The 104,354-nt window shown below is 39.4% G+C and overlaps 1 protein-coding gene across 1 annotated transcript; it reads left to right on the forward strand.

Annotated features, from left to right (window-relative positions):
- The first annotated feature begins 308 nt into the window (after window positions 1–308).
- LOC311494943 (vitamin D3 receptor A) lies at window positions 309–79,364 on the forward strand. The gene is made up of 10 exons (XM_084554224.1): window positions 309–350; window positions 1,313–1,483; window positions 47,779–47,926; window positions 48,866–48,996; window positions 59,642–59,826; window positions 64,709–64,808; window positions 65,501–65,678; window positions 68,978–69,129; window positions 69,544–69,660; window positions 70,806–79,364. Exons 3-10 carry the CDS (start codon window positions 47,781–47,783, stop codon window positions 71,057–71,059), a joined length of 1,263 nt encoding a protein of 420 aa, XP_084410350.1. The 5' UTR covers window positions 309–350; window positions 1,313–1,483; window positions 47,779–47,780; the 3' UTR covers window positions 71,060–79,364.
- The last annotated feature ends 24,990 nt before the right edge of the window (window positions 79,365–104,354 follow it).

Genomic DNA, 104,354 nt, shown 5'->3' on the forward strand with positions numbered 1-104,354 from the left:
GATAATTGTGTGTTTTAATTCATTTTACCTAGTCTTATTCTCTGACGAAATTGTTTACTACCTATCAGGCTGCGTGCTACGTCACGACACACCCCTATATGGTAGGGAGACAGCTGAAAACTCAACGCGAGACTGACAGGCTTCTCGACCATTGAACGCAGAGCCTGTCCCAGAGTGGAGCGCTGTGATTGGACATCGCGTGGATTTTATATATATGTATAGATATGCCTGCTAAACCATGGGGGCGGGGCTATGGAGAAGTGCTGTCCATCTGTGTTGATACGGTAGATACAGAGCTAAAAACTGGACTAACGGAGTGTCTGCGTACGTTTCTCTTCCCATGGACTAATGTAAGTTCTCTTTTTATGCACTTTCTTGTCCATTTTAAGGTGTCTCGTGAAGTCGGGGGTGTAGCAGCGCTGTTGTAGCTTTTGTACTTGTGCTCTTCACGGTTGCGTTTTGCTGAGAAGTGCTTTCGGGCCGAGTGGCACACGCGCTTTTTCAGGCCACGAAAGTGAGGCTGCCGCTGCCGTTAACGTTAGCTGGTGTTGTGGCTCCCTTCGCGGGCTGCAATATTTTGACACGCCGCTGGTAACAGACAATGCACCCAGTCAGCCTAGGCTTAATGTCATTGTGGTGAGGCCATTTCGCAGCCGCCCCGCTACTCTAACACAATAATATTCACAGTTAACGTGCACACTGTGTGGAAATTAAAGGACGTTTTCCTCATTGTGACCGCTGCCGTTGCTGCAGTTTTTTGTTTTGCTTGTTTTTTGCTAAGGACCGAGCGCCGTTAACGTTCGTTCCTCTCCTATGTGGAGAAAGGGGCGAAACTCCTTTAAAAAAAGAGGCGATTGAATATGGGACATGTACAAACCTTGGAACATGACTTGAGTCGTGTCTTAAATGGTCAATTCGGTCTCAGTTAACGTTGCGGATTTATCCGTACGAACAAAATACGCAGTGGGTGTGAGGGTAGCAAGCACTCGGGGCAAATATAAAACTTTAAAGTTTTCGTTGAATGAAGTGTTATATTAATGTGTAACTTAAGTATGTGTGTGCCGAATCTTTCACGTGACCCCAAGTGATATGTTAAAGGTCGTAATCCTTATTTTGGGGGTGTTTGCTTATGCTTGAAGAAGGTAACTTGTAAATTGCCAGATTTATTGAGTTACGTTCGGCCTAACGGTGTGTCCATGCAACAAATAACGGGACGTCACCCGACTCCAATGTTACCCAATTCCCAGCCCCCCGACTGCCCGTTAGATAGCCCTTCCTAATTCACCCCGCTTTTCTTCTGCTCTGTTGACAGATTGTTTTATACACAGAGGAAAAAACTTTTTCAGCGGCTGGGGGTTTCTTTCTTTTTTGTTTTAAAATCTGCCTTCAACTCCACTGGATCGGGAACATTTTGGCGACCTGGCTCCCACATTTGGGCCCCGCTCTGCTACTGCACAAAGTGAAGGTTGATATGCCACATCAGGTAGGAGAGCATTCACTGGTTTGGTTTTTGTGACTTAAACGCACCAAAGACGTTAGCTTGCAGAGCTAGCTTCTGCACATGAACAAAAAAAATAAAAGATCTTGCAGCTCTTCTCTTTGTTTCCTCGCTGTACCGTGTTTACGTGCTTTCAGACCACATGGCATTTCACACTGCAGATTCATTTCGCATTTCAGCACAACTTCTGCAGTCGCCTTGTCCCGGTTATGTTTTGTGTGTGGTGTTATTGTTATAGGCTGGTGCTTCCCTCCACATTCCACATGTGTATGTCCGGCTGCCTGCAGCAAGGCCAGTGCGCAAATCCACGTAAATCTCCCCCCAAAAACGTCGACTAGGGCATTAAAAACAAAAATCGAATGGATCACATGACACTGCTTTTACCGAACGCATGTTTATGGCTCCTTGTGTAAACTGACAAGCCGATGGGTGTAGTAATGTGGTTTTAGAAATGCTCAGAGGTGTTGCATGTCTTCCTTCCTGGAGGTTGTCAGTCTCTGATGTGGAGGAGACTGCGGGAAGACAAAGGGACAGATTAAAACATAGAGCTGAGTGGGGAAGAATGGACACGGATAGACTTGAGTCAGTTACTGCAGTAAGTCTGTAGACAGCATGTTGAAAAGTTAATCTAGTTTCTATCCTGTAGTGTGTCCTCCACGTGAATTGGGACATATAGCAACTGTAAAGTTGAGAGAATTCAACATCCAGTGATTTACAATGGGCTTTGGACTTAACTTGATTTTGCTTCTGGACTTGCTTCTACAACCTTAATTATTAAATGCTTTTTGGGCAGCTTATGTGATAATTGTTTTGTTGTAATTCATAAATCACCTTAAAGTAAAGACATGATGGATTTCTAGGAATGTTTCCACACGTTGAGTGTTTTTTGTGGCTGAATTGAAATTAAGATGAAAGTTGAGAGTTCTCTATTTGGACTATTTTTGTTAAGTTGAATCTAAAAACACAACAGCTGTGCTGCTCAGTTGTAGTGCTGAACTGGAATTGCTTGCTTACAGTCTCTTCGGAGCACTAGATTTGGCAGTCTTGATGACATCAGAAAGTTGATGTTTTGTTGATTGAAAAACTTGTAATGTTATTTTGCCAGATTGTGGTTTTGTTGCAACATGTATGTTTGCTTGCTTCCATCTTGTTCTGGCACATCTTACCCAGTTGCTCCTCTCCTGTGTTGTGAGTAAACACACCACACTATCTACTGCTATAACATCATTCACTGACCACGTAACCTCCCACTGGATAAAAACGGTCTCCAGCAGTATACTTGCTCATGTTGCTAGCTAAAACCATATACGGTACATCATGCACTGAATGAATGTCAGGTTCGTCACAGTGCTGGGATTTTGGAAGTTGAAAGGCTCTGGCATAAAAGAAACAATCACTCTGTCATTTTGCTGTGTCGATTTTATTATCTAAAGGTTCCTCCCTCCCACCTATTACCACAATGGATTACAGAGGGGCTTTTTTTTTATATAATGAGGTGCTTAGGGGAGCAGATTTTGCTTGAGAGGTATGTACTCTGCTGAGTTACAGGCAGGTTGTAAAATCATAACAGATGCATGGGGTGTTCGAGGTGCAGCAAATTATTTGGAAATGTAAGCAAATTCCCAGAAATGTGCAGTTCTTGTGTGCATATATGCATGTAAGTACATGTTTAAATACCCACAGATTTCTTTGTTAGATTTTTCCAGTGGCTCTGTGCAGTCCAGTGAAGTTTCAATTGTTCAACAGCTGTTGATTATTTGATGGTCTGTTGGTATCAGTCAGGGATTTATTTGCAGTGTTAATGATTTGGTATGCTGTGATTCAAAGTTAAGAAAGGTTTTGGGGAATTCTAATGTACAGTAGATTTGAGTCATTTTAATAGTAGGTATCTGACAACACTGAGACATACTGTAAATGTTGTTTCGACACACATTGTAATATCTGTAGCTACAAGATCAAACATGGCTTATTTTTATTAGTAAGTAAGTAAAATGGATAAAATATTTGTTAGTTTTCACTGTTGGGCCTTCCTGTCAAAATAAAGAGGAGCACAGCACTTGGGACAAAACACATTAGCTTGGAATTTGAACACCTTTATTTTAGCCGATACCAATTAATTAAAATGCCTGATCAGAAGGGCTTTGATTCTTGGGATCAGGACATCTTTACAAATGTAGATTACAGGGAATAGTGAACACACTTGGAGCAGTGGGCATCCACACAAGGTTACGTTGTTTAGTCTTCATCTTTTGTTGTGTTACTTCAGTATTTTTACCTGGCCGGACACTTTTCTGTTTTCCTGTCCATTTTTCTTGAAATTTCCCTTTGTGTGATATACTGTGGTGGTCCCGCTACACTGTTCTGTTTATATTTCAAATAAAACACATCACCCCCTGTGCTGTAGAGTCCCCCAGGAAAGACGTAACAGACACCAGGTGTTTGCAATAGCAAATGTAAAAACTTTCAAGAGTTGTCGTGGAATCACTGCTGTGAAGGATCAATCGAAAAAAGGCTTGAGACAAATGGACATTTGTCTGCTTTGTGGCATTCATGTGTAACAGCTCACTCCAGTTTTTTATTATTCCTTTATTTCCACAGCCACATACTCCTCTCCTCCTCCACCCTTAATGTGAACATGCTAAACAGGGGCTAATGGATTCCTTATGAGAGGTAATTGTGTAGCTACAACATAAATGTAGCGGAGGCTCTGGTGTTGTGGTTGGTATGATTAGGTCTTATTTGGTGTCCCTAAGGGGCTTGGCGAGATAAACGTCAATACTGGCTCACCTCACAGTTTAAGGTCACAGACTACTATACAAGCTTGGGCTTGGAGAATTGCAAGTTCTCAGGGTTCTACGTCTGAATAACTTGTGGTGATAAACAATGGTATAGATCACAAGGTTTGTGCATCATATTGTGGTCTGGAGTAGCTTAGCATAATGCTGCAGGGGTTAGAGGTTCGATTCCCACAAGTGGAAAAACCTATTCTGCACTTTCATTCATTGCTTATTCTAGGATTTCATTCATGGCGAAATGGTAAAAAGTACTTGAATTTACTGATTCATGATTGCAGCCAGGTCAGTAAAATCTGAAGAGGCTGTATGTCTGTTGAATGTTTGGTATATTTGTCATGGTGACCAAGCTGTTCCTTCATGCACAGACCCAATACAAGTCAGTCATTTAATGTTCATCATCATACATTTACCTGTCAGAATGACTTAAGATAAAACACAGGCCCACTCTTCTTTTAGCAGGGTTTAACGTGACCAGAGAACAGCTTAAATGCTTAACAGGGGACTAGAATGACCATCAGTCAGTCTTTACAGAGGGAACTCAGACAGCAGATCTGTGTGAGTGTTCACGTGATGCAAATGTAGGCCAAGACCTAAAATAACAAAAGAAAGCCATAGAGCAAATACCTGATAGAAGAAACAGACAGTTCTTTACTCCTGTAAATACTTGGAAAATGTGGTGAAAGTACGCAAAGAGTAGAGAAGACATGTGATAACATGTTTTTCCTTGAAGAAGCAGTTCCATGGACTGTTAAAGATTCAAGCCCCACATTTCTTGTCCACTGGCCACCCCTTATGCCACACAAATGATACTTTTCATCTGGTTCCTGATGAATTATTTCTATGACCCAGCTGTGCTCTGGGAGAAGTACAATGTAGATATTTTTCAATGGTTTGTAAAATCCACATATGTTTTTGTCATCTTCTTCTCCCAGCGAGAGAAGTGAAAAGTGGACACAGGCTGGCACAAACAATGTAGTGAAATTTTATTCATGCAGCTGTCTGACATGATGAAATAGTCATGAGAAAACTGCCTTGAAATTTTACTATTGAAAACAGGCAGAAACCTCAACATTTCACACGAACACAGGGCCTTAACAAGAATGAATCAATGAATAAGTCCTGAAATGCACGGTGCATTTTGCTTTGGTTTAATCAGAACCAGACTATCAAACTCCATGCTAAAGATATTTCCTTAAGAAGCCAAAAGCCTTTTGTAACCATCACTGCCTTCTGTGTGGATGATTAGACTCACTTTCCATTGATTTAAACATAGACTTTTTAATTAGACTGATGCGAGAGTTCACTTGGACGTGTTTTACTGCCATACTAAAAGCATGGCTGGCTCATTACTGTAGCCACTCATTAAACCTGGGAGTGTGTGTGTTTGTGTGTGAGGACATGTTTATCTGGAGTCTGTGGGCGATCTAAGGGAATGGATGGGGAGAATGACATTCTACTTTTAAAACAAAGCCCTGATGATTTTAAGCTGCATAAAATCGCAATTTTCCCTCATAGTTATGACTACAAACTGAAGCAATTGATGTTTTTTATTAATTACATATGCTAAACAGTATAGGGGGTACTTAAAGCGATGAGTCCAGAAAAATTGCGTCCGTGTCATTCCCCTTTGCTCAGTAGCCACTTTTGGAGTGCAAAGACTTATTCAAAGATAACTGAGAGAACAGTTGTAGTTTTCAGAACTGTTTTCAGGGTCCTTTCAACTGCTACTCCAGGGTCTGTATATCCCTAGCACTAGAGGAATCTTGAGTGATGCAAGTGTCCATTGATTAGGTGTAAATGCATCTTGAAAATGGAACAAAACTTTGTGATATATACCAAAAGTGGAGTTCAGGCTTTGCCAGGCACAGAACTAAGTGATGTTTCTATACCTATTTGCAAGATGGCTATTACATCACTTCAGCGTTCCCACTGGCATTGCAAATGCAAAAGAGGAAAAAAAAAGGCCTGTCATCCTTGGCTGAGATCCCCATTGTGTAATTACGCTCTGTGATTCCCCAGAACAGTTTGGTCCAAGTTTGCTTTTATATCTTATTTTTATATCACTATTTAGGCCTGCAAGTTTCAAGTTTTTGATTTGTTTCAAAACTCTCATCAACTTCAGCAAAAGAGCTCAAATATCCCACCTCTGTTCTACTGCATATGAAGATAGCTGAATACTGGAATTACACCATCAAGTGGCCAGAAACGCAACAGTTTGATTTGTATTTTATAACAGTGTATATTCCTTTACATGTAAAAAGCACTATGACTGTAGAGTAAATGAAAAGTATTTTGGTGGCATTTATTTGCACATATTCTTTCACCAGGAGAGCAACTTGTCAAGGAATTGTAATAACAACTTCTGTACAGACAAGACCACCAAGTTACATCTATTGACTTGCGAGCTTTACAGTTGCATATTTCCAAATTTTCATACACTTAAAATGGCTTAGAAATACTGTTATGATGTGACTTTCATCGTATGACGCTATTCTCCATTTGAAGTTGGTAACATTTCTGGCTTTTGCAGAGAATTGCCTTATTTCTGAGGAGGAAACTCAAATGAGATTCAGCTCCTGTCTGCCTTCTCTCTCATTCTTTCTGTGTCTGTGTTTGGAGGCCCACTGCAAGGGGCTTTAAGTGAGCTGCTAACCCTACTTCTCAACCTTTTTTTCCACCCTCCATTCCTTATTTTCGCTTTCCTGATGCTACTGTAGCACAGCAGAGGGAGAGACAAGCCCACTGAGGTGGATTGGTTGTAGCTCAACAGGCCCCCCACAGAAGGCTCCACCCACCTTATCCTGTTTGTGACACAATTAATCAAAAGTGTAGCGAATGACCGAGTACTGAACTGCATGCATGCACACAGTCGCTCTAAATACAGTTAAAGTCAATATCCTTTATAAGTATTGGCTCATATATTTCATGCCTCACTGTCTTTCTCTCGCGTCTCCTTCCTGCCTGCATCTGTTTGACACGTGTACACACTGCGAATCAAGTGCAAATTCAGAACAGCAGGCTGATGCCAGCAGGACAGGGTGAAGCATGTTTTGGTTCAGAGCACATTTTCACTCTCTCCTTCCTACACATACATACACTCTCTTGCTTTCATCATTTATGTGACTACAGCTTACATAGTGACAAGACATTTTAGATAACGTTTTTATTTTGTCATGTAGTCTATGTTTTTGTGTCCTTGGTATTTTTAAACACTACCAACATTTTTTTCAAGTGGTTCTGTAGATCTGTTCTATAGATGTTTTAATAACTGCTTGTTTTGTTTCTTCCTCTATTCATATTTAGTTTAATCAAGTACTGCAGATAAGCTTGATTTGACAATTTTTATCTGATTTTGAATTTATAGTTGGTTCTAGCGGGATAACAAATATCTTCTAATTCTAATCTGAAAATTGTCTTTCTCAAACCTTTTTTGTATTCTAATAGATTCTGTAAATCTATTTAATTAGAAGACGGCTTGATTTAGACTTTTATGTCTAATGTTTATGTATTTTATTTCTTCTACTTTGTTAGACATCACTGCAAATACAAAACTAATAAACAGATTTATAAGGAATAAGGTATTCGTAAATATTTTGGAAAGATTAATTGGAAATTTTAAAAATATAAATTAGTGATTTTGATAAAGTTAAGGCCAGCAAAGAAGGCTTTGCTGGCCCTGATGGCATGTCACTGAGCTTTACTGTCCTTTTAAAAATATTATGTTGTCTTGTACATATTGAAATTTATTTACAGTTTAATTTTGAAATATATGCTATAATTAAATAAGAGAATTAAGAATGAAAGATAAATGACTTATTTTCCTATGTTGAAGTAGTTATGTTTAAATTTTATTGTGTACTTGCAAATTCATGCTGAATATTTGCTTTCTCAGTGTTTTTTTTTTTTTTTTTTGTATTTTTATATGTTTTTGCTTTGGTTATACAGTTGTCTTAAATCAGGTTCCAAGACTGTCAAGTCTTAATTTGTCTTTAAACATGCACAGTCTGCTTCATACAGCTCATCTCTAGCTTATACACTACTGTTGTCGTTTGCCCTCTTCACCACCACCAGCATTTTGCACTTGTTATCTTATTATCTGCCCCCATGCGCTCCCTCTCTCTGTCCCATGTTTTGCATACTGTTTTTTTTCTTTACCTTGTTATGTATTTTCTGTGTTGTTCTGTCTCATTGCTATTTTTCCTCGTGCTGTGTGCTGCATTATGTCCGGCTTAAGACTCTTATTTGCTTTTGGCAGGAGCTGCAGTCTGCTTGGGTCAGATTTGTTTTAGTGCTACACTGATCAAGGCTTGTAGTATATGCCCCAGAGTTTACACACACACACACACACACACCCACACACACACTGTACGCAGCGTTCCCCTTCTGAATAATTTGGGAAATTACGCAACTTGAAGACCATAAGAGATTAATTTGTATGGGTGTGGGTGTGGGTGGGTGGGGGTGTGTGTGTGTGTGTGTGTGTGTGTGTGTGGGGGGGGGGGGGGGCATATACATGCTTCTCTTTCTTTAGACTTGCTTTTTGTATTTTGTGCACACCACAGCATGTTACGTCATTGCACAACAGTTCTGTTTGTCTTTCAACAAACAGAACTGAAAATTTCAGTAAGTTCTTTGTGTAATTGAATAGTGTGGTTGGGTGATTGGTCTGCTGTATAGCTCCAAGGGAGAGTTGCTCTGGTTCTGTCTTGTGGAATTAAGTAATCAAGTGTAACAGTCTAATGGATTTTTTTATGGAAGCCCTTTTGAGCCAAAAGCATTATTGAAATGGTTAAAATAGAGTAATTTAAAAGCATGTAATACTTGTGTCACACATTTATTAAAATAAATAGTTTTACTTAAACCGTTTACTTAAATTAGAGACCTAAGGTTATCTAAATTGACGTTTTCTCAGTATTTTAAGAAAATAATTTGTAAACCTGGCCTTTTCGTTGATACTTGGATATACTCATTCTTAAAGCAATAGATTAAGAAAAATATACAGTGTATACATTTATTTCATTTATTTATGTCTTTGGTAGTATGAACACATTAAAGACCTCCTACACAGCAAGGGTGCTCTTGTGTCAGCAGAGATTTACCTAATTCATTCAAGAAAAAACACACAACCACAATTAATGATGGGAGAAAGTACAATGTGTGATGTCTGTTCGTTAATAATGAGAGCCTTTTGAAGAATTCTGTCTAAACAACAATTAACAGGGTTAGGCTAACTAATTAGTAACAAATGAAAGTATTTAATATGAGTGCACTCTGTATGATTCGGTCATGAAATAATGTATCGGCATGTGGTTAATTATTGATGTGATCATGTTGCTGTATCAGGAACCCCATGAAGAGTCTATTTCCTCAATCATTGATGTCTGTCTTTACCTTTAATAGCAAATATTATGATGCGTATGGAAGCTTCCAGGGTTTGAGTTCCAACCTGAGTTTTGTGCAGGTCTCTAAAATAACTAACATCGGGCAGAGATTAGTAAATAAAAACAGGTGTGCTTCTGAAATGGCGGTAGTATTCCATTAGAAAATGCCGCTGTGTAAATATTCTTGCGGCCCCCCCCAAGTGATGCTTGAGTTTATTTGCATACTGAATGTGGAACTAAGATTGGATCTGCAGAGCTGGACGCATTTGATAATGAAAGGTCTGAACACGGGCTCTAAAAGCTGGCCTCTTACAATTGAATTGCCCAGGTCGGATGTTAATGCAAGGTCTGAACAGGGTCATAGTCACCAGAAATGGCTCAGGCCATCAATGCTCATCTCCTGATTAAAAGTCATACTGCCTGTAATTATGAAACTCAATGAAATGCTTTCTTCACAAACAAGCTTATAGGTGTGTGTAGTTGGCAGTCTTGTGACTCCAGCCACAGTGAAAGGAAAGAAACTGTCATCATTCCTAATTACTTATTACTTGCAGCTGCAACTGGGCGTCGTTATAAGCTCTGATCCTCTCCTGGCCTGCATAAACAAAGATGAAAACAAACAAGAATGGAAAGAAACCTACCAAAAAGTATTTAATCATCTAAACCTACAGGTAAAATCACAGGCCCTGTTATCAGAGAGTCAACCCACACATCTCTGAAGTGGATGTACTGTTACATTCTTTGACAAGAAATACATCTTTCAGGCAACAAGGCTATCAAATCTAGGAAATTTGATTAGGTGTGCAGACTATTGCTGTATTGACATTTGCAGCATGATGACAGTAATATTTTGGGACTGTTATTGTAACGAAGCTGAAAAATATATCTCATCTGTTTTTGTCCTCAAATCAATTTAACAGTTGTGCTTCATTTCTCGTAGCATTTGTGTCAGGTCAGTTACGAGTTTCATTCTTTCCAGGACTTTCCACAATTAGACCTGAGCAGTGCAGATGGCCCGTTTATCGAAGTAGCTCAATCCCTTTCGCTCATCCACCTGTTTATATGGCCCATTCTGAGTATTTAGTCAGATTTGGGTGAATGGATGAATATATTGTGCAGCCTCTACATGTTGTTGTGTGATGTTTCCTCTGCTTGTGATCTTGACATGCTTTTGGAACTGTCAAAACAAAGTTACAGTTGTAAGGTGGAAGCGTATGTAGGTGACACTTATGTCAGTGTTGGCTGTGGGTGTGTGCAAGATGCCACATACTTGGATATGGCATCTGAGCAACAGAGTGTGTGTGTGTGTGTCAGTCACTTTACGGATCATTGGTAATACATACGTGCTTGATTTTGTCTGTGTGTGAGGTGTCCAGCTGTTTAACAGTAATCACAGTTTCTCCACACTATCTACAGTTTCACTCCCTGGGTTTCTTCCAGTCACCACTTCCCTCTATCGCTGTTTTTCTCAATCTCATAATTTCCTCTCATTCTCTTTGGCAGATTCTTTTGCTGAGTGTGTTTGTGTTTTGGTGTGTTTTCATTCAATTTATCACTCCTGATGCTCATGTCTGCAGAACTAGATGATTGTTTTTGTTTTCAGTTCAGAGGACACCGTCTGGTTAGCTGGTTCAGGGGGTTACCTCGCTATTAACAAAGTTGATTAATTGTTTCCAGCATTGTTGCTTAAAGCATGTGTCCCCAGGAAGTAATGCATTCAAATTAGTTTGGTTTTGTACCTCCAGGATAAAATGAAGGCTGCAACAATGTGTTGATGTAATCAATTACGCTGATTTAAACAGAGACCTAATGTGGACACTTGGAACAAATTAAATGGACCACCAATGCAGCACAACAGCTACACACTAGCATCTCAACAGAGAAGATCCACTGTTTTTTCAACCTAAAAAGGGAGACAGCAGCGTCAGTATTCAGACCATTACAATAAGTGTAGTCTAATTCCTGGTTGGTGGTCATTACCCAGGAGCCATTGTCGTGTCCTTACTTGTTTTCTTTCAGACAATAACTCAAAGTGCAGATGCTAATGGCTAGTGCCACAAAGCTGCTTTCAAGCAAATTTGCATGTTATTATCAGATTGTTTATGCACATAAAGACTTATAAAACTAAACATGGATTTCATTAATGTCACGCTCTGAAGTGAGTGTAAGCAGCCTTTTGTAGATAAATGATTCAGGTTAATTTCTAATAAAAAAGTCATTAGGTCTACACTGAAGAAATCTTCTATTTACTTGTGTGAATAGCATTATAGGTAAAATTGAAACGTTAACTTGTTATTATGAGAAAATATTTGACTGAAAGTTTTAGGGTAGAAGTTTGTTATTTATTGGTAAATTGATTGAACAATTAAAAGTAATCGATTAATCGAAAGATAATTGATAGATTTAATAGAAAAAGAAAAAGATTTCTGTTTTGCTTTCGGAAAGATGACTACATGGACAAACTTAAACCTTGGAAGACACATCAGACCAGGTGAATCAAACCAGAAAAAAACTAACTACATTTAATTTTTCTTTCTTTTCAATGAATAGTTTGGTTTTGAGAGGGATGAAAAATGAGTCAAAAAGGCTGTGTTGGTTGTTTCCAGCTTTTTGTCTTTTTTATCGCCCGGGAAAAGCCATTGCATTTTTTGCTAAACCCTCCATGTTTAATTTGTTTAAGTTGAAAGCAATAGTCTATTGTGCATAAACAAAAATGTAACAAAACATTTCACATATTTCTAATGTTGTTTGTCTACAATGTGTAGTTTGAAACAGCACTGAAACCAACACAGCAGTGGGTTGAAATGGCAAGCATGACAAAGACTGCACATTGTGAAGAGACTGTGGGCATCAGAATGATGTGGAAAGAAGAGTGGTATCAAAACTGAGTGCTCATCAGCTCCAGTATGCCAGAAGATTACATTTATCTACATATATCTATACAGTTGTTTAATGGGGCCATGTTTTGTTGTTTTGGCTTTTTGCTGTAGAACATATCCGGTGAAATGAAACAATGACTTTGAGGTTTTGCACACCCATGTGTAACGAACACTGTAAGGACTTGGGGCCCTTTAATTATAAATAGTTCTGAATTTATGAGATCGCATCAAGACATTTAACGTGCAGCAAAAACAACCAACATGTCTTTTTTTTCTACTGTGGCCAAGCAGTGGAATGCTGACTGGTCATGTTAGGTCACCTGACCTCAGTCCAACTGTTTTTGACTCGCGGGAAACCAGAATGAAGACAAATAGTCCTAAAACATGCAGGGAGTAGAGATGTTAATCCTTTCAGAGCGTCTTCTGAAAGGATTAACACATAAACATGAGAGGGTGTATTATACAGACCACTGTACCATCATGAACAGTGTCCACCACCCTCTACACGACAGCATAGTCAGGCAGAGAAACTCGTTCAGGACAGGCTGCTGTCTCTGTCCTGCTTCACAGACAGGTTGAGGACGTCGTTTGTCCCTCAGGCCATAAGACTATACCATGCCTCCCTCTGAGGACATAACTGACCTTTGGTTATTGCTGCCAATGCTGTATATAGTTTACATAGCATTATATATTCATATTATTATATAACTTAAAATCTTTCTTTGTTTCTATGTGATGAAGCTACTGGACACCAAATTTCCCACAGGATAAATAAATCTAATCTACCTACTAATGGTTCTTTACATTAATAAAGAACAAATAATGCACACACAGCAGGCATAAAAACATATTATGTAGGGGTGTAACGGTACACACAAGTCACGGTTCGGTACCTACCCAGGTGTAGGAGTCATGGTTCGGTACGGTTCAGTACAACAGGAAAAAAGCAACAAAACCTCACACATGTATAGACTAGCTTGTTTCATTTATTTTTAACAGACACCAATTGACTGAAAAAAAAAAAAAAAACACCTCCTGTTATAAAAGTAAAATATAGAATAAAACACAAAACAAATAAATTATAGGGATGCACGATAACTTTTTTAAATAAACCGATAACCGGTAACTTTCCGCTTCCAAAGGCCGATACGATAACCAATAACATGTACCAATGGGTACAAGTCCAGGTGTCGTCTTTCCGGCTAGCTTGCTACCTTCTTTAGCCTCGCTGGCGTCCTCATACGCCTTCAAAACCCCATCGAATCGATGGCTATGTTTCAAATTACTTTTCATGTTCGAGGTATTAAAGCTGGTGCTGATTTTTCCACCTCGTGGCACTTTCTTTAAACATTTATTACAAACAGCCAGAGAAATGTCATCCTCGGAAACTTTGAAAAAGTCCCACACCACCACCACCGCCGCCGCCATGTTGTTTGTTTACAAACGTATGTACGTTGTGCTGCATTCAAGTGGTGATGGAAGTTCCCTGTTCCCGGTTTGAGAGTCATTTTTCCGACCTTGTATGTTTCTCTGGTTTCTGTGTAACATCCTGGGTAATGGCAGCTACTACTAAAATCGTGACCGAGTTGACGAGTTGTTTTCCGACATGAGGGAGTATTTTAATGATTTTGTTCAGCCAGAATGTTGTTTTTCCGATTATACCGCACAATTTCTTGTGGGGATAAACTGTGGTAGTCAGGTAGCAACTGGCAACTTCGGGTAACTTCATTATAAGAAACTAACTAAACTAACTTGTTGCACACAAGTTTTTTTTCCTCGCACCAGTGACAGACATATCGGGGTGATGCCGTCTTATGTGCGTGCAATCGCCGTTATGTTGCACTGGGAAACCAAAGTGTTCCCACACTGGTAATTTAAATGAAGCCGGCAGCTCTTCCAACTCCACACTTTTCAACTTAGTACATCCATGCTCCACACCGTTACTTTTCTTCTTCGTCTGTTTCTCTTCTTCTGTAGGCCAATGACGTCAGCTGGCAGCTTTTAGGCTCATTACCGCCACCTGGATTGAAGTGAGGACTCGACTTTTTCTTTTTTTTAATTAGCTACTCACTCAGACGTATTCGCAGTATGACTGCGTGCACCGAACCGTGACACCCGTACCGGGACACCGGTGCATGCCCACATTACTTTTCCTTATGCACCAGAAACTACGCAATGATTATTAGAAGCAAATCCAGTGATGCTCAGGTAGGGTTAGGTTGCAGGAAGATCATGGCTCCTTATGAAACGTGGTTTAAGAGTTACAGTCCGTATGGTTTCTGTACCACAGAGAAAACAAGACAAATAAGTGAAATGTATGTTTGCTTTCATTCATTATATAGATATAAAAATATACAGTTCAGTCCAACCTATTTGGCCTTTTTTTTTATTAATGCATTTTTTTTGGGGGGGTTATAGAAGAGATAGACGAGAAAAATTATGTTGGTGGAATCATAAAGGAATCATGGTGTTCATGTGTATCTTTTAATGACAGCAGTAAATATACCAACTTAACAATTATTTGAACTGTTGTTAACTCGACATATTTTCCGACGCAGGTCTCTGTCCGTTGGTGTGTGGGTGCATGTGCGCGTGTTACAAAAGGCAGAAGTCAATTGTAAACGCGTGACAGAAATGAGATTGCGTTGTGTGTATATAAGATAAATAACATAAGGCTATTTGCTTTGTTTAATAGGAGAATAAGGTATAGACCTGTTCTATAGGAAAGGTAACCTTAAATAACTTATGTTATACCATGGTCTGGGTGAATACTCGATTCTGATTGGCTGGAGGGTGTGGGTTAAAAAGTGATAATGTACACCTAGGAAAGACGTTCCGTCAAATTGCCTGATGACAGTTCTAAATTATTGCGCTGGCTCAAATGCTAGATGGTAACCATGGCAACGGAGACGTTATTTCACAGTTTATTCATCGCAACAGCAAGACAGACAAAACATGAGTGATTTTATCATTTCTTTTAACTTATTTGGTGAGTTTGACAACTTTGAAGACTGGAATGCAGCAGAAGGAAAAGACAGAAGAGAATATGAAAAGAAAAAGGGGAAGCGACACAAGGAGGTGACACCGGAGGAATTGAACGAATTAGAGGATGACAAGGACGAGATAAACACAAAGAAAACGATTTAGGAAACTATCTGTGAACTTTGATTCTTTGAAACAAAATTTCGCATCATTCTCTGGACACACACAAGTAGCACTGGCCTTCTGAAATGATACTTCGTATCACATAACGTAAGGTTAAGCCATCATCTCACTTCCCATCACTGATCAACTGCTGCGGTCGGGTCGCTATGGCCAACGCCTGCATACGGGAGATATTAAATAGTGCGCTCGACTTGTAAAAATAAAAAAACGCTCACGATTTTAACTCTAAAACACGTTAAAGTATTATTAATTGATTAAATATTTATTTCTTTCGTAAGTGACCATGGTATAAGCGGGATAATGCCCTTCGAGGTGTCCATTAACAGAAATTAATGGACTTCGCGGAAGCAACCGTCCTCCGCTTCGCGTCGGACAGTTCACGCCTCCGCGTCGTCCATTAATTTCTGTTAATGGACACCTCGTCGGGCATTATCCCTTACTTGTAATCTCGCAGTATATAGAAAATAAAATTAACATTAATTGTTAATTAAAATTAACTTGACCGCCCAGCACCCTGATTGTACCTGATTCCATTCTTTTAGTTCACTACCAATATCTTTGAATGAAATTTGAATTGATCTTGATCTCATATTAGCATTTCTGGAAATATCTATGGTCTGGAAGCATGGGCAACAAAGCAGTGCTCATTGAACAAGTGCAGCACGTTTTCCAAATCAAGAAGTGAACACGTAGCAATACAATAAAATTGTAACATAATCATGCCTAATCCTACCTGGGGAAATCCACCACCAGCTTCTTGGTTCTACCCACATTCAGCTGGAGGCAGTTTGTGTACGTTGCTATGGTAATAACATGCTGAATACCCTCAGCAGGTAATATGGCAACGGCTAACAGTTGAAATGCCTTACAACAGAGCTGCTCAATGATTTGTGGGTTATACCATTTACTGTTAATAAACACGGCCAGCCCTTCACCTTTCCTCTTACTGCTCTCCTCAGTTCTGTTTGCTCTCACCACCAAACAACTTCAGGAAGTTAGATTACATGCAGGTTGCGAGTGGAAGTAGTCAAAATTACAACAGAGATAAAAAAAAAATAAAAATAATTAAAAAAAAAAAAAACATTAAGACAGATACTCCCACTATCTGACTTTAAAAACAAAAAGAATTCATAATGGTAGCAGGGACGTCCATGCTCAGCTGGCACACACTCAAAAATCCACAAACAAGACGTAACCACAATAAAAACAAAATGTAGCACGGCTCCTCTGAAATGTAACCTACTCCGAGCAAATCCCAAAGCAGATGAAGTGTTCAGAGAAAGTGCTACATCGAAACTACCACTATTTGGTGTGATTGCATTACATTGCACTGCGATCCTTTAGCGTCCTTAGAGTCTTTTGTGATGTACTGTTTGTGCATGATCATCCAAAACTGATGACTATTGTTGGCCAGCACTATGAAATGCTCATAAGTGCTCTACTTATTTGAAGATCTAGCTACTTGGTCCACTGGACTGAAACCATAGTATGCATGGAGCTGCTAAATTATGTGTACTGGGGGCCAGGTATTAATATAATAATATAGTGTGGATGTACCCTGCCTGGCCAAAAAAAAGTCACTACCAAAAAAAAAGGTCACACACTTCGTTGGACTGCCTTTAGCTTTGATTACGGCATGCATTCGCTGTTGCATTATCACCAAATTTTTTTTCTGTCCAGTGTTGCATTAATTTTTCACCAAGATCTTGTATTGACGATGGGAGAGTCTGACCAGTGTGCAAAGCCTTCTCCAGCACATCCCAAAGATTCTCAATGGGGTTAAGGTCTGGACTCTGTGGTGGCCATCCATGTGTGAAAATGATGTCTCATGCTCCCTGAACCATTCTTCACCAATTTTGACCCCGATGAATCCTGGGACTGTCATCTTGGAATGTGCCCGTGCCATCAGGGAAGAAAAAAATCCATTGATGGAATAACCTGGTCATTCAGTATATTCAGGTAGTCAGCTGACCTCATTCTTTGGACACATAATGTTGCTGAACCTAGACCTGAGCAACTGCAGCAACCCCAGATCATAGCACTGCCCCCACAGACTTGTACAGTAGGCACTAGGCATGATGGGTGCATCACTTCATCTGCCTCTCTTCTTACCCTGATGCTCCCATCACTCTGGAACAGGGTAAATCTGGGCTCATCAGACCACATGACCTTCTTCCATTGCTCCAGAGTCCAATCTTTATGCTCCCTAGCAAATTGAAGCACAGCTGTTCAGTCCCAATGCCTTGAGTTCTCTTCTCATTGTACTTGTGGAAATGCTTTTACTTTCACCATTAAACATAGCCCTGAGTTCTGCTGTTGTTTTTCTTTGATTTGATTTCACCAAACGTTTAAATAATCGCCGGTCACGATCAATCAGGACTTTTTTCTGACCACATTTCTTCCTCGTAGATCATGGTTCCCCACTACCCTTTCAGTTTTTAATAATACACTGGACAGTTCTCAGTTTTAGTAGTTTCTACAATCTCCTTAGATGTTTTCTCTGCTTGATCCATGCCAATGATTTGACCCTTCTCAAACAGCCTAACTTATTTTCCACGACCACTGGATGTGTCTTTAGACATGGTTGTTTAAGAAATGAGAAGCTACTCATTGCATCAGATGGGGTTAAATAACTTGTTGCCAGCTGAAAGATAATCACCCATGCAGTAATTATCCAATAGGAGGCCTGTACCTATTTGCTTAGTTAAATCCAGGTGGCGACTTTTTTTATTTTTTTTTTGGCCAGGCAGTGCATGTACTGTATGTTGTTGTACTGTATGTTGTATTATTGATTTTGTGAATTGGCTTTCAGTACTGTATATAAGTTCATTGTGGCCCCCACCTGAAAGTATTAAAATTACCTTCCTGCCCCCTGAGATTATGTTGAAAGCATATTTTTGCTGTGTGATCAATCAGTGTGTCTGGCCCTGACAGGGATAAATTTCTATTTTGTTGTGACCATGCATTATATATTCAATGCAAGTAAAGGGCCTCGTATGACTCCACTAGCACCACTGTGCTAGCTGGTCAGCAGTGATCTAGCATGGGAAGGGAAAATATTTATCGTTATTAATATGCATGTTTTCCATGGTGATACCAGTTACTGTTTCCATCTAAATCTTGTCTCTACTCGTCTGTCAGGATTCCATTTCAGTGAAGGACATCCATTGATATAGTCCAATTCAACTGTTAGATACGTTTGGCTTTTAATAGGGCTTTTCATTGTAAAGTTTCCAGCATGTGTCTTTAACTTCTTAAGCATCAACTGGCAGATTCACAGTTTTGATGTTGACTTTTCTAACATTCTGAAAGATCCTCCTTGATACCGTACCATCATATAAAACCAGTATATATGAGAAACGCAATAAAAATGGGCAATATTCAACAGAAAAAAAGTAAGTACACAGTTGATCCCCTTCAGAAGAAATTATTTCTTGTAGGTTCTGTGATATTGTCCAACTGTCTCTGAGGCTTAGTGAAATGTTTGAACAGTTCCATCAGTTGGAAAATGTATGCTTCACACACCAAACTTGCTTTTATTTATCTGTTCAGAACTCTAATCTAGAAGATGTATCCTCATTGACAAGCTATAGTTTGTGTAGCAAGAGCCTCTTCCTTGCACACCTCTTTAATATGATTGTTGACACCAACAGTTGCACAGTTAGCCCCAGAGCCTGTGATGAAATTGTGATGTTTTTGGACACTTGTTGGAGTGATCAGTTTTGGATAAATTACCAGTCGATTGAAGCCACTTATAGATGATTATCCTCACAAATAATTTTGAGATATTTTTAAATCCATTGCCAGATTAAGGATTCTCCTTTAGAAAATTTAAGATGGCTCTGACAGGTGACACCACACCCTTTAGACAGGCCTCGATGCCAGAATTTTAAATTAGGTCACACACCTAATCTGAAACCCCGGATTTTATAATTTTATGGATTTGAGGGGGTGGTAATGTGGGTGTGTGCTTGGTTTTCAATGTGAGTGATCTGTTTTTTGTTTTTTGTTTTTTGTTTTTTTTATTACTCGTAGGCACTGTTTCAAAGATCAAGTGTTTGCTTGTTCAAATATGCAGGAAAAGTCGATGAATCTCATGGATGGACTGTCACATGACAGTAAATCTGATTGAACTGAGTGAATTTAGCTGTATGCACAATCTCAGAGGTATCAGTTTGTGTGTGTGTGTTAAAGAAAACGCACAGCTTAATTTCAGTAAACATAATTGTGTATGTGTTTGTGCACGTTCGTGAAAATTGTATGTATGTATGTATGCACAGCCACTGAAACCAGTAGAAAGTAGTTTTGTTTTCCGAGACTGTATGATTGTTTACCCAGAGAGGAAAAACTGAGCAACAAACAGCCACAACAAATCTAAACAGAGGTTAGGGTTTGTGTTCCTTTAGTCCCTCCATCTTCTACTGTGGCTAAGATCCTCGGAACATGTCACATGCCAAAGTGTCCTTGTGCAAGACATTGAACCCCCAGTTGCTGAGTGTGAGTGAATGGGTAGATGTGTCAGTATGACTGTATAGCACTTTAAGTACCAATAGTAGAAAAGCGCTATATAAAAAAACAAGACCATCTTTTCTTCGCACTCTGTCTCTCTGGTCTCCACATGTTGTCGGTTGGTTGTGGTTTTTGTATCCTGCAGTTCTGTGTGCATGTAACGATTTGTTTAAAAACGGCCTGGCTGGGAAATAAATAACATTCTGCTTCTTTGGTACATTTGTGTGTGACATACACTCATAAATCCGTTAATACAGGCACCTTTTTAGAAGAAAACAAATGAAAGCATGGCTAAACGTCTGCGCGCACACACCCTTTGCTCGGCTCAATCCCTCCCTTATCCCACTTGTTTATGGCTGTGCTGGTCACGGCGAAGTCAAAGCTGTCAGTCAGAATAAGATTCTGCTTTCACATGCGGTGATTTAGACCGCCTGTTTCAAAAACAGTCATCATGTTTGACAGACGTGCACTTTATAGTTTCTCCAGAGACTTGATTCACAGTTCCTATTTTGACAACCGCTTGTACTTCTGGTTATGTGTTTGTGTTCTTTTAGTTTTATTTGTTGAAGCTCCTGTGTGATTTTCAGGGTGTGTTTCTGTCTGAGATGCGATGATACGTTTTGTTCTTTCCTCTTAGCACCTACATGGATTCCCATCAAATATCCTGCCTTTGAATTATTGTGCGCAGGCACACGAGTTCTACATCTAATCAGATCAAATGATAAAATGGATGCAGAAATATGCTAGTAGTTTCACTATTAGAAGCAGCCTTGTGGGTAACGCATGCTCATGATGATCATTAAGACTTTAGCAGCAAAATAAGTTTTTAAATCTATCAGACCAGAAAAGAGGGTTCTTCTGAACTATTATAAGATGTGTTTTCTGCCTCTGCCTGCTGCCTGTCATGAACCAGGTGCCAAATGTCACATGAGCATGAGGCTCTTTCTGTAAATGTCCTATCCTCTCCGAATAGAGATGGAAGGAACAAAAATGTTAAAGTTACCTTTTGAAAGACTTTTGAAAGACGAAAGGCTTATATAAACCATATATAAAGCCAGTGTCATTAATCATTCAACTTCCCAAAAGAGCTTTCTGTCAACCAAATTTTTGTCTTATTTGTTCTGCCTTTCTTGTCTCATGTTCACTTTAAATTCCGAGCTATTCCACAGCTTTAAAAATACCTTAATACTGTAAAGAAACATTTTTTGTCTTTGTCAAACTGAAATTCAGCATGATAGTTGGGCAACAGGCAAAGGTGCTGAGACAGGAAAAGTTGTCATGTTATTGTGTTTTCGAGCAGCTTTCTCTGCAGGGGCCTTACACATACAGTACATGTACTTGTAAACTGGATGAAGTGTTTTGTTTACTATCTCTAATGTCTCTGATATAAGTGGTGTATCAATATTAACAATCATTGTTCAAATGTCCTTATACGTGTGATCTTAATAATAATCCCAGCAATTGTTTTCTATATGTTGGTTTTAGTTGGATGGTGATGTTTTTTAAACGTTTTGTGACAGTCAAAATCTGCATTGTCTTAATTCAATTAGATTTCCACTCTTGGTGTCACAACTCCATGCAGGGTCTTGATATGAAACTTGTTTTTGTTTCAGTGAAAAGAAAGCCTGGTACTATATTTTAGCCCTTGTTCCAAGAGTCTCCAAGGTGCACAGATACAGACCCTTTGATGAACAAAAATTCAAATTCAGCCTATTTGTTGTAAATTTTCATTGTTACCACTACCACTTATTACCTTCCTTGCAGTTTTGCAAGATGGTTTTATGAAGATGAAACTGTTTTTGAATCTGTGCTATACTATGCCTAACTACCCATACTATGTTTCCATAAAAAATAGAAAAAAAATCAAAACAATTTTTGGTCATATCACCCAGCTTTTTCTTGCTCCAGTTGATTATGTATAACTGTTGTCCTTTGAGCTAGAATTAAAACGTAACTGACTGCTGAGCTAATTAAAGTTATTTATATGAGCATTCATTTGGAATCATTTAAGCAGGGGTGCTGCAAGGTATTAATGTTTATGTCTCCTGCAGTGGAAAACATTGGAAAGCAGTGGTTATTCAAAACTCTGTATGCACTCAGGAATTCTGAAACAAAATAGGCCGCATAAACCAAGTTATTATTCTTTCCCCCACAGTTGGTTGAAATTTCGTAACATTAAAGTGCTGCCATGTGTGTTTGACAGATAGTCTCTTGTGTTAGAGAAATATTCAATATTCTGATTGATCATGTCTCAGGGTTAGGGAAGTCTTCAGTGTAACACAGATTAGACTGAGCTTATCCTTCTTTTCCTCAAAGTGTAAGTGACATGTGTTTATTTTCTATGCACTATGAAAAAAAAAAAGAAAGATTTTAGACACTTAAATTCAAAATGTAGTTTAACCTTAGTAATGAGAAAGGGGAAAATGTATGTAATCTCAGTCAAACTGGGAACACATTGTTCATGACAAAGATCTGACACTTGAAGCAGTTTATTCCATGAAATAAGGTTCAGTATTTGTACCAGTTTATTTTCTAATTTTAACTTCTAATAACTATCTATGCTGTTTATCATCATTTGGACGTCTGGCCCATCAATTCTGGGAACAGTGGGTGAGCATGCTGTACTGAGTGTTGGTGGCCGTGTTCAACTTCAGCTATGTTTTTTATGTACAGGATGTGCTGGAGAAAAGAGGAAAGCAGAGATGGAGTGAGGGATGAGTCATTTTCTCTGTCAGACACTGTTGTTTTCCACTAAGGCCTGTTATTTTCGCTCATAAATGGATGCCAGGTAGTGGGTGGAAAAAGAGTTATTTTTTTTTTCACATTTAGTGTAATTTTATAATGGGGCAGACTGTGGTTTAACTTGAAACATTTGCATGGACTTGTCCCAATGTAACCTTCCTCTCATTCTTTAAATAGTATAGACCAAAACATGTATTGTGAAAGTACTTGGCATACGATTAAAAGACATGGTTTTGAAATGCAAGATGTTTGAATGTTTGTCCTCACACAATCAAATGGAAACAATCCCGTTGCTCTTCTTAAACCTGCAATAACTGATCTGTCTGACAACAGTGAAATGCTATCATGTTATAATCTATTAGAGTTGGCAATCTTATTAGCAGACTCTATAAGCGGACCATAAATCCAAAATGAAAAACTGAACGATGTTAAGACGTTCTGTAAAGCTAAAGGAGAATCATTCTCCACATAATGCTCTGCCTGGGATTTACCAGTGATAACACACCTGATTATAGCAAAGTTAAGTGTCATCATCTTAGCTCTTGGCTCAGACTATTAATTACCAACCTGACCTTGAAGCTAAGATTGATATTTGTTGGCTTGCACATTAGTTGAAGGTAGTATTAAGATTTATTCTAGCATCATATCAATTGTATAATTTGTCACCCTGGATAAAGACATCTGGTAAATAATTTTATAAGGCGTAATCTATAATGTAACACTGGATTACAAATAATCATCCATCACATTATCTCTCTTCTTAAATTGCTTCAACAATGTAAGGTTTACTCTCAGAAGAAGACTGCACTGATAGGTTTATCTGATGTACATGAGTGTACAGACTCAAATCCATGAGTCCCAATTTATTCAAAATTTCCAATGAACGGTGTTGTCAGTTATTCTAGTTACTTCAACCTCTGCTTGTAATCGACTGATAATGAAATGCCAGCAGGTCATATTGGGAATACTGTCCTTTAAGTGCTGAATGAGGTGGTGTTATACATTTGGTTGCAGTCACAGAAAGCCATGTGAAATATGAGTTATGAAGCCACCCTATGGTAATCAAAATACATATTCTAATAACAAGCAAGTTGACCTGCAGTGAGGGAGATGACAATTAGGCTATACACACCTGCACAGGTGAAACTGTGTGCAGTCAGTGTGAGGGAAACATTCTTTCATTTGGTTGTTTGTAAATGTACAGTATTGATTTGCTGTCAGTCCTGAAAGAGTGAATTAAACCCATTCATAATTCTTGACATTCAGAAAAGTAATGTCAATCACTCAGAAGATGAGTGACTGCTGCTTAACTGATCAGATGCTTTGTGAAAGATCTAACCAATGCTATAAAACTACAATGAATAAGTCCAAAAACGACACTGAATATGTGATTTGAAAGAGCCCTATCAGTGTTGAACACCAGAGCACCTAGAACATCTTGAGTGAAGTAGAAAATATTTTAGTATTAGATCAGCAGCTGAATGGATTGAGCTGAATATAAAGACAGATGAAATGGAATTGAATGGCATAATGGAAGTTTGAATAGAAGCTTATGTCTCTGTGTGGGTCTAAAGGAGTTCTTTCAAGGGGCCATTTGCACCCTGTTAAGCTGCCAGTGAGAGTTTCTCCTTTTATCACAGTGGCTAATCTCTGGCCTGGCTGCTGCACTGCAACCACTTCTTTCCCGGCATGGTTATGTGCCTTTCACAGCGGAAACCACTGTAGATAACATCATTAAAAAGCAATGTTAATACTACGGCAGCCCGCCAGGGTCTAGTTTGCTCCACCGTGGTCTCATAACCAATCGGAAATATTTTTGAACGTTTCAAACAATGTTGAGCTTGGGTTATTTTTTACTATTGCTCCTGAAAGCATCTCTCCCTCCCTCCCCTCCCAAAAGTTGTCTACCTCCAGACTCCACACACACACACACACACACACACACACACACACACACACACCGGTCGCTCACCTGCTCTGTACTGAATTTGACCTGACGGAGAAAACGGTACGGCCAATTCACTTGAGAAGCTATTTGTGTTGTTCACCAATAAAAATTTACCTTACCGCCACTTTTTAAAACACGATGTTTGTGCTCTTGATTTGTTTTGGACCGTGCAGATTTACAATTATTTAAAGAGGGTAAAGACTCCAGACGTAACATGAATGTGAACCAAAAAAAAAAGGCAGGGTCTCACGAAATTTTGTGGGAAACACTGCAGTTGATGTCTCATCTTGGACTCATTACATTACATTAACATTAATCCTTGAGCTTGGTTTATAGTCTTGCAATGACGTGAGTACGTGAGAAGGTGAACATTCCGTTGTGTGTGTATAGAAAGAAGAAACTGAATATGCCGTTGTAAACATCCATACCTGTGTGCTGGTGTGTTGACATCGTTCTGTAATTACGTGACTCAAACAGTAGTCTGAGGCTAGTCAGCTGTGTTGAGTTTCTCTGTGTACTTCACACTTGTTTGAGTTGTAGCTAATAAATGGACATCTCTAACTTGCATTGAGACAATTATTATACAATAGAAAATATATAAAAGGCAAAGATTTCAAAAAAGCCAGTAAATATTAGTAATTACAGAATTAAATTTCATGTATATAGAAACTACAAATAGAAATAGCTAATGCAAACCAAATCAGTTTGACAGGAGATGTAAAATATTCATCATTATTATGGTGTCGTTGAGAATACAGCGTACACCCTTGTCCATCTGTCTGTTTTTCCATCTGCCTATATTCTCCCAAAGGCTGACAAATCCTCAGTCCCTGTAGAGTGTGTGTTTGTGTTTGAACGAGAGAGAGAGAGAGAGAGAGAGAGAGAGGGAGAGAGAGGGAGAGATCAGGTATCCATGTGCTTAGCTGTGATACCTGCTTGGATTAGAGGCATTAAAAATTGAGGCCGTTGTGTTTACACCTTAGTATTGTCGTGGGAAATCTGAAAGTGAAACGTGTCTTTTAATTCTGCAGCATAGTAAGAGTCTTCCTTGTACAACTTGCCAAAAACGTGTCATCAGAGTATCAACACTAGATAAATAGTCTTTGTCCATGTCCACTATCTTACAATTTGTTCTAAGCTTTATCATGCCTTTATCGTGGCTTCTGTATGTCTTACGGAACAGCAGATATTTATATTACCATTTAATCTTTTATGAGCAACATCAACGCCTCAGGCAGTGCAGTTTCTTCCCTTTTGATCTTTTGAAACTTTTCTTTTAGGCAGGCCAATTATTTATCTACTTCTCATCAGCCAGTACATGATGACAAAAAGCTATATGAAGAATGGCACAGCAGCACAAACAATATGACATGTTGAGGAAAAGTAGCTAGATTTTGAACACTCCCTTGTATTAACTTGGAAAAAGTCGGGCTCTCCTCCTTCTGTGAGAGTCTCTTCTGCTTAAGTGAGTGCCAGGCCCTTCTCTTTCTGTGATCCTCTTCTTTAACAGCTTGCCAAGCCACATTGGGGAATGTTAAAGAGTCTGTTTTCAAGCACAGACTTAAAACCCTTCACTCAGTTTATACTATCCTAGCCCCTACACTGACCCTGATCCTTGTCCGCTATCACAATCACCTGGTTTTATGAGGCTGCGTTCTTACATCTGTCAATCCTGTGTTACTTATTTATATTGTTGTTGAAGTGAGTGTTTGCTCTCCTGTTATAAAGCTTGCTGAAAGCATGCTGTTAAACACACTTGAGATTCCATTGGAGTTTAAATGTAAACTTGGGGAGTGTGTGTGGTTGGTTATGGGGTGTATTGATTTACACCTGCATTCTTGGTAGTCTAGACAAGCTGGGATGTGTCCCCATACAATACTGCAAGATAAACTGATACTTGCCTTACTGTTGCCAGGATAACTATCATGACCTGCTCAACAAAAGGTGCTGGCAGCTCTACAAAGAATATCCCTGTGCTCAGTATGTCAACTCTCAGGATGAAAAGAAATTGGAATAAAAATAGGAAGACACTGGAGGCGTGGTTTTGCCTGATATGTTAATGTTTTTTGTGCTGTGCGTGTCTTTTAATATATCACAGAGACCGATTACAGAGTTTTTAACTTGGCACATTAGTGGTGCAAATTACTCCTGTGTTTCTCATACTAATGTGTGGCAGTGTGACCATTTCTTAATTGACCACCCGTTACTGTTATCACATGGGAATAAAATACAAAGGAATTCATCTTCCTACCTTTACAGAGAAGGAAAGGAGCTTCGACCTGGAGTCGCATACCGGGCAGGCTTATCCTGTACTTTATGCTTTTTGTGGTTCCTGCCCATACGGCGTCCCCACACACAAAGCATGCCCAGTGAAGTATAGGATCTAAGGCATGTCCAGTAATAACACAATTTCTCAGAGTACAACTCTCGCGTCAGTGTATCATGTTGGGGAAAATCTTAGGCCTCTAACACAATTCGTGCCATCATCAGATATAAACCTTTATTTATCCAATATTTTGTCTTGTCAGTGGGTCTTGCTCTAGATTGCCGTCAAACGTCTGTTAACAAAGAACAATATTTCATTTCATTATACTAGAGAATTCTGGCTCTAAAATGGAAACAAATGTCAAGAAATACCATGAGGAAGTGTCACTGTGCCTTCGTCTTTGCAGAGTTGGACTACAATTGTGGGTATTTTAAGTATGCCACACAAACACCAGCTACTGGAGCACTTTTTTAATAACCATTTAATATTACTGGAAGGAAACTATTTTCTAATGAGCTGGTTTTGGATGCTAAATAGAATGTTGTTCATCCTGTAAAGTGAGAGAGAGAGTTCCCTCATAGTTTGTCTAGCCACATTAAGCACCCTACACTTCAGTGAGCTAATATGTTAGTCTTGGCCTGCTGCCTTTTCACTTTGACATGGAGATTTTGGCAGAGGGCAAAATAGTCTTTGCCTTTTATTTATTCTCTTATTTTTGTAGTTTTCAAGGGAGTGCATAGGGGCAATGAAATAACAAAAAGGGCTCAGCATAATGGAGTTTAGTTTATGGCTGAATATTTTCATCCACCTTCAAAGCTTAAGCTTGTCTTTACTAAACGTTTAACTCTTATGCACTGTCTCACTCTTTCTGTCAAAGCACAAAACGTTTCTACTGACCCTCCCACATTCAATCAGTTGTCATTGGAATACTTTGACTTACTTTAACTTAATAGTCCAGTAAAAATGTATGCCTCTGATTTAAAACAAAAACAAACAAACAAAAAACAGTAGACCGTATGCCAAAACCAGGCTGATTGTTACATTGTATGTCATCTGACATGACTTGATGGCATAATTCTGTGTGGCAGGTCTTAGGCAAGCTGTCTAAATATTGTTTGAGAAACACTGCTGATATACTGCTTAAGGCCCTGCCATATGGGATGTTTGGTCTGATACGTCAGGCGATTCATTTAGTGAAATTGTTGAATTTAATTCACCTAGAATAAATTATGGACTTAAGATCCCATTTCTTCTTCTCTGTAGCGTTTTAATACTCTTTTAGTAGAGTTGTTCGGTTTCAGTCATTTTCATCCAGAAATTTAGCTTTCAACTTGGGCATGTCTTATTTAAAATGGCTTATCTTGGTGTACATTCGTCAGGCTATTTAAGGCTTAGAAAATTCCCAACATCTAAAGTTTGCTGCCCTATAGCATTCCGTTGTCATGTGGCTTGCACCCTTAGCCAATAAGGACAATTGTACTGAAGTCAAGGAGTCACCAGACCCTTTACCCACCTTATTATTTACATCACATGGCTTTAAAGTGGCTTTGGAAAAGTTCTGGATGTCTTCCTACACTTCTTCCCCTAGATTTGTAGCTTTGTAACGATGCAAATGGACACCAACACAAACACTTAAAGAATCATGGAGTTCATGTATTTATTTATTTATTTATTTTTGTTAATGACAGCAGTCAATATAACAACTGAACAATTATTTGAACTGTTGAACTGGACATGAATTAATCAGTTCAATTCAATTTTATTTATATAGCGTCAAAACGGCAACTAAACATCTGAACATTTCTTCAGTTCATTCCACAATTATCCACAAAGTGTGCTGCTTTTATCACTGCAGTGTATCTTTCTGGGCTTCTGTAAGAACTTTTGTCTTTGTCGTATGGCGGGCCATACAGGACTTGTGCTCTTTTCTGAACGTGGATCTGGTGCAGGAGAGCTCCCCTGGTTGCTGCTCTCTTGCAAGTAGCAACGATTGTTGCCCTCTTTACCACCCTGGGAGTGTTTAAAAAAAAAAAAATGCAGAAATTTTTTAGGGGGTTGACACAACATATTCCCAATGCGCTCTCCTGTCCCCTGGTGGGGGTGTACTCACCTGTGTCGATGCACGATACAAAGGGCGGAGGAGAATTGTAAACGTGCCCCCCTAATATAATGATAGAGGAAACACTGATCTGTTCTTGCAGCTTTATTTTGATTAAATTAGAAACCCTTACAATTCTCTCACGTGAGAGTGCTTTTAAGTGAAGTTTTATTCAAAATACACTGTTTTTTAAAACATTATTTTGGATTTGTAACTTCATATAATGCGTCTGAATCAAGCTATGCATCTGATTGTTCGCAACATGGCATAGTGTTCATTTCCAATATTGTTTAAAACAAAAGAAGAGTCTGCTGTTTTATTACCCATCTCACTATAAACTGCCATTTAGTCCTGGCCTTTTATAAAAGGGATGTATAACTGCCAAAATACTGCAGTTTTTAGCTTATTTATCTCACAGATTCAAAATAGCTGTAATAAATACTACATAAAAGTTCTCCATCTGCCCTCAAGCATTTGAGTGGAGCTATTGTGTTGATGGCAAACACATTTTTCTAATCTTACGTTCACAAGAAATTTACTGAATTAGGGGTTGTAAAACAGAGCTGCCAACGGCCTCATTGAACTTTTATAACCTTTTATCACTCTTGCTTGATTTAATGACATTGTATAGTGTTGTGATTATTGTGAAAGTCAGAGTGTAGGAATGTTTGGCCAGAGGTTATTTCTTGTCAAGTTCACGCTGAATCCTTTTTTTTTTATTTTTGTTTTCTTTTACTTCTTACCCCTTTCTTGTTATTTTCATTTTGCATTCTTCCTGCTTTGCCTTTTTTAAACTTAATTTATTTTCTTCCTGTTCCTCTTTTCCTTTTCTTTTCTCTTTTATTGAATTTGGCGTTATATCCTCCTATTAATCTTAATTTTCAGCATTATTTTTTGCAATTCTACTTCTATGTTTTCTCTCATTCCTGATGGCTTGTGCTATATTTATGAAGTTTGCCCTCAACCTGCTGACCCTAAATATCAGGTTAACCATTAACCTTAAGGCTTCACCCTGCTGGCCCTTTGCCCTCACTTGTTGACATTGCTGACATATCTACAGACTACATTAGCTTGAGCTGCATCCAATATGCAATCTTCTAGTAAAAAAGAGTGGAAGAGAAATGAAGAGAAGTTACTGGTGTGATGGGAGGAAACATTCATTCGTTCATCCATTCATTCATTTTCTGTAACTGCTTGTCCTCTGGAGGGTTGCCTTGCTGTGAGGCATCAGTGCTAACCACCACACCACTGTGCCGCCCTGGGAGGAGACATTCAAGGTGTAAAAGAAGAAGAAGGTTGTATGAGCAAGGGAGTATCAATAAATACCCAAATCACTGAAGTAGCTACAGAGCAGCCAGAGGAAGGAAGGCAGGGGATGAGTGTGAAGTTTGATTTATACCTTTGATCTGGGGGGAAATTGTCTGCAGAAGTGTTGACTGTAAGCTACTGTGTTTGGCTGCTTGGATGAAAACGAAGGAAGCTCTCTTACAGTAGTAAAATGTCAGTGGTAGCTGCCAGTGCTGCTGAGTTTGGTAAGGTGGATATTGCTTGTTTCATTTCATAATTTAGTTTATCTTTGCTATTTGGTCCTGGCAAGTCTATTTGCTCACCAATATTTCCACCAAAAGGCAGGCAAATGGATTTTTTTATGTTATTCTGTGTAAGTCCAAGTAAAAATAAAGAGGAAAAGAGAATATATTTAGATCTATGCTACAGTACACGAGTAATATCCCACTCACTGAGAACATGTTTATGAGGCATGGTCTGTTATTACTTGTTCTGTTTTGGAGTTAAATCAGGATGCATTTAAAAGAAACTATTTGACTTAACCATAACCAGACAAGAGCTGAACCACACAATCTAAATAAAGAAAACGGAGAGGAGTAGACGAACAAATAGGACACACGTGATTTATTTGGTTGAATTCAAGCCTGTAGTGATACTGGCAAACAACTGCATACAGCAGACAGTTGTTTAGAGTATTTGTACCATGTGGTACCAGTCCATGTTAAATAAACGTACCAAACTATCAATAAATAGTAGTGAAGAAGTGTTAAGCTTGGTTTATAGTCTTGCAATGGAGCTACATAGCCTATGTCGTTGTGGACTAATGCATTGGTGTGTTGGATTTGTTTATAATTACAACAGCATTGGTGTGTTGGAATTGTTTATAGTTACAACAGAATCATTGCAACACAAAAAGTAGATAAGACATCTGAGCAGATGGTGTGTAAGAGGGAGACGAGGATCAGAAACTTAAAAAATACTTCTAAGATCAATGCAATGTTCTCAAATTCAGTACGCTCTGTAGACGGAGCCTGTGAACTCTATGGGCTTTTTAAATGACACTTTTTCATTCATCTGCAGGTCTCCCAAATCATTAGCACGACCTTCATTCTGGAAATAGTAAGGAAAATGTAAGCGATTATTTGCCAATAATTACTGACATCGATAACGGGAATAACTAAAGTAAAGCAGCTACCATTCAACTCAAGCAAACGCTTGACAATAATACAAACATCTATCAAAATAAATAATAATTCCAGATGAGCTGCAGCTACACTAACTTCCGTGTTTTTATGATAATGTGAATCTGGCATAACACTTTCTGTTTTTTCATCCCCCTCATACAGTGTACACCATTTTTTTTTTAAAGTTTGGTGTGGTTATCCTTGAAGGCTGTGATGCTGTAGAAAACAAGCTTCACCGTTGGCTGTGGGCTAAGTAACAGATGAAAGTATAAATCTACACATGCATTTGCTTTCAGTGAGTGGCTCATTGCAAGCTTCTCTGTCTCGCTCTCTCTCTCGCTCTCTCTCTCGCTCTGTCTCTCTCTCATATTCTCTCTCGCGGGCTCTCACTCTCGCTCTCGCTCACACACGCACAGAGAGACCACACAGAAACTCTGTCCTGACAGCCTCACTGGATGAATGCTCAGACAGCTTCTTTACCCGCCTGAATGAGGCTACCACAAGCCTTATTTTCCCTTTAGTCGTTAACCAGTTAGGCAACATTGGAATGATGGTTCGTACAGATCCTACTAGTAATGATGAATCTTAATATTTTGAGACCGTATTTATCTTATTATTTTTCTGACTTCTAGTCATTGTGTATTTTATGTCATGGAAATGTTTTTTCTGTGTGGGTAGTAAATGTTTTTGTGTTTTTAGGTAACATAAATCCATATTTCTATAAACTATATTCTTTATGCACTCTATTTAGAAACAAAATAAACTGAATGGAGAGTTTTTAATGCTTGTGCAATTTGTGTTACATTTTCATCGATGTTAACATTAGTGTACAAATCTAATTCCCACTTTGCTCTGTGTGTCCAGTGCTCCCTTCTTCCCCTATCTGCTGTCCACCTGATCACGGTTTACATTAGTGGGAATCTGGCCTGAATTACAGTCTATATTAATGTGTTATTTGTTTTTCTTGGCCCACTTTAAGTGGGGGTCAGAAGCATCTTCACAATCAGCCACTGTGCCAGTTGCAAAATCAAAGCTAGAAACAATGGCTCGTGGTGTTATACAAGACAGTAGAGAGGAAACAATTTGAACAGCGTAACATCCATGATGGTAACAAATCTGCTGACCCACTCAGCTACTGGACAATGGCTGCTCTGTGTGGTTTGTAAGTAAAACAGTGAACATGAGTTGTAGTATTTAACATTATAAGTGCTTTAATCAAGACTACAGTTATAGAAAATATCTTTGCTGGTCCTACAAAACACGTTAGATGAGAAGTTGTGGGTCAGATCTGAATTAACAACACTTTATTGAGGAAAGTGAGGTATCTGTGGAAAAACTGAAAAAACTGTGTCCACGTGTTTAATATAATTCAGAAATGTTCCATCATTAAATTCACACACCACCATCTATGGTAAAAGTGTGAAACCTCCATTTAGGGCAAATATCCACAGCAGAAATATGTTAACTTTGGGTTACATTCATGGTTTGCATGTGGCTCATTTTTTCACAGTCTTCTTGTGTGTCACATGATCTCACAAGTCAATCAGCTGGTGTCCCTTTGCCCTTATTCAGGTCAACAGAATGTATTGATCACCGATAAACAAGCCACAGTTCATTAGCATGTAATTGTAGAGAGAGATTTTTCACTCTGTCTTGTTATTTAAGACAAAAACATTCATTAATTTATTAATTCATTTATCCATTCATTCATCCATCTATCTTCTGTAACTGCTTGTCCTAGGAAGGCTCACAGGGAGGAGCCTTCTGTCATCACACGAGAGGCGGGGTCCACCCTGGACAGATCTCCAGTCTATCGCAGGGCTAACACAGAGAGACGGACAACCATTCACACTCACATGCACACAAAATCATGTCATCTTTTACATAATGCACAATTATTGCCATTAAACTTATTGTAACTGCCCGTATTCTCCAATCTGTGGTTGAATACATGTTCTGAATACTTGGATACCTTGATGAAAGACGAATGCACAAGGAGTACGACTTTCAGTGTGTAGATTACAGCCCCAGTTCTCACTAAGCCATTACAATTAAGCTGCCAGGAACAGTGCTGGACAGACACCCTCGGGCCCCAGAAAGCCTTTCTGCCATACACATCCATTGCAAAGAAACAGCTGTAAACTATGAAGACAATTTCCTGACAAACACATTTAAAAAAATATAAGTTATGTGGATTACATTTGCAAACTTTCAGCCCGAGGACATCACCACAAAGAGCTCACGCAGTGTGTAATGGAAAGATTTCATCTTTGTTTCCTTCCTTTTTATCCTCACGTCTGCCTAACTCTAACCCTTACTTTGTTATACATTTTATTTCTTCATTATGTCCTCACTGTCTTCTTTTCCACATTTCTCGCTTTCTCACCAGCCTTGTTTCCCTTCTGTGTTTTTCTTTGTCCATTACCCCTTCAATCCCTCTCTCTTTCCCTCTCTTTCACTTTCTCCTTTCATTACTTAGTTCCCGCCTCGTTTTTTTTCATTACTTCATTCCTTTCTTTACAAGCTTCTCTCTGTCTCTCCCTCTCTTCCCCTCGCTCCTCCCTCTCCGTCTCCTTGTCAGTCTGCCAACAGCCCGATGGCCTGTTCATTTTCATCCTCTGCCTAGAAAACAAGGTCTAAAGTTCAAAGCTGCTGTTGTGGATTGGCGGCAGGAGAGGGAACATGGAGTGAGGCCAGACCTGGGTCAAAACAGAATTGAATATCGTCTTAAACAAATGGAATTTTAATCTAATCAAATGTTAAACTTCCGCACACGTAATCACTTTTGAATGGGATGAATACAATAAGGGTTGTTTGTCCATATCTTTACCCAGCTTAGTAATTTAAAATTATAAAAAGTTCATATGGTTTTTGTTTGAAATGTGGCCACCCAAACAAGAATTGTGAGATGCAAGAATTAATCTGTATGCTCCTTTGACCACTGACCATTGTAAAGTTACACTGACTAGGCTACAGAAAGCAGTAGGAAGGTAGAAGAACCAAGGTGGTGTTAAAGGGGTAGGAAGCACAAATCAAGTTTGTTCTCTCTGACGTGTCTTTTGGCCTAAAGCCTCGAAGGGGGACGCTTGTGAGATGCCATAAATATAACTTTTTTTTCCACCTGTGTATTTTTCTTGGTGCTTTTAATCTGATGAGTGAGGGAAATATATTTTGAACATGTTCCCACGTTCTGCTGGTGTGTGCTGTACACTCGCAAGTGTGCATGCACGCGCATGATAATTTAATTAACGTATTACTATTCATTTGCACAGCTTGGCCCAAGCTGTTCACAATTCTGTGTGACTGAGACAAAGCTGTGAGTTTGTATGTCTGGACTGATCCAAGTGCCCACCTGTATTTATCCCTGCTCTGCTTCCTCCAACCCCTGTATATAACAGGGGAAGAATTAGATGTACTGAAAGTACAGAATATTATAACTGACTGAATTTCATTTAAAAAAAAAATAAGGAACATTTTATCTCAAAGTATACTTGCCAGTTCATTAGGTACTCTAGTGAAAAATGATGCAGTGTAATTTAAAAGTCCTGTACTAACTTTTAAAGGGGAACTACCGTTTTTTACATACTGGACCTTCTTTCTGGCATATCATACGATCGTTTACTCACCCATATAACTTAGGTGTCATTTTTAGTCCCTCCAGCGGAGCGCAGTGTATACAGTAGGAGTGATCGGGGCACCGAAACACAGCCTCTAAATAACGTATGTGCTATTCCCCGTTGAGTCCAGAGTTACCTGTTATCATCATCCGGGGTCTGTAGATTGACCTACTAACCTCTGACCTGGATGATGTCATCTCTACTAGTTTTTTTGCAACATGGCTGAATATTTTTCCGATTCTGAGGCTGTGGACGACGACTTTGTTTATGATGGACGTCCTTACCATTTTGAGCCAGAGTATACTGATGAGGAGCTCGTTGAAAGGAGGATGGACCATGAACCATGTTGAAGTTTTATGGTGCACACATAAAAATAGTATGCACTGTATCACACAAACACACAGCTTCTCTTTGGTTTTAAATATTTTGCGTAGATTGCAGACGTTGATCACACTCTATTCTAATTCTTCTTTAGTCTATTTTGAAAGGTTCAACCCTTTGACAGTATATGGCTCAACCATTGTGGATAACTCCCAGCGATCACTGAAGTGAGGGTCACTTAATTGTGAGTCTTTGTGTGTGTGTAAAGGGGTGTGCCACATACTAACCAATCACATTTGTCGCTCTGTGTTGTATACTTCTGCAGCCAAATTGGACACATTAGTATCTTTGAAACAGACTTGGCATGCATACAAAAGTGCATGTGTGGTGTGAAGCCCACTTTTTTGGATGGCCTCAGGTAATGTGCAGGCGTCTGGTTGGATAACATTATCATGTTTGATGACTTATGGCATTGTACTGAAGCCTAGTGGAGCCTATAGATACTGACATTTCTGCCTTGTTTTATTGCCTTTGCAGCTTAACACTCCTGCTTCAGCTTCAGCTTCAGAATCAGAAAAGAAAAAAGAAAAATATAAAATGTACAAAATATACAAATACCATATTAAAAGTAGCTCTGGAGCCAAATTAAACAGGGGACAGTTTTAAACAGAAAAGGAACTGTACAGATAATAAAGTGCGTGAATGTAACATACAGCCTGCATCTGTGTGTTACACAAAATGCAAATTAGAATATTATCATCTGTCTACCTGAGATTAAAGGAATATTTTAATCTCTCTTTGACACACTGCTGAGCACCAACTCAGAGAAGCAGCTTTCATCTCTGTGCTGCCCTGTTGAGGCTTTGACTAGGTTGCTTGGATTTATGTTCTGCTACTCGGGGCGGCTGTGGCTCAGTAGGTAGAGCGGGTTGTCCACGAACCAGAGGGTTAGCGGTTCGATCCCCGAAATGTGCCACATGCCGAAGTGTCCTTGAGCAAGACACTGAACCCCCAGTTGCTCCCAGTGCGTGGCTGGTGTGTGAATGTGTGTGTGCTTGTGTGAGAGAATGGGTAGATGTGTCTATGACTGTAAAGCGCTTTGAGTACCAATAGGTAGAAAAGCGCTATATAAAAGCAAGGCCATTTACCATTACTCTTGTGATTTCTTGACTTACCTTTGATGTCCAGGAGCCAAAATCGAATTGATGGTTGCTAATGTTTTTATAGAGAAAACCCACCTTGTCAAAAAGAATTTGATTCATGGTTTTTGACTGTGCAGTTCAGTAAACAAAACAAGTCAAACCCTAAGATGACAGAGACTGAAGTTTTTCTGCATCATCCTTGTAGGCAAATGCAAGTAGCCGATTGGCTGGTGGGATTTTGAGTGTGTTAAGCTCTGATCCGGATGCTACTTTGTTGTGTTGTACTGGTCTGGATTTTATGGCAGTTAGCTGTTAGTGAGGCCCGCTGTGAGGCAGCTGGTGGTAAAAGTAGGCCATACTCCCTGTTGAGCCACCTATAGATGGAACCCCTCTAAACGCAACATGGTCCTTCTCCTATACTACCCTCCTACACTGACGGACCTTATACAGAACTCACACATAGTGGGTTACTGCTGAGCTTTGAAGAGTGGAAGGAGAGAGGGAGGCCCATTTTCAAGTCTCACAGCTTTTTCATCAACCAAAGGAAATGTTGTTGGACAACAGTGTGTCCTATTATTTAGCCTGATATTGAGCAGCCTACCTAAAAAAGCACATCAACAGTAAGTTCCAATAAACACAAGCCCATTTCTGTTTTTAAAAAACAAAATTGCTGTGTACAGCTTTATCATTTAGAAAAACATGAATGAATAAACAGATATTGGATTAGAGTTGATTAATCCTCTGAGGTCTATAGTATAATTGGACATTTTTGACTGCTTTTGGTTTTACCTTTATATTTCATCTGAAAAACAGTTTACCTTGCCTTTTTTGGTATCATTCTTTTCAGCACAACCTCACATGTATGACTTTGCAGTTATAACATGTCTCAGGCTTGACGGTGCTGTATGGGTTGTAGTTTCATGTTTTCGATCTTCCTCACACGTGGGCTAATCTTGTTGTGCAATCTTGTGAGATTTGTTATGCGAAACCAGATTTCTAATTAGAGGATGCAGAAACGATTTTTTCATTAGCACAATTCATTAACACAATTCATTAGCATGCTGCTTCACAGCAGGTGATATCGGTGAGCTGTAATTCATCCTGCAGTAGTAATACTTGCACCACATTTCTTTACACCATCTATTTATGGGGGGCTGTTTGTTTGTTAGTTCTCTAGCAAATATGTTACACATCATTTTAGCATCTCCCAAAGCTTGTAATTTTATTTAGGGATGCATGATAACTTTTTTAAAAAACCGATACCGATAACTTTCTGCTTCCAAAGGCCGATACCGATAACCGATAACATATGTACCAATGGGTACAAGTCTAGGTGTCTTCTTTCCGGCTAGCCTGCTACCTTCTTTAACCTCGCTGGCGTCCTCATACGCCTTCAGAACCCCATCGAATCGACGGCTATGGCTATTTCAAATGACTTTTCATGTTCGAGGTATTAAAGCTGGTGCTGATTTTTCCACCTCGTGGCACTTTCTTTAAACATTTATTACAAACAGCCAGAGAAATGTCATCCTCAGAAACTTTGAAAAAGTCCCACACCACCACCACCGCCGCCGCCATGTTGTTTGTTTACAAACGTATGCACGTTGTGCTGCATTCAAGTGGTGACGGAAGTTCCCTGTTCCCGGTTTGAGAGTTGTTTTTCCGACCTTTTATGTTTCTGTGGTTTATGTGTAACATCCTGGGTAATGGCAGCTACTACCAAAATCATGACCGAGTTGATGAGTTGTTTTCCGACATGAGGGAGTATTTTAATGATTTTGTTCAGCCAGAATGTTGTTTTTCCGATTATACCGATGCCACTTGAACGCAGCATTCACTTCAGGCAGTTCAGGTCTCATGTGGGAGTTGGAGCGATTTATTAAAACAACCATTCACACCGCAGTACTGACAAAAATATATATTATATATTATCGGGCCATTCGTTATATCGGACTTATCGGAATGATGTCATAATTTCCAGATTCCAGAATTATCGTGCACCCCTAATTTTAATTGTCAGCGTGAAAATGATAAATGGCCTTGGTTTTATATAGCGCTTTTCTACCATTTGGTACTCAAAGAGCTTTACACCTACATCTACCCATTCGCTCACACAAGCACACACACCAGTGCCATGCATTGGGAGCAACTGGTTCAGTGTCTTGCTCAAGGACACTTCAGCATGTGGCACATTCCAGGAATTCAACCGCTAACCCTCTGGTTCGTGGACAACGCGCTCTACCTACTGAGCCACAGCCACCCCTATGTCAGCTTTTCTGTAAGCAGTCATGGATTTGGAAAGGAGTGATACTTGACTGATTCCTGTGCGGAAATAGTCTTTTTTTCTTTTCAACTGCACTCAGAGGTCAGAGGTCAGGGCCAGCAGTGGAGCAACTGGTAGGGTTTATGTGTGTTTGTTTAAGGACATATGCTTGCTGGCTCATTAGTGTTAACTCAGGTCCTCAATTTAGGAACAGTCTCTTTATGATTCCCTGTCACTAAGTTCAGTCCACTTCAGTAGCACATGGCCACCCTGTAAACATGTAACATAACTACTGTTCAAGAAACCAGCCAAGACTGCCTAACATTATCTTACTGCTTAACCATGTGACTCTTTAAATATGCAGTGTTCCCCTTGAGGACAGTGTTGTGCATGAACGTGTTCAATGAACGCCGTTCATATTTTTGTGAACTGTTAACTGAACGCATAATTTATCCAACTGTGAGCGTAGATGTGAGTTTCGCTAGTCTGGAAGGAAATGACAACGTTCACCCCAGTTCAGGGGAAAAAAAACAAAAAAAAAAAGGTTTTACGACAGCTGTCAGTTGGTGTGCAATTTATGGCATACAGCATGTCTGGTGCAGCTGAAGGAGATTCTGCCTCCGTCACCGCAGAAGCAACTGGTCAACACAAACATTTAAGTTATTTCCAAGTATATACAGTCAAGGATTATTTCAAAAGAGCAGTACGGATCCTGGTGGAAAAAATATAACGGGCTGGGGATGGATGGGCAGGTCAGTCAGAGATTCTACTGAACAAGAATAAATCGAAGCTGCTCAAAAAAAACAAAAACGTAAAGAATGAACACAAAGTGTTCGTTTTGGAGTCTATGAACTTCAAAATTAAAAAATGTGAACTATGAACTTGAACTACTTCACTTGTTCTTCACTGTTCGCACTGAACTTTGACCTCGTTTTTGTTTAGTGTCAACTTGCACAAGTACAACACTACTTGAGGAACTGAGGAACTGTGTTGCTAGGGATATGTCTGTAATACCATAATTTACGTATTGCCGCTGTGATCAGCAGTTCAGAACTAACAGTCTTAAAATAATTTCTGTACACAAGCCTGCCTTCCATTTGCTTCTATTCTGCAATATGTTTGTGTGAGAGTAGTTATTAAACTTTCGAATGCTTTCTTTCTCCACAAAACCCACAATTTTTAGTTTGTCAGTCTGTGTTTCCTGGTGTTGTGACTGCAGCACATGCATGCAAAGGCCACCAGATCTGCATTAATAATCAGACTCTGTTACAGTATTGTAGTGACAAAGGGCTCAGTCATAGCAATGATATTTGATGGCACAGATGTATTAATACATTGACAAGTTGACTCTATGTTCCATTTAATAGAAATCCTCACATAGGGTGATGTTGAGTCTACCTAAAGTTTATTTTAGTATATAGTAGATATTAATTCTCATACTCATACTCCTCCAGGTCATGTGGTACTGCTGTTTAAGTAGCTCATGGACTGTATAGGTTTTTCAAACTGGAACATCAGATTTATGATGGGAGGGAAGCATGAAGACAAATGCAGCACAGTAGTTTGACTTGCCTCCAAGGGGCACAGAAAGGGAATGGAAAAGCAGACAGAAAGTCACGAGAACTACATGCAGCTGTGAAGGAGGTGCAACGGTTTCTCCACTCCCCTGGGTGGGCTTTGTTCATGTTTGTGTTGTACTTTCCAGTGCAGGTGGTTTTATTGTTCATTAGTACAGTATTACTGGTATTAATACTCATAGATATTCTATTGTTATTTCCATAACTTTAATGTGAACTAAAGGTTATAATGCTAGGAATCTGTGTTTTTTCCCTCTTGTAACCTCTACCAAATGGAAATACAGTTTTTAAGTTGTTTGTTGACCAATATCATAGCAAAGATCAACCTACCATTGCATCCAGAAATAACTGCAGCGTGTTGTGGTTTATCATACAGTGAAAAATGTATATACTCATATACTTGCGACAGTTGTAAGGACACAGAAAAGCACCTATTTTCTCCAGTGATTCAGTATCGGTGAACATCTGTTCCATATACTTCATGATGATCTGGTGTAAATATCCTGCCTCATCAAAAATACTTTTTACATGCTAAGAGGGGGTTTATGAATTTAACATGATTAGATGACACTCATATGCAGAGTCCACTGCTACACAGAGGAAAATAACATCGGCATCAGCATAAACAGGCAGAGCTGCTCTGCTCTAATCCAGCCTCAAACATGAGGGAAAGAGAGAAAGAGGAATGAAACGTACACACTGTATTTAGAAACGGGTCATTAAAAGGATGCTAGACTGCAGTTGCCATGACACCCTAAATGTTACTTGTGCTGGTTTGTTTTAAATGAATAATGTGTGCAACACAGTGGTTAAGCAAAACACAAGGGAGAATGGGGTCCTGTTACATATAAAAATCTTCCTCTTCTGCTTTGCATATGTACCTCACTGTGCGCATGCACACCCTCATGATCTAACTCTGAACTGGGAATTCATTTTGTGGGTTTAGTTGGAAAATGGAAAGTTATATATAACACCAAATATTGGTGTTGACTATTTGGTGACATTATTGATGTAGCATTGGGGTTTGTTACTGTGTCAGTACCTGCAGGGCCTCTATGTATAGTGCATGATAACAGTCACAAGCCTGTAGAGAGGATATGAGGTGTCCAGTGGTCAGCTTTCTTAACAAAACAGTTTGGTTCTGTTCTGCTTGCACCTTGTAAATGACACTGCCTTGAACAGTCAGCTGGCTCATATACTGGCTAATTAGATCCAGGTGTTCTAGCCAACTATAGACCAATTTCCAACCTTCCTTTTATTTCCAAAATTCTAGAAAAAGTTGTTGCTAATCAGTTGTGTGACCATTTAAACAGGAATGGTCTGTTTGAAGAGTTTCAGTCAGGTTTTAGAGTTCATCATAGTACAGAAACGGCTCTGGTTAAAGTTACCAACGATCTCCTCATGGCTTCAGACAGTGGACTTGTCTCTATACTTGTTCTGCTAGATCTTAGTGCTGCATTTGACACTATTGATCATAATATTTTACTACAGAGACTTGAAAGTGAGATCAAGATTAAAGGAACTGCATTAGGCTGGTTTGAATCCTATCTGTCTGACAGATTCCAGTTTGTCCATGTCAACAATGATTCTTTTACTTATACAAAAGTAAGTTACGGAGTTCCTCAGGGTTCTGTGCTAGGACCAATACTCTTTACGTTATACATGTTGCCATTAGGCAAGATTATTAGAAAACATGGCATAAACTTCCATTGCTATGCAGATGACACCCAGCTATATTTATCCATGAAACCAGATGAAACTCATCAGCTGGTTAAACTCCAAGCATGCCTTAAAGACATAAAGGCTTGGATGACCTGTAATTTCCTACTCTTAAACTCAGACAAAACAGAAGTCATTGTATTTGGTCCTAAACATCTCAGAGAGTCATTACCTAATCACGTGGTTTCTTTGGATGGCATTACCTTGGCCTCCAGTACTACCGTGAAAAACCTTGGTGTTATATTTGACGAGGATATGTCGTTTAAATTGCACATAAAGCAAGTAACCAGGACTGCCTTCTTTCACCTGCGTAATATCGTCAAAATTAGGAACTTCCTGTCTCAGAGTGATGCTGAAAAACTAGTTCATGCATTTGTGTCGTCCAGGCTGGATTACTGTAATTCATTACTGTCTGGCTGTCCAAATAGCTCTTTAAAAAGCCTCCAATTGATTCAAAATGCCGCGGCAAGAGCATTGACAGGAATTAGCAAGAGAGATCATATTACTCCAGTTTTAGCTCCTCTTCATTGGCTTTCTTTAAAATCTAGAATAGAATTTAAAATCCTCCTCCTTACATACAAGGCCCTCAAAGGCCTAGCTCCATCATATCTTAAAGACCTCATTGTACCATAACATCCCAACAGATCACTTCGGTCTGAAAGTGCAGGCCTGCCTGTGGTTCCTAGAATTTCAAAAAATAGAATGGGAGGTAGAGCTTTCAGCTATCAGGCTCCTCTCCTGTGGAACCAGCTCCCAGTTTGGGTTCGGGAGGCAGACACCCTCTCTACTTTTAAGGTCAGGCTTAAGACCTTCCTTTTTGATAAAGCTTATAGTTAGGGCTGGACTGAACCATCCCATAGTTATGCTGCTATAGGCCTAGGCTGCTGGGGGACAATGCACCAAATACATGTCCTCTTTCTTTCTTTCTTCTCTCTCCTCTGTCGCATCCTCCACTTTCTTTTCTCTGGCACAGAGCTCTTGCCCTCTAATTTCCTATCTACTACTAGTCATGTAATTCTGTACTATTACTGTATAGCATGTTAACTGCTTTGTGTCCCTCCCCTTGAATTGAATTGAATTGAATTAATTACCCCTTATGAAAATCGATCAAGAAATTTTGTTCAATCTTTGCTCTGTATTGTGGTTTTCAAAGACTTTTTGGAACTAGATGAATTGCAAACGATCATAAAGGGGTCCATGCCATGGCGAAGACGTTCCCGAGCGGGACGCAGAGGCATATGTCACCAATAGTGCCCCCTATAGACCATATTGCACAAAACTTGGTAGGAGTCATCCACAGATTATTATTGTCAAATTTCAAGCAGTTGACTGTGGTGGTTTGTGAGATATAAACATGTAGTTGTCGTAGCGCCCCCTACAGCCCATATTTCACGAAACTTGGCATGATTGTACGCAATCATGTTATAATGACGGTTGCTAAGTTTCATAAGGATTGGGTGAATACTTAAAAAATTATAGGCCTTAAAGTCATATGAAATGTTTCCGTGTCACCTGTAGACATAATGTCACGCAACTTGATGGGCGTGTACACAATATGTTACAGATTGTGTATGCCAGATTTCATAAAGTTAGCTGTTGCAGTTTTTGAGATATTGAAATGTTGCTTTTGTAGCGTCCCCTTTGAGTTGGGGTGCTTGTACAGAATCATATTATTGTCAATGATATGAAGTTTGATTAAGTTTGGGTATATACTTCACAAAATATTTGCTTTGGAGTTATACTGTGCCACGCCGTAAAAATTATTAGCCATTAACTTTGTAATCAATAACCCTGCTAAAATTCTTTTGAAGAATTTTCATTATCTTTGTCCATAAATGATACATGTCAAGTTTGGTGAGAATTGGATGAACGGGCTCGGAGGAGTTGATTTTGCTTTGAAGTGCAATTTTTTCAAAATGGCTGAAAAAAATGGCAGTCGGAAATGGGCGTGGTCCATTAGAACCAGGGCTGTGTAAGGAATCAGAGGGAGAATTTTGGGAGGAATTTTGTTTCTAGGGCACATGGTTCTTGAGATATGAGGCAAAATGTAAATTGGCTTATTATAGCGCCACCTAGCTGTAGACATGTGTATTGACACCTTGGCAAAGTGAAATGCTAGGACTTCTACCAAGTTACCAACTTTGATGCCTTTCGCCCTTGCAGTTTGTCCTGGGCAGACACTTTAACTAAGCAGAAGGAACAGAAGGTGACGAAGAAGAATAAAAATCGCAACAAAATCAATAGGATCCTGCAACTTCGTTGCATGGACCCCAAATAATAATTACAAGATTTTTTTTTTTCAGATGTTTACAGAGCAACTTATTGACTATTCAGGAACCTAAGTACTATTAAACGTGGTTGATATTTAAGATTTAAAATCTGGATGATTATGTCAGTACTTTCACAATAATAAATGAGAAATGACTCTGCTAATGGTCTTGTGCTGTATCTTTGTGGGTAGCGTTAGCTGGCATACTACAGTTGACAGATATTTAAATTAACAACCATTTTGTCATCCACACTTGTGTAGTCCTCTCCTTTTTTCTTTCACTGCAAAGTATTATCAAGCTATGAAGATGGTTTGATAAGTGGTTAGTAAACCACATCATAGGTGCATTACCCAGTTCTACTATACTGGACTGGAGTGTGGATCAGTATACCATAACCCCTAATCCATTTTCCCATTAAAAACACTCCAAGTGGTTCATTCATTTTTTTCTGATATGATGCAATAATCTAAATAATATATAAATATTATGCGGCTGTGGCTCAGTAGGTAGAGCGGGTTGTCCACGAACCAGAGGGTTAGCGGTTCGATCCCCGGAATGTGCCACATGCCGAAGTGTCCTTGAGCAAGACACTGAACCCCTAGTTGCTCCCAGTGCGTGGCACTGGTGTGTGAATGTGTGTGTGCTTGTGTGAGCGAATGGGTAGATGTGTCTATGACTGTAAAGCGCTTTGAGTACCAATAGGTAGAAAAGCGCTATATAAAAGCAAGGCCATTTACCATTTACCATTTATTTCCCCATTACGGGACAAATAAAGGTTTTCTTATTCTTATTAGTGTGAGCAGAATTTCTGTAGTTTCCCCTCTTTAGGGTTAGCTAAATATGTATTAACTGTTTGGGTTATACATCATTTTTGTTTTTTTAAATGCCTGGCACAATTAAAAAAATAATAACAATAAGTAAAAGATGTTCAAATTTCTATAATTGTGAGAATAAGAAAACTACATATTTTCACATTTTCTATGTCCATATATGTATTGATTCATATTATGATTAGGACTGTATACTTAACAGTATATGTACTTAGAGTGTATATTTTTGCCCACTCACTCAAAGGTAATGGGACTGAATTGTTTAATGCGTATAATAAGTCACATACGTACTAGATTTCATTAAAATGAATCCATGGAGTATCCATTACACACAGCTTAATAATCACACATCCATGTCACTGTCATCATTACAAGATGCTATGAGGATGGTGCTGACACTAGTTGATATTATGTGTACTATGTGATATACACATATATTGTGAATTGCTAAAATGCCATCTCCTCTTTAGCAATTTAACATGCTGACTATAACTAAATAAAAATGCTAATTATTAAGCAGTATTACAAATGAGAAACAAGTGAGGGAAAAGTGACAGAGAAGAAGAATTATGCTACGGTTGTCAATTACAGACCTGGAGCCTGACTGCACTGTTGTTAATCAGCACTGCTAATGAAATTGCAGGCAGTTTTGTTTGTTGATGAACTCTTCCTATTTTGCCCTCTCCAGTAATTTCATTATTCACCTGCTGCTGCATCAGTAAACAAACCTGTTTTTGTGACGTGATGACTAATGCTGCATGTCTAGCTTTTGTATGCACATTGGTGCTCCTCTGAGATCTCTCACATACATATACACACACAAGCCTGGCATAGATGGTCAACATGTATTAAACTAATATTCTGCCAGTGTGTGTCCATGCTAGTGTGTGTCCCGCTTTCCCAGTGCTTATTCCAGTAGCTGATGCTTCACAGCCAGATGCCCCTAGCTCACATGTCTGAAATGTGTATTATCCTCGGAGCCTGTGTTTAAGCTTACATCTAGCCAGGATACAATCAACATTAAATGAGTGAGATTATGATTGTGTTTACTCTTACCTGCATCATTTTCTTTCACCATTCATTCGCTACTCTGCAAATTCTACCTATCATTTTATCCTTGTTTGACATAGGGTAGTCTTACTTCTTTGTGAATCTCCCCACAGGCTATATTCTGCAGCCACGTGACTCATTCTGTGCTTAAGTTCATACCATCCATCCCCCTCCTCTCTTTGTCCTGATTTAGAGATGTGTACCCGTCGCATGACCTGTATCTCTGCAGTGTTGTTTTGTCACAAATTGGACTTTTCCATCCTTTGTTACATTTTTCATAGTTTCTTTGCATTTTATACAGTTGTCTTGTCATTTTGCCTCTTTTGTTCTCAGTTGTTCATTCTCCTTGGCTTGACATGAAAGCCATTACCACTGCCTATATTATTATATAGTCTTCTCTGTTCCTCTTCGTGGTTTGGCCTTCGTTTTCAAAGTTAAAATATGAATGAAAACCTGAATTTAAGCCATTGGTGACGCAATTAAATTGCCCATCTTCATTGTAAAACGCAATGCTCTTTGCATCCGTTACTGGAGCTTCTATTTTTCTGTTTCCACATCATTGACTCCTCAGTTTCAGAACTTTCAATTTATTTATTGATATTATCATCCTTTTAAAAGTCATACAAAATATTGTTTTCTGTTGAGCTTAAGGCCGAGGCACATTGGGGGGGAAAAATTGATATGAATGACTGTGCTCACAGTTGCCTGTCAGTGTATGTTACTCTGCTGCTGTTTATCTCATAAGGGATGACCAGATGGTGTGTGTGTGTGTGTGTGTGTGTGTGTGTGTGTGTGTGTGTGTGTGTGTGGGTGGGGGGTGGATTTCATGTTGATCCTATTAAATGCATCAGTCATTTCACTTCTTTGCTTCTGGAAAATGTCTCTTTTCTATCATTAGCTCTCTAATGTCAAACTTTTAAACTTAAGATTTTGTGTATGTGTGTGCATTTGCATGTACCTGTGCCTGCTGACTCATTCAATAGCTGTTATAAGCAGTGTGGCTGTCAGTGTCTTTTGCTAAATATGCTAATCGCTGAGCACCTGTTTGTATAAGAAGAGAGAAATGCACACCTCCCCATCCAGCGCACACTCAAAGACTCCTGCACAGCATACGGATAGGGGAAATAAACTGATTTTTAGACAGAGGTTGGTCATAGTCATGGGCGTACGGAAAGTTTCTCAACTTTCATATCTTTTTAGATACAGGTTTTAATCTCTTTTTCCTTTTTCTCCTCAGTGATGGAGCCCATGACGGTGACAACGTCAGTGGTCGGACCGGACGAGTTCGACCGCAATGCCCCGCGGATCTGTGGGGTGTGCGGGGACAAGGCTACTGGCTTCCACTTCAATGCCATGACCTGTGAGGGCTGCAAGGGTTTCTTCAGGTGAGTGTTGTTCCTGCATTTCATATTTTGTGTTTTAGTGACTGTTTCTGTTGAATGTGATGTGGACATGTTTCCATATGGATGAGGCACTTTGAATTTGCATCCTGTTTACTTTATTCATCGTTTGCTTTATTTTTATTTTGCAAGCTTGTATCCAAATCTGCTCATTTCTACATCGACAGAACATCATTAGTTCTGTTTAGTTACAAATAACGTGTTTTTGTTCAGTTTTCCTGCCTCTGAATGTTTAGAAATTAACCTAATATTTACTTTCAGACAGCACTGGGAGATATTGATCTTTTCTGTCAGACACACTGTGGATCATTTTAGGAATTGTTACTAAGTTCATATTAATTTAAATCAATAATGAATCATTTTGAGAAACTCACAGATACTTCCTGAAATGTTTACTGTTTGTAACAATGAGATTAATGGTATATCACTGGTTTAGTACACTGGCTGTCCATTTTGTGCTAAACGTGTTGCTATTGTTGCTATTGCTATTATAACTACGTTAAACCTAATGTCAGACTGCCCTGTTGTTGATGTAGAGGTACAGTGTGTCTTTTTCTGTCTGGCTGCATGAACATGCATGCAATCCTTTCAGAACAATATTCATTATTCATTGGTGTCTGTAATCCTGTTATTTTTCCTTTTCTATCTCTCACTCACACACAGTACAAACTACTTTCTGCTATTTATAAAAGGTTCCAAGTTGTATTCAGTAATTAAATAGTATTTAATGTTTTTTTAATCCCACCTGCCTAAAGGCGAATAATTATAATAGGAATTAAAAAATAATTCATTTTGACTTGATCTCTCTCTAGTTTGAGGTTCGTATTTGTATTGTTGATTAGATTAAAACATTGATATGCATTGAGATGAGAGTGTCGAGTGTATCAACAATAAGAGTGTCATTATTTTGATTCACTCCTGTAGGCGCAGCATGAAACGTAAAGCCTCCTTCACCTGTCCATTCAATGGAAGCTGCACCATCACCAAGGACAACCGGCGTCACTGCCAGGCCTGTCGTCTCAAACGTTGCATTGACATTGGCATGATGAAAGAGTGTGAGTTGACATTTTCTGGCTCCTGTCATTCTGTCTGTGCTGTTGCCGTAGTTTGAGATGGAAATATAAATTCAGCTGCGAATACTTTTGTTTAAACACATTTTTATGATAGCTCTGAAGGCTGCTATTTTCATTTTGATTTAGAAACATTTAAGAGATTTAGAGTTCTGACATGTAAAATAAAAACTGGCACAATTCCTAGATCACCGAACAAATCTCAGCACATTTATCTTGCCGACTACGTGAACTTCTTTGTACTTCTTGGGTCAGATTTTTTTGAGTTGTATCATCCACATTCATATGTAACTTAGTGTCTTAGTGGAGTTGATATACTCAGTGGAGGCTTCTTCTATTAATCAACTCATAGTCATTATTCACCTTTTATACTGTAAATACAGTTTGTAGCAGAACATTACTATGTAGCATTGTTGTAAAGAAACATGACATTAGAATGATGTGAAAGAGTCAGGCGTCACATTGTTATTTTAAGAAAAGTGGCATCAGGCAGAACAAAATCTACCACACCATCAGCAGATCAAAGCATCAAGCTTGTCTTCTTCTGTTTACTGATGAATGCAAGTTAGAGGTTTGTGGCAGTAACAGTTGGATGTATATAAGGAGGTGAACGGGAGAGAGAACAATACAGCAGTGTATCAACCCCCAGTGAAACATGGTGGCGGGAATATTTTAGTCAGTGGGTGTTATGATACTCAGGATTTCAGCAGCTGCATTGAATTGTCTCCCTTTTAAAAGGGAGGAGTCACACTCTTCAAAGACCTTCATCCTATAACCTCAGGTTTGCATCTTTGTGGAGAAAGGTTTTATACTGCAGCAGTACAATGAACCCAAACTCATACAAATACTAAGAAATTCATTTTTCATTCAACTTTTCTCTCAACCACTTCAGCTGTTATTAAACTCTCTATCTTAGACTTTGGGAGCCTATTGAATGTGTTTTGGTGAATATTGACACAAGGTAAACAAGGCTCCACTATACACAGTAGATAAGACCGACACTGAGGGTAATAACAAGACAGAATGTGGTTTTCCTCTGACATTCTTGACATGTCGTATTCATTTATACATGTGGGTTACTGTAAAACAGCTGCTCTGATGCTGCTGCCATTTCCGTGAAATCCACAACCACTGTCGCATAAAATACAGTTGACTTTCTGTTGTTATTTTTTTGCACGCAGTATTTTTGGCAGTGCCACAATTTCTGCACATTTTGTATAACACATAAAAAACCCAGACAGAAAACTTCTGCTCCATATTGCAACTGCAAACAACAACAACAACAACAACAAAAAAAAGTTGTACACTACTATCTGGAGTTGAAATCAATGCATCATTCAATAGTGGACAGACAAGTGTGGATATGCATAAGGCTGGTGGTGCCACATGGAAAACCGTGTTAGAGAGGCAGCTTGATAGTGTACTACGCTTTTCTTTGTTGGTTATTTATACAATACCAGGCCTGGGTGTAATACAAGATGAAGGTGCTGTGAAAGGAGAATGAGACATCATGTCACTTCTTGTTAATGCACAGTGACATCTTGTCACAACGGATTCAAAATGACTACCATAGAGGGGTATTTCTATTCAGCCTTTTATAAATGAGTACATCATCTAGCTTTTGTGACATTATTAGTCCTGCATCCTGCTTTTATTTATTTATTTATTTTGAATAAGAGAGTGACAAAGTAGCACTTTTCTTGCCAAGTGGTATTGTGTGTATTAGAATTATGGCGAGCTAACCTAGGCCCACAGCAGCGCATCAGCATAACCATAACAAGTCCTAGATGACAAGAGGAGAATGAGCCAAGGGAAAGGAAGGAAGGAAGGAAGGAAGCAAGCCCAGGGGAGTTACAATCCCATTCAACAATGGATCTCTTTCTTCAAAGAAACACACAATGGTCCAGCACACATTTCATTCACAAACAGACTGTGTGTGTGTTTGTGTGAAACAGAGATGATGCAGGGCAGGGTTCGGACTGGTGATAACGGCCGTGTTGACCACAAATAGCCATATTACACTGGTGTGTTTCATTGAGGAAAGATGTGAGAAGAGCGAGCGAGCCAGAATAGAGAGGGAGCGAGAGAGAGCGTAAAATGGTTTCTTTGTTTGTCACAGCAAGTACACAGGTTCATGGGCCGAAGGAATCCCACTGTACTCACTACTGAGTATTGCAGCTCCTCTACATCTCTCAATGTGGAAAAATAAAATGCTGTATATGCGGCCTAGAGATCTGTACTGTCTGTTCAAAACCTCACCACCTCTGCAGTAACATACCTCTTCTCAAAAATGTTGCATTTAAGTCAACTGTAACTGTGTCGTTCCACAGTGCTGCTAAAATTCAATGTACACTGTTCCTTATAAAGTTGGAATAATTTTGTTTTCAGGCACATTACTCTTTTTATTCCTATTTATGCATATCAGCTATATGTTTGGAAGTGACTAATGACGTTTTAAGAAGATATACACTTATACACGCTATTTATCAAGAATAAATCACATTGTCACAATCATTTCATGAGAAGAGGTACAAAATATTTTATTCCAACTTCATGGGCAATAGTGTAGTAGGATGAAATGCTAGCAACTGCTTGACATTAAAAGTGTAATTTGGTTACATTATTACCTTCCATCCCGGTTGTCTCTAGATGGCTAGCACAGTATTTGTTCATCTGCAGTTTGTGTTTGAAGTAACATGCATCATCAAAATGTTACTATGCGCCAAAGATCTACAGGTTGCATTCATTAAATCTTGCACAACAACCACCATGCAGCTTCAAAATAACCACACATACTTCTGTGCTCTTTTGCACATGTAACTAATCATTTTTATCTGGCCATTGTACTCAACTTTAGTTTATGCAGTACAAATCGGTATGATTTTCTTAAAAAAACAAAAAACAAAACAAAAGTTTAAACAAATTCAACTTGATCATTGTGTTATTTGCACATCCATGCAATTTATATGGCTATGTTAAAAATAGATTCCCCACTCTCCAGAAACATGTGTACTTAGAAAAAAAAAATACATATGCAGTGTCGTCTGTGTTGTGCAGCTACATTTATAAAAAATAATTCAAGCACCTTACCACTCGATCTGTGTTTATGTGACCTTGTGCACCTGCTCATAGCCATGCCATGTTTATTTTCTCATTAGAAAAAATTCAATAATCTGTCATAACCAAAGCTAGAGAGCCCTAATAATTGTGTGTACATGTGTTGATTTGTTAAAAATGGAAATTCTTTTGTTGATTAGCAATTGTATTGTGCTTTAGCTTGTGTTTATTTCTAACAGGATTAGAATCACGGGAGAGTTTCCAAAACACTTTGGTTTTCAGATGACTGAACTCTTTCTTCTGTCTTTCTGCGGCCAAGCCCTCTTGAAAACTCCGTAATTCAAATGTCCTCATCTTCTCTCTGAGTGTTTTGTATTCTGTCCCATAGACAACCTTTGCACCTATATTACCATAATTGTCAGGTGTGCAAATCCCAACTAGAGGTGCATGGTGTACATCCAAAAAAGGCTTGATCTTAAGATTTCAATTACCTGTAAGTTCGTAACATGTGCAGTTAAAAGATGGCCGAAATCCAAATGTTGTCTACCAACTGTTTCCTGCCTGTAATAGAGCACAAAGCCAAGTGAACAAAGAGCTCCCTCCATTTTATATTAACACTGTTAACTAAACCAGCAAACGAGCAAGGGATCTTGTTATGTTCATTGATAAGGATCACAGGTGCATGTGTGGTTAGATTGAAGCCCACGTAAATAAAATAACATGTTGTATATTTGCTGAACAGACACACCTTCCTTCAGCTGTGATCTATAGATCATTTTACAGCCTATGTTCCGTCTACGTCACTGCGGTTAGCTGGAGGCAAAAACCACAGAGGCTACCGTTATCAAAATGTCATCTTGCTGCGTTGTTGGGGGCCAGAATTGGAGGAGTATGGTTATGGTTAACGCCAAACTAAAATTTTATTGCATACCAACTGCCACTCTGAATCAGAAAAAAAGAAACCTGTGATGCAACTCGATAAGACGAAAGGATTGGGCTGAGGCGATCATCAAAAATGCTTGTGTCTGCGTTCACAATATAGCATTTGGTACCTCCCACTAAAAAGTTAGCTAACGTTAGAAACAATACGCTATGCTGATACTTCAATAGCAAGCTTCATTTACTAAATTTTTTGCTAAGCCACAACTGCTGACAGCTGTGGGGAGTAGTGGTTAGAGATGCAGCTTGGGGCTGAAGGGACCCAGGTTCGCTTTCCCCATTGGCTGAGGTGCCTTGAGCAAGCATCTAACCTCCAAATTGCTTTCCCACTGCACCAACGTTACACACTGCTGTGTGAATGAATGGATGGGTCAAAAAGCAGGATTAATTTCCCATGTGGGATCAATGCATTGTTGTTGTTGCTTTACATTTGCCTCTTATAACTTTAAATAACTATTGCATATACAACATGTATGAAGCTTTATGGCTGCCAAATACCAGATGTAGGTACTTAGCCAGCCATGCTAGTGCAGTTTGCTGTCAAGTAGCCATAGCTGTTGGTTTGGTTTACAATGACCAAAGCCTGATGCATGTTTGTTTTCCAGCCTTGCCACTCGCTAAAAAATGTCATGTGTTTACTAACACCTGTCACCCACCTCCCTCAGTGAGGGAGGTGGGTGACAGGAGAGTTCTGGCTAAACTGTCCTCCATGCTGGACAATGAGTCCCACCCCCTGCACGGTGACCTGACAGGACTGAGGAGCAGCTTCAGTGACAGACTGCTTCACCCTCGATGTGTGAAGGAAAGATACAGAAGGTCTTTCCTTCCTCCTGCTGTTAGGCTCCACAACGAGCACTCCTAATATGTGCAATATATCTATTATTATATATCTATTATTATATCTTTTCTGCATGCTGTTGCAAACTGCAATTTCCCCACTGTGGGACGAATAAAGGTTTTTCTTATCTTCTTATCTTATAAGCCATTTGTGTCACACATGTGGAGATGCCTTGAGGCCTCACTGACCTGAGTTTACCTCCTGGACATCACAAGCACTGGACATTAGTGGAAAAACACTGGCTACATACCAAATCCAGCTGGACATACACTAATCAGGCATAAGATCATGACCACCTTCCTAATATTGTGTAGGTCTCCTTTGTGACTTGCCAGAGGTTGGACATGGGCCATTTGAGGGTGTCCTGTGGTGTTTTGAAACAGAATCTTGTTAGTGGGGGCCTTTGGGTCCTATGGGTTGAGTGGAGGGGCCTCTGTGGATCATCCCACAGATACTTGATCAGTTTGGGATCTAGTGAATTTGGAAGCCAGGTCAACACCTTGTGCTGTTTTTCATGTTTTCTGAGTTGGTCCTAAACTGGTCGTGTGTGTGTGTGCCTGTGTCAGGTTTTATCCTGCTGGGAATGGCTGCTGCCATCAAGGAGTGTCATTGCTATGGGATGGGGGTGCCTGTTTTGTTATAGGTGGGTGGTACATGTCTCACAAACATCTACACAAAAAGTCCAATTGTTTCCCAGCAGAACCATATTGTCATAATATGGTTAATGTCATTTACTTCTCCTGTCAGTGGTCATAATGATTGATGTATATCACACCAAATCTGAGTGTGAGCAGCCTTCTTTGTGTTTAGCAGGTCGGTCAGCTAGTTAGTGAGTAAGCCTGTATTGGACCTCTGGCCTCCACCACAAGGGCACAATGCCTTTTTTCCTCTTTGCCAGTGTGTCTGGCTTGACTGGTGTTGACCAAAACCTGATTTTTTTTAATGAATCCCTCTCCCAGTGTTGGCCATTCTTTCTTTCTCTCTTTGCCTCCCTCTGCCATGCAGGGCACCACATCCAATCAGTCTCTTTCCAAACAGCAAACCCTCTTTTGACAAACTGTTGCATGTCTGCCAAGCGCTGTGGGGCGGTCAAGATGTTCCTTTGATGGTCTGTTTTTGTTTTGTGGACCCCTGCCTTAATGATGCCATCCAGTGCTCAAACTTGACTGGAAACCAACTGGTCCAATCATGTCATGGCCTTAGAATAGCTGCTTTGACGACTTGTGCCTAACTTTCACCAAACTGTGCCTATTCACCATTGAGCTATGTCCTGTATACTTGGATGTCCTCACCACAAGCAGCAGTTGTAGGCAGCCCGTTCCTGGCATAGAATTGGATGGATACTGGAGTGCAGCCAAACCCTAATTAATGACAGTGGGTTAAAAGAGATGAAAGCCAACTAAATCCTGGTTAGCTAAGCAGGCAGTCATTCAGATGCCTTTTTAAGCCTGTAGTTGCTGCTGTTGTTTTTTGCATCACCAAATGCGATTATGTAATGCCACTTGTGTGGTTGCAATCCAGAGTGCAATCAGTGATCTGCTTCATACAGAATACTGGTTGTTTTTATGGAAGCTGTAAACAACTATATATGAAGTGGTGATCCGATCACCATTTATTTATGGTCATCTGTGTCATTTCATTGGTCTCTTGAATTAGCAGTTACTATAAAGTATGTATTTATGTGATATGCTTATAATTTTGATCCAAATATGTACTTATCATTGTCAAGATTACACTGTCATATGAAATTGTCATATCTTTTTTAATGTAATAATAGTTGATAACACATAAACCAAAATTTCTGTTAAAAGATTAAGGTCTTTTTTAGAGCTGAAAGTCTGAACAAGGTTCACATTTTGTTACATTGTATAGATTTATCTGGTTAGTTGTGGTGAAGGCTAAATAAAGAACTTAACATGTCATATTAATCTCTCTGTTGTCATCACCTACGTCAGCAATGCCTCCCTACTCTTGGCATTTATTGGTTTTTAGAAAGGTATCTGACAGGTTTGGCGTGTAGCCATTTCAGACGGGCAGCCTTACATTGCTGTTTGAATAGAGAAATAATAAAATAAGAAATTATAATTATCATGGTATTAGTTCTAATTGTATACTGTTTCCACAGTTTATTTACATTGGTTGGCATTGCTTCCTCTCGCAAAATAAAAAATGTAAGCATTACTTTTAATGTTTTTGAACATATTTCAATTAAAGACTTTTGCCCTCTACTACTTGATACTCCTTTTCCTGATAGCCTACTGTAAATAGCTATGATTGATCCAACTGTCCAAACCCTCACATTAGTAACAAACGGAACTCAAAATTTGGTTGTTTGGTCCAGACTATGATCCAGGGAAAGTTTGATAACAGTACTTTTGAAATCTAATCTAATGAAAGTTAGATTGACTGTCTTTAAAATATGATTAGTGAGACAATTTCTTTGTAGGCTTCCGGTCGCCGGACTGGTCATCGTATTTGTACATGTTGACCTCATCACTATGGGCTTGGGCCACAACAGCCTGTCTCTCCTTTGCAGTCATGGTCTGTTTGGTAATCATGTTGTCCGTCTGTCCGCCTGTCCGCCTGTCCGTGCATGCGTGCAGTTGAGCCCTTTATGGGTAATCATTTAGTGTGGCAAAGAGTCAACGGGGTTAAATGGGCCAAGGCATCTGGGGGTCAGTGCATTCCAGCAGTGACTACGGTGACCCACAGTCTCCAGATGTGGATAACAGAAACACCAAGTGTAAATTTTCACTTCAGTGTTTGTCCCTACAGTGTTATCATTAAATGCCACAATTCAACTACAAAAATGTACAGCCTCTGAAAATATTTTCAGAGGCTTTTGGTAGACTTTTGGTTTGGCAACTTTTATAATTTTTGTTTTGTCCAGGGGTAAACATTTTGTGTTCCAGTGAACTGACGCTTGTTTTAAGTGGGGAAAAAAAATCTTAGGCTCCCATTTGCCCTCTCTGTCAGATTCTTGCTATGATATTTATAATGTATAACTCTATCAAGTACATGACGATGATCTAAAGTAACTATTAGTCTCCTTTAGAGTTGTCTAACAAAAATGTAACGGGGAAGGATATTCTTCTGACCACCTCATTACAGATGTCACTACTATCTACACACTGCTGGTTTTCCCAGCTCAGCTTGTAATCCAAGGTTTCCAATTTCACACCATCAGATGCCACTTAGCAACACACATCCAGATGTGTGTTGTTTCTTGCACAGAGGGCAAAAGGGAAAATGTATTGCAGAAAGTCTGTGTTCCTTCTACAAAACCGAATCAAACACAAATGAACATAAGAATAGCCTCTTCGTATCAATAGCTTGAACTTCCAATAAGACAAAGGTGGGTGTATTAATATTGCTTAACATTAGACTCACTATATATCTGTCATTTACATAGTATATTCTCAGCCGGTTGACGATGGGAAGAAAGGCTAGACCAGCATACAAGGGTTGCAGTTATATAGACTGGTCACAAAAATGAGAAAAAAATATGATTTTTTTCAAGTCCTCTGCACATGACTGGGGAATTAAATTTCTCTAATCTCCTCCATTTTTCTGGAAAATGAAAATCCGACCAATCCATTAGCTACCTTCTTGTACTTTTTATACTCTTTCACCTCTTGTTTGTGGCCATTCCAGGAGGTTCTCATTTTGCGAGTAAGGTCAAGGAACAAGCAAACATTCCCAACTTTAGAACTGACTGACATTGCAGCAGAAAATCATGTACAAAATATTTTAGACTTTACTGATCCACGAAGGAAATTTCTTTGTCACAGTAGCTCAGTTGCACATAAAAAAACACTCTTAAGAACCACAAGTGAAAAGGAAAAAAAAGAGAAAAATAATAAAATAAATAAGTAAAAATCTAGTAAAATGAAATATGATAATATGAGCAAAAAAGTACAAAATTGGTATATGAACAAATGCACAGGAAGTAGAGACAGAAGTAAATATATATTATATACATAGGAAGGATTGAAAGGTGCAAAATGTGCATTAACATTAATAAAATGGAGTCAGTTACTGTTGTTATGCATGAACGCATTCATATTTTAACTGTGAACTGAACGCATCATTTTTCCAACTGTGAGCGTAGACGTGAGTTTCCCTCAATCTGGAGGGATTCCCCCGTTCGGGAAAAGAAGCGATTTACGGCATACACCATGTCAACAAGAATAGCTCGAAGCTGCTCATAAATAAACAAAATACAAAACAAACAAACAAAAAAAAAAAGGGGAAAATGAACGTGAACTGTTTATTTTGGAGTCTATGAACTTAGTTCAAAATTAAAAAATGTGAACTATGAACTTGAACTAGTTCATTTTTATCTGTTAGAACTGAACTTTGAACTAGTTCTTGTTTAGCGTGAACTTGCACAACACTGGCCATGGCATGTGGATGTTGATCATGTGAGCAAGAGGAAAAAGCACCTTCCTCTCTGCATATACACCATCACACACACAAAGAAATTACACTTTTCAAATAGAGACAGTTGGCTGCATGACAACCCTCTTGTGCTTATTTTCTAAAGTGAGCTACTGATGCTATGGAAGAGGTTGACACTGAATCCTCATCTTCATATATTGTAATGGGAAGGCCGTGGCTGTGACCATGAGGTTCATATTATTTAAATCTTTTAGGGTCATTTGAGTGAGGTGAAAAAAAACTATATACTATACTATACTATATTGAGTCAGACCTAAAAGAGTCGAGATAAACTGTATGTGTAATCCATTCTGCAACACTGTGCCTCTCTACCTGCACTCTCTACTCCTGCAGAATGAATAAGGCAAAGGCACTTAAATATCCAACACTCGCTGCATCAGCTGTTTTGTTTTGTATTGTATGTTTTGTACTGTGCTGCTGTGCTGCTGTTAAATTTCAAGGTTTCACATTTTTGGTGGAAAAATTTTACGTTTTCCCATTCCAAGGTTATTTGGCATGTTGTCTATTAAAATAAAATAGTAAAGAGTGATAAATAGCTGATAAAATCACTTTGCCTTTCTTGATAGCCTACATTTATCTGACTCGTAACGTTATTTTCTCTGTTTTCCCTTTATTTATTTTTTTTTTGAAACTCATCATGGAAACCATAAGCAGAGGAAAAAACCCTTACATGAACAAGATACACACCTGGGTTAATTATAACCAAAAAAACAAAAACAGAATGAATATATTACCGTTACTTTAAACGGAGGGCAACAAGCGGAAACTGTAACGTGAGATAAGCCCAAGAGACTGTATTACAAATGGGCCATGAGATTTGATCCAAAAACATTAATAATTTATTCTACATTTGGTGTATTCTTGTAGTTCCCTGTGTTATATTGTTACTCTGTAATTCAGATGGTGTAAAAAGAGTATGTTCTCATTAAATTGCGTGACACGTGTCGTGGACCTTTGTGTGTGTGTGTGTATACTTTCACTGAAGTAGACACGACTCCAGATCATTTACAGTCTAGTGATATGGGAGATAAATACAAGACTTGTTTTTTGGTTGATTTTTCTAAATTCAAACAAGTAAAAGTTACAGTAAAATCCTAATTTTTCTACAGATTTTTAATGCCTGAGTTTATATGAATGCAAACACTGACTTAATACACAATGTAATTCATGTTTAGGAATGATTCAACATGCATTAGCATGCATTCAGTGCTTAAATCAGTGCTCTTTACTGAGTTTTTTAAATTATCTTCATTTTTTTTTAATCCAACTTTGACATCTGTATGTGTGAACGTGTGTGCTGGTAAGGTAACATAACTCTGTATCTGTCTATTACAGTCATACTGACGGACGAGGAGGTTCAAAGGAAAAAAGAAATGATAATGAAGAGGAAAGAGGAGGAGGCCGCCCGGGAGGCAATGAGGCCCCGACTGAATGAGGAGCAGACTCGCATCATCTCCTGCCTGGTGGAAGCTCACCACAAGACCTATGATGCCTCCTATTCTGACTTCTCCCGCTTTAGGGTTAGTCCAGTACAAAGTTACTTCCTTTTCACAAACCGCACTCACATTATCAATGCTGAAGCCAAAATCATTTTGTTCTCCACCATGAATTTGGGTAAATCGATCATGATGTCATGTAAGTTTACACACGGCACAATGTAGGTAATTTCAAATTAGCTACCGGCCACCACAGAAACTACATTTCATGGAGGCTAAATGCTGAAGAAGTGATGTTTATGAAAACTAGAGAAATGTAATAGGATATGGATGGCATCTGCTCTGGTTATCCACAGCCACCACAGACCTTGGAATTCGCTTTGTACATATGACTGTAATTTCACTGAAATGGGCTTAGATACAGCAAGAATGGCATCATGTTAGATACTGAAAAATGAGGAAGATGACAGGATGCTGTACAGAGCAAAGAGATAAACATGGGCATGTATGTATAAGGTGAATCAAGCTCATGTACAGTTGTGCTCATATGTTTGCATACCCTGGCAAAATTTGTGAAATATAGTCAGTTGTTCAGAAAATATGTTGGATCATGCAAAACGTTTCTTTCATTCAGTGTTAGTGGTCAGGCCAAGTTATTTATTATCACACAATTGTTTTTGCTCTTTTTAAATCATAATGTTTATGTTAAACCACCCAAACGGTCCTGATCAATAGTATACATACCCTTAAAGGCTATCAAGAGTAACTGTCCACACCTGTCACCTGTTTGCTTGTAGTTAGTGCCTGTGTATAAAATGTCAGTGAGTGTCTGGTCCGGGAGTCTGGGACTCTCTTGGACTAGACTCCTGGACCAGAGACTCACTGGTCCAGGAGTCTGGGAGTCTCTTGACAGGCCCCTGCACATTTCATCTAGTGCTGCATTGACTTTGCTGGATTCTGAGACATGGGGACAGTGAAAGAACTGTCAAAGGATTTGCGAGAGAAGGTAGTTGAACTTTATAAAGCAGTAAATGGATATAAAAAGATATCCATACATTTGAGAATGCCAATCAGGAGTGTTCAAACTCTGATGAGGAAGCAGAAAATAAGGGGTTCTGTTTGTACCAGGCCACAGTCAGGTAGACCAACACAAACTTGAGCTACAACTGCCAGGAAAATTTCAATTCAGTTCAGTTCAATTTTATTTTATTTATATAGCATCAATAACAATACAGATCGTCTCAAGATGCTTTACAAAACCCGGCCTGAAGCCCCCAGAGCAAGCCTGAAGGCAACGGTGGCAAGGAAAAATTTTAACAGGAAGGAACCTTGAGCAGAACCCAGCTCATATGGAGGGACCCATCTGCCTAAGGCCAGCCGGGTACAGACAGAAGAAAGAGAGAAGAGAACAGCAAGATAAACATACATCTGTCATAGATACACATATCTGACTAAAGCGTACATGTGGAATCTTATGATATAAACTGATGATGTTACATGACAGTTTGAAAATGTAAGAGGAAACATAGGCAGGTTGGAGAATTGTTCATTCAGGTAGGAGTGGATAACTTCAGGAGGCCATGCAGACTGGGCAGGCTGATGAGACCACGACAACAGATGTAGTATGGAGCTCCACAGGAAACGCACAACTCCAGGCCAGTGATACTCACAGGGGAGGGGAGGGACACACAGCAGTTAACGTGCTATACAGTAATAGCACAGAATTACATGACTAGTAGTAGATAGGAAATTAGAGAGCAAGAGCTCTGTGCCAGAGAAAAGAAAGTGGAGGATGCAACAGAGGAGAGAGAAGAAAGAAGGAGGACATGTGTTTGGTGCATCGTCCCCCAGCAGCCTAGGCCTATAGCAGCATAACTAAGGGATGGTTTAGTCCAGCCCTAACTATAAGCTTGATCAAAAAGGAAAGTCTTAAGCCTGACCTTAAAAATAGAGAGAGTGTCTGCCTCCCGAACCCAAACTGGGAGCTGGTTCCACAGGAGAGGAGCCTGATAGCTGAAAGCTCTACCTCCCATTCTACTTTTTGAAATTCTAGGAACCACAAGTAGGCCTGCACTTTCAGACCGAAGTGATCTGTTGGGATGATATGGTACAATGAGGTCTTTAAGATATGATGGAGCTAGGCCTTTAAGGGCCTTGTATGTAAGGAGGAGGATTTTAAATTCTATTCTAGACTTTAAAGGGAGCCAGTGAAGAGAAGCTAAAACTGGAGTAATATGATCTTGCTTTATGTGCAATTTAAAGGACATATCCTCAAAGATTGTTCAGGATGCAAAGAAAAACCCACAAATAACTTCAGCTGACATACAGGCTTTAGTACAGAAATATGGTGTTGCTGTCACAAGATGCACAATAAGGAGAGACTTGAAGAAAAATGGGCTGCACGGTCGAGTTGCCAGAAGAAGGACATTACTACGCCAGTGCTACAAAACGGCCTATTTACAATATGTTAAACAGCACCTAGACAAGCCTCAAAGGTTCTGGGGGGAAAAAATAAAAAATATTTGGAGTGAAGACGCTAAGATCCATACTATGCATAGAGGTGGATCTCTGATGTTTTGGGGGTGAGCTACAGCAGCACAGTGAATTTGGTTAAACTTGATGGCCAGATAAATGTAACATTTTATCAGAAAATGCCAGAGGAAGGTTGCACTTATCAGCTCAGAAGCTGCACATGGGACACACTTGGACTTTCCAACATGACAATGATCCAAAACACAAGAACAAGTTGACCTGTCTTTGGCTACAGCAGAAAAAAATGAAAGTTCTGGAGTGGCCATTAGTCTCCTGATCTCAATATCATTGAACCACTAGGGGTATGTAAACTTATGAGCACAACTGTAGCTGCTTCAGAAAGATGCTGTCACACATTTGCGAGTGGATTTTGGCGAGTTTGATAACCTGCATTCCCAGCAGGTTGTCAGGCATGTGTAAGGCAGAGGAAATTTGACTAAAGCAGAGCATCATGGAAACTTCTCTGGTCTTCTCATCAGTTGAGATTGCACAGCTCACACATGGATGGCGAGTGAGAGCATAATATATTAATGAGTGGTGCACACGGAGAAGTGCAGAATAAACAGAAAGAGCTGTTAATAAATATTTGAAACCACAGTCACTTTTTTGTATTCACTCCAAACTATCAGCTGCCATCATACATGTGTATTTCCAATTTACCCAACACCGATAATATAATTCACGAGCTCCTTATCCACCCGATGGTGGTGTTGTATTTTTTTCCTCCATGTCATTAACTTGATACTTTCAGACAACATTTTTCATTGTGGACTACAACAACTGGGCTGTCCAGAATAAATGAGATGGAGAATACTGACTTGGCTGGAATGTCTGAAACTCTCCCAGCTTCTGTGATTTATTAGTGTTAAGTGTGATTCTAGTGCACGCTGTGCAGACAGCCACAAACACATTCAAGTTTGGTAGTTAATACTTGACTTTTCAAAATATTTAGTTGTGGGTGTTACATTGAACAGCACATAAAGCTTGCAAGAAGAGGTAGTCTGGTAATGCCCCCAAATAACAACACAAAAACTGTAGTTCTTCTTTAACCATTCTGTACTTTGGAAAGGATAATAAATGGTTGTCATGGTTTCAGACAAATAAAATGGGTGCAAACTTATATGAACTTATATGAGGCATGGCAGTGGCAATAAATTATTTTCACAAGAGCCTTGTGCAAGCTGTAGACTTTTGAAGAACACGATAATCTTTGTGTAAACAAAAGAATAAGCCAACACATTGGGTTTGCAGGAGTGATCCCACTTCTCATTGCAACACACTGTATATTTGGTACAAAATTTCTTTTTTTCCTCAGTCATTAGCTTAAGTACACGCTACTGCTTTGGCTGCCGTCAGCAGTTAGTATTGTAACTCCAAAGTTACTGATCAACTGAGTTTGATTTTCTTTCTTGTGGGAGCTTTGAGGTCAGAATTTAGAGTCCAAATACTAATGCTGTACATATTGTACATTTACATAGTAATCTGTTCCATGACAGTGGTGCAGTTATACACATTTTCAGATTAGCTACAAATTCACTGACTCGCAAATTCACTGGTTCCTCATTCCAGACTCTGAAACATGATTGCATAGATAAACTCCAACTCCAATAACCCTAAGCAAAAACTCCAATTGAATGTGGGCAAAATAAAAAATGAAACTAAATAAAGTTAAATAAAAATGAAACTGATCATGTAACTGAAATGCTTTAGCTTAAGTGTGCTGGAGGGGAGTTGTGGCGTAGTGGGTTGAGAGGCAGCTTTGGGACCTGGAGAGAAAGCATTTCAGTCAATACAGGAAAAAAATGTATTATTATTTATTTTTTATGTATTTTATTTAACTTTACAGGGTAAAGTGACAATCGTGAGCGTGTGTATGTGAGGTGAAGTGAATCAAGCATGAAACTATAATGTACAACAGCTCCAGAATGCTACAACGTCATCTACTTTTTGTTTTCTCAAGTACTTGTTAGCCATTTACATGTGAGCCAAAGCATGTAGATAAACATCACACATATGCAGATGACTAAATTCTGACATTGCAGACCAGTGGAAAGTGGAGAACTCTTAAGCAGAGCGTGATGGACTCTCAGTTCAGGCAGTTAAAATTAAGTCACACATGCATGGCAGGTGGTAGCGACAACATGATTTATTCAATGGTTTTCAATGTGCATATGGTACACATGTGGGGGAAATGCAGAGTGAAGTGACTGCTTTGTATATAAATGAAGGGAGTCCATTGCTGTGATCATGGGAAATCTTTAAATAATAAATATGCTGCTATTCTGTCTGGAAAGAACAATTCCAGTAAACCTGCTTCTGTGAAACTGACCACTGGTGTGTGGTGATTACTCGGACATCATTTTATTCGTGGAAGAAGAGCCCAGCACTGCACTGAGTTAAGAGGATATAAATGTTTGTGTTTCTCTGTTTGCAGCCTCCAGTGCGTGAAGGACCAGTTACACGCAGTGCCAGCAGAGCTGCCTCTCTTCACTCGTTGTCTGATGCCTCCTCTGACTCATTCAACCACTCACCTGGTGAGAAAAAGAAAGGCTCAGTCTTATCCTGGCCTTGGTCGCTTTTATCACTGAGGGTTAACTTTACCAAGGACACAGCTCTGAAGAGATCTATTGATTAAAAAAATAAAACTCAGCAGTTACTTTGCTTTCATACACTATTGTAGTGTTGTAATGAAAGGCCATTCAACTCAGCACGACTGTATTCTCTACAAGGTTCCTCATTTGAGCAACATTTGCACAAAAATGTAGGTACTTTGTGTATTTATCTGCAGTAGCTGTTTTGTTCTTGCTCCTGCTCTTAATTACTATTAAAAAGTTTGCACTATGGGTTGAATATCTAACTTGGCGTGCATGTTTGAATGCCAGGACAGGGAGCAATTGCTACAATTTCATTAATGCAAATCGTCAGGTTTTTAAAAGGCTTAAAATGTCTGTTGTTTATTTGTTTCTGTATGTTATGAATAATAAGTGTAATGATTATTTTTATATGCATTATCTTTCATTTTTCTTACATTGCTTCCTTCAACTTCATTAAAGATTTACATTATTCAGATTCTAAGTGGTTAACCTTTTGGTGGTACTTACTGTTTTTTTGTTTTTGTTTTTTTCTCTCTGGCATCTTTGCTATTTCTGTGTAAAAAATTGCTTCCTATTAATCACTTCCTTATTCTCCATGTCTTCTTTCCACCACCCCAAACCCCCCTGAACAGAGTCTGTGGACACCAAAATGAACTTCAGTAACCTGTTAATGATGTACCAGGACGGTGCTAGTAGTCCAGACTCCAGTGAGGAGGACACTAAGCTTTCCATGCTGCCCCACCTGGCTGACCTGGTCTCCTACAGCATCCAGAAGGTGATAGGGTTCGCCAAGATGATCCCAGGCTTCAGGTAAAAATGAAAAATTAAATGCACTGTGGTGATTGAGTCATTAGATGTAATTTTATACTGCTTTCTTAAAAGCTTGATTCAGAATTTTAATTTGACAGCTGCCATAAAAACTCTACTCTGCTCATATCTCTTGAGCCTTACTGGTGGTTTGTAATGCATTCATTCTGATCAAATTTAACTTGATCTAAGCACAAATTAGTCAGTGCATAGAAAAATACATTTGCAGGTCTCGTTAATGATAATCATATAAGTCATTAATCAAACATAAATGCTGGTCATTTGCTGCTTGTGTGTCTCTCTCCGTGTTCCTGCAGGTTAGCAGAATTGTAATGGGTTTGGAAAGGCTGCATTGATATGCAATGTGTTTGATGGTGCAGTTATCTATTGTCTTGCTGGTATTGATGTGTTGACTCCGACATGACTGACATGCTCCCCACCCACACACAGAGCACACTGATTTGCTGCCCTCGTGTATGTGGGACATTACTGGGTAGGAGATGCTATTATCAGTCCCTAACAAACAAGCGCTTCCCAGAATACGCTGGAACAGACTGTAGCGTTATAAATTAACGCTGAGGTGAGAGATAAGTTTATAAATGTATGCACATACACAGTGTTTCCCCTGGGTTTACAGCTTTGGGGGGGGGGGGGGGGGGGGGTCATGCGGCGGCGGCAGGCCAAACAGGTTGACAGTCATATTTAATAACAATACTTTAGTTTAGAACACTCTTACAATATTTTTCTCACTAATTTTACTAGTTTCTCTGTGGCTCATACTGTAACGCCTTTGTTTATTAAAATTATTAACTGGGTTAACTCTGGTGAAAAATACATTTGCAATTGGTGTAAAAGAAATATGAAAATGAAAAACAGTATCACATTGTATTTTATAGTTGTGATGATATAAAATAAGGATAAAGGCAAAAAAGAGAGAAGAAAAAAATAATTGATTTTTGGTTTTAGAATTTTTTCACACCTAGTCCACTGCTCAGAAACTGGGATACCAGCAGATCAGAGAGGGATGTCAGTGAGAGGGTTTGTAAAGAGAACACAGACCAAAAGAACAACCTTTGATTGTATATATATTTATTCACTGCCTGGCCAAAAACAAATGTCGCCACCTGGATTTAACTAAGCAAATGGGTACGAGCCTCCTATTGGATAATTACTGCATGGGTGATTATCGTTCAGCTGGCAACAAGTTATTTGACCCCAACTGATTCTTATTTCTTAGACAACCATGTTGAAAGACACAGGATGACACGGGATGTGTGGTCGTCACGGGATGTTAGTTTGTTTGAGAAGGGTCAAATCATTGGCATGTATCAAGCAGAGAAAACGTCTAAGGAGATTGTAGAAACTACTAAAACTCGGGGGGGGGGGGGGGGGGGGGGGGGGGGGGGGTTTGGCCAGGCAGTGTAGAACCAAGCAATTTACCTGCTGAGTTTTTGGAAAACAAGCTCAAGAAAATCAAAACATATCTGTGTTGTGTCTCCCCCTCCTGAGTTGTCTGGCTGCAGCATGCACCTTGTCATCATGTATATTGCTCAAAATAATTAAAGCCCACTGCTCCAACTTTACACACTACTGTGTGAATAAATGGATGGTTCAAACAACAGGAACACAATTTCCCGTCGGGGATAATTATTATTATTATTAGCCTTGTGTTATTTATCTTATTTACACAACGGCATGTCATGTCTGTGGACGGCACAGTGGTGTGGTGGTTAGCACTGATGCCTCACAGCAAGAAGGTCCTGGGTTGGAATCCTTTGGCCGAGTGGGGCCTTTCTGTGTTGAGTATGGATGTTGTCCATGTGTCTGCATGGGTTCCTTCCTTCCTCCCACTGTCCAAAGACATGCTTGTTAGGTTAATTGGTAATTCTAAATTGGCAGTAGGTGTGAGTGTAAATGGTTATCTGTCTATGTGTGGCTACCTATGACCCTGTCCTGCTCTCTTAGAGTAGCTGCCTGTTTCCTGGAATCTCCTTCACGCTCTTGAGACTGTGCTGGGACTGTGCAGCTATTTTATCAATTTACAATAGATCTGTCCAGTTTATTTTCCAGCTCGCCCCAAATTTGCTCAATGGGGTTAAGTCCGAACTTTGAGGGGGCCAGTCCATCATTTTCAATGTTCCAGCAGATTCCTTCTGTCTTAGGCAGTTCCGGCAATAGTTAGAAGAATGTTTAGGGTCATTGTCCTCTTGCAAAACAAATCCAGGCCCTATAAGACGACTAGATGGTACTCCGTGCCTCACCAGAATGTTGCTGTACTTTCTTATCCATGATGCCGTCAATTTTCATTAAGTCACCTGTTCCTGTGGCTGAAAAGGCAACCGATGCCATAATACTACCCTGTCCGTGTTCAACTGTTGGCAAGAGGCAGTCATTTTTATATCTCTCTTGGACATACACTTTTCTTTCTTTTGGAAATTTCAGACATTTCATCTGTTTTTCTCTTTCAATAATGGTTTCCTTTGCTGCTTTTCTGCCAAGTCCTTCTTCTCCCAGTTTCCGGCTCACAGAAGACACTGCTGCACCATTACTCATTGTGGTGTTAATGAGCAGGATAGGCCTTGTACAACTGAAACTCCTTAAATATGTCAAGTGTTCTAATAATTTTGGCCACCACTGTATAAAGGGACAATGTCCGCTGCAGCAATATTCACAATTTCCATGAAGGACATATTTTCCACAGTTTTAATTGTAACATCAGTTAGCTTGCATGTATTAGCCACACTGTGATACCAAAACAGCTATAAACCCAACAGACAACTGTTTACCATGTCTCATGATACACTCTTGTCTATGGTGCTATCCTTAGGGGAAAAAAAAAAAAATCTGTAGTATTTTTGCCAAGTTTGAAATGGGACTAGATAAGACTTCAAGCTTTGGTCCTATTGTATTTTCTAGTCCACATCACCAAGCTACAATCATTTTGAAGGCAAATATTATTGAAAAACATTATGCAGACAGAAAATTCTTCTTTTTGAGTGTATTAAAATGTCTATTACTCAGTGCCAGTAGCACGACAGACAGATTCTGACTGTTGGGGAGTATTATCTTTCAAAAGAGGCCACAACCTTTAAATACATTTAAAGGCCTGTACCTTCAAATGTACCTTGGGTATGCCTTTTTTAGACAAAAATTACAGGGATTTCAAGGGGTTAAAAAGCAAAAGCAAACAAAAGCTGTCAGAAAAGGCTATTGACTCCAGCAGGTTAAATCTAACAAGTGCATTCTGACAGTGCTCCTGCATGATTCTGCCGTAACGCACCCTGTAACTGTGTGTTTTCCAGAGACCTAACAGCAGAGGACCAGATTGCTTTGTTGAAGTCAAGTGCCATAGAGATCATCATGCTCCGTTCAAACCAGTCATTCAGTCTGGAGGACATGTCCTGGAGCTGCGGGGGACCCGACTTTAAATACTGCATTAATGACGTTACAAAGGGTTGGTTGATGACACATCCTCATAATACATGCACGCCTCTTCTTCCTTGTGTACACGGTGCTCTGGAAGTTTCCATGAAGGCAGAAACATCAATCACTGCATGAATGAAACATAACAGTCCACACAAGTACTCATTCCCAATTACATAAAAAATAGTTTATTGCTAGCGCTAACTACTTCAGGTATTTTCACGGACACAGTGAAGCAGCCACAAACACAGACTCATACATGCAGGCCAGGAGTTAATGTTCATAGTGTATAAATATGCATAGAGAGCGATGATTCTTCTTTGAAACCCACTGCGTCATAAGTGTGCTTTCATTCATAATTTGACAGAAAGGCACAGTATGTTTCCCTGACTTAGTACAAGCAGATGTAGGTGACTGTCTGGTATGTTTTTGTCTTTTGCCATAGCCGGTCACACTCTGGAGCTGTTGGAGCCTCTGGTGAAGTTCCAAGTTGGTCTGAAAAAACTGAACCTGCACGAGGAGGAGCATGTGCTGCTCATGGCCATCTGCCTGCTCTCCCCAGGTACTGCTGGTGTTTGTCTTCATTTGTGACTGTATGGCTGAGAAAAGAGACGAGTAGGTTGACACATTTAAACAATAGGTTTGTTTGTGACCTAGATTCCCCTGAATATTATCGTATGCTCAGTGCTGCCCGTAACACATGAAAAAGCACTTCCTGTAAGATGAACCGCTGGTAGTCACTACAAGTTAAAACAAAATGTGGGAATTATAAAGTTGTAATGTGTAAGCAACAAGTTGTAAAGAGAATGAGTCAGCATGAGTCAAATCAGGGAAAGAGGCCATATAATATATATTTTCTGCCTATTTTCTCTTTCACTATTTTAAGTAAAGAAAATAGCGTAGCTGCAGATAGAAAAAAAAATCTGAAAAAGTGTTCCCCTGCAACCTTTCTATTGTGAGAATGTTGACAACTTTGTTATCAAAAATAAAACAAAGCAGTTATTTCCATAGTTACATTACAAACTGTAGCAAATGTAGAATATGCCTGGTGGAGTTATCCATGACAGTTTGCTCTTATTGTGAAAATAACAACTTAAGCCATTAATATATGTCTGTCAGGGTGGTCAGATTAAATGATTCATTCCCTATGTCAAGACAAGCCCATGGAGACAGTAATGATCTGTGTTTTGCCGTCTCTGCTGACTGCTGGGAGGATGTAGAGTTGAGATAACGCCAAGGTTGCCAAAGGGAGTGTATACCTAAAACTTTCAGCACCTGCAAATAAAATTTTCGAAAAACTAAGGGAAACTGTACATGGGCAGAACAATAACAACCACACGAGAAGCAAGAAGTGGTTACGTTGTAACTGAACACATATAAAACACGAGTAAATAGAGTACAATTCAATATGAATGTGCACATTTCTGTGAACACCTTTTCTTATATTAAGTGTATCAGGGATCATGGTTACAATCTGAAAATGTAGTAGTTCTGACTGTGGTAACAGTTTGAAAGACAGAACAGCAAACTGTTCCGACTTACATTCTCTTTCTATCCATCCACATCAACCTCATACTGTTCTGCTTTCTCTTTGCCCCTGCCCATTTCTGCTCACCTATCCATATGCCTGCCTCATTTACTTTGTGACCTTCATATGCATACTCCCCACTTCTGTCCTCTTGCACCCTCCTGTTTCTCCAATGGCAGATCGTCCTGGTGTCCAAGACCACGCCCGCATAGAGCAACTCCAGGACCATCTGTCGGAAGTGCTGCAGGCCTACATCCGGGTCAACCATCCAGGTGGACGCCTCCTCTATGCCAAGATGATCCAGAAACTGGCTGACCTGCGCAGCCTGAACGAGGAGCACTCCAAGCAGTACCGCTCGCTCTCCTTCCAGCCAGAGCATAGCATGCAACTCACCCCGCTGGTGCTGGAAGTGTTTGGCAGTGAGGTGTCATAGCGGAGGAGGAGGCACTTGTGCATACATACACACACTCATCACATACGATGTTTTACCAACCCTTGCTGCCTTTTCCCCAAGAAAACCGCAGCCCAGATAAAACCCTGGTCATGTGGGAGAAAGATGGATAATCAGACAGTAACCTTCATCTCTTCATTATCCTTTCTATCCTCCTTCTCCTGACTTTGAGCAGCAAGAATCGTCTGACTGGGCCACTGGACAAATTGTCGTTTTCTGCCACACTTACAGTAGACAACCAGATCACAGTTTGGCCGCTGAATTTGCAGACACAGCGCCACATTAAATTTCATTATATCAGGCAGATATCCAGACTCATTGACATCCTGCTCCTCTCTGCATCCACAGACTCCCAAAGCCACATGTTATCATCTCCACCTTTCCTTGGAAACAACTAAATACTTAACATTTTTCTTAGTGAGGACAGCTTGATGGATGTTGCTGTCACATCCCTTTTACCATCATCCTATGCTCCACGTTCATAATATTACAACAATAGTGAGGAATAGCTGCACAGATTTACCCAAGCTAGGTAATAAATTGGTTTAAGATAGATATAAACTATTGTTGGTTTACAGTTTGTTAACAGCAAAGACATCCAAAAACATTAAACATCAGAAGCCATGGGCAAGATTGGAATAGAAATTCTAGGTTTATTAGTTTAAAGATACTTGGCTGCAACGAAATTGAACAGGCGTGTTTTCCTGATATGCCCTGTGTATCTGTGTATGTGCAAGAGGAGGTGTCAGATAGTCTAATGAAGAAAGATGTCTAAGTAGGATTGTTTCTTCATGGTGATGGTGGAGAAATGTGAGATTTGGAAGAATGAGGAAAGGAGGTTGGATAGATGGAGGAAGTGCTCTGTTTGGAATTCCCTGTTCACAAGACAAAAGGGAATTTCATAAAGCAAGAATGTATGTATAATGCTATATAAATATAAATGATATGTATAAGCTGATATATATTTAAGAGAGTGAAACATTGGTTGCTTCCATGGAAGCAAATAGTTCTGAGAGTTGTATAATGTAAAGGATTTGAAGGCCCTTCCTCAGTTTTGTGTGTGTGTGCATGTGTCTGTGCGTGTCTGCCTGTGTGCATGTGTGTGTGCGCGCGTGTAACACGGACTGAGAAGTGTGTGAGGGGGTCTATTTTTGTGATATGTGTACAGTGTATGAGGATATTGATGGATCACAAGGGGGCTGGTGTCCAGGCTCTGACTGAGGGTCCAGTGCAGGGAAGCACTTCTCTGTTGGATTTACTCATTTTTGGACCTGTGAAGTTTATAGAGAGACATACATAAACACAACATCGTGTTTTGTGGATAATGATTATCCAAAAATATTTGTTCGGCTGGTTAGATTGCTGCTAAGACAGTTAGAGCTAGATAGTTGGACAGAAACCAACTACCAGCTGTAGCCTCAGGGAAAAGTTTGTCTGACAATGTTGTGTGTTCATGGAGTGTGCGGCGTAAGCTTACAATCATGAGACAGAGATTGTTTTTGCAGCTCTAGGCATCACTGTGATTTCTAATCATACTAAACTACAGCATAAGGAAGCTAAAAGAGAATTTTTGTAAAATAATGATTACTACAAGATTTTCATTCCTAAGCTTATCTGATCAATTAAAAATTTATGAACTGATTTGCATGACTGTATGGTCCATTAGAAAACATGTTAAAGCCAACATGAAATGGCTACATTTTTAAATACAAATTCATGTCAAACATTGACATCAGCCTTAAGTTAAGGGATTTTTCAGGGCAAACTGAATAGTCTATGGATGGTAGCAATATACAGTAGTTAAAACAATGTACACCCTGTGTTTTTGGAAGGCTCTTAACAGTAGGGCAGAGATACTAAGCATGACAGTGAACTTTTTATATTAAACATAAAAAGCCTCAGACCTTTTTTGTCACATTTATATCATTTTAACACCAGCCACATAAGCGAGGTTTGGGATGTTCATTTTCAACATCACTACATATCTTATCATATTTCTGTTGACACGGTGCATGCTCACACCTCATGCAGGCCTGGACAACCCCCTTGTGGATAAACTTTGTAAATACCACTTGCTAAATCTGTACATAGAGATTTATGTAGGTAAAATACTAAGAGAATTCAATTGTTGATGGCAAGATGCTCTGGAGATACAATGCTATATGCAATTAGGAGATGAACTCTTTTGTTGTATTCAACTAGAATGGACAGAGGTGGCAGCTCTGGTCATGGTGCTGAGTTGTCTCAGGGAGCACTGAAGAAGACTGTCGGATTAGAGCGTAGCTGAATGAGAACTCATATGTTTGACTGAAATTTTGGTCAACCATCTTGAGGCAAGTTATACCAGCTTCATAACAAAACCACCGGTTAGGGGCAGGTTTCACACACCAGCACAGCCAAATGCATATTAGGAAAGAGCTTTGATTATACTCGGCCTGTAATAATGGGTCAACAGTGATGGGACTTGGAAATCTGATGTGTTATAATTGCAAAGACATCAAATGACTGAACATTCCCAGTGGTAGTTGTCTTGAGCATTCCAGCTGGCTAAGTCTTATGCACCATATCCACACAATACGCCCGCCACTGAACATCATCATCTCTCCGGCTGCCTTTTAAAGGATCCCAACAGCGCAGTACATTATCAAGTGCCCTCTCTGTCCATTCATTCTTATGGATGTATGTCTTTTCTCTCTTTCTAATGTCTATCGATAAGCTTTTGACAATTATACAGTATATCCATAGTATTTTCCTTTTGGTGACGTTTTTTTTTTTTTCTTTCGCTTATTTCAAGATTGTCTTTCAAGATTTTAATATGTGTCAGAGTTTGCTGTCTTGCTAGCGGCATGGCTTACTGTGCAGGAACCTTGTCATAATGAGGCAAAGATGAGCAAAGTGGACTCCTGGAGCCTTTTCTAAATGCACATGAACAAGCTCTCTGTAATTTGGTCCTTGTCTCCAAGTCAATCAACACGGAATAGCCCTTTTCAACTAATACTGTGGCATCACTTTGTTGTTTGGACTGGGAAAGGACTACTGTCTTTCCTAATGGAAGGAAAACAGACTTGTCAGTGCAGCTGTGTTACAGCCAGAGCTGTAAGCTCAAGGGAAAGAACACAGTTCAGCAAAGCTCTGTATGTGAACATCAGCTTTTCCAGAAATGGGACGTCAAACACACTCAAGTGATCATAGACTAATATTGCCTCAACTGACTGACACAGGATTTAGCCAGTGGCAAACTGTTGCAGCAACAGCACAGGTGTGCCTCCTCATTCATCATGCAACCATCTAACCATTGGCTCTTCTTCAGCAATAGCCAATTACAGCAGGATTACTCTTCATAGCTTTAACTCAGCAGCCAGGCACACTGAGTCGGGAAACTGTGGTGCACCTCGGGCTGAGGTTTAGAGGATCAGCTGCTGTGGAATTGGATGTGTCGCTCAAGTGGAAAAGTGACGCTGCAGACATGGCTCCTCTATTTGACCCAGGACACCTTTGGATTTGGACCTCAAGAAGACTGTGTAAAAGCCGTATCAAAGATGAAATATTTTGAAAAATGAGAATTGCCACATGCAGACATAGTGACACGCTGTACAGGCAGAGTGTGCCATCACTGACCGAGATGTCGCCTCTTAAACCCAAAGTGTGACATTATCTTTCTAACTACTCTGTGTCTCGCATCGCAGCTCTTGCAATTCAGATTTTTAATCAATTTTCGTTCGTTACAGAAACATTGTTGAAAGACTTTACATTCAACATTAACATCATCAGTTTTAAAATGGAATGCAGGACCGGGTGATGGGGTGAGAGTCGGCTCAGTTTTAAGGGTTCCCAGTGAAACTTCAGTGATTTATTTTTGCTGTGCTGCTGTTGGACGTTGGTTTTCCTCTGGGGATACTTCTTAATTGCCATTATTAATGTTTAAAGTAAGCGTTTAACATGGAGAATATTATGCCTCCAGGATGGATTTGGCTTACAATTTTTACACTAATGGTTAACACTGTAGCTGATGCTAGAGGCCATTATTGCTCAAATGAGCCCAGACAAGTCTGAAGTCTCTCCCCCCCTCACCCCTCCTTCTCTCAACCCAGGTCAGCAGCTCCACCTCAGTAGCCTTACTTACAGAAACCTCACTCAGCTGGAAACATTTAACAGATACCTCAATAATTTACAGAACAACTTTTCACAATAGCCTTCAAGGAAACCAAACATAACTTAATACAACACATACACTCAAACAGACACACTACAACTCTTTCCTCAGCAGTGTTTTTTATGTCAAATATAAACTAGTAATCTAGTTGCCGTATAAAGAAGGTTGTCCAGTAGATTCCTGTTACCTGTAGGCCAGTCAGTATATAAGCGGATCCCAATGTTTCTAAATATAAACTGTCACTTTCTCATTTTTTTCTGCTTTACTCACTTGATCTTCATCTCTGCCTCATTCTGTATTTTCTGTCTTTGTCGCTGTCTCTACAAACAAATGACGTGTCGCTAAGCTTTGGCACTGCGTTTAACCAAACATACTACCTCTCCCTTGCGCACACACACACGCACACACACACACACACACACACATACACATACTATATATATATATACAGTTGCAGCATGATTGTGTTTAATATACAACATTAATTTTATTTTAACACTAATTTAGAAGTATTTTTGTGTATATGTACAGTATATTCCTTTTTATCTCTTTTCAGATGCTGGATGATTTTTACCTCAGATCTCTATATAAGCCTAGAAATCTTACAGTCACTAAATCAAAGGCCTCATTCGCTCCACTTTCTAAATGAAGCATGTAAATGCATGTTAAAATCTTTGCATGCAAGTAAGGCTGCGTTCACATAGCAGCAGAAAAAGCCCAAATTCTTTCAATTTTGGTAACACAGAACTGATCGTGTCAATTTTTTTATTTTTTTTTATTTTTTTGAATCATTTTTTTAATTACTATCCAGACAACTTGGATCTGTGGAACAGACACTTGGATGAGTGAAATATAATTTAGCTGCCACAGTAGCTTTGCTGGGTTGGCTGTAGAAAGCAGAGCAGCTGACTTGATAGATGTTTACAGTGATTTTGCATAGCAGATAAAACTGGAAGAAGCACAAAAGAACATAGTTAGAAACACTGAGAGACGTGTAAGCTCTGATTATACAGTACTTTTATCTCTATAAAGTGGGTTTATAAACTGAGTTTTTGAGAGAAAATAACATAGACAATAAACGTGGCTATGGCAAAAGCTTAAAGGAATATTATACATCTTTAGAAATAAACTAATTTGCTTTCTTAGGTATAGACAAGAAAATTGATACCATCCATGTCAGCTACCTATAATGCAATCATTGCCCCAAAATTTGCCACACATTTGTCCCAGAAAGTTTTATCCCCATTCACAATGTGAATCTGGAAACATCCTCAAGCTTCGTTTTGGATATACCATGACTTGGATGACTAAGAACCTTCACAGATATGATACCACGCTTGTGTAGCTTAGCTTAGCATCAAGAGTGAAAGTAGAAAAGCAGCTAGCCTGACTTTGTCCAAAGGATAACCAAAAACTCTTTCTGTACTAATTAATTAAAATATTAAAATAAAAAATGTTAATGGGTGAGCTCTAAAGAAGCTGGTAGGATTTTACCTCAAGACACAACCAGTATGTTACTTCTGCCGTTTAGTATAAAGTGTGTTACTCTTCTCATATCTTATGGCAAGGAAGCAAACAACCATATGACCCAGTTGCATTAAAGATATTGATTATTAAGGAAAATGTATGGGGTCTAATTCAGTACATGCAAAGGTAAAGCAAGGATCCAAAATGGAACCGAACCTGAGAGCTTGCTATGTGAAATTAGCATAAAACAGGTGATCACTAGATGTGCTTCTGCTCTTCAGCAGGTGAACTCGATTGGCCCTCCTCCTTGAGTTTAGCAACACCTTTACAATACTTTGATGCCACAAAACTAACAGGTATTTGTTTTCACAGAACTACCGCTTGTTTTCTTGTTTTTTTTGTAGAGGTATAGTGCTGAATTAGCGACATAGTGCCGACATAGCCGGTAACCCTGTTTGGAGATAAGGGATGAAGGTCTGATAATATATTCCTACTGACTCAGATATGGGGAGTTTCACTTCGATAATGTTTCTGTCCTAACATCCAAAATGTAAAAATTACTAGCTATTGCCTGGAATTAACGACCAACGCAGTGACCCTCAGTCAGTCTTTGCAGGTTTTCCTTGTTTTCTCTAGCTGTAGCTTTTCCCAAATGCCTGATAAGGGTCTGCGACATTGGGATCCCATTTTAGAAATTCTAGATACAAATAGTGTGTGTTTGTCTGTTTATTTTTCTTTCTGCTCAGCAGCCAGCCAAGTCTCACACACTGCTCCAGCTCTGCACTCTTAGCACTCAGCCGCCGCCTTCTTCTCTGGTTCTGAATCCTTCAGACTTTTTGCTGCTCTCACTCAGCTTTCAGAAAACCAAGCCTTCAGAAATATATGCTGTGAATGACTCACCAAGCCTTTAGTGATCACTCTTATATCATCTAATGACTCAAGTTACAGCTCGCAGCATGTGGACGTTAAAGCTCTTTTAAGGTTCATTTACTACAGGATGCTATTGATTGAAAGCTTTGGACAGATATGAAAATTCACAGATTGTGTTTATTTTACTCTTTAAAGTATTTGATATTCAACGAATGTGGTTGTTTTATTGCAACAAAATATAATTGGTTTAATGGAGTTTTTTGTGAAATGGAGTAACTAATATAAGAATTATAATTATCAGTGGAAGTTTGTGGCACGAGTTGAAACATTATGAACCTGAAGAGAGCGATAGAAAGTCAGCTTTTCTGCTGTCGTAACAATTGGATGATTTTGTCATTCAAGACAGATTGTCACCTGTTGCTCTGATTGCATTTCTCTGCTACCTCTTTAAATATGTGCTTGCTCATACACACATGCACTTAAACAACTGCACTCACAGGTGAACATACACTCACTGACAATGAACATTGTCAAAGACAATGAACACTACACACACACTCAGACAAACGTGCATACTTGTTTGCACTTCTTTTCCCTCACCAGCAGTTCTTTGCCAATGATGCACTTGTGTTTTTTGTCTTTAAATGCTCTGCAAGACGTATGACATCAAAAAAAAATAATTTGTCATCTTTTTTTGTTTGTTTTAATTTTTTTTATTTAGACCTCTAATCTGTACAGTAATACCAGGGCTAGGCAGAGGGTTAGAAATAAATAAATTTTTAATTAATCCAGAACATTTACGAAGTTTCATGTCTTTAAAAAAACAAAACATAAATGCATATATTGCTCAGCTCAGTTGTACCTTGGTGTGCCTAGAACCCACAGCCTTATTTTGGGACAATATCAGGGGTTATAAACCAGAATACAGGACTTTCTGTATAAGACAGTTTCATTGAGTTTCAGTAGCTGTTTTTTCGTCTCTTTATATCCACAGATTTGTTCAGTTGTAGCTTTCTTATGGGAGGTTTATGTCCTCAAGGGATGCACTATGTCAGTGTTTCTGCTGGGTTTGTTTTACTTTATTTATTCCCCTTTTAAGTGACAGTCCTTGTTCAGAAACATTATATATATAAATGCTGTGCTTATGCAACAGAAACTCTGAATATTATTTAATTTGACTTAATTTAAGATTTTGTCTTTAACAATGCCCAGCAGACTGTGACCTCCCTTTCCCTTTCATCAGTAGAAAAAAAAAAAAAGACAAAAAAAAAGGTCTAAATTGTAGTTGATTTCAGCAAAGTCCCAAGATAAGTCCTTTCCCTTGACATATGCACACCACCATGCAGTAAATCTCACCAGTCCTCACTTCTTCTAGCAGAAAGTTGTCTTTTCAGAATACACAGTTGCCAGGACGTTGCTTTTATTAGCACCATCAATTGCCCTATATAATAAGATAATAGTACACACAGTACCTTAACCAGTGTCACTTCGTGGTCATACTTTTTTAATTTTTTTTTTCTTGCTCTTTTCTTCTCTTTGAAGTTGATCCATTGTACTTTGATTACATGCATTGTATGTAGTAAAATACTGATAATGTTTTGGGTAAATCACAAATAAAACGGCTGTACATAATGATGCAAAAGGCCTTCGTGTTACTGTTTTTGTTTTAAGGTCGGTTGTGTTTCTCTAAATGACACACCAGGATCGGTTCATGCTAAAGTTCACCCAGTTTGTGAAACAAATTATTTCTCAGTCTTACAGGTCAGCTTGTAAGTTTACACACCCTGCCAGTAAGGTTTGTACCATTACTGAAAGCAAACATCAAGCAAAACGCTTTTATTAATAGCTTTAAACTGTAAGACATAAATGCATAACATGAGTATTATTTATTTATTTTTCTTTATATTATTTTATTATTTATTGTTAACAGACCCTCAGACTCCCCATTTCTTCTCATTGTCTTCTGAAGGAGTCTAAGGACAATATGACGTACACATGTGTGGTCAGTAGAGGGCGCTGAGGTGCTGTTGTAGAACCTGACTTTCATAAGGTCTCACGCTGGTAGTAGTAGTATGTGTCCATTTAATGGTTTTATTTGTGGCTTCTTTAACCTTATTATGAAAGGATGTCATGTATTTCTGCTTTAACGGAGCAAGTGTTTTAGCAGGAGGTCATTTACAAAAAAAAGAAAAAAGGAAAAGAGAGGAGGCGTTTTATAATAGGTGTGCAGAAAAGTAAGATAATACATTTAAAATGTGCATGAATACTAGCACCAACTGGCATAAAGAACACAGAACAAGACTCGGTATAACCACTATTCTGGATTGCAAAGCTTGAGGCTCAGGAAGAATCCTGCTGCTGAGTCTTCTCTGTTTTTAATTCCGTAAATATCCCTCTGTCTCTCCCCTGTTGTTCTTTTAGTCATTACAGATAGTTTAAGTGTTTATTTTAGCAATGGATCCTTTGCTGGAGGTTGGAGTTCCCTGATATGTGTTAAATCTTTGCTAAAAATGCTCCATACTTTATCCACTTCAGTCTAAAATCCAGCAATTGAAACAATCTGATAAAGAAAATTACTTTTTTGTGTTATTACAAATTGGGAAATTTGGGAAAACGTCTTCCCAGTATATTTCAGTCCCTCGCATGACCCATATCAGGCCGTGCATGAGGAGGAGTCAGAGGACAACAGTTTGCCAGGCCTGTCTGTGATGAGAGTCATCCAAACATCATTAGGACAATCTCCTCCATGTGACCCTACAGGAGACGCCTCACATGCTGCTCTGCAGATCACATGCAGCTCTGTACTGGGACAAACGAGGAGCGAGAGTGAGAGAGAGCGTCTGCTGGGAAATGGACAGCGTCAGTTAATGAAGTTTTTGCTGAAGCTGATATTTTTGTTTCTTGGTGTCTTTAATGACTTGCATGAAGAAAGTTAGAAAAAGTTTTAAAGCCATTTGATTATGTTAATGACACAGCTGCTCACGGCTGGATGACAGTGTTCTCAAGCTTGAAATAAACTACAGCGAAGCCGATTCTACTGCATTCACTGCGGTTTTCATAATAACTGCTTCTTCCATACTACGTTCTCCTCCCACCAACCACCAACCAGATGCTAATGGCTCACTCTGTAGCATGTTGATTGACTATTATCCCACTGGCTTTCACGGCTCGTATAAAAGAGCGTTACAGTTATGGATGAGACAGAAAAGCCAGGCGTCTAAAGTGTTTCTACAGTCGCATTCCTGCATAATTACTGCATGCAGCGTGTTGGGAAACAGCTCTGACACACAAAGAAACGCAGTAGCATGAACACACACACGTAAGCACTTGCAAATGTTACTAGGATCCCTGCTGGGCTTCCTTAGTCATGTCCTGCTCACAGTGACGTGTTGAGATGCTTTTTACTGGAATGTTATGTTGCAACACTGCAATGAATAAACATCAGAACTCTGGTAAACTGTATCCAGTGTATACACATAAAATAATAAGACAGATGTAAGTGCTGTTGTCTTCAGTTAGGCTCAGCGATTCTTATTATAATTCTAATCTGTTTTTTTCCTTTTACAATTCTGTTTTGGTCAGGTTTAAAAAGCTTCATGCTTCATTTCCCTTTCTGTCAGCGATTCCCACGATGTGACCAAAACCAACAATCTGCTAGTCAAGTCTTACTTACCTCTGTGCCTTGCGAAACTATCCCAATTGTTTCTAATGAAGACATAGATCATTTAACAAGTCCTAAATACAAATACCTGAAAGCACTGGCTGCTGCAGCTTTCATTCAGTGCCACAAAACCTACCTGGAAGAAATGGTATTTTTTTGTGTGTGTGTTTCTGATCTGTGGAGCTGCATGTTTCTCATCTGTTGTCCTTGCCCCATCAACCTGCTCAGTGTCCATTGCTTACAGTGATCCCTTCCTGAGAGTTGCACACAATTTTCTGAGTTTCTCATGGTGCTTCCCCTCACGTGTATGCATTATCCAGATGTCTGTATGAATGTTTCTGCTAGCGTCTGCCATTCTTACTCCTCCTCTCATTCTTTCTCTTCTGAACGGTCTCCTTTTCAGTCTCTCTTCTCAACAATAGCCTAAAGCAGAGGGCCAGCTCCATATGAGCTGGGTTCTGCTCAAGGGTTCATTCTGTTAAAAGTAGGTTTTCCTTACTACTATCACCTCGGTACTTGGGGGTTCAGGCCCTGGGGTCTGTAAGCATCTAGAGACAGTTCTGATTGTTACTGAAGCTATAAAATTTAATTGAAATCACTCATAACATGTTATTGACATCAAACTTTTAATGATTTTCAGGCAACTGTGGGAGAAATATGTTAAATCAGGCTTTGTTTTTTAGAATAATAAATCATACCTGCTGCATAACTACAGGTACACGATAAAAACACATATTCTGGAAATTTGTCTTGTAGAAGGGAGTCACCTCCAGTATTTTTACATGTGTTGTTTTAACAAAAGCTTTTTGCAATGCTGTGCAGCTTATTCCCAGTGATGGACAAGTGTTTTACTGAATAAGGTTCTTGTTTCTCCAGGTAAGTGTCCGATATCACCAGCTGTTGCTGCAAACAAATGTACAAGAGATTGAGTCTTCAGTACAACGTTTATATATCCGTATATGTAGAATATGTATGCCTCAAGTTTCTTATGGCTAGTCAGTCTTGTATTTGCATAGCCAGCCATCCTCAGACAACAGTAGCATAATGCACCACACAATGACCATCCAGGTTCACTCACAGAGACATAAACTTGGTCTGTGCACTGTGAAAATCTTTTGCTTGCATGCAAGCATTTGCATACCTTTCAGGTCAACCATTTACTTTAGAGCTTAATTCTATTTGAATAAAATTGAAATTTGCTTTTTAGTAATTAACCAGAAGTTTCACCACATATTTTTTTGGCTGCTCTGTGACAGCGTAATAATGTGTAAACATGATTAAACATTATCGTATATATCTATATATATATCTATGACAAGTCTGATGCAGTGAAAGTGTTAGCAAGTAGTTTCCTGTTTACTCTTCCTTCAGTCCTGAGGCTATGTTAGTATATGTTTGATTTAGTCATGTTTGTGTGTCTTTTAGCTCCATTTTGGTCTCCATGACACACTTCAGACTTGCGTAAGTCAATTCCACGTTAAAATATCTAACTATACAACATACATAAATATGTTTACAGCTAAAAAGGGTTTTGGTCACTCTTGCTATTTTCCTTATTCCTTATTCCTCATTCACGAGAAGGTAAATTCTGATATAATCAACACAATGAAGCCCTAAGCATGCAGGCTCCTTTGACAAGTTATTAATTGTCTGCCTAGGTGTGACGCGCCCATCTCAGCTTTTTCATATTGGCATTAGCATACATTTTTTGGATTAGATGAAAGGCAGGCAGAGTTAGTCACAGACAAATCTGCATTTCAAAAAATGTATGGGTGAAACCACAGTGAGTTCACCCATCTTTTTATATACAGTCCATGTGAAACCATCTGGCACTGAAAGCTGGGAGGAGAGCTCCGCTGTACAAACAGATCTATCTATCTATCTATCTATCTATCTATCTATCTATCTAAACTGGTGATTGTGCAACATGTACTAGCATGTTCCCATTGGCGAGTTTAGGAAATCTGCTTTCAGGTCAACATTCACACTTGTGTTTTACAAATAGTGTAGCTTAAAGGAAATCCTCTCTTTTCCTGTTGCCTTTACAAGTTCTTACAGATATTACATGACATAGTTACACCTTCCCTTTCTACATTTTAGGAAGTCTCCTTCTTCTGTAACTACTTTAAGTCAGTTTGTAAGAGCTTCAGCTAATTAGTATAAACAGTAAAGTGAAAGCTTTGCGGGGGGGCTGTAGGTTATGTTTTGACTCTGCTGATATTTATGGAAGTGGAGAGGAGAATTGAGAAATGTGACAGGAAGGTGAAAAGTAAGAGGAAGGAGGGAGAGGAAGAGTTGAGAAAAATAAAAGGAATATTAGACGAGAAAGAAAGCTCGAGGAAGAGGAGGGAGGTGTCAGTTTAAAACAAGAGGGTGGGGTGTTTGAAACAAGAAGGATCATGGGGTTACAAGGGGGAGGGGGGGGGGGGTTGCGGTAACACTGCTGACGCACATGTGAAACATGGATGGGAGGAAGGGATGGAAAGGAATCTCTGGCTGGGATCACCAAACCTCGAGACGAGGTCAGAAAGCCACTGGCGACATGACGAACACACACACACGCAAGAGTCATGGAAGTACTAATAACGGTAATAATAGTAGTTTAATGGGTGGTAATCATCGATGGGGTTGTGATCGTTAAAACCATGAAGAGCAACGGAGCAGAGTAGTGAACCCGAAACCTCTCTAAATCACAAACACACACACACCTTTCCGTTCTGAAGACATCGTTCCAAAAGATTTTTTCTTTCTTTTTCCTCTGGGACACCAGTGTGTGTGTTTCTGTGTGCATGCATTCACCAGTGTGTTGCAGGTTTTATATTTTTCACTGAACATTCCTATTGTGCCGTGCCTCAACTATAAATGTCACACATACACTGTTTCATGCCGAGTGTATTTTCTGATACTGGTTTGCACACACTCGTGCAAATGCATGTCAGTGTGTGTCTTTGTGTGTGGGTGTGACTCTCTGTGTCCATGAATGCCTGCCTGACCCTACAAGTGTTTTCATTTTTGCACTGGTATGTGAATAAATGAATGTGTGTGTAGTATGCGTGCAAGTGAGCCAGATAGAAAGTCTTACTGGTGTGTATGCAGTACAGGGTATGTATATATATATATATATATATGTGCGTGTGCGTGTGTGTGAGCGAGACTGCATTCTTGCGTGTGTGTACATGTGTGTATGTTCTGGCCAGTGGGAGCGTGGGAATGTGGTGACGGATTTCTGTGGTATTTTTAATGTTTGTTATTAAATATTACCACAAGGGACCGCGACCAAACCCCAGACACTCCTCCTGCTCTGCTCTTCCTCATCACTTGTTCTTTCCTCCTCCTCAAATAACAATGAAACCAAAACGGCTCACCACTCGGTTTAAATTAATCTACCGAAATAAAATCACAGCCAAACAACTGATGGTATAAAAAGTCTAAATAACAAGCAGCAGGTGGAGGCTTTAGAAGTAACCAAGCTAGAAAGGAGAGATAGGAAGAGCCCTGTCATGATTGGTGTCTTCCAACCTGTTTACATGTGACGAGCATTAGCTGGGGACCTGTAATGATTTCAAACATAAAGATCTGTGATCTTCATCCCATGCGAATCAACCATGTCCGTAATAAAAAAAAATAATAATAATTACACATCCAATTACTTTCCACATTTCATCAAACACTCAATCCCATGCAAATCTGCACCTCTGCAATTTGGGGTTTCTGCCTATCTCCCTTGTGCTATGTTGTCATTTATAAATGAAAATTTTGAAAGGAGTGTGGGTGCAAATTCAGGAGGATGTCACCACACAGCATGGAGACCCATTCCCAGAAATAGCAAGCTCAAAACTGGGAGCGAAATCTCGAAGGATAATGACATGGATGACATGCAGTGCAGCAGATGTTGATTTAGAATATATGATTTAATTCATTGGTGCATTAATGTCTTCATCTCATCAGTAAAGGTGGAGCAGGTCCCCAGGTTCAATCAACCCAGGTAATGCTAATCCATTGCGAATAGGACTTAATATCCACCAACTGAGGCTGGTGGAACAGCAATTCTTTTAAGCAGCATCAAACTATTGTTAGTCAATGAATGACTTTTCAGTTTGTTATATTGGAAGTAGACTATGGGATACGGTATTTCCAAGTTCCACGTGTTTCTTTGCTCTATTCCATTAGCCACTCATCAACATAACTTATCTATCCAACAAAGTTATGTCTCCTCTTAGTTTTATTCTAATGCTCAGTGCCCCAGCCCACACCCTCCTACCACCATGGGGATTTAAGCACATGCTATGAACATTAGACAGAGACTCAGGATTACGCTCTTGAGAAAACTGTGATTTCATTGTGTGACCTTAAATAAAATGAGTTTCAGATTCTTTGAGTTGGCTCCAATTTGCTTCTGACTGGCCTATCTGATTGGCTTCTTCTCCACAGCAGTGCAAACAGGTGCTCATGTAGCATTTATAGACATCCGCCAAATCAAGATCACAGGCAAAACAGGACCTGTCTGGAAAGTTATATTTTAATAATTAAAACGTACAGTATGTGGTGTATTAACAGAAACTAATAAAACATGAGCACCAAGCCCAGTTGTCTCTGTGGACAATTGTGGAACTGTAACAATAAATTAAAGATTGTTCCGCTTGACAGGACATGCAGGACTGCAAACAAAGTACAAAAACTAAAAATTAAATCTTTCCAAGTACCTAAAAAGGACATTTTTATGTGCTTGCAAAACACAAATTTGCAGCCAAGTCATGTGGTCAATCGTGTCTCCTTGTTATTGTTATGTGTCACAGTTTCATTTTTTAGTGTGTCTTTCTGTGATATTATTCAGGTTAAAAAGCGGTGCATGAGTTCAGTATTTCAGTATTTATTGTTAGGTTTAAATAAGCAATTATTTTTTCTATTTCTAATGTATAAACATTTGTATCTATCATCCAACTTATGTGATTTTAACTTAATAGTATAAATAAATTGAAAGGATTTATTTACACTATTATTTAATTACAGTAACCCATCACGATGACTATATTTATGTTATATTTAGTTTTGAAGTGGCTTTTGAAGTCTTCCTTTCTTTCTTTTTTACTTCAGGGATGAATGTCTCATTTTTTCTAAATTTCATCACATGAAGTTGGACTCAGTTCAGTGAATCACAGTGGGAGTCAAAGTCAATTGAGAAACCAGACATCTGTGATGATGTGCTGGTCCAGTTATAGCCATAAAAACAGACAGGGGGAGTCCACAGACGACTGAGAGCAGTTTTTACAGTGACAGAACAGAGTAAGCAGTTTGAGTGTTTATCCGATCCTCCCTCCTCTAAACATTTGATCTCTCTGCATGATAACTAACCGTGTTGTAAAATTAGACTGAGCCACTCCAGCTGAGGAGATTGTTATCTTCTCTCATTGGTCCTATCCTGTCTATCTATCCGTAATAATTTCCCAGAAGTTAATGTGAAAAACCAATTTTTTTTCCCCTGTCACTACCTACATTGCAGATAGATGACCAAGTCTAAAAACTTCCTCATGAGGGAGAACACGTCATCAACTGTGGCTTGTATATAACTTCAACAGAGCTCTTGATGTTCAAAAGCTTGTGTAAAAGACGCATTTCGACACAACCCTTCATTCCTCTGCAGTTTGAAATGTCTGGCATTAAGCTTCATTACACTCTCTTGCTTGGAAAGAGAAGTTCAAGTTTTGGGTGGAGCTGACAGATGGAAGGATTCATACCATACAGTAAACATCTTTTTTTACTTACCAAATGCAGGACTCATTATTTACTCTTTTTTGTCAGCAGGGCTCTTCTGTTCTTAAACTCTCACACCATCCTAAATCACTTTCCAAAGATCTTTCTTTAATTTTATTTTTTATCTATTTCTCTGTTGACCGTATGAATCCGAACTCTGCTTCAATTTTCTAGTGTCCCAACTGGATGGTATTTGTGTCCTCTTATTAAAGCAAGAGGATTACTTCCTGTCAAGGCAGATATACAACAGATCAGAGGTCATATAAACAGGAATTCAGAAATACACTGCAGGGGGGCCTGTTTTTAGATTCATATGACAACTTCCATTTCTCTGCTGTTATCCAGAAATGGCTGATGGAAATCTTCCAGTGACATGAGGTAACCTTTCTCATTCTGACACAGCTCATTTTATTGAAAGATGTGTTTTTGGCCTTGTTAGTCATACTATAGTCCAGTAGTTGGTTTCCTTCCTATGCCATTTTTTATCTGATTTTAATATTTTATAGTTTAAGAATTTAAGACATGTTCCACGTGATGTTCAGGATGTGTCTCAGATTAAAGGCGTACATCTTGTACTTTTCCAGTTCAATCCACAGCGTACACTTGTGTTAAAAACTTTTGACAGGAGTCCCCACATCCCCTCATCAGTTTCCCTTTTTTAATGTCACCCTCTTCTATCTGTTCCCAACTTTCTCCATGTCTGTTTGTTCCCCTCATCTCCGAAATCTGCGTCTCAGCTATCTTTCGTCTTTTCCTTTTTTTCCTTTTTTAAGAAGCATGTGAGAGCTCAATCATGGAGACTCCAAGCTTTTCCGCACAAGCAGCCAAATTTATCCTTGTGGTTTTCCGCATGTTTATTTTGTTTTTTCTTGAGGGACCACATATCTGCGGGAAAACCAAACGGCCCGGAGCGGGTGCTTTCCCTCTGGGGATCATCGAAGCGAGGGTAAAAATAGGAAAGTCTTTTTTTAGGGAAATGGAATTAAGGATTAGTGAGCACCTCCCCACCGTGCCCCCCTTTTCTGAAAGATGGCAGCGATCACCACATATTTATTTCTTTGTTTATTTATTCTTCTCTTTCCGCAGAGCATGTGAAAACAACAATCTGGGTCTAGATTTAGACACATTAGATAAGCACCACTTCCATCTGTCATTCGCCATTTTTAATATCACTGTAATTTCCCTGAGCAATTAGCACCCAAACATCTCATAATTATACAAACACTGTTTGTGGGCAGATTAAAAGAAAACACTCTTCTGTCTCTTCCTCCTTCTGTTATTTCCTTGCTCCTAGCATGTCAGTCTACTCGGAAGAAGATTAATCTCTGTCATCTCTTTCAAAAATTCTTCTGCACTTTCTTTTTTCTTGCAGCTGGACTCGATGGCTGTCATTGTAGGATCTGTGTGTGGGTTGGGAGGAATCCTCGGATAGGAAAAAACCTCCTCCGCTCTGACTTCTTGGTTTGACCTGTGTTTAACATGCTGTCTGCTATGGCAATCTACTATTACTACTACTACCGTTGCTGCTGCATTCATGGAAATTCCTGCATCTGCAGGGTGGGCGACCGGCTCAGATTGCATCGAGGGGGAATGGTGGGCGAGGAAATTGTTTTGCTCACCCGGATTTTCGCTGCAGCTAACCCGCAGAAGGCTTTATAATATCTGCTGATACAGGCCTTCATCCTCAGTGACTGTCATTGATATGATGGACATTTCCTCTCAGCAAAACCCTTTGATATTTCATTCTAAACTTAAAGGCATTGATGTAAGCTTCCCTACCAATGTAGTACAGAAGCCTTCCTTGCCATGAAGCTGTCAACGCACCAAAAAAGATTTTTATTACTCTCAGAGGAGAGTTTAAGCATCCTGTTAAGCAGCCATATAGTGGTTTGTTGCAATCTTTCAGCATGACAGCTATCATATTACATTCCTAATTCCTCTGTTTTATCTCTTCCCTTTTAACGTCCTTACTTTATTACATTTATTAATTTAGAACAAGCATAACTCTTTCTACAGGAAGCTTAAGTGCTGTGTATACCACAGTATAGATAGATAGATAGATAGATAGATAGATAGATAGATCTCCAGTAGCCCCTCTATTGGATTGGGTTAGCCTTTGTTCCCCACAGTAAGTCAAGATCATGCATTGCATTGGTTTACTGCTTTGTTTTGCTCAGACCACTTTTGATGCTCTGACACAGTTGACCTTGTGATTATGACCAGTCGGTCATAATGTAATATATATACATGTACAGTACAGTACATGCAGTAGTTTAGTCTAAATGTCATTAAAGCATGATGGTTAAACAGCCCTTTTTAGTCACAATGTTACTGACGTGAGTATGTACTGTAAATGCTGTGAACAGAGAGTTAAAAGGGGATGTGTGTTGTTGGCAGCTGTTCTGCTGGCATCAGCAAGCATTACCACGATACAGAGTACATACAATATATGTACAGTATGTGGTAAAAGAAATGCGATGAAGTGAAAACCTGAGATTTCAAATCATCGGCATCGTAACATTAGTTTGAAGACGGGAGAAAGTCTGTCTCTTTCCAACAGTTAGCAAGAATCCTAAATGAAGCACACAATTATTAATATATTGCATCATGTGTAATATGACAACAGCTTTTTTGCATAGAGTATGTTGCCTGCAAGCAGCTTTATATCTATGTTGGCCCTGACAACAGCTTTATTGGCTCAGTCAGTCACTAGGGAGGGGCTGAGACTCTGCAGGCTCACTGTGACTAATAACAAACATCTGTACATAAACAATTCTAAACAGACATATAGACTGTTTAATACTGCACAGCATGCTAGCGTGCACGAAGCCCCTTAAAGAGGACGTTGTACCGTGTGTTCACAAGAGTTTCCAAGATAAATTAATATTCAAAACATGGTTGGATTCTGTTTGATATACAAAGTGGTTGTGTGAAGGTTGCAGCAGTGATTGGAACCAGAAACCAAGGAGAACATAGAAGCACAACACAGAGAATGAGGCACTGCTTGTGAAGCTTTGCAAGGTGTCACAAGGTGTGCATGAAGTGCCATGTGATTCTTTTTACAGTAAGATCATTGCATGTCATTTGCATTTTATTTTAGAATATTGTAATTCGGGACACAAATCTCAATGTCTTAAAAAATTCGGACAAGACAAGAAAAAAACAACTTGCAATATGTGGAGATGAACAATGTGTTACTGAAAAAGTAGTAACACTTTTTATTTGTTTATGGCTAAGTTGCACATTAGAGGAATAGAAGAAATCTGATACCATGCTGTACAACATGTAGGCCAGAAACGAGATAACTGCTCGCCTGACTCTCTCCAAAGGTAAAACATAAAAAGCATTGTCCAGTTGTTTGATGTCAAGTTGCTGGGCAACCAGCAGAGATGTGGCGAAGATGTTTGCTGCCAAGAAATAGTCTGACACATAACAATAAGTGCTCAGTCACGCAGCAATTATAAAACTATTCTTAAAAAAAAAAAAATCACAAAACAAACAAGATATGTCAGTTAATGAGTTTAGATGTGTTCATCAGTATTTCTTTTTCCTTTAGACAGATGTCCATTTACCTGTCCCAACATTTTTAAATGACAGTCAGTGATGTCAGTCTTCTCATCTAACTCTCTGCAAAGTGAATTACCAATAATGCCTTTCCACGCACCCACCGGTTCTGCAAGTATCTTTACATAGTGCGTAGGCTTAATTTCTCTTTATTGGTTATGCCAGAGAATGTGTGGATAAAAGGCATTCCTGGAGACATCACTACTATTCTGTTGTTGGTCCTCATCATAGTTTTCTTTAGCTTCTGTTTTTTCCCATGTTTGACTGACTGAGGTATTTTTTCTCTTCCCAACAAGACCATGAAGCAAGCATTTGCAATAGAAGTGTCACAAGATAAGAGCTTTTTTCACTGATGGCATTTTTGACATTTCAAGGAAACACACAATAAATAATGACATTACAACTGGCCGAATTACATTTAGCTGCTTAAGTTTCAGGTCTCACTGAATCATCTCATCGGAACATTTAACACCCTGTTTTTTTTTTTCACCTTTGCAAAAACTAAAGTTTGCCAAGGTATCCACAGTCTCTGCAGCCACTGAAATAGTTATTTTAGCTGTTCCCAAGATCCTCAAAACAGAGGGTGGTGCATTCTTGGAGTTCCTTTTTTTGCAGGCTTGGACAAGGTCTCTGGCCTTCGACCTGGTCACAAAATTGTGTTTGTGTTTTTAGATGTGACCTCAGCAGTGACGGGAATAACGGCGTTAAAATAAACAGCGTTACTAACGGCGTTATTTTTTTCAGTAACGCGTGCATAGCAGTATCACACAAGCGATCAGAGATAGACTGCAGCAATGGAGAGTTCGGAGCATTCAGAGGTAAAGTTGCCTTTTTCAAGGTGGAAGTATAGGCACTACTTTAACCTCATTGAGGTAAAAGGCAAGGATGTACACGTGAAGTGTACAGTACGCTCAGAAAAAAATCTAAAAAGACGTATTTAAACATATATGTTTTTAAAAAGGTAACGCAATAGTTACTTTCCTTGGTAACTAGTTACTACTATTACTTTTATAGTGGAGTAATTCAGTTACTAACTCAGTTACTTTTTGGGAGAAGTAACTAATAACTATAACTAATTAATTTTTAAAAGTAACGTGCCCAACACTGGACCTCAGATACTGAATACCTTCTTTAGAACCACTGCTGGACAAATTCTGGAGTTTTTATTATATTTTTGTTATATTGAGGACTATTATCAATTCAGATTTACCTTTTAAATTATTTTGATGAATGGGTCCCTGATTATATTTTTCTAAAACTACCCAGATCTGTGCACGCTGGTCATGAGGACTGCAATTCTGTCTGTGAAGTCAGAGTCAAGGTCCCCCACCAAAAAGGAAATTACTTCATAAATAGCCTCTTCAGGGCCAGTGGGAGAAAGGCTGGTACACACACACATACAGCATGCACACACACTTGCAAACCCACGCACGCATGCATGAATGTGAGCAACAGGCTTCACACACAAATGCACAATTCTAACAGGTACTATAAATACACTGACTCTGGCCTGTCACCTCCTAGGTCTGTTGCTGGGTGTGCTATTTTATTTTATTTAGCTAGCCAGTGTGAGAGTTAAAAATGGAATGTTTCAGCTACATAAAATGCTTCCTGTTTTGACGACTCTGTTGCTGAGCTGTTCCCTTTGCTCAAATGCACCCAGAGCAACACGTAATGACAGTCTGACACGCAGGAAAGCGGTGTGTTTGTGTCTGAACAGACTTTCACCCAGGGTTACTCTCGTCGTGTGTTGTTGCACACATTGTACATTTTCTACACCAGTCTGCTTACTTGAGTGTATGGTGGTGGAGGTCTTGTTGTTGTTTGTGTCACTTTGCTGCTTGTCTGATTGCCCTTTGTGTGTACGTGTGTTGACATAAGAGCCAAAAAGAGAAAACGCTGGGCTGCATCTGAAATGTACTTCGGGGCATGGCAGTATGGCAAATACTCTGATTTCAACTCCATTTAATTTAGCAGATACTCCTAAAATAACACCCTCAGTTTCTCCTGTACTTTTGGTACAATACATATACAGTATGTATTTTTTCAAAGCACAGCTCAGGACCCACATTTGCATGTCAAACTTCTTCCAGGTTCCCCGAATGGGTCTCTAAAGTCATTATACCAACACTAATGCTGCAGTCACACAGAAATGTGCTACTAAAGTTTCATCTGTTTAAAAAATAAGCTTCGCAGACAGTTTCAGGCAGCAAAATATGCCCAGATGAGGTGTGCGACTCTGGACTCTGGACAGAAATTTCTTCTTGGCATTTGTCACAGTTAAAAATTTTCAAATCGAAATAATGATAATCAGTCATGTTTCAGTCTGAATCATAAACATTTACTGATTACATCTCCTCATATAAGAGGAGTTTTGAACTGATGATGATAAATTGAATAAGTTATGGTTTGTTCATTAACTCAAGCGAGCGAGTTAGTGAAATAAAATAAAGTGTTTTGGATATTTCACAGAAAAAGATATTAATCTATTAACTTGGATGAGTTTGTCCAGTTGTCATGGAAGATGAAATTTAAAAAATCCTTGTCCACACTGCAACCAAGAGCTGAGAAAACAAAAGGCCCAGTTCATAGCTGTTCTGAAGCTTTTAATTATAGTGAATGATTTCATCAGATGATAATGCTCAGCTTTCACACGGATGAAAAGTTGTTAAAGTTCTACGGACAAAAGATATTATTTGCTCTCACCGTCAGATTTATTGTGCAAAGTCTGTTGTATTTGGAACCAAGCCATCATCTCAATTCGTCCCACAATCGTGATTAAAAACAGATAATCGTCTAATGGCAGGAATTCCTGATCCAGATGTTTAATAGTGATCTGTCCAAATGCCTCCCAAGTCTTTCAGATATTCTGCTGACAAACCTTGCAGAGAGAATGGAGCTGTTACATATGGGAGCTGATTCCATCTCTACACTGTGACATTAACGACTTTTAGCCGAGTGAAATTACAGGTGTTTCAACAACAAAGTATGTGCCCCCTCTTGCACACGCACCTCCCTCCCGCTGTCTTTAAACCACAAGCCCACCACTGAGACAAACCAACATATGCATGCTTTCTGTAGAGCTGTGTGGGGTGTGCAGAGTTCGTTCGTCTGCATGTTTGAATCTGCACACATGCAAGAAAACACATTTAAAGAACACACAGGCAGGTTGATTTGTGCTTTTTTGTTACTTGGCACGTTTTCCTCTTTCACCCACAACTCGTCTTTTTATCTTTTCACACGCATAAACTCACACACACCTCACTTTACAACATTTTCACTCGTCCAGACTCCCCTACACATCCGCCCACGCACACAAATATACACACTCCCTCTTCCCTTTCCCTCCCTTGCCTCTAATCCCTGCAGCTGTTGCTCTTACTCACACTGGTGCCCCCTCCAGACAAAACCTCATCTGTGTGTGCACACAGTATGTGTGCGTGTATGAGAAAGGAATAGGAAAGGCTACATTCTGAACGAAGAAGGAAGGACTGAAAGGGCGAGGGTGAGATGTGAATGAGAGGATGGAGAGGTGGAAGAAAAATCCCCCTCCAGTTTTCCCCCTGAGAAAGCCTCCGTCTTCCCCTTCTCCTAGACCCATTGTGTTCCCTCTTCACCTCCTTCCTCCTTCCGTCCATCTCCACATCCTCGGGGCTCTGCATTCAGATATCGCAAATCCATCAGCTGCATCTGGCTACATCGTGAATGTCAAGTGGAGAGTTGGCAATGTGCAAATAATTGCTAAATATATAACAGGGGTGTTACATCTCTGAAAGACGGCTGCGGTTTGGACAGAGTTCATTTCAGTCGTGTTGGAAGTGAACAGTCTGATAAAGATTTGTTTCCAAATTGAAGTTACAGCGACACAAGAAAAAAATCTGCTCCACTTTGTTTTTTGGCTTCGAGATAAATGATAGAAAGAAGTCACACTGAATCAATTCAGGCCATTCTGTACTTTTAGGAACAGAGTCTGCTGATCACGACCACTGTGGCTCAAGAGATGAAGACGCTGAACAACATCCAGTCAGCATATAGTTTAAAGAGAGCTTATCAGATTTTATTTGTCTGTGTTAATATACAAGCCATGAGCAGTATTTTTCAGTCTGGAGAAGCTTTGCCAAATTTGAGAAAACAGTCCATGATAATACCATCAGAGTGATCTCAGCTGGACAACTGCATAGCACACAAACTTAGCGCATGAAGAAGGTGGTGACAAGCTGTATTATAAAAAGGCAGGAGTGTTAACCCAAACACAGTAAGGTCACACTTTGACAGAAAGAAGCACAAGTCCATTCTGCTTTAATACAGGTGTGAAAACACCTTGCATAACTGCACGAACACTTATGGCACAACACATTTATGGTCACTTACCTTACTCTGATGAGTTGCACTGCACGGAATCAGCCGGAGTTGGATAGTCCAGCACTCCCAGTCATTTTTATACCCCTTCTTTAGTAGGGGTTTACTTTGTTATAGTTTTGCCGCAGCTTGTGCGTTTGACCGCGTATGCATGTGGAGATCTCAGACTGGCCGCCCATCAATCCATCTTTGTACTGTACATCAACCAAGTGTCAAATGCCATAGTGAGGATAGATGATAGGCCAACATCTGACACGTTTCTTTGAATGCCATACACTATTGTACTGGGCACTCCTGCTCTAATGGATTTCTTTGTATGTAGATGAGACAGAATAATATGTAATCACTATGCAAAATAAGGAGAATTAATGTTGGATGTAAATGCCAACAGCCATGATCAGATATTACCACCAGACAATAAATCCAAATGCAGAGTGCATGATACAACCAGATGGGGTCTAAAAGGCTGCTTTCACACCTGGCTTTAAAATGTATCTGATACCAAGTGGGCAGCTCAACCTACACAACAGACGCATTGTGGACTCACTGAAAACCAATCACCCACACCACATACAGTGGTGTTCTGGGACGCGTTTGACCATATTTAATGAAATTTGTCGCATTCATTTTGCACTACAATTTCACTTTCACTTTGCTTTAAAAGTATGGTAGAACTTTAAATTATCACAAAACAAAAAGTCAGTTGAAAAGTTTTGTATCTTTGGTTTTTGTAAAACTAACTAAATCGTTTGTGCATTTTTTATTTGCATGGTTTATTAATTAGCCATATGTTCACGTTGATGTAGGCAAGTTAGCCATGTGTAGTTAAGTTACCTTGTATGAAAGGCCTTTACAATACATCAGTCATTTACTTTGACCATTCACTTATAACCCTTCCTTTAACAGGTAGAATACTGAATATCCATTGTACGCCTGTTTTTGAGTCCCTGACCCAACACAACAAGTCTCAGTGAATTTAAAAAAAATGAAATTCTACAGAAAATACCTGTCAGGCTCTAAGTGTCAATGCGTAACTCACCTACAGGTGCTGTCACTGTAGCCACAGAGCTGTTATATGACCTAGTCATTTTAATGGAATCAAACGTGCATGTCATAACCAGATGTCTAAATTCACACATGCTATTGCACAGATCTTAAAATACACTAATGCAATTGGCACACACTGGTGTCTTAATACTGAGTGAGCAGGCAGCTGTTAGATGCAGCTAAACAGGTCATTTTTGACATAGTAGTGATGTATGTATTTACTTATGATATGATGATTTCATGTTTTTGTTTTTTTCCTCCAGATGTTTCCATACGCATATACACAGATCAGTCATTAAAACCAACCATTACAACATTAAAACTACTGACAGGAGAAGTAAATAACATTGACCATCTTGTGACAGTACAAAGTTCTGCTGAGAAACGTTTGGATCTGCCATTCGTGTGGATGACATATACCACCCACCTAGACTAGACCAGGCACCCCCACCCCATAGCAATGACACACCTTGATGGCAGCAGCCATCCCCAGCAGTTTAAGAACAACTCAAAAAACATGAAAAACAGCAGAAGGTGTAGACCTGGCCTCTAAATTCACTAGATCCCAGACTGATCAAGTATCTGCGGGATGCACTGGAACAAGCTGAACAAACTGTTTTGGGGGCACAAGGGAGACCTACACAATATTAGGCAGGGGGTCATAATGCTATGGCTGTAGGTGTTTACATTCCCCAAAACATCAAGTTCCCTTTTTTTACATGCACAAAGTGGTCTTTTGGCAGTGGAGCATAAAACATGGCAGATATATTTCCCATAATATTCAATTGAAGAAGACAATTTGGTAAATCCGGCTTCATTAAGCCTTTCAAACTCTTATCTTTTTCTTCTCCTGCCATTTATCTGTCCTTCCTGGAAACTTGTCACATCACCCGATATTTCATCCAAGAGTGGCAAACTTGCACAGAAAGAATGTATTTATTTCAAATCAGAGAGTTTACAGATTTACAAGATTATTAGGAGTTGATATTTTCCATTTAAATAGGTTTTCAGAGGTTTACACTACCCCTCTAAACTGACAAAAAAAAATCCTTCCGATAAGGTCAGTCTGTTCTGTTCGAGGTGGTTACATGAGGCTTTTTTACAACTTTACATTCTTGATGGCCTTGTGTGTTATATATGTGCCCAATGTGCTTCACTTGCAGCAAAGAAAAAGACATGACCTGTGTTAGAAGGCTGCTGCAGAGGACAGAACACCACTTAACCTCTGCATGACACACGCATATATGTGCATACACAGAGTCCTTAATATATCCATAAAAAAATAAAACAAAATAAAATCCCCCATCATATGGATACTATAAATTCAAACAGACTCATAAATTGTTGCACAACACTTGAGTTTTTAAGTAGAACTATTCTGACTCCTTTTGGTTTGACAGTGTTTTTTCATAAGAAGTTAAAACCCTAATTCTTAACAAAAGGACAGCTGGCATGTTAAATTGAGCATGATATTGAGGAGAGGTGCACTTCAAAAGTGTTGCTATACTGTACAATATTCTGGACATTGGATTTCATTCTTTACTAATAACAACCAAAATCAACCAAAGCCTCAGCTGGAAGTGAAGGATTGCATTGCAAGTATCAACACAGCAAGCATGAACGTACGACTGATGAAAAATGGTTCTAATTCAAAACAACTCCCCTTGCCAAAGCTTTTCAGGCCAAGACAAGATTTTTGTTTTTCAAAAACATTTAAGGCCCTGCTTCCTAAATTATGTGGTCTTTCAGTAACTGCTAATAAAACACAATGACAAAACAATGTGTGTTTCTTCGCATCGGGTAGGAAGTGAGTGAGTGAGTGCTGGGAAGTCGGGGAGTATTGTATGTCATCTAACACTAACATTCTTGAAGTAGGTCAAGTAGAAGAGTGATTCTCAGCCTTTTCCATAAACCTACTGATGTAATGCTGACCTACAAAACAGCAGCAGCTGCTGGGATCAGGGGTCTGGACCCCATCTTATCCCCTCCTCCCACCTCCTACCCCTTTTTTTCCCTTTCCTTTCCTTTCCTGTCCTTTCCTTTCCTTTCCTTTCCTTTCCTTTCCTTTCCTTTCCTCGTATTCTTTCACCTATATGCAACTTAAACCCTTCTACATCATTATAAGTTGGCTAACCTTACTTTGCCACAACACAGCATCTTTTTAACTCGAAGCTTGCAGTTATCCTCCATAGTTCTGTGACTTAACAAACATGGATGTGTTTTCTCTCATGCACAGCATGGTGTTATTTTGGCTTCAGCTGTGTTAATTAAAGTTAAAACCTAATTAAACCTTTAGAAATCTTAGGAAATTCTTGACTTTTGTAGATACAGGACTGGATCACAGTGTCTGCATACGGGTTTCTTTCCAGCAGTTTGCAGATTCCCTTCATTTAATGGCCGGCCAGAGTTACCGATGTTCTAGCTAAGAGCAGCAGGAGGCACACCAGACAAAAGGCAAGAAACTTATCACAATCGCAGGTGTTTTTGTCCATTTGGGGACAGCAGATCAAGCTGACACAGACATACATACAAACACACATCTTTTGCTTTGCTTTCCTCTCTACCAACATCATGTGTGTCTCTTACTGTTGTTGCTAGCTTTGTCTGCCAACCATCTTGTGCTGAGGAGACAGGTTAAGGGTTGTTAATACTTCTCTCCATCACAGAACCTGTACATGGGTTTGGATATAATAGGCAGTGAGTGAACACAACACTTTGTCCTCAAAGTGGATGTGTTAGAAGCATGAAAAATTGGCAAGCATAAGGTTTTTAATGAGTTTGACAAGGGCCAAGCTGTGATGGCTAGCAACTGGGTCAGAGCATCTCCAAAACTGTAACTCTTGAGGGGTGTTCCCAGTCTGCAGTGGTCAGTATCTATCAAAAGTGGTTCAAGGAAAGGAGTGAAGGGTGGCCCGTGTGGTCCAATCCAACAGACGAGCTACTGTATCTCAAATTGCCGCAGTTAATGCTGGTTCTACATCACAGTTTGCTGGGTATGGGGCTACATAGCCACAGACCAGTCAGGGTGCCCATGCTGACCCCTGTCCACCGCCAAAAGAGCAAACAATGGGCATCAGAGCATCAGAACTGGACCACGGAGCAATGGAATAAGTGGCCTGGTCTGATGAATCACATTTTTTTACATCACTTGGATGGCCGAGAGAGTACTCGGGGAACTACATGGCACCAGGATGCACTATGGGAAAAAGGCAATATGCCGGAGGCAGTGTGATGCTTTGGTCAATGTTCTTTGGTCAATGAAACCTTGGGTCCTGTCATCCATGTGGATGTTACTTTGACACATACCACCTACCTAAGCATTGTTGACCATGTACACCCTTTCATGAAAACGGTATTCCCTGATGGCTGTGGGCCCTTTCAGCAGGATAATGCGCACTGCCACAAAGCAAAAATAGTTCAAGAATGGTTTGAGGAGCACAACAGCAACTTTGAGGTGTTGACTTGGTCTCCAAATTCCCCAGATCTCAGTCCAATGGAGCAGGACAAACAAGTCTGATCAATGGAGGGCCAACCTTGCAACTTATAGAACTTAAAGAGTCTGCTGCTAACATCTTGATTCCAGATACCCCTCCAGTGGAGTCCATGCCTTGACGGGTCAGGGCTGTTTTGGCAGCAAAAGTGGGACCAACACAACATTAGGAAAGTGGTCATAATGTTACGCCTCATTCGTTATTTATTCATCTAACAGACACAAAGCAACGAATTCAGGAACTTCTTTACAGTAGAGGACTGACCCCAAAAAAAGTTTAGCATTTAACAATAAGTAACTAAAATAGGTCCAGATAAATCTGACAATCAGCAGATATTAGTAAAATACTTTCTTTACTTGATTAGTTAACAAACTTTTTCAATTGCACACAAATGCACTAAACAGTATCTGATTTTCAATGTTAGAAAATGTCAAGAACATTGTCAACAGAAACAGGACAAAATGCGCATCCCCTCTGACATCAGCTCAGGCAACTACCACAGAGAGAGTAAAGAGAATGCTAACACAGCACTGGGAACAGAAGGAGCTTTCATTGTTAACATACGCAACTGGTGTAAACTAGCCAAGTTTAATTCTTATCAGAATAAAAAAAAAATAACAAAAAAAAAAAACATTTGGATTTTATTATGGGGTTTAACTGTTACAGAGACAAAAATCAACTACAGCAACAACCTCTGTACACAGTTGGATACCCCAACAACCATTCAGAGCCATTTTCGACAACAAGTTAAACTTCATGCCACTCAGATGACGTGTATGACTATGTCACTGTTACTGTTCTGTCCATCATAAAGCCCTCACCAATGATTTGATTGGCCCAGAAGATCTTTGAGAGTGATCAGTTCTCAACGGAGCAACCAATTTCGTGGGTGTGGAAAGTCGGGTTGAATTTAAGGTTAGGTATATAACATATATATAGCTACATATACATACCATTTACATGTACAGTAATTATATAAATTCAAAACAGACTTATCCTCTTTAATCAGTTATGAACATAACAAACCTAAGTGTCAGGAGTTCATTGGGAGTGACACAACATTCATTGCTCATATTAGATTGTTGATTAGTGATTCTTTAACACTGCCATAGAGGCAATACTTACCTAGTCTGACCCTCAAAAAGAGTATTTTCATTTTTTTCTTATTTGAATGATTTCTTCAACAGAAGAACTACGTAGCAGGTACAAGTCAAAGCGGACATAAAAAGTCACCATTTTGAACTTGAAGCTTCCACATGCTGTCCTTTAAAACAATCAGACATTTCTGTCAAAATTACAGCCTGACCTCGGCTCATTTTGTCTGTCTTGTCCCAGTTTTCATCAGTGTGCCAAATCTGATTTAATTTCTTTTCCGAGACATTTTTAGAATCCTGTATAAGAGGACAGTTTTCTCTGGTACCATGCATAGCTGACGGACTTACTGCTGGCAGTCATACAGTATATGGGTTAAAAGGAGGGAAATTATCTGAATTATCTCTATGAAGATATAATGTATGATGTTGTGACTAACAAGCCAGTTCAATATATGTGAATTGTCCTGAACGTTTAGGCCTCGGTCTTGTGTTCCTTCTCCTGACAGCAGGACTGATTAGTGAGGTTTAGAAGATGGGACCGGTAACCAAAACAAAGGAGGGGATGGGGGCGTGTACAAGCATCACACCCACATCCTGAGTATAGTGTGTAGTTGTCAGTGAGAGACACAGTGTGAGCAAGAGTTTAGTAGAGAGAGTGACAGAAAAGGTGTGTGACATTTTGTATGCAGTCACAACAAAGATTTATGTGTCTGTGGTTTGTAGAGGCTACACAGAAGTCATGGCGGTTTGATTCCCAGTGGAGATGTACTCAGAGGTAGATGACGCAACTTTAGCTTGAAGAGACGGAATGTAACATTAGCCTAAAGTGCAGGTCTGCACTGAGTGTGTGTGAGTGTGCTCTAGAAATGCAGTTACCCACCCTACCAAGGGACCTCACCCTTGTATTTAGTCATTTTAATGGCAAACACATTCTGTGCTTTTGGACGCACGTATGTTTGGCGTTCATTTGACAGTGATACACAGAATTGTTTTATTTGGCCAAAATTAAACTCAGATGTGTTGAACTAATCTGATAAACAACCTGCAGCCAGCCAGCCGCTTTATCTGGCCACATTACACAGAATCAGTGAAACAGCCTGCAGATCTGACCTCTTTGTTTTTTATCTAAAATATTACATCCCTGTCTTACTGTGGGTCCCAGGATCGCAAATTGCTAGCGTGTGTTCTGGTGGGACGTGCCTCCAACAAGCCTATTTTGGGCCCCTACCCCTAGTTAAAGAAACCTGGGAGGGAGACAAAAGAAGCAAAAAAGCATTTATTTGAATGCTTCGTGACAAAGTCAGACCAACAAGTGATTCTCGTCATATTAAATTGGTGGTGTTCTGCATTCTACGTCTCCACCCTCATTTTAATGATTCTGACTCATCACACAACCTTTTCTTTGGATGCTGTAAAAGAATCCTCCACAGAGAGATCTCCGGACCTCCAAATTGAGGTCTGGTCCATTGATGTAATTAAAAGAATGCTGGTTTTCATTTTCAGCTCATGTGGCTATTCAGTATTCAGTATTCCATACTTAACGTGTCACAGGACAGCATTTATAAATACTGCAGTATAAGATAATACATACATTTAAATCTGCACTGTCTCTTAGTGCTGATATGTTATATTATGGTATGTATTGTTAAAAATAATAACTCCCTGGATCAGATCATCCAGCTTACATGAGCAACAGCCAGCTGGATTTGTACACTGTCACAGTTGATAAAAGAGCATTGTTTCAGAGCTTCATACAGATGTGAAAGATCATTGCATCCCATGTGATTTAATCAGAATTGGAATTGGTTTATTTTGGCATTAGTTTATTGGCAGGTGGCTTGTTACACTGAACCATCTAAGAAGTTTTTCTTCGAACTGTTGGAAAATGGCGGGCACTTTCAAACAATACTTGTGATTGAGACCTTATTGGCTTTACATTTCTGCTGACCGCCAACCAGAAGGCTCCTGCCCTTTGTCAAGTTCCAACTTCCTACTGTTGCTAGGGTAGACCAATGTGGGGGTTCATTCACATAACATTGAAAAACTATAATACAAGAGTACTCCCACAGTCTCCCAGGTGTTTTGTGCTGTCTGTATGGCACTGCTTGACTCTTGTTGGCGCTGTTTGTCTGCACTGTCGGCACTGTTTGCACTGTTCGTACTGTTTGCATTGTTTTGTATTGTCTACATAAGCTTGCACACACGCACTTTATGCTCAGTCCCTTGTATTGTACTTAGTCCTATGTTTTCATGTAGCTCCATGGTCCTGGAGGAACGTCCTCTCATCTCATTTTGTACTGCACCCGCTCTATATGGTTGAAATAATAATAAAACCCCCTTTAACATTTGATCTTTGACCTACTAGGAGGCCTCTGGTTGCTGGTCAGCAGATCAATTAAGCATATGATGCTGTAGAAAAATGCTGAAGAGAAAACTCTGCAAGATTCAAGATTCAAGTCATATGTTAATGTAAACATAACTGCATAATGCAAACACCATACATAGGTGTGAAGTCACGCTTTGCTACATATATCCTGACACACAATAACTATACTGCAACTATTATCGCACTACTTTCAGTACTCTATTTACCCCACTACAACATACTACCACACAGAATACATAAGCATTATCTTAACAGAAGATATACAAAATCTACAAGTGAAAGTTTTAACCATACAGAGAATGTACATACACTGTTACTGATATATTCATCTATATAATGTATATTAAACTGTAAACTGCAGTCTGAGGTGCCCCAGTTAGTCCATTTAGCTAGCTAGCTAGCATTAGGTAGATGACCTAGAAAGAAAGCTTATGATTATATAAGCACGTTAAATATGATTGATAACTGTTACATGACAGGCAGGGTCAGAGGGCAGAACAGTATATGTGTGTTTCCCTCCTGGTCTTTTCTCCCCTTCGCCCCTCTCTCTCTGCTCTCAGGTACCATCAGCCTAATTGACCTGCACCTGTGGAGCGCAGCTGGCCAATCATCCAGGGCTCCCATAAAAGGACCGTGCCTGCATTCTACTCTCTGCCTGCCGGAGCTGCTGGTTGTGTGTTCCTGTGCTGAAAATCATTTTTTATTATTATTCACGTAGCACTTTACTGTCTAAAAACACTAGGTTTTAGGGTTGGTGCCACCTTTATATTTATTATTGGTTAAGATCCATTTTTGTAGAGAAGAGAGTCAGATTTTTGTTTTTGAGTCCAGCATCAGATTAGGTACAGATTTACTGTATGTTTTTCCACCTCGTCCCACACTACTCCACAATTGTGTTCCCGTGTCAGTAGTTTTCTGTTGGCCAATAAAACATTTTTCCTTTTTGCTCACATGAACTCTGACTCCATCTTCTTTTGATTGTCGTGTCTCCTTTCCACTTTACCATCTGAGGCAGGGGTGTCAAACTGATCCGTGAAAGGGCCGCTGTGGCTGCAGGTTTTCATTCCAACCATGCAGCACCCATGCAGTGGGTGTGGCTGGCAAGTTGTTGTTCCAATCAAGCAAGAGGATACCTGAAATGACTGCGTGAAGGCAGTTCAGTTGATTGATTGAGCCAAGTCAGGTGTGCTGCTGCATGGTTGGAATGAAAACCTGCAGCCACAGCGGCCCTTTCACGGATCAGTTTGACACCTGTGATCTAAGGCACATGTGTCAAACTGATCCGTGAAAGGGCCACTGTGGCTGCAGGTTTTCATTCCAACCATGCAGCAGCACACCTGACTTGGCTTAATCAATCAACTGAAGGTGTCCTCTTGCTTGATTGGAACAAAAACTTGCCAGCCACACCCACTGCATGGCTGCTGCATGATTGGA

Source organism: Chelon labrosus (assembly GCF_963514085.1).
Source record: "Chelon labrosus genome assembly, chromosome: 10".
Classification (NCBI taxonomy): domain Eukaryota; kingdom Metazoa; phylum Chordata; class Actinopteri; order Mugiliformes; family Mugilidae; genus Chelon; species Chelon labrosus.

Coding starts and splice junctions, on each gene's coding strand:
- LOC311494943 (XM_084554224.1), top strand. CDS start 47,781: ATGGAGCCCATGACGGTGACAACGTCAGTGGTCGGACCGGACGAGTTC. Junction 48,997..59,641: donor CATTGGCATGATGAAAGAGT/GTGAGTTGACAT, acceptor TGTCTATTACAG/TCATACTGACGGACGAGGAG. Junction 64,809..65,500: donor CTCATTCAACCACTCACCTG/GTGAGAAAAAGA, acceptor CCCCCTGAACAG/AGTCTGTGGACACCAAAATG.